The sequence below is a fragment of the Rattus rattus genome, chromosome 2 (assembly GCF_011064425.1).
Source record: "Rattus rattus isolate New Zealand chromosome 2, Rrattus_CSIRO_v1, whole genome shotgun sequence".
NCBI lineage: Eukaryota > Metazoa > Chordata > Mammalia > Rodentia > Muridae > Rattus > Rattus rattus.
The window spans coordinates 170,070,091-170,208,458 of NC_046155.1; the positions used below are offsets into that span (position 1 = coordinate 170,070,091).

At 51.6% G+C, this 138,368-nt stretch overlaps 8 protein-coding genes and 1 long non-coding RNA gene across 15 annotated transcripts; 3 read left to right on the plus strand and 6 right to left on the minus strand.

The window, feature by feature from the left end:
* Positions 1-5,252: 5,252 nt before the first annotated feature.
* Lypd3 (LY6/PLAUR domain containing 3) lies at positions 5,253-9,851 on the minus strand. Its single transcript, XM_032896198.1, has 5 exons — positions 9,730-9,851; positions 9,141-9,272; positions 7,825-7,995; positions 7,358-7,519; positions 5,253-6,266 (listed from the first exon to the last, which is right to left on the minus strand). Exons 1-5 carry the CDS (start codon positions 9,812-9,814, stop codon positions 5,758-5,760), a joined length of 1,059 nt encoding a protein of 352 aa, XP_032752089.1. The 5' UTR covers positions 9,815-9,851; the 3' UTR covers positions 5,253-5,757.
* A 7,189-nt stretch (positions 9,852-17,040) lies between these two features.
* Positions 17,041-35,485, minus strand: Phldb3 (pleckstrin homology like domain family B member 3). Its single transcript, XM_032894209.1, has 16 exons — positions 34,876-35,485; positions 34,212-34,658; positions 33,075-33,254; positions 32,743-32,880; positions 28,860-28,988; positions 27,871-28,029; positions 26,308-26,418; positions 26,103-26,186; positions 25,279-25,392; positions 21,664-21,763; positions 21,429-21,519; positions 21,259-21,346; positions 20,838-20,894; positions 19,406-19,613; positions 18,729-18,814; positions 17,041-17,481 (listed from the first exon to the last, which is right to left on the minus strand). The coding sequence occupies exons 2-16, from the start codon at positions 34,440-34,442 to the stop codon at positions 17,347-17,349; spliced, it is 1,911 nt and encodes a 636-aa protein (XP_032750100.1). The 5' UTR covers positions 34,443-34,658; positions 34,876-35,485; the 3' UTR covers positions 17,041-17,346.
* Positions 35,486-36,826: 1,341 nt separating this feature from the next.
* Positions 36,827-51,708, minus strand: Ethe1 (ETHE1 persulfide dioxygenase). The gene is made up of 7 exons (XM_032894210.1): positions 51,581-51,708; positions 51,025-51,169; positions 50,530-50,678; positions 39,671-39,800; positions 38,204-38,293; positions 37,688-37,804; positions 36,827-37,028 (listed from the first exon to the last, which is right to left on the minus strand). The coding sequence occupies exons 1-7, from the start codon at positions 51,659-51,661 to the stop codon at positions 36,976-36,978; spliced, it is 765 nt and encodes a 254-aa protein (XP_032750101.1). The 5' UTR covers positions 51,662-51,708; the 3' UTR covers positions 36,827-36,975.
* A 7,077-nt stretch (positions 51,709-58,785) lies between these two features.
* LOC116892484 lies at positions 58,786-59,764 on the plus strand. Its single transcript, XR_004386952.1, has 3 exons — positions 58,786-58,824; positions 59,193-59,432; positions 59,640-59,764. It is a non-coding gene; the product is annotated as an uncharacterized LOC116892484 (long non-coding RNA).
* Positions 59,765-60,014: 250 nt separating this feature from the next.
* Znf575 (zinc finger protein 575) lies at positions 60,015-61,378 on the plus strand. 2 transcript variants are annotated; one of them, XM_032894211.1, is made up of 2 exons: positions 60,015-60,173; positions 60,653-61,378. In XM_032894211.1, the coding sequence occupies exons 1-2, from the start codon at positions 60,098-60,100 to the stop codon at positions 61,321-61,323; spliced, it is 747 nt and encodes a 248-aa protein (XP_032750102.1). In that variant the 5' UTR covers positions 60,015-60,097; the 3' UTR covers positions 61,324-61,378. The 2 variants fall into 2 exon arrangements, with proteins under 2 accessions (XP_032750102.1, XP_032750103.1); XM_032894212.1 differs by having other exon boundaries at positions 60,680-61,378.
* Positions 61,379-68,577: 7,199 nt separating this feature from the next.
* Xrcc1 (X-ray repair cross complementing 1) lies at positions 68,578-95,298 on the minus strand. Its single transcript, XM_032894214.1, has 17 exons — positions 95,109-95,298; positions 94,473-94,565; positions 83,333-83,449; positions 76,388-76,546; positions 75,868-75,942; positions 75,648-75,759; positions 75,137-75,246; positions 74,954-75,065; positions 74,530-74,788; positions 74,163-74,279; positions 71,879-71,972; positions 71,618-71,747; positions 71,248-71,302; positions 71,021-71,157; positions 69,817-69,907; positions 68,889-68,964; positions 68,578-68,793 (listed from the first exon to the last, which is right to left on the minus strand). The coding sequence occupies exons 1-17, from the start codon at positions 95,157-95,159 to the stop codon at positions 68,680-68,682; spliced, it is 1,902 nt and encodes a 633-aa protein (XP_032750105.1). The 5' UTR covers positions 95,160-95,298; the 3' UTR covers positions 68,578-68,679.
* Positions 95,299-96,241: 943 nt separating this feature from the next.
* Pinlyp (phospholipase A2 inhibitor and LY6/PLAUR domain containing) lies at positions 96,242-101,685 on the plus strand. The gene is made up of 5 exons (XM_032896199.1): positions 96,242-96,580; positions 97,430-97,546; positions 100,695-100,847; positions 101,026-101,169; positions 101,448-101,685. Exons 1-5 carry the CDS (start codon positions 96,511-96,513, stop codon positions 101,600-101,602), a joined length of 639 nt encoding a protein of 212 aa, XP_032752090.1. The 5' UTR covers positions 96,242-96,510; the 3' UTR covers positions 101,603-101,685.
* A 6,327-nt stretch (positions 101,686-108,012) lies between these two features.
* On the minus strand, positions 108,013-112,400 carry Irgq (immunity related GTPase Q). Its single transcript, XM_032894215.1, is given in 4 exon segments — positions 108,013-109,667; positions 109,670-109,692; positions 111,143-111,674; positions 112,150-112,400. Coding segments are annotated over 3 exon segments (1,743 nt in total). The 5' UTR covers positions 111,673-111,674; positions 112,150-112,400; the 3' UTR covers positions 108,013-108,477.
* Positions 112,401-127,066: 14,666 nt separating this feature from the next.
* Positions 127,067-136,416, minus strand: Znf428 (zinc finger protein 428). 6 transcript variants are annotated; one of them, XM_032894216.1, is made up of 3 exons: positions 135,982-136,416; positions 132,646-132,853; positions 127,067-127,724 (listed from the first exon to the last, which is right to left on the minus strand). In XM_032894216.1, the coding sequence occupies exons 2-3, from the start codon at positions 132,719-132,721 to the stop codon at positions 127,225-127,227; spliced, it is 576 nt and encodes a 191-aa protein (XP_032750107.1). In that variant the 5' UTR covers positions 132,722-132,853; positions 135,982-136,416; the 3' UTR covers positions 127,067-127,224. The 6 variants fall into 6 exon arrangements, with proteins under 6 accessions (XP_032750107.1, XP_032750109.1, XP_032750111.1 ...); XM_032894218.1 differs by having other exon boundaries at positions 132,646-132,877; XM_032894220.1 differs by having other exon boundaries at positions 127,067-127,685; positions 135,982-136,408.
* Positions 136,417-138,368: the final 1,952 nt, after the last annotated feature.

Below are 138,368 nucleotides of genomic sequence, written 5' to 3' on the forward strand. Positions count from 1 at the left end.
AAAGTGCAAAGAGGCAGGATGTGGTGGCACACGCCTTCCATCCCAGCACCCACGAGGCAGAGGCAAGTACATGTCTGTGAGTTTGAGACCAGCCTGGTCTACAAAGTGAGTCCAGGACAGCCAGGGCTACACAGAGAAAGCCTGTCTCAAACAAACAAACAAATAAACAAAAACAGTGCAAAGAATTCTTATATCTCTCAGAACTTAAAAGTCTCAGCCAGAAGGGTCTTCATAGGAAGACTATTTAAAAACGTTGTTATAGAGCTGGAGAGATGGCTCAGCGGTTAAGAGCACTGACTGCTCTTCCCGAGGTCCTGAGTTCAATTCCCAGCAACCACATGGTGGCTCACAACCATCTGTAATGGGATCTGATGCCCACTCCTGGTGTGTCTGAAGAGAGAGACAGTGTATTCACATACATAAAACAAAGAAAAAATTTTTAAAAGTTGTTATATACCCTTATTCAGTCCCCAGTAATATATTTTGTACTCCGAACAGTCTGAGAGTGACTGACACTTTGCCCCTTTCACCCTAAATGTACTTCAGTGCGTCTCTTAAATGCACACAATGCACACATGGAAACTAATACGGGAACATAAATGAACTCTTGTCGATTCTTGAAGGTTTCTCAAGATTTATTTCTTTATTTTACCTGTTTGAATGTTTCGAGTGCCTAGTGCAGGCAGAGATCAAGAGAGGACATCGGATCCCTGACTCTGAAGGATTGGCTGGTTGTGAACCACCATGTGGGTGCGGGGATCGAACCTGGGTTCTCCCCGCAAGAGCAGCCAGTGCTCGTAACCCCTGAGCCATCTTTCCAGCTCCTCTGCTGAGATTTTTTAATCTGACTTTTATTTATGGTACTATTGTCCACGAGAAGCATAGAGTTCAGGCGCCAGCCCCTCCCCCACACCTTGTTTCTGTCAACTCTGCTGTGGGTCATCGATCCTCCCTGAACGGCTGGGGCTTGTCTGCTGCGTCCGCTGCTGCGTCCGCTGTGATTACAGTCAGGTTCGTCTTTTCTGCCCAGTTCAACCCACATGGTGTCTGTCTGTCCCGTGGCTCCGCACGCTCCTGATTACTTGGTTCAGGCGGCTTTGGTTGTGTTTTGACTCTGAAATCACTAGTTCCATCTACCGTGTGTGCAAGCATCTAGTGTCGAACTAAATGGCGCCTGTGGGCGCATCCTGTGCCTACCGGGTGGGCATCTGTTAGTGGTTTTCAAGCAAACCAGTGATTGTTCTGATGACGCTTGTTTCCGTCATAGTTTTTCTTCTTTGTTTGGTTTGGTTTGCTTTTTGAGACAATGTTTCTATGTGTAACAGCCCTGGCTGTCCTGGAACTCTCTCTGTAGACCAGGCTGGCTGTGAACTCCAGAGGCCCCCCATCTGTCTCTGCCTCCCTGAGTGCTGGGGTTAAAGGTGTGGGCCACCAGTGCCTGGCCAGATTTTATTTTATTTTTTTTAATGATGCATGTTTGTGTGTACTCTAGTTTGCTTTCCATCGCTGGGGTAAACACTAACCAAAAACAATGGGAAAGAAATGTTCTGTTTCAGTTTGCATCCTTCCAAACCAGGATCTCAAGTCAGGAAGTGAGGCAGAGACCTGGAGCAGACGAACGCCACTTCCTGGCTTGCTTCTGTGTCTTACTCAGCTTCCTTATTACACAACCAGGACTCCCTGCCCAAGGGTGGCACTGCGCACAGTGGCTTATGTCCCCCCACGCATCCCACAGGTCCACAGGTCAATCTGATGAAGGTGATTCCTAAGGTGGTTCCCTTTTCTCTAGTGACTCTGGTTTGTGTCAGGATGAGAGAAATTCACCAGCACAGTGTGTGTGTGTGTGTGTGTGTGTGTGTGTGTGTGTGTGTGTGTGTGTGTGCTCAGGAGTGTGTCCGTGTTCTTGTGTTCAGTGTAAATGCGTGCACGTGTTTGTGTTCACGGAGTGGGTGCATGTGTGTGGGCATGTGAACGTGTACATGAGGTTATGGTAGCCAGTGCTCCACTTGAACCGCCTTCCTTCTTCAATCTCTCCCATTTTGTTTAGTGTTTTTGTTGCTGTTATTGTTTTGAGACAGGGTTTCTCTGTACAGCCCTGGCTGTCCTGGAACTCGCTCTGTACACCAGGCTGGCCTCGAACTCAGGGATCCTCCTGTCTCTGCCTCCCACTTTGTTTTTGAGACAGGGTCTCTCACTGAACATGACTAGACCAGCCAGCAAGGTCAGGAAATCTACCAGTCTCTACCGCCCCGCTTACAGGGCGCACCACTAAGTTAGCTTTTACCTGGGCCCTGGGTCAACCAAATCATCTCCGGGCTCCTGATTTTCTGGTTATTGAGACATGCCCCCTTGTCACAGGTCCAGCCTTGGGTTGTAAGTCTTGTTGACTCAGCTTCCCAAGAGCTGAGACTTTTAGGTATTGTGTCCATGCCTGACAGGACATTTCTTCTGTTTTCGTTAGTTGACTTCTGATCACAAGAAATAACTTTCTGCCGGGCGGTGGTGGTACACACCTTTAATCCCAGCACCCAAGAGGCAGAGGCAGTTGGATCTCTGAGTTCGAGGCCAACCTGGTCTACAGAGGGAGTTCCAGGACAGCCAGGGCTACACACATAAAAACCCAAAATAAATAAGGAAGGAATTTTCTTTCAGGTTTGTTTTAGGGTCTCACTGTAGCCCAGGCTGTCCTCCAATTCACTATGTAGCCAAGGATGACCTGAAATGCCCTGGCATTTCTGTCCTTCACCGTCCAAGTGCATTTTTTTTTACAGGTGTGAAACAACTTACCCGTTAAGTGACATACTAGGGTTCAAAGCCAAGACTTCTTGCATCCTAAGGCAAATGTTCTATCAAGTCCTCTCCCCAGCCCATCTCTTTTCACTCTATCTATCTATCTATCTATCTATCTATCTATCTATCTATAGACAGGGTCTGACTTAGCCCAGTGTCCTATCCCCGGTAGGATATAAACTGAGGGAAGCTTGAGGGAGGAAAGGGTTAATTTGGCTCATATTCCACATTTCAGTCTAAGGGAAGCCAAGGCAGGAACCTGGAGGCAGGAGCAGAAGCAGAGAGCACGGAGGAGTGCTGCTTGCTGCCCTTGCTCTCCATGGCTGGATCAGTCTGCTTTCTTATACTTCCCAGCCCCACCTTCCAGGGCTGCTGCTGCCCGCAGTGGACTGGACCCTCCCGTGTGGACCAGCAATCAATATCCCGCAGATGTGCTCACGGGCCAGTCCGATGGAGGCCGTGCCTCAACTGAGAGTCCTCCTCCATCTATCTAGATTGACACAAACTGTGACACCCACCTTCTTTACTTCTTTATACCAGTGTTGACTCATATTTCTCCGTACAGAGTCGTATTTCTTTCAATACAAACCCGCGGCTTTCCATAGGATTCCTGTTTGTTTGGTGGGTTACAGTTCTTTACTAAGGTTATTTAATTTGATCTTCCATTTGTCCTAGATTTGGTCACAGGGATCCTCCCCAAGGCGCCTCCCTTTATCCTTTGGGACACACCCCTCCCCCTCCTTGAATATTCCCTAATGTTCTGTGTGTAGGTCTGTGTGTGTGTGTGTGTGTGTGTGTGTGTGTGTGTGTGTGAGCGCGTGCGCACATGTTCTCCCTCACCTGCCTTCCTCAGGCACTGTTCACCTTTATTTTTTTAAGATTTATTTATTTTTATGTGTATTTAGTGTTTTCGTCTCTGTGCTCCGAGTACATGCAGTGCCTGTGCAGGCCAGAAGAGGGCGCTATGAGAGCTGGCGTTACTGAAGGTTGTAAGTGGCTCAGCTGGGTCTTCAGGAGCAGCGAGTGCCCTTAACCCTTGAGTCATCCCTCCAGACCCGCGCCTTGCGTTTTTTTTTTTTTTTTTTTTTTGTTTTTTTTTTTTTTTCGGAGCTGGGGACCGAACCCAGGGCCTTGCGCTTCCTAGGTAAGCGCTCTACCGCTGAGCTAAATCCCCAGCCCCGCGCCTTGCGTTTTGAGATAGAGTCTGTCATTAGCCAGGACCACTCGCTGCCTGTCTGTCGGTCTGTAACCCAGGAATTCTATCTCCACCCCTTGTAGCTGGGATTCTAACCATGAGTCACTACATCCAGCTTTTTCTCTGGGCCATCTCACCGAACCCCTATTTCTTTACTTTCTAGTTCACCTCTTTTAAAAATGAAGCTAAAGTGGGGTGGAGACCTGCAATCCCAGCACTTCGGAGACAGAGTTCAAGGCTAGTGAAACAGATACATGGTAAGATTCTGTCTCAGAGCCACCCTGGCCTATGAAGCAATTTCAGGTCAGCCGGGTCTTCACAATGAGACCCTCTTTCAAGTCCAAACAAAAACAAAAACAAAAACAAAAAAAAAACAGAAAAAGTCAAATATAAATAAACAAATGATATTTAGGCAAAGAGGGATGGAACGACTTTTCTACATTTCCCTGATGGCACCTGGCAGGACAGGATTTGAATGCAGATGGTATGATTTGAACTCAGGTGATATGATATAAAATCAAAGGCGGTTCTCAACCTGGGGGTCGTGGCCCCTTCAGGGTCAAATGACCGTCTTACAGTTGTCACATGTCCTGCATATCCTACATGCCAGATATTCACATTACAACTCATCACCATGGCAAAATTACAGTTATGGAGGAGCGATGGAATAATCTACAGCCGAGGGGTCACCACAATACCGGAGCTGTATTACAGAGCCGCAGCAAGAGGAAGGTTGAAACCCACCACTTTAGATACCATCTCATGTAATTCACAATGGTCTGGAACTCGCTATGAAGATCCTGCCTCAGCTTCCCGAAGGCTGGGATCCCAGGCTGGTAGACCGTGTGCAGCTCAGATCTACATTCTTAACCACCTGACCCTCTGGCCTTCCTAACGGTACAAGGACTGAGGCCATGCGGGTGGTCAGTGGTCCTACCTTCCCTCCTGTCCACCTGTAATTCCCTTGTAACATGTATTTACTTGTTTTGTCAGTGGGAAGGACAGTACACATGTCATGGCGCACAAGTGGGGGTCAGAGGACAAGCGATTATTTTCTCCACCATGAGGGCTTCACAGACAAACTGAAGATCACAGCCTTTTTTTTTTTTTTTTTTTTTTTTTTGAGACAACGTCTTGCTGTGTAACTTTGGCTGTCCTAGAACTCACTCACTATGTAAGAATAGGTTGTCCTTAGCTCCGTTTTGGAAACACAAACAAACAAAACCTTGATACGAAAGATTAAAGATGTAGACGAAAGACAGTTAACTCACTATACAAAGTAACTAAATCTTTATTGACACCTTCTTGTGCCAGACAGAACACATAGAGAGGCCAGAGGCAAGACCCTGTCGTGGAGTTGTTCACAGTCTCCTAAGGAAGACAGGCGACCAGATTCCTGCACAGATGCCGGGCAAGCGCAGCGCTCAGAGGATGAATCTATTGTCCACCTGCCGGGTAATCTTCTAGCCTGGTCAGGAAAACGGGAAGAGGAGGTTTGCCGTGGACTCTCCCGGCCTCTCTCAGCCTGTAGATTTCTCTTCCTTCTGTCCTGGTCACCGTCAGGGGGAATGCTGTGGCCGCATCCAAAAAGTAGGGCCACCCCAGCGGAGTATTTACAACAGTAGACTGTTTCCCGAAGCTGCAAACCAGTGCAGTTGGAACTGCGGATGCTGGAGGATGGGGGCGGAGCCAGTCCAGTCAAGTGGGAAATGGAAGGAGTTGGTACCACGGGGCCAGGGAAACAAGGTGAGATGGACGGCGAGAGGAGACGTTCACAGCATCGCGCCAGCAACCACAGTCAACAGAATTGCTGACAACCAGGACCCCAGAGCGTCAGAGCCTCCTTTAGATGGGATTTGGGCTCCACCTTTTTCTGGAAACTTCCCCATATTGCTGCGGTCTTGGTGGCCCGTAGCACCTCCACTCAAATGCGACCCCTCTTCCTGTATGACCTCGTGCTCTGTTTCATGGGTTGAAGAAGTATGGCTGGCTTGGACTGTGGTGGGCTTGATGGTAGTGGTGGCCGTGGTTGGGGCTGTTGTAGAGGTTGTGCTGGAGGAGTTCTGGGCCCGAGTGGATGGGGCTGGGGTGGTTGGAGGGGGCAGCAGGACTAGGGGTGGGATTCGAGGGGAGAAATAGGTCTTGTTGCGAAGGTCAGAGTTACAGCGGGGCCCTTGACAGCAGGAACCGCTGAGTGTGAATCCTGGACCCGTCACCCCATCCCGGGTGCAGGCTTCGTCCTGGACGCAGCCTCGGACAGGTAAGGACACGGTCACATTGGCTGCAAGAGAGAGACACAGAAAGGTCTGTCATTGGACATATAGGGGTTAGCATAGCCCAAATAAAGTTTGGGGACTTCTGGAATAAGACAGGAGCAGTGAACGCTGAAATGAGACAGAAGGCTGTGCACTCGTGTGTCTGAACATCTTAACTCTGGTCCCACTTTGAGCAAAGTATTGTGCTACTGGCATCCGCTCAGGAGGGACTCTATTTCTGCAAAATGCTTTGAGAAGGGTGGAGTCCAAACTCTAGATTTGTCTTGGAACAAAGGCTTTAACAGAAATATATCTGTGAGTAAAACTCAAATATAACCTTGTCTTTGCCTCTCTCAGCTCCCTGCTAAATTTAGTCTTAGAATCTGAAGTAAAGTCCCGAGAAACACCTGGCACCAGAAGGAACTGAAAAACTTCACCCGCCATCGAGTGAGGACCAGCCCCTCACTGGGGGATTCCAGGCAGGGGCTCTACCACTGAGCCACACCCCCAGCCCCTCACTGGGGGATTCTAGGCAGGGGCTCTACCACTGAGCCACGCCCCCAGCCCCTCACTGGGGGATTCTAGGCAGGGGCTCTACCACTGAGCCACACACCCAGCCCCTCACTGGGTGATTCTAGGCAGGGGCTCTACCACTGAACCTATGACTCCAACTATGGACTACATCCTGTAATATTGTGGAACAAGTGGGACACCTAAGTTTTCAGGGCTCAAACCGGATTCCCCATGTCACACAGACAAAAAGCTTTTAAGTTTAAACCCAAGTCTTCATTCATGGTCTTCCATTCTGTATCCTGCAGTCTTCTATAGGCGTGGTCTCTCTCTCTCTCTCTCTCTCTCTCTCTCTCTCTCTCTCTCTCTCTCTCCCTCTCTTTCTCTCTCTCTCCATCGCGGGAGTTTATAAGTAGGCTATATAGTCTATACAGGTAGTCTATAGCCTACATTTCCCATGATGCTGTAGGACAAAGCAAGTTAAAAGCAGTCCCCAGTGTTTGGGGTAGGGAGAGGGCAGAGGGGTGATCCTTTCGGTGAGGCGCTCTCCTTAGGACAACTATCACAATTCCTACAAGTCTCAAGTTCTTTCAGGGGGTTGACTCACCTGCCGTCAAGGTGACGTTACCATCGAAGCAGCCCTTGTAGACACGGCCGCTGGCATTGTAGCAGTTCACGACAGGCGGCATAGCGCCCTGGCACTTCTCGCGGCTCAGCCCCATACAGCTGTAGCACTCTGCGCCGTTGTGCTCATACGCACTCTCATTGCCTGGGGAAGCAGAAACAGAAAAGGAAGGATCAAGAGTGTGCGATGGTCTACTCAGGAAGCTAGGGCAGGAAGATAACAAGTTCAAGGCCAGCCCGTCCCGCAGAGAGATCTAGACAACCACAGCTCAATGGGCCAGCTGTCCCTGTGACTCCACCCCTTATCTCCTAGCCCCACCCCCAGTATGGACCTCTGGTGCACAAATCGTTTGACGTCTGCAGTCTTCAACCCCGCCACCTCCGCAGCCCGGCCTCAGCTTGCAGTAAGCCTCAGCTCCCAGCCCTAGTGTGGCTCCGCCCACGACCGACCTGCAGGGTTGAGGCCTCGCAAAGTGAGGTTGAGTTTGGCGTTGCATCGGTCCTCGGTGCACTGCTGTAGCTGAATGAAGGCCAGGAGCCCGTGAAGGTCCAGTCCGCGGTCGTTCTTGCCGGGGATTCCGGAACCGCAGCCCCGCACCGCCACAGAGAATTGCCCGTGGACTGCGGTGGAAAAGGGGGTGGGGTCAGAGCAGACAAGGCTCGGTGGGGGCGGAGCTTTGAATGAACAATAGTCTTGGATGGTCACCTGGGTCAGCAGGCGGGGACCTCAAAGAGAGCAGATCCCTGGGCAAAGAGCTACAGGTGGAGGGAGGGTGGTGTGGTCAAAGGGAAGAGCTTCAAAGAATACAGTCCACAGAGAACAGGCTGATTGTCAAACGCAACAGCCTCAAGAGCCGGGCTCAAACTGAAGCCTCGAGGATTACGTCAAAGGGGGGAGGAGCCTCAGAAAGTAGCTTCAGAAGGATCCAATAAGGAGACTGGAAGAAAAACTTTTTTTTTTTCTTTCCGGAAAAAAAAGAAAAAAAGAAAAGGTCTGGAGACAAACATGACAGTACAAGTCTGCAATCCCAGCTACTGGGAAGGCTGAGGCAGTGGGGTCTCGAGTTCCAGTCTAGTTTGTACCGCATAAGGAGACCCTGCCACCAGGTGACTCAGAAGGCTGAGGGAGGAGACTCCCCACCACAAGGGCCTGCCTGAACTTCATAGTGAGTTCAAGGGCCAAATGAGCGATTCAGCAAGACCCTGTCTCAAAGTACAAGCTTAAACGGGCTGAGGAAACAGCTTGGTGTGGAGTGCCTATCCCGCATGTGTGTGCTGGCCCTGACTTCAGACCACAACTTCAGGAGGATGCATAGAGAGGAGGTCCTGTATCTGACTTGGGGGAAGGTGGGATTCCTGAGTAAGGGGTCTGGAAACTTAGAGGCGTTAAGGGTGGAGTCTGACTAGGAACCTCAGTGATCCCTTTCAAAGGACTCTCGGTGACCTCGGCCCCACTAAATAATAATCCCTGTTGGTGGGAAAGCATTCCTGCAGGGAGTGAGAAGTGGTAAAGGTGTGGGTCCTCTACAGGCTGCAGCTATCAGAGCGCGCCGACCCTCCTCCCCTCCCCCACCCAGCCTCCGACTCCCCGCCTTCAGCCTGTCTACCCGCCTAAGCCCAAAGAAAGAAGGGCGAGTCTGTGCTGCAGGGTCTAGGTGAGGGCTGAAAGGGAAAGGCGTGGCCAGAATCAGAAAGGTCTCTAAGGAGGCAGAGCCACACAGGAGGAGTCGGGAAAGGGTAGTCAGGGACCACCAGGTTGCACTCACTGCTCTCCACCGCCCCCACGGCCTCGGTACAGACGTCCACTCCGGGACCACATTTGACTGTCTTCATCTTGTGCGGAGAGCATCCATCATCCGCCTTTTGCACGCAGCTGTAGCACTCCAGGGCTTGCGCTCCTGCGGGCGAGGGCCGGGGAGAACCGAGTGTTCTTTGTTAAAGCCTTCTCCCCACCAGGACAACGTCTTTCCCAGTGGCCTCTGTCCCGGGGTGAGATGATTCTACTGTGCGTCCAACACAGCAGTAGAAGCCCTCCCACAAGTTTCGGGGTGCAGGACACACTGGCCCCTTTCTTCTCCACCCTGAGCCTGCATTGAGAGTTTCCCCCTCTCCTAGCTGCCTATGCCCGAGGGAGGGGATCCCCGCCGGGGAAGCCCCCCTCTTAGGGAGGGGGAGGGGTGACTCTCTCAGGTGCCTGCTCCGTGTAGGAGAATTTCCTACAGCCCCTCTGTCCAGGGCAGGGGCAGCTGAACTGCCTTTGGTTGTGTTCAACTTTCCTTAAAGGACTTTCTGGGAAGAGCTGGGGAATCATTTTCCTTAGGGGCCCCGACTCTACCTTCCCTACAACACACCCACCTTCACACAGCAGTAGCGGTAGCAGCAGCAGCCATCTGGTGGTCCACATCACTGGCTGTGTATCTCCTCTCCTGGCAGCATCCATAGCTGTGTCCTGCTCTCTCCGCGTCCCCCCTGGGTGTGCCACCTTCCAACCCGGGCCCTCTTACCTGAGCCTTAGATGAGTAACCTACCCCGGGGCAACCCTGGCCTTGCCCAACCAGGCCAACTCAGCGTCCGCTGTGGGGCGGGCCCGCCTCTAGGTGCGTCACCCACAGGGAGAGCGGCCCCTGCCCTGTGCCTTTGCCAAGAAGGGAAAGGGCGGGAGTAGAGGTTCCCTCCAGTCCCCTGGATAAAAGTATGTGTGGGTTTCAGAGGCAGAGGAAGTACCAGGGCTCAAAGAGAGACAGGGACATTCAGGGTCTGCTAGGGGCCTGAGCTTTTGTGGTGTGCCCGCCTGCCTGCCTTCGCTCCGGGACTGGCGACCCTGGGGCAGAACTACTGTCTGTCTTAGCAGAGCTCCCAGTCTGATGGCAGATACAGATATTAATTAAATAATTGGGAAACTGTTATTTACAAGTCAGGCGTGGTGACTCATGCCTGTAATCACAGCACTCACGGAGCTGAGGCAGGAGGATTGCCATGAGTTTGAGGCATGGTGATTCCAGGCCTCACTGAACTACAGAAAGAGATCTTATCTCAAAAAGCCAAAACAAACAAGTGGGTTATGACTTACAAGAGATTAAGGCCGTGGAGGAATACGGATAAAGGGCTACAAGTCGAGCTGAAATTGAGAAGTAGACTTTTCAATATGGTTAAGCTGGGAAATAATATCGGGTATCTATCGAGAGGTGATAAGAAAGGTATATAGAATCAAAATACATTGCAAACATGGCTGAAAGTCTCAAAAAATGAATAAAAATGAAAACAAGTCTTGCACAACTATCATGTGTGCTGGGCACTCTAATAAGTCCTTTAAATTAAAAAAAAATAGTGGTTGGAGAGTTCGGATAATGCATTAGGGGTCATCAGTGGAGTCCTGCCTAGAATCCCCCAGGGAGGGGCTGGGGGCGTGGCTCAGTGGTAGAGCCCCTGCCTAGAATCCCCCAGTGAGGGGCTGGGGGCGTGGCTCAGTGGTAGAGCCTCTGCCTAGATTACTGCAGTGAGAGATGATAGTACTTAAGGCTTAGTGGTAAAGCACTCACTCAGCATGAACGAAGCCCTGGGGTCCATCCCCAATATCGTCTGATTCAATTAATTAATTAATTAATTAATTAATAAAACCACGAGTGGTCCCTTCACCCCATGCACTGTGGCTTAGCAATGGAACGTTTCAGTGGATGGTGTATGCAGCTACATAGATGGATCTTTAAAACAATGACTCGATGGAACCAGAAGCAAGGCAGCGAGCGCACAGTGTGACTTTGTTCATGTGGAGTTCTGAAACAGTCCAATCTAACCCACAGAAATGGGTCGGTTTAGAAAATGAATAGAGGTTCCCTCTCAGAGAGTCTTGTCCCGGAAGATACCTCTTTCGTCTCCTTCTAGGGAGGGTGGCCTTGTGCGTGTGCCTGTGATGTACGATCTACAGCATCGCTGGGCCGCACACTTAGATCTTCACTGGTTGTACATTGGGAGCTGAGCCAGGGCTTCCCTGTAGGAGGCCAAGACAGAACCTAAGTTTGACCGGAGTCTGGGCTAAAAAGAGAGAGACTGTATGTGGGAGGCGGGAGGGTGACATGGTTCGCATGTAAAAACGCCTGTCTCCAACCTGAGGGCCCGAGTTGGACCCCTGGGACCCACATGGTAGAAAGAGAGACACAAGAATTGATTCCTAAGAAGTATCTTCTGCCTTCCACATATCTGTACCACAACACATCCTCCAAGTAATGAATAAATAAATGAATGTAATGAGACAGAATCACAGACCCTAGACAATGAACCTGCAGAGAAATCAAGAGTGATAAAAACAAGAATGGAGGGCAGGGAGGGAGAGGGAGGAAGGGAGGGCTGGGTATAATGGCTCCTGCTTAAAATTCTAGACTTAAGAAGCTCAGACAGGATTGTATTGAGTTTGAAGCCAGCCTGGTCTACATAGTGAGACCCTATCTCAAACTCCTCCCCAGGCTTGATAAAGGACGCAGGAAGACTGGGGTCACTGGGCAGTCTTCCAAATGAAAAAGGGAAGTTTGATGGTTTGCCTGGTGTGGATGAAGCCCTGCTCCTATCCCCAGAGCTTGAAGAAAAAAATAAATACGACAGAGGTGAAGGCAGAAGGATGTAAAGTTTATCCTCAGTCCTATAGGAAATTTGAGGCCAGCCTGGGCTATACGGGATACTCTCTGGGATGCGAGGGCACGGAAAGGAAGAGAAAGGAACCAACCGGTAACCGGCAGGACTTGTCCCTGTTACTATAAGAGCCAGGCGGTTTGTAGTGGACTCAAATAATCTTACAGCACCCTGACCTAGGCCAGGGTCGCCTGTGACCATGAATGATCTATGCAAAAACACGACCACCCACACGACTCTGCCAGTACACAGGAACAAACAACATCGTTACGCCCATCACCACGTGACTCCACAAGCCCACATGCTGGGGCTCAGGTTATCGTGTTACTGTAAATCACTGTCTAAGCCTAGCTTCGCTCTTCCTGCCGCATAAATCACATTTATAAAGACTCTAACTCTGTCTTTGTTCTGTGACAGATCCAGTGCAGAGCAAAACCCCGTTTCCTGGAACTGCCACCCAAACCACCACACAGAGATCCACATCTTTACAAATGTGTCTTCTTAGCCAGGAGTGGCGATCCAGCCTAGAATCCCAGCACATGGTAAATGGAGAGTTCGAGGCCTTCATCAGGTGTATAGCAAGTTTTTGGTCAGCCTGAGCTACATGAGACACTGGAGAAAGGGGGGGGGAAGAACCCAAAACATTTGCAAGAGGAAGAACTAGCAGGGATTACTGATGAATCAAATGGGAGGGAAGCCTAAAGGTGTGGTTCAGCTTCGTGTAGCTCAGCAGTACAGAGCTTGCCTAGAATCCAGTGAGAGACTGGGGCGTGGCTCAGAAGTAGAGCCCCCACCTAGAATGCCCCAGTGAGGGGCTGGGGGTGTGGCTCAGTGGTAGAGCCCCTGCCTAGAATCCCCAGTGAGGGGCTGGGGGGGTGGCTCAGTGGTAGAGCCCCTGCCTAGAATCCCCCAGTGAGGGGCTGGGGGCGTGGCTCAGTGGTAGAGCCCCTGCCTAGAATCCCCCAGTGAGGGGCTGGGGCGTGGCTCAGTGGTAGAGCCCCTGCCTAGAATCCTCCAGTGAGGGGCTGGGGGAGTGGCTCAGTGGTAGAGCCCCTGCCTAGAATCCCCCATTGAGGGGCTGAGGGGCATGGCTCAGTGGCAGAGCCCTGCCCAGAATCCCCCAGTGAGTGGCTGGGGGAGTGGCTCAGTGGTAGAGCCCCTGCCTAGAATCCCCCAGTGAGGGGCTGGGGGAGTGGCTCAGTGGTAGAGCCCCTGCCTAGAATCCCCCAGTGAGGGGCTGGGGGCGTGCCTTAGCAGTAAATCTCTTGCTTATCATTCATGATTTCCTGGATTCAATCTCCAGCATATTAAAGAAAAAGGGGAGAGTAAGCTGGAGGTTTCTAATTCCATTTTCTGATCTTTTTTGTTATAAACTCTAACATGAATAATAACTGTGACACGAACGATAAGGATACCCAAAAATCAAGCCTTTGCTTTGCCAGAAACTATTCAGAACAGCAGCCTGCGTGGTTCCCATCAGTCTTGAGGGAAGCTTCTGTTGTCTGCAGTGTTTCTTAGGCCAGAACAGCTCTGCAAAGGGAGGATGGAGCCCATTTCACAGAAGAGGAAATCGAGGCTGGGAGAGGCTTGAGAGTAGCAGAAGTGGGATGTGAGCTCAGCTGTCACATCCCACTTTAATGTCACTTGTCACTGTCAGAGTCTCTTCTGGGGTTTGCTGTTTTGTTTATTTGGTTGCTTGGTTTTATTTTATTTTATTTCACTTATTTTGTGATGCAAAGTTGTTTTTGTTTTGTTTTTGACTCTGGGTATAAAACCCCAGGTAGTTGGCAAATGCTTGGCAAATGCTCTACCCTGAAGTTACATCACCAGATCTCTTTTTATCTGTTTGTGTGTATGTATGGGTGTGTATGTGTATGCATGTGTGTACGTGTATGTTTGTGCATGTGTGTATCTGTGTATGTGTATATGTCTGTGTATGTGTGTGCGTATATGTTCATGTATGTGTATATATGTTTGTGTATATGTGTGAATGCCTGTGTTATGTGTGTGTGCATATGTGTGTATGTATGTGTGTATGAGTGTGTATGTATGTATAGGTATATATGTATGTGTATGTGTGTGTGCACACACACGAAGGATGCATGCACACACCTGTCTGCAGGTGAACACACCCATGCTCGTACTGTGGAAGTCAAAGGGCATGTCCCATGTCCTGCTCCACATCATTCTCCATATTCTGCCATATTCCTTCTAGGCAGAGTCTTTTGCTGAATCCAGAATGAGGCTAGCAGCCAGCAGGCCCTAATAATCCTCCTTCTTCTACCTCCCCAAACTGAGGTTCCAGATGTGTGTGGGAATCACCTGACTCTGGGTCTCCACGTCTCCCATCTGCTTACTGGAGACCTTAGTGGTAAGCTTACCTCAGAGGCTGCTCGGGGACCAATGTCAGATGTGTGTGAAAAGCTTCAAGCAATTCTCGGTGCTGTGAAAGTCTTAGATTGTGATATTATTGTCTAATGTTTATGTTGATTATTTATAGCTCCTAGGTCTTTGGTGCTGGCTGCCTCCCGGGCGGGATATTGTGGCATGACGCAGGCCCAGAATCCCCACACTCAGGAGACTGAAGCAAGAGAATTGCACATTCAAGGCCAGTCTGGGCTACAAAATGGTGGACCTTCCAGATAGATTAGAGGGTAAAAGAGATCGCCACCAACCCTGACAACCTGAGTTTGGTCCCCAGGACCCATATTGTGGGAGAGATTGTAAAAGAGAGAGAGTATGTACCAGTCCTGTTATAAGCAGCCTGTTCAGAGGAGTGGAACACAGTAGCCATTCCTCAGAGGGGGAAACTGAGTCCCAGAGAGAAAGCTACTGTTCTCCACAGGCCAGTAGAGGGGCAGTCAGCCCCAGCTGGCCAGGTTGATGACAGCGGAAGGTTAGAACAGCTGTGCTCAGAGTGATATCTGCCGCCTGGCCCCTACCCAGCACCTCTGTTCCCAACAATGACAAGCACCCCAGTCACCTAGGTGGGGTCACCTGTCATCCGGGGAAGACTCAGAGAGAGAAAGTGAGAGAGCGATGCTTGTGATGTCATTCAAAACTGGCTCGGCTGCACTACCCCCACCTCAGGATGCCAGGCCCACATCTTTGCTGTGTGACCCAGAACTAATGCTCTTCTCTCTCTCTCTGAGACTCCAAGGTATCTTTTAAACGGATTTTTTTTTTTAAAAACAGGGTCCTGCTTTACGGCCCTGCTGAGCCTGGCAGTCACTGTGTAGACCAGGCTGGCCTTGAACTCACAGAGATCTGCCTGGCTCTGCCTCCCGGGTGCTGGGATTAAAGATGGGCACCACCAAGTCTGGCTCAAGGTGCCCTTTTTATCCTAAAGGAAAAGGGTGACAGAGTGAGCAGGGGATGGAGTCTGGAACCGGACAGTCTGAAATTTTAATCTTGCTGTGCAACTCCAGGTAATTCCCCCACCCCCTCTCTCTCTGGAGGACTCCTTTTGTCAAATAGGTCTGCAAACTTGAGAGACAGAAGCCCTAGTGAGTAGCTGACGGGTGATACTTCTGTTTTAGGCTCAGGAGGCCCCACAGGCCCCGGAGCAGAGTGGAGTGTGGGAGAGTTTCAGGGGAGGAACCCCAACTGGTCAGACCAGAAGAGCGAGCATCTTGGGAGGGAGTGGGACCCAGGGTGGGGAGTCAACTCCTGCTCGGGCCTGCCTGGATTTGGGCTGCTGACCTGAGCCAGGACTCAGGGAGCAGGAGGCCGTGTGGTTGATTTGCATATTTATTTATTTGTTTTCTTGCTTGTTGTTTATGTTTGTTTTCTTGCGATCTTTACTTTTGCTGTATTGAAGAAGGAACTAGGAGCCTGGTGCCTGCTAGGCCAGGTCCCCTTGTTGAACTATTTCCCTCACTCACTGGGATTGCCCGGTTCTCCTCACTTACCTAGGATACAGAGAGGGGTTCCCACATAAACAGAGGTCTCTGTCAGAGGCAGCCATGATGCAAGCCTCAATGTGCCTGGGGCCTTATCTGGGAAGGGTTTCTGGTCCTCAGAGGCCAGGCAAGCTTGCTCCATTCCATTGTTCCCCACGTTTGACTTACAAAACACAAACTGAAATCTAAATTAAGAATTGAGCCTAAAGGTAGCCAGACGCTCTCCCGAGACTCATGGGCTACTCTGACCACCAGACTTCTTAAAGCTGACTGCTTCACAGGCATCTGATTCTGCCCGAGGACCAGCTGAGGGGGCACCCCAGATGAGACCTAAGGGATGACGAGAGACAACAGCCCAAGAGTTTTCTGATGTCCTTGTTCAGCAGCTGCCATCATCCTCAGAATCATTTTCTTACAAACTGATTCAAGTGTTAAAGGCAGTTGGTACCCAGACCTTTCCATCCTGCCAAAGGCACACTAGTCATGAGACAGCCTAGGAGATCTGTTGCCAGGAATGACCAGGGCAGTTAAGACCAGGACAGAACAGTCAGACTGGAATAAGGACAGGCAAGCAGAACCGTGTGACTCAGCCAAGGCAACCAGGGAGGGCTTCCTGGAAGAGGGAACATGCCTCATATAAGTTAGGAACCAGAGATGGGCTAACTACCTAAACAAATTGAGTAAGTAATGACCCAGAGGTGGCAAAGGCCCCTCTCCCTTCTGTCTAACTCTCATGGGATGACAGGTGTCACTGGGAACAACAGGGCATAATGGGAGGACTCAAAGGAAAGCGCTTGGTCATCTGGGAATCGAAGTAGGGGGCTTTCAGGTGGGGCCACTGAACTTAAAATCTTACACAGGGAAGAGGGCAGAGGGGGAAACCCTAAAGAAAATTCAGGAAGGAGGGCGCACAGACGTTTCTAGAGCCTGCTCGAAGCTGACGGGTCAAAAATGCACGAAGGCAGATAAATCTACATATTAGAAACTCCAAATCGCAGATGTCTGCCCATCTCTTCTCCCGTCCATGCATGACCTTAGGGGTGAGAAGTCTCTATCGTTAGGGAAACCCTTGGCTCAGGAGTTCTGCCTAAGGGCAGAGGGGCCTCAGGACTTCAGCATTGGAATCCACACCAGCAACCCTGTTTTTTCACCACGTTTAATTCGGTATCAGAGGAGCACCAATAAATAGTTCCTTCCGCCCCTGTAATCTTCCTCCTGCCCCCAAGCGGGGCCTCCAGGGCCTGGCGATGCCGCCTGGAAGCCACCTGCAGCCCAGACCTCCGTGGCTCAGGCCCGCTGAGCTAGAGCGGCTGCAGCGCTCAGGAGAAGGCCAAAGGGGCGGGGCCGAGAGTTTCCTGAAGTGGGCGGGGCCTCAAAGGCCGGAAGGTGCGTCTAGGGGCGCAGCTCGCGGGAACCTCCTTTCTCAGAGGGCGGGACCGCTAGGGGGTCAGGGGGCGTGGTTTTCGTCCGCAGCTGTCCCGATGACGACCATCCAAATTCGCATGGCTTCCGGGTTGGGGGCCACCATATAGAAAAGGCGTTCGTAGGTCTTGACACAGAAGGTCAGGAGGGGGTTGGGGCTCTGGAATAAGCAAGGGGGAGGGTGGTTGGATCAATGTCTACGATTGTCTTCCTAAACCCGGCTAGAATGCCTGCTCCCTTTTCTTCACTGACTGCCATAGAACTCGTCCAAGCTGGCCTCAGATATCAAACTGTGTCGGCCACCTCAGTGTGGGGATAATGGTGTGTGCCACCATACCTGACTTTTTAATTTTTATTTTCGTCTTTCTCCAGCCTCTCTTTTTTGAGAGTGGGTTTGACTTCGTAGCTCAGGCTAGCCTCAGGCTTGCTGCTCAGCCTCCTGAGGGCTGAGATTACACCACTCCCAGCTGGAGCCTATATACTGACCACCAAATGGGTAAACCCCTTCTTCTATCCATTTTGTTTTAAGTCCCGAGGGAAGGGGTTGGAATGTGCCGTTTTGAGCTTTTGTTGTTATTGTTGTTGTGTTATTATGTTTGGTTTTTTGGGGGGTTTTTTTGGAAGAAAAGACTAAGACTTAAGTTTTTGTTTTTTTAAATCAACTGTGACTCCAATTCAGCCATAGCTGGGGGCTGGAGAGATGGATGGGCAGTTGGGAGCACTGGCGGCTCTTGGAGAACTAAGGTTCAGTTCCCAGTACCCACATGGTGCTCACGGCCATCTGTAATGCCAGTTCCAGGACAGCCAGGGTCACACAGAGGAACCCTGATTCAAAAATAAATAAATAAATGAATGAATAAATAAATAATTAAATAAATAAGGAAAAAAAACCCAACCAACCATGGTTGGCTCCTTTCCAAAGAGGATTCTAATATCAGCTGCCAACATTTCTTTCTGCCCTTACACTTTGTCTCCCTTATAATCCGGGCCTCCAGCTTCAGACCCACAAGCATGTGCTAAACCAGAATCTGACACCACCCTTCTCCCCTCACTCCAGGATCTCCACGGAGCCCTGACCGTTCTGGAACTCAGTATGTTTTCTAGGCTGGCTTCACACTCACTCACCCGCCCCTGCCCTCCTGGAGCTGAAGTTCCAGCTGTATACCACTGTGCCCAGTGTCTACGATGCTGGGGGCTTGAACTCAGGGCTCTGTGCATGCTAGGCAAGCTCTCTACAGACTGAGTGTACAGTGCAGCCCCAGGCTCTGAGCTCTAGTTACGCTCCAGTGCTGGACTGTGAGTAGAGCAAGAGTGGGCTCTCCCAGGGTGACCTAGAGATGGGCTGAGGCTGAGGCTTAGCCATAGGTGCTCAGTGGGAGGGCACCGTGGCACTGAGCAGGGAGTCACCTTGGAGGCACAGCGTAAGTGGTCACAGTACACTTCTTCGATGGCCTGGAAATAGATGACACCTTTGAGCTTGCTCTCTTCCTTGTCTGGTGGGAAGAGAGGGAGGAAACAGATCTAGTTAGAGACAGGTGTGTGTGTGTGTGTGTGTGTGTGTGTGTGTGTGTACTGGGGTCATTGGGCTGTAATATAGATTATGACACTGTGATAACCCTAAGGCAGGAGGGAGGTGGATTTCTATGTTAGATGGGAGACACACAGGTCTAGAGACTACAGAAACCTGGAAATGGGTTCAGGGACAGAAGTTCTGGAGCACCTGGGTCCCTCTGGAAAGAAAGGATGGTCAGGGCTCTGGGTGATCCAGTGGGTGGGTCACTGACTGGTCTAGGCTCCCATCTGGAGCCAGAACTGTTTCAAATTCCTGTTAACACAGAGGAGTTTGGAACCTTCTACTACTATGGTGAGTAGAGGCTGGGGGGATTCTCGGTGGCTTAGGGAGGAAGGGGTTGGGAGTTGTGTTATGAGACAGAAGGACTTTAACCTAGACTTGAGTGTATGGAAGGGGTTGGGAGCCTAACCCCTGGGTCCCCTGGCAGCAGGGAAGTGGGGGCGGAAGGGGGCTGTCTTGATTTTCCAACCCCAGGCTTGAAGCCTCCTGGCTGCCTGGTCTCCCAGCTTACCAGCGTAGTAAGCCAGACGGCGCGCCTGCCGGTCAAAGCAAAACCAGCGTTTCCTCCACGTTTTGATACGGCCGCCCATCTTCACCAGGGGCCCACGACAGTAGCCCCCGGACACCCGCAAGTGGGGGCAGCTTTCCGGATTGTGGCCCCAGCGTTCCAGGTGCTGGGCGAGGTCCAGGTCCTGGGGACCAGGAGGGTGTGGTGGGGCCTGTAGAACACAGAGAAGGGGTCATTGACCCAGGAGCCAGGAGCAAAGAGAGGGACTGCAGCCTAGCCGGCCAGCTCCATGCAGCCTTTGCAAAGGCTCCAGAGTGAGTTTACCCCTGGCTCCAGAGTGAGTTCGAAGCCAGCCTGGGCTACGAAGGGCATCTCAAAGGCCAAATCAAAACCAAAGAAAGTCTCCGTTTGACAGAAGAGTCACATCGAAGTCACAAAGTTTGTGAGGCAGGACCGGGACAGTGACCCTTACCCTCCTTCCTAAGTGAGCCACTTTCATGGACTCCGCCCACCTGAGAGCCCCAGTTCCCTCAGCATCCTCCCCATCAGCCAGCCGTTGATCATGGAGGCACCAGTCTCAGAGCCATGCTGGTCTGTGCACACAAGCACAGCTGGGTCACACAATGTACTCAGCAGGGGCTGTTTAATAAATGATGTGACTGGCGCTGCATTTTTAATGAGGATGGGTTTGTGCAGAGCAACCCTGAAAGATACAACGCCCTTCCTGCGGGGGTCTCTCTCAGCCCATGCTGGCTCTGTCATGGAAGACAATCTTTGAGTTTCTGGTCTCCCTGCTTCTGCCTCCCAAGTGCTGGGATCACAGGCATAAAGCCGACACTACTGGCTTATGTAGTGCTGGGGACGGAACTCGGTCCCTGGTGCCACGAAGTCTTTCTATAATTAAAATGTTTAAACTGCCACAAATGTTTGCTCTTCATAATAATAACGGCTGAAATAGTTACTGGCGTATGGACAGGAGAAGACCTGGGATGGTAGCTCAGGGTGCAGCTTGGAATGAACACACAGGGCTCCAAAACACCCAACCATACAGAAAGACAAGAACAAGGGGATGGGGAGATCGTGCGGCTGGGAAACAGCGCTTGCCGCCAACCCTGATGGTCTGAGTTCGATCCCTGGGACCCACGTAGCGGAAATAGAGAAATGACTTTCACAAGTCCTCTGACCTCCACATGTGCACCGTGGCATGTGCTCGCCTGCCTAGCTACGCACGACTTACGGAAATAGTAAATAAATAGTTAAAAAGAACAAAGAGACGCAGTCAGTAACCTAAGCAAAGACCATGGGCGTGGGGGAGTGAAACAGGAGTAGGAACGGGACCTCTGGACTTAACTTCAGGACCCTTTTGGTCGGAGAGCAGGAGACAGTGGCATTTAATAAAAGGCAAAAGCACCCAGGGAGGACAGAGGGGACTAACCATGATGGCGGGAACTGCAGGGTCTGTGGAACTTTCTTGGCTTCTTCTCATCCCTTCCTGTGGATTGATGAGGGAGAATCAATGGGAATCCAACGTGTAAGACAGAGAAATATCTGAATAAGGGGGTGGGGGTGGGGCTGGACCCTGTATCTGAAGGAGGAGAGCGGAGGCCTTGGAGCCCTGGGTCTGAGGGAGGAGGAGGGTTGGGTTCTGGACTCCTGGGTCTAATGGAAGAGGGTTGGGGCTAGACCCCTGTATCTGAGGGAAGAGGGCTAGGGCCTGGAGTCCTGGGTCTGAGGGAGGAGGACTAGGACATGGGACCCTGAGTCTGAGGCAGGAGGGCTGGGTTTGTAGTCGTGCATGTAAAAAAGTGGGTTAGGGTCAAATGCCTCTTTTTAAGGAACAGGGCCTGCGGTCTCACCCTGGCCTTGAGCAGCCGTTCCCTCTCGGCCACAGCCTGCTTCAGGAGTCGCTCCATATGTGCGATGTCTGGGTGAAGCACAGAGTTTCTAGGCGGACAAAGCAGAGATTATATGATGGTTACGTTGGCTGGCCTCCTTCTCCCTCTCCCCACTCCCTCTCACGTCTCACCTATTCCCAGGGCCACAGTTGAGCAGCTGATAGAGAGGGTGTCTCCCAGGGGTCCCCACAGCTTGTGTAAGAGCAGAGGCCTCCAGGGGTCCTGAGGAAGAGGGCACGGGATGTGGAGGCCAGACGTTTCCTCCTTCATCCCTCTACTTCTCCAGCCCACACCCAAGCTGTTTTTCCATCCTCCGCTGCAGGATGGCTGAGGACAAGGGCAGGGGGAAAACAGAAGTGTCCTCACCTGTACAGTGGACGGACAAAGGTCGGGAGGATCCCCTCTGGCTGGCCCTGTCTCCCCTCCTCCGGGGCAGGCTTCCTGTCCTCTGGAGACCAATAGACCCCTGAAAACACACAAAGGTTGTGTTTGTAAGGTAAGCGTCCCCCAGAGGTGCTTAGAATAATGGCTTCGCTCACTGACAGCTGTGCCTCTGGGGGCTGAGTGGATGGAAAAGTCTCCAACTCTATCAGTCAATTAACCCGTGAGTGCACTCTTGATTGGACGGCATCACTTGGAGGCGGTGCCAACTACAAGACTGGCCCCGTGTAGCGAACGCTGTTGACATAGCTCAGAAAGAGTTTTCCATGTAAACCTAAACACCAGACATCCATCCATGTAGGAAGTCATTGTCCAGCAAGACGGCGCAAGCCCAGGACGCCAAGTCTAAGAATAAGATTGATGATTCCTACCGGCTGTTCGGTGATGTTCAGGGTATGCCTAATCATGCATTGCACTCCCCACCCCCACCCCTGTCAATAAATAGACAAATGTGAGAAATAAAATCCAGTGTGGCAGTAACGCCTCTAGGGAGGTAGAACAGATGGATCCCTGGCTATTACTGACCTGGCCCGATCTATAAGCCTCAGAACCCAGTGAGAGAGCCCGCCTCAAAAAACAGAGATGGGGCCTGGAGAGATGAGTCAGAAGAACAATTACTGTTCCCACAAACGACCCAAGTTCGGTTCCCAGCATCTACATATGGCAGCTCACCACCACCAGTAACTCCACTTTCAGGGGCTCAAACGCCCTCTTCTGGTCGCTGTGGGTACTGCACTCATGTGTACAAACCCACCGGCCGCACAGACACACATACATTAAAAAAAAATATTTTGGGTTGGGGATTTAGCTCAGTGGTAGAGGCCCTGGGTTCGGCCCCCAGCTCCGAAAAAAAGAAAAGAAAAAATATTTTAAAAGGGTCAGGGACACTGAGTGATGGCTAAGAATACACACAGCACTTCCAGAGGCCGGGAGCTCTCGAAGTAGCCCAGGATGGCCTCAGACTCACAGAGATCCTCCTGCCTGTCTCTGGAGTGCTGGGATTAAAGGCGTGCACCGCCACACCTGGCTAGAAATAAATCTTTAAAAGCAAACAAGAGATACAGCTCCTTAGGAACAATAGCAGAGGTTGACTCTGGCATCCACACACACATAAACAGGAACACACATACCAGCAAGAGAGAGGGTCTCTCTGGAGAGTAGGTTTCTTAGGGTATCTCCTGGGCAGGTTCCTCTTGCCCCCAACCACTCTTATGCTCTCTGCGTCTCGGTTGACATGAGGTGAACAGCCCCTGCTCTGTCACACCCTCCTACCATAATGCTGTGCCTCAGCTCACCGCAGACTCAGCGTATGTGGAGATCCGTGCACATGTGGACACCAAAGGGTCTGGAGTACTGCCTAGGAAAGCCACCAGCTAACTGTCCCAGCTGAGGCCCTAATTTTAACTCCAGCATCAGAAAATAATTAAAGGACTGGGGATGTTTCTCAGTAGAGTGCTGGCCCAACAAAGCCATGGGCTTGACCCCCCAGCATCACATGTAATTGAGCATGGTGGTACATGCCTCTAATCCTAGCACTCAGGAGCAATTCAGTACATTTGAAGCTAGCCTGGGCTACATGAGAGCCTGTCTCAAAAAAAAATTTTTCTTAGTGGCCAATATTTGTTATAAAGTTTATTATCCACCCTATTTCATATAGCTGGTCACGGCTCCCCAGACCCAATACACCAGTGACAGAAATTGACAAAACAAAACAACATGGTGGCTACTGGCAGAGCGTGGCCTCCCATTGGAGATTAAAAGTCATCTAAAGAGCTGGAGAGATGGCTCAGTGGTGAAAAGCACAGGCTGCTCTTCCAAAGATCCTCAGTTCAATTCCCAGCAACAGCATGGTGGCTCACATCCATCTGTAATGGGATCCAATGCCTTTTCTGACCATGCAGATAGAGCTTCATATACATGAAATAAATCAATCTTTAAAAAATAAGTAAATATGATCTGCTGAGTTCATTTATTTTAAAGAGCTATCTAGAGATTATTTGCTTTTTTAATTTTAGTTTTTATTTGCTTTTTTAATTTTAGTTTTTATTTATTTACTTATCCATTCAGAGATAGGATCTTGTTGTGTAGCCTAGGCTGGCCCTAAATTTTGCTATAGCTCAGGCTAGCCTCAAATTCACAATCCTCCTCCCTCCAATTCCTAAGTGCTGGAATTACAGGCGCCTGTCACCTCCTCTGGCTTTAGTTTTATTATTTTAAGACAGCATCTCTCTGTGTAGCCAAGGCTGGCCAGGGTCTACCCTCCTTCTTTTGCCTCCTGAGTGCTGGGATTACAAGCATGCACCACCAAACACACATGAAAGATGTTTTCCAGTATGTGGAAGGACATGCAAGCAGGACACCAGCCTGGGCTACAGAGTGAGACCCTCACAAATAAAGGGCTAGAGAGATGGTTCGGCAGTTAAGAGAACCAGCTGCTCTTCCAGAGGACCTAGGTTCAATTCTCAGCAACCACATAGTGGCTCACAACCATCTACGATTCTAGTTCCAGGAGATACGACACCCTCTTCTGGCCACTCCCAGTACTGCATGCACAGCACACACAGAAACACAGGCAGAACACTCATACACATAAATAAGACAAACCAATCTAAAATAAAACCTTAGCCACTAGGACTGCTAGAGGAAAATACTCAAGACAGAGGCATAGACAAGAACTTTCTGAAAAGGATTCAGACGGCACAGGGAATAATTCTGAGGACCGAGAAACCGGGTTTTGTAGAGTTAAAAAGCCTTTGTACAGCAGGCAAGGACAGCAGAGTGAAGAGGCGGCCACAGAACCCAGGCTATCGCTCCAGCAGGACTTCAGATGGATTCTACACACACACACACACACACACACACGCACACACAGACACACACACACACACACACACACCACCGAGGAAACCCAAATCTGCCGAACAAGAATAGGCCAGTGAATTGAGTACACCTCTCAAAAGGGAAAACAAGTCGCCGACAAATATTTTTTACACTTGATCTTACCCAAAAGGCTGAGAAGCGATACGGATAGTTTTTAAAGTGATCAACAGGGCTGTAGAGATGGCTTAGTGGTTAAGAGCACTGGCTGCTCTTCCGTAGGACCCGGGTTTGATATTTGATGCCCAGCTGGTGCCTCACAACCCTCTGTAACTCCAGTTCTAGGAGACCTGACGCCCTCTCCCGGCCTCTGAGGACATCAGAACGCATGTGGTACAGATATCTATATATGACACTGAGGCAGAGTGCTGGGCCGGGAGGGGTAGAGAGAGAAGACCTCATTAAAGTAGCCAGTTGGTCACTCGTAAATTTCACTCTTAGGTTACAGGCTCCCATCTTGCATGGGAGACGTGGTGTTAGACAAAAAGAAGATTAATAATAAGAATAAATTCGTGTCATCTAATATCCTGTGAGCTGTGTCCCCACCTATCCTCCCATCCCCTCATCCCTAGGCAGAGCGCACCAGCGGAGGTTCCTGATGCACCTCTGCTGCCAGCCCCTCCCTCCCCAGTGTGCACATGCGCAAACAGAGCGGGGCAGCACCTGCAGGGAGCTGTGCACTGAGAAGAGACACGAAGAGGTGGAGCTGGCGGCCGCATGCGCAAGGGGGTCCTGCAGCACCAGCAGCTGGCGGTCTGTCTTCTGTGTGAACAGCAGCTGGGAAGAGAGAGCAATGGTTACAGAAAGTCGGGGGTTGGGGTGGAGAGCTGGGGAGGTGGCTGAGTGGTTAAGAGCATTGGCTGCTCTTCTAGAGGACCCAGGTTTGATTCTGAGCAACCATATGGAGGCTCAAAACCATCTGTAACTCCAGGCCCAGGGGATCCAGTGCCCTCTTCTGGCCTCTTTGGGCACTGGGCATGCATGTAGTACACAGACAGATGGATCACACATGCATGCACTGCTTGGTTTCAGGACACACACACCCCCACACACCCACACCCACACCCACACAGCACTGACAGTTCACAAATGCTCTAGCCCCAGACTGCCAGTACCAGTCCATTTCTCAGATGGAAAAGCAAAGGTCTGATCACAAGAGAACCAGAATATAGTCCTCACCGTTCAATCTCCCAGCATGAGCCATGGCTATGGGCATTGAAAGCCAGTTCTTTGGCTGGCACTTCAAACTTTCCTCCCGACACCTCCCCACCCCCAATACCCCGGTCTTGAGGGAGCTAGGGCCTTGACTCCTTGTTCTGAAGTCTGAGGGAAGAGGTCTAAGGCATAGACTTGAGGGAGAAGAGCTAGGCCTGGACTCCAGTCTGAGGGAGGAGAGGCCAAAAGCTCACACTCCCGGCTCCTGGAAGAGTTTGGGACCCAGGCCCTCAGGGAAGGGGGAGGACCAGCAGGTCCAGGAAGTCCCCTACCTTGGTGAGCGCTTGGTCAGGCTCAGAGAAGTCCCCACCACATGTTCCCTGAAGGCAATTGAGCTCAAACAGCCGGCTCCTTTCCTAGGAGAGGGAGAGAGAGAGGTGGCGATGTCTCAGCAGAAGGGCCACACCCATTGAGCATCTGACTTTGGGGGCTACCTGGGAGGCGAGGGGGTGGGGCAGGTCTCGGGGAGGAACCCACCTGAGTAAGAGCCTGAACAGCCTCCTCCTTCTTCCTGCTCAGCCCCCAGCTCTCTGCAGCCATCTGCTCCCCCAGAGACCTGAGCTGTTCCTCCAAGACCAGGATGCGGCGCTGCAGGGGACCCCCATTGTGGTCACTCACGATTCCAGGACACCCTCCCACGGGTGCCCTGTATCCCCATCCCCACCCCAGATACCTCAGGAACTGGGGAGGGAGAGCGCTCTTTTTTGGTTTTTGGAGGCCAGGGCCCAGAAGACATCTAGGGTTAGTGACAGAAGCCAAGGGAGACCCAGGTCAAAAACTCATCAAGATCAGAGAGACTTTTAGCTCAGTGGTAGGCGCTTGCCTAGGAAGTTAAGGCCCTGGGTTAGGTCTCAAAAAAAAGAAAAAAAAAAAAAAAGAGGTCTCGTAGAGGACTCCAGTCCGGTTCCCAGCACCCACAACAGGAAACTTCTCCAGCTCCAAGGGATGGATCTGACACTCCTTTATGGCCCCCATGGACTCCTGCGTGTGCCTGCGCACACAGATGCATATGCGCACACACACACACACACACACTTGCATACAGCCTCATACGCACATAGTTAAAGTAAATAAATAAAAATAAACCTTAAGCTGGGAGTGGTGGTGCATGACTTTGATTCCAGCATGTGAGAGGCAGAGGCAGGCAAATCTGAGGCCAGCCTGGTCTACAAAGTGAGTCCGGGATAGCCAAGGCTACACAGAGAACTACTATCTCAAAAAATTGAAAAACAAAACAAAACAAAAAACCCTAATAATAGTATAACAATAATAATAATAATAATAGTATAATAATAGTAGTAGTAATAATAATAATAAACAGAGAAAGGGGAGCCATATCTGGAATTACAACACCCAAGAGCCTGAGGCAGAATTGCCTCAGATATGAGGCCAGCCTGGGCTACATAGTGAGTCTTCGGGCTAGCCTGTGGCACAGTTGGCAGAGTGCTTGCCTGGGAAGTTCAAAGCCTTGGGTCCCACCCTCAACATAAACGGGATGTGATGGAGCACATCTGCAGTCCCATCACTCCCAAGGCCGAGGCAGGAGGATTACAAGTTTAAAGTCATCCTCGGCTACACAGCTGGATCCAGGCAGCCTGGGTGCCATGCACACAGAAACCAAGGGAAGGAAAAGAACAACAATCTACCGGAAGAAGTGTGAGAGGGAGACCCCAGTCAGGACTGTTTAACCACAAACGGCTGGGAGGGAAGCTGAGCTGTATAGCTAAACTTGTCCCCACAGGGCAGGGCCAAACTCTGGACATAAAACTGACAGCGAGAGGGCTCAGAAGGTAAAGGTGCTTGCTGTCAAACCTCACAATATGAGTTCGATCCCAGGGAATATAGTGGAAGGAAAGAATGGACTCCTGCTCTCTGACTTCCATGAATACAGTGGCACTCATGCTCTAACACATAGGAGTTGGTCGGTGGCTCGTGGATGGTCATCACTGTGTCTGACACACAGTGAATTTCCAGAACTACCATGGAAATGGGGGAGAGGGAGGGATGGAGAAGGAGGCAGGGCTGGTCTGGGGAACTCACCTTGTGCTGAGCCACACTGGCCTGAAGTTCCCGGACCTTGGAGTCCGGAGCTGGGACATCAGGACTTTCCCGTTCCTCCTCCACGCGGCTCTCACGCTCCAGCTGCTGGAACTCCAGATCCTCATAGGTACGCTGGGCTGCATCCAGCTGCTCTCTGATCTGAGTGGGGGGACACAAGGGACTGGAGACTGGATCCCTAGACTGAGGAAGGAGTGAGCTGGTGGGCTTAACCCAGGCCCCTAGACCTGAGGGAGAAGACAGGTCAGCACTGCTGGGTCAGAAGGACTGGGGCCTGGACCCATGGACTCAAGGGAGGAGGGCTGGGGCCTAGAACCCCACATCTGAGGGAGGAAGGTTAGGGCATAGAACCCTGCATCTGAGGGAGGAGGACTGGGACACAGAACCTCACATCTGAGGGAGGAGGACTGGGGAACAGAACCCCACATCTGAGGGAGGAGGACTGGGGAACAGACCCCCACAACGTGAGGGAGGAGGACTGGGGCCTAGAACCCCACATCTGAGGGAGGAAGGTTAGGGCATAGAACCCTGCATCTGAGGGAGGAGGACTGGGGCACAGAACCCCACCTCAGGGGGAGGAGGGCTGGGGCATAGAACCCCACATCTGAGGGAGGAAGGTTAGGGCATAGAACCCTGCATCTGAGGGAGGAGGACTGGGACACAGAACCTCACATCTGAGGGAGGAGGACTGGGGAACAGAACCCCACATCTGAGGGAGGAGGGCTGGGGCACAGAACCCCACATCTGAGGGAGGAGGGTTGGGACCTAGAACCCCCACATCTGAGGGAGGAGGGCTGGGGCCTAGAACCCCACATCTGAGGGAGGACTGGGGAACAGAACCCCACAACTGAGGGAGGAGGGCTGGGGAACAGAACCCCACATCTGAGGGAGGCGGGCTGGGCCAAGATTTTGGGGTCCTAGTGAAAGACAGACATGGAATCCATTTCTAAGCAGGTCTGAAGAGCCCTCACCTCTTGTACCCCTTGTGAGAGCCTCTCTCTCTGGTCCTCTGGCTGTGAATCAAGATGTCCTTGGGCCTCCCTAAGTCTCTGGCGAAGACTTTCCACATGATCCCGCTCCTGGCTCAGCTGCCTCTGCTCCTGAGAGAACAAGCAGGCTGTGGACCTGAACTGAGGCAAGGAAACGACCCAACCAGGACCCAGGCCCTGCTGGGATGCCTGCTCCTCACAGCAGGACCCCCAGGTCTGCTTTACGGCCCTGCCCTAGAGGAGTTACCAAGGAAACAGTATAAGAAACAGGAGACAGCCAGAGAAGGCGGCATGCGCCTATAAACCCAGCACTTGATAGATGGAGGCAGGAGAGTGGCAGGTTCAAGACTAGCCTGGGTCACAGAGCCAGACCTTTTAAAGGAAGGGAGGGAAGGAGGAAGGGGCGAACAGGAAGAAGGAAGGAGAAGCCAGAGGGGTGGAAAGGAAAGAGGGGTGTCAGAGGGAGGGACAAACGAAGGCATCAATGTAAAAGCACAGTCGTGCTGTGTGAAAATGGAGAGCTAAGGTAGGTCAGCCTCAGGCCCTGCCCTCCAGCACAGCACAAAGCTGTTTCAGCTGGGGACTGTGAGGGCAGAAACATGCAACATGGGACCTGCAGCATGGACTCCACTTCTTCCCTCCTCTTCATGATTACTGTTGATTAATTAAGGCTTTTTGCAGCCGAGTGGATTGAATCTTCTGAATGATATACCAGTGCTGGACTGTGGAGCCCCTCACTGGAGGGGCCACTGAGCCATGCCCCAGCCCCTCACTGGGGGATTCTAGGCAGGGGGCTGAGCCTGCCCCAGCCCCTCACTGGGGATTCAGGCAGGGCTCCCCTGAGCCATGCCCAGGCAGGTATCTGAGCCATGCCCCTGTCACTGGGGATTCTGGGGGATGACATGGAGCCCCCAGCCCTCACTGGGGGATTTGCAAGGGCTCACCACTGAGCCCCAGCCCCTCACTGGGGGTTTGGCAGGGGTCACCACTGAGCCATGCCCCCATTGGGGATTCTAGGCATACCACTGAGTGCCCCAGCCCAGGAGTATCTGATGCTGTAGTAGGGGATGACATGGAGAATGTCGTATGTATAGTTCATGTTTGGTTTGGTCAAGTGTTATCATTGGGGTTAATGTGGAGTCATGGTAAAACGAGCGGATCTCCATATTCAGAATAACTTCCATTCGGCAAAGAAGGTGCAAGCCTGAGCCAGGCCTGGGAAGTGTGACTGGAAAAGAAATAAGGAAAGAAGACAGCTGGGAAGGAGGGAGCATGGCGAGTGTTGGTCTCAAAGGGGGCAGACGGGAGCATGCAGGGGAAGGGGTAGGATTATGGTGTGGTGATAGAAGGGACACCAAGATCACACTGTGGAGAAGAGGGATTCTCAGGATAGTTCTAGATATGGTAGGCAAGGGGCAGACATAGTCTGAGGGAGAACAGCTGTAACCTGGACCCTAGGTCTGAGGGAGGAGGGCCTTGGACCCCTGAGTCTGAGGGAGGAGAGCTGGGACCTGGAGTCCTAGGTCTCAGGGAGGAAAGGTTAGTGCTGGGCCAGTGGGTCTGAGGGAGGAGGGCTGGGCTTAGACTCTGGGTCTGAGTTGGGGTGGGTTGAGGGGAGGGAGGGAGCTGTTGCCATAAGTCTGAGGGAAGAAAGGCTCAGGGCTCAGATTTCTGGGTCTGAGGGGAAAATAAAATGACTAGAACCTAGAATCCTAAACAAACAGAACCAGACCTCAAGAGAAATCAGGGCTCAGGGTGATGGGACGCAGCTCCTGGACAGACAGACAGAGGCACAGCTGACAACAGAGCTGTAGCACTGACTGTCTCAGGCTGATCCAAGCCGTGACCTGGAGGGATGTCAACATTTTAGATAAAAGAGTCTTAAGATCAGGGTGACTCACTGAGGTCTGAACACTCAGAGCTGAGGTCCCTTAGACTCAGTGGGAAGGCATAAAGCACGCTGTAAGCTCGCCACGCCTCTACGGCCACGCGACCATGTCTTCCCAGAGAACAGAGGGGGCACTGACTGGCCCCGCAGGCACATGGTCAGCCACATCCTGGCTACGAACTGAAGACTCAGATCCTGGCTGGGAGTTAACACGCAGGCCTGAAATTCCAGGACTTGGGTGGTGAAGGCCAAGGGACGAGGAGTTCAAAGTCATCCTCAAATACAACAGGTTCAACACCAGTCTGGGCTACAGACCCTGGGTAGGGTGGAGGAGGAGAGGAGGAGGAGGAAGAGGGGAGAGGGGGAGGGGGGAGAGGGGGAGGAGGGGGAGGGGGAAGAAGAGGAGGCAGCACCAGCTGCTTTTGCTATAAGAATAACACAGAATTCAGCTGGACCTGTGCTGCCCGAAATCCCAGGACTTGGGAGAGAGAAGCAGAAAAATCGGGAGCTCAAGGTCATCCTCAGCTACATACTGAGTTTAAGGCCAGCCTGGGCTATCTGAGATACTATCAGGCTATCTGAGATACTATCTCAAAAACAAAACAATGGTGCTGGACAGGTTAGAGCATGCACTTCCGCTCTTGCAAAGGAGCTGAGCTTGCCTCTGGCAGACATGTCAGGCAGCAGACGATCAGTAACTCCAGCCCCCGGGGTTCTGAATTCTTCTTCTTCTGGGGTCAGAGACCATGCACATGCATGTCATGAATACACACACACACACACACACCAAATAAATAAATAAGTAATATTTTTTAAAGGCCTTAAGACCCTGGACAGTGGTGGCACAAAGCCTTTAATCCCAGCACTTGGGAGGCAGAAGTAGACTAATCGGGTCTTAAGAGCAACAAAAAAGGTCTTAAGAGACAGAACCAGGTATTTCCAACGGTTTGAGTCTAGCCTGGTCTACATAGCAAGTTCCAGGCCAGCTAGGGCTACATAAGACACCAGCTCGAAAAACACAGCACAAAACAGAAGAACCATAAAGTATCACCCAGAAGACCTAGTTCTTCAACAAGCAATAAGCAATCAGACAAGTAGGGGAGGCCCACTGGGCCGTTAGAGACAAAACAAGACTCGAGATAACCAATTACGACATGCCAGCCTGATGCACACCTTTAACCCCAGCACTCAGGAAGCTGAGACAAGAGAAACATGGGTTCGAAGCCAATCAGGGCTACTTAGGGAAAACAAGTCTCAAATAACACACACACACACACACACACACACACACACACACACACACACACAGAGAGAGAGAGAGAGAGAGAGAGAGAGAGAGAGAGAGAGAGTTCTCATTTTTCTGTGGACCTGCTAAAAGATATACAGATAATAAGACTTCTACAATGAGCATTTAAAACTTGCAACAAGGTGAGGATGTGGCTCAGTGGTAGACCCCCCTGCCTTTGAGTAGAATCCCCCAATGAAGGGTTGGGGGTGTGGCTCAGTGGTAGAGCCCCTGCCTAGAATCCCCCAGTGAGGGGTTGGGGGCGTGGCCTAGTGGTAGAGCCCCTGCCTAGAATCCCCCAGTGAGGGGCTGGGGGCGTGGCTCAGCCTTGCATGCTTGATTTAGATTCCTAGTACCCAGGGATATTAAGACAGGGGCGAACTGGGTGAGATGATGAATCGTTACTAAAGCTGAGGAGCACAAGAGCCCAGCCCAACTGAGTATTTAATTTTTAAGGGTTTGAAATGTTTCCTAGTACACCATTAAACTGTGAAATTAAATGGGACAGCCAAGAAAGAGACCTCAGTAGTCAGGCATCCAAATCAAGCCTGGGAAAGAGGAAAATGAGGAACAGGAACCCAATCTCTCTGAAGAACAAGAGCAACCATTAGGTCTGACCAGGGGATGTTCCAGCCGGGAAGCCCAAGCCAGGAAGAAAGGAACGTGATGATGAAGTCGCTGGTCACACCAACCTGTTCCCGCTGTTCTTGGCTGCTCTGCTGGGACTCTACCCGCTGACCCAGCAGCTCCCGCAGCTGCTCTTCCTCCCGCCGAGCGGCCACTCGTTCTCCCGCCAGCTCACCCCGGAGCAGGGCCACTTCCACCTCCATCTGCAGAAAAAGCAAAGCAAGAGTTTGGGTGCAGCAGTCAGTGAAGCCAGGGCTGGGAGACGGGAAGTTTGGAAGACACCCCAGGCCTTGAGCACTTGCTTATCAAAGGGGATCCTACGGCTTAGACTGGACTGGGTGTCCCTCTGGAGCAGGTTCCCTCACGGGCTGATTTCCCAAGAACTCCCCATCCTCACCTCGATCCTCAATTCCTTCTTCTGACGCTGTAACTCCTTCACACGCTGCTCCATCAGAGCCACGCGTGTCAGTGCCTCCAGCTGCTGTCCTCGCAGCCGCCGCGCCGCCCCCCGCAGCTCTTCCCCAGGAAGGCATGGGGAAGGTGTGGCTGGAATCTGTGCGGCCAGGGTAGCCTCGGGCTGAAATTAGAGAGGGTGTGAGAAGTACGAAGTCTCGCCCCCCCTATAGTCACCAAACAGGTCTGGTCCCAACCCAGCAGTGCCTCTGGGGGTCACGAGATGCCTTAAACTACTCCAAGAGCGTGAAGAGGGGAAGGCGGCAAGTTCGGAACCCTACAAAGCCACCATGCTCCGAAGCTGAACTGTAGAGCTTCCTTTCCTTTCCTTCCTTCTTTTCCTTTTTTCTCTTTTTTCCTCCATTTCTTCCCCCCTTTCCTTTCCTCTCCCCCTCCCCCGGAGCTGAGGACCGAACTCAGGGCCTTGAGCTTGCTAGGTAAGCGCTCTACCACTGAGCTAAATCCCCAACCCCTTCTTTTCTTTTTCCTTTCCTTTCCCTTCCTTTCCTTTTCTTTTTCCTTCCTCCATTTCTTCCTTCCTTTCTTTTTTCTTCCTTCCTTCCTTCCTTTCTTTCCTTCCTTCTTTTTTTTATACCTGAAATGCCAGTGGGAGTCCGAGAATTCTTGCCTTACATCAATATGGGTCCTGGGGATCAAACCCGGTCATCAGACTTGGCAGCAAGTGCCTTTCTACTCGATGAGCTCACCTGTTCCTGAGTCTCAACCTCTTGGCATCTCTTTTTCAGAGTTCCTGGATCTCTCTCCTTGCCCCCCCCCCCCACTCTTCTATCTCCTCATTTCTTCCCCCCAGTCCCCAGGTCTGTGTGTCTTCCCTGTGTCTCTCTTTGGGGTCTATGTCTCACTCCCTGTGTCTCTGCAGTACCCAGTTTCTCTGTTTCAACCCGAGTCTCTCTGACTTCAAATCCAACTTTGTCTAACTGGGTGTTTCTGCTTGTCTATTGATAATCTCTCCTTGACTCTGGGTCTCTGTCTAGTCTCTCTCCATATGTTCTTCTATGTCTTCTTGGGTGTCTGTCTGTCCGTTTAGACAGCCCCCCGGGGGAGGGGGCTCATCCCTCACCTCTTCGCGGCAGCTCTCGGTGCTGCTACCTTCTTCCACTTCTTCCTCTTCCTCCTGCCGCCCAGCCCCTTGGCAGCTTGGAAGCTCCGCTGGGACCTCGGGCTCCTTGTGCTCTTGGGGATCCTCGGGATGGCCCTGAGGCTGCACGACCCCTTGAGGCTGGACCTCGACCGCGCATTCCGGAACCTGAGGCGGCAAGGAGCCCTCCTCTAGGGTGCTGGGTGTCCCCATGGCCGCTTCGGATTCCTGTGGGGTGGGCGTGGCCAGGGCTTCGGGGCGTGGTCCGATGTTTGTAGGCGTGCCCTAGAGCGCCGCGAGCGTGCCCAGGGGGCGGAACCCAAAGGTTCAGAGACTGGCTCCGAACATTCCGAGGGCGTGGATTTCCTGGGGACCCGCTCGTGATTGGGGCGAGGCTGTCGGCTCCGAAGGTGACACACAGACACACACCTAGAGGTGGGAAGGGAATTTGAATCCGGGGTCCCAGCGCTCCCCGTGCTGGGGCGTCGCACACTGAGCCTTCCCTTTGCTGTAGGTGTCATCCCTGAACCCCTTCTTCAGCCCTCCCCAGTTTCCCGGATTGCCTCCAAGAGACCCCATCTCCTCCAACCCCTCGGTACTAGCCGGGCCCTCCTCCCTGGAGCTCCACAGTTGGGTCCCGATCTACCTGTAAGGCAGCAGCGTCCAAGGCTCCTCACCCCAGGATCCAGAACTCGGGACTCGCAATGTCTACCTCTCCGGATGCGCTTGGGGCCCCAACGCCTCCGTTCCTTCCCGGGAGATCCTCATAGATCGCCAGCCTCCTTCCTGGCTCTGCGCGGGGCACTGCTGCTTCTGTGGCTAAACAGGTGGCTGGAGGGAGGGAGGAGAAAGAAGCCGCCCCGTCCCCCTCCCCAGCAGCCCGGAAGTGGAGGGGGGGACAACAGGTCCGACAGCTCTCCTGGGAGGAGGGAACCAGCAGCCTGCCCCGCCCGCAGCCCAGGCACCCAGCCATCCCGGCCCCTCCAGCCCCACCCAGCGAGAGCCCAGCGCCCAGACCTCCCACTCAGCCTCTCGTGCCCCCATTCCCGTGCCCCCGGAGGGTTGGGCTTCTTAGCCACCTGCATACAACAGCCTCCCTAAGGCCGAGACCCAGGAAATCCTCAAAGGAAGATAGGAATGAAGATGGGGGCCTCTCCCCTCTAATAAGCCCTTTGGAAGGGCCCTGACCGGTTTAGGGAGCCGGACAAGGGGAGGGGGTATCCCGGACTGAGTCAGCGATCTGCCCAGAGACAGAATGTGCCCCACGTGCACACAGTTTACTATGGGGTGGAGTGCAGAGGTTAAAGGTCACAATCAGACCCTTTCCTCTCCGGGCAGAAACAGGAAAATATCTAGTATGCCAAACCCGACTGTTAGTCGTCAGGAGCTGGGTAAAAACATTTGACACACCTCTGTGTCATACCACACCACAGCCCATAGAAAAAAGAGATCGACCGTCCCGGTTTTACAGTTGTGGGAACTGAGGCTGAAGGAAACAAATAGACCCAGGATCTACAGCCATTCTAAATGGCTTTTGTTTATTTTTATTTGTGTATGTGAAAGATAGTTCAGGCACATTAAGTACCACCCCCACCCCACCCCCATGTACGGTCATAGGACAACTTTGGGAAACTGTTGCCTTCCACCATGGGATTTAGGCATGGAACTCAAGTCATCTTGTCGGCAAGAGCCCTACACTCTCAGCCTTCTCAATAACCCACACCACCTGCTTTGTCTCTTGAAATCTGTATTCATACCTATTTTGCAAGCCAGGAGGGACAATAGAAATGATAGGGGCAGGGAAGTTGGTCATGTGAGCTGGGTGCCAGGGGTCAGACATCTGGATCTATCCGTTCATTGAAACACCCTGTTATTGTTTCCATTATACAGATCTGGAAGCTGAGGGGTGGAGAGGGGCTCATTTGGCCAGGGACTCCCAGCGGGAGGGGCTCACACAGGATTACGTGCTGCGATGCAAAGCTGTGAGAATACCTCCCCTACATCGAAGCGTGCACCTGCTATCTACTTCCATCTACCCCCCCCCATCCCTTAGACATTCATTCCTGCCCCCATAGCCCTGATCACGGCTAGCTGTGTCTTCTCCTCCCTTTTATGTTTATGGCTGCCTAGCCTGAATGTATGTCCGTGCATACCTGGTAACTACAGAGGCCAGATCCCCTGGAACTGGAGATGCAGATGCTTGTGAGCCACTATGTGGGGGCTGGGAACTGAACCCAGGTCCTCTGCCTCTTAACCTCTTAACCTCTTAACCACTGAACCGTCTCTCCAGACACTCCCCCCTGCCCCCACTTCTTTTTTTTTTTTAAGATAGGGTCTTGCTTAGCCCAGGGTAGCCTCCGACTCCCTATGCAGAATAACCTTGAACTTCTGAACCTCCTGCCTCCAGCTGGCAAGTGCAGGGGTTACAGGTTTGCCCCTCCATGCCTGCTTTATGCAGAACAGAGGATGGAACACAGGACTTTATACATGCCAGGTGAGCGGGCTACCAATGGCTACCCCTGGCTTTTTGAGGGACCAGGGCTGAGTTCATCTGGAAACATAATTCCTTCCCCCAAGACAGCAAGCAGAGCCCAGACTCATGGCAAAATCAAAGTAAACTTTATTTAAGAAGCTGAAGTAGCTGGTGAGAGTAGGGGTAGGAGAGGAGAGAGGCCCTGGGGTGACACCCCTCCCCTCACCCCACCTAGTGCCTTCTTAACGGATGTGAGCAGCTGGCTGGGATGAATCAGGAAGGTGGAGTCTGGACCCCACAGCGCATATTTGCAGGAACGGCAATGTCTGAAAAGAAGAAACCTCAAATGACACCTCGTGTCCCACGGACACCTAGAAATGCCCAGGGCTCTTATGAGGGATGATAGTTTTGGCTCGAAGTTCTCCTCCCTCAGACCCAGGGCTCCAGGCCCCAGCCCTCCTCCCTCAGACCTAAGGTCCAGGCCCCAGACCCCTCCTCCCCCTCAGACCCAGGGCTCCAGGCCCCAGCCCTCCTCCCTCAGACCCAGGGCTCCAGGCCCCAGCCCCCCTCCCTCAGACCCAGGGCTCCAGGCCCCAGCCCCCCTCCCTCAGACCCAGGGCTCCAGGCCCCAGCCCTCCTCCCTCAGACCCAGGGCTCCAGGCCCCAGCCCTCCTCCCTCAGACCCAGGGCTCCAGGCCCCAGCCCTCCTCCCTCAGACCCAGGGCTCCAGGCCCCAGCCCTCCTCCCTCAGACCCAGGGCTCCAGGCCCCAGCCCTCCTCCCTCAGACCCAGGGCTCCAGGCCCCAGCCCTCCTCCCTCAGACCCAGGGCTCCAGGCCCCAGCCCTCCTCCCTCAGACCCAGGGCTCCAGGACCCAGCTCTCCTCTCAAATCAAGAAGTTAAGACCCCCTCCTCTCTAAGGTTCACAGATTCATACCCCAACCAGTTTTCCTCAGACCCCAGGGTCCCGACCCTGGGTAACTCACCTATCTGATGTGGCTTGGGCAAGTTCAGGTTGTCCATGACCTTGATAAACTCCTCACAGCTGAGAGTGAGCCGTGGGTTCAGAGTCCGTTCCTCCTCCACAGTAGAAACTGTGAGCCCTGTCCGCAAAGGGGAGGGGAAGGAAAGTAACTTAGGGGCCCATTGACTTGGGCAGTTAAAACTACATTTCCCAGGAAGCCTTGGGGTTGTCTCCCTCGACTGGGACTTCCCTGAGCGGTCCCTAAAAACCGGTCCCTTCTCTCTTTCTCTCTGGGCACTATGGGAAATGTAGTTCCCACAGTTGCCTGCGCATCTCTGGGGACGTCCCAGAAAAACCTATGCCCTGCAGATGTGTCTTATTGTTTCTACATCCACACAGCACGCCCAAGCACATAATCTTTTCAGCCACAGGAATTTCTGGGTTCTGTAGCCTCGGTGCCTTGTGAGAACGACAGGCAGAGGGAATGTTCCCTGTGATAAGTGATAGCAGCCTGTCATGGCCTCGGGCAAGCCCTCACCGTGGTAATCATGAGCTGGGTAGATTAGACAGTTGTCTGGAAGTGTGAAGATCTTCTCGTGCACTGAGTGGTACAAAGTCTTCGCGCAACCTGAGGAAAGAAAGCGTACAGGTCAGCGGATCAAAGAGACAAGAGGAGCTCCCTGACTCCCTTTCCCAGAGAAGGAGGGAAGGACGGAGGTATATGGCTAAACCCTCTCTCTCATCTCCTGTGGAGACACAGAAGGGGAAGGGCATTGTAGGAGGTGGGACAACATGTACAAAGCCCTGGGAATGGTAAGAAGTTCATTTGGGTAATTTGTGATTCAATAAGGTCTGACTGAGAGCCTGAAGTATCAAGGGTTGTGACATCCCCGCTGGGGAGGTGAAGGAAGGGCTCTAGGCCAGGAAGATGGGCTAGGGGTAAGACTCAAGACATGAGGAGCAGGAGAAGGAGAAGCCAGGATTTGGATAAGAAGTTCTGAGTCCTGGGGCTAAAGGAATACTTAGGGAGTAAAAGTGTTTGCCGTGCAAGTCTGGGGACTGAGTTCAGATCCCTAGCACCAGTGGCTGGGGGTGGCCTGTGTTCCTGTAAGCCCTGCACCATGAGCAGCAGAGGCAGGACAACGGAGGCTGGCTGGCTGGCAGCCCCGGACCAGGGTTTTTTGAGACCATGTCCCAAGGAAACCAGATGAAGCGCACAGAGAACCGTACCTGACGTGCACTGCTGGCCTCCCATCACACCCCCAGCCACACGCATGTGAACATACACAACTTGAGCACACATAAAGAATTTCTGAGTCCTTGGTTCATATGGATAGGTGAAAGCGGGAGATTAGGAGGAACACTTCAATCAATCTAGTGCTGTCTAAACCCAAGCCCCGAGTTACCCTGCCCCCTAACGATCAAGCAATGTACAGTAACAACCTTCATGTACACTCGTGCGTGTGTGCGTGTGTGTGTGTGTGTGTGTGTGTGTGTGTGTACACAAGTGCGCGCGCACACGCGTGCGCTCTTGATCCTCCTGCCTTTACCTCCTGAGCTGGATTAAAGGCATGCTTCAGTTATGCCCAGCTGATGAAGTATGAGGACTGAGGCCTGGACTTCTTGAATGCTAGATGAACCCTCTACCCACTGAGCTACACAGTCCCAGCTACACATTCATTCATTCTTATGGCTCTTCCTTTCTTTCTTTCTTCCTTTCTTTCTTTCTTTCTTTCTTTCTTTCTTTCTTTCTTCCTTTCTTTTCTTCTCTTTCTTTGCTTTCTTTCTTTCTTTTCTTTCTTTCTTTCTTCCTTTCTTTCTTCCTTTCTCTCTCTCTCCCTCCCCCCCCTTTCTTTTCCTTTTGAACCCTGACTACCCTGGAATTCACTATGTAGACTGGGCTAGCCTTGAACACACAGCTATCATCCCATCACGTGGCTGCCTATTAACACTCTCACATATACCATTACATGGAGATCTTGGGCTGGATAAAGAAACGGGTCACCTTGTTGGAAGTCTGTCCGTCCACACCCTCGGATCAGTAGGGCATCTCCAGTGAAAGCCATGCTCTGGTCATTCAGGACAAAGGTGACACAGCCCGGGGTGTGGCCAGGGCTGGCCCGAGTCTCCAAAGCCTGTCAGGATGCAGTGCATAGAGACAGTCACCAGCAAGCCTCACGGGTCCCCAAAAGCCCATCCACCTGAGGGACACAACTGGAAAAAGAAATACAGAGAGCGTCTTGCTTAAAGATAATCTGAGGGCTGGACATAGTGCAAATACATCAAATACAGGCTCAGGCGGGAGAACTCAGACTGAAGGGCTAGCCTGTGCCATAAGACAAGACCTGTCTTGGGGGGTGGGAGTATCAAATTGAAATCTTCTTTCCGTCTTTCCTTCTTTTCTTCCTTCTTTCCTTCCCTCTCTTTGAGACAGAATCTCTTGTATCCAGCGTAAACTCACGCTTACTATTAAATCAATGACCTTAAACTTCCAATCCTCCTGCCTTCACCCCCAAGCTCTGTGGTTATGGGCCTGCTCCACCAGGCTTGGTTTATCCCATGCTAGGGATGGAATCTAGGGCTTTGTGTATGCTGTCCAAGTGTTTTAGCAGCTAACGGAGCCATACCCCCAACCCAGCCTAACATTCTGAAGAGCAAAACAAACAAACAAAAAACCACAAATGGCTTCCAAAGAAAAGGGAGCCAGATAGTCAGAGACACACATTGGTAACCAGAATCATGCACAAAGAGCGTTTGCATCTCAACAAGAAAATAGAAAAATAAACACCAAGCTGGGGGAATATTTCTGCAGGCTGTGCACACACAGACTCTGGATTGGCCCCTCAGCACCACAGGCGAATGACTCGGTAGGTAAAGGGCTTGCTGCCAAGGCTGAGGGCCTGAGTTCTATCCCCAGGAGGGCTCCTCCAATTATCCCCTGACCTTCACATGTGCGTCATGGTATGTCACATACAAATAAATAAACGTAATAAAAATTAAGCTATACTGTTGGAAAGAAGCTTAATACTATTTCAAAAATACTTATTGATACCTCCCCCCAAAAAAGGTTTAAGATCCAGTGGGGGGCAAAATACAAGTTACAAAGCCACTGCTACAGCGTGATCTTTGTGCTAGGCATGGTAACTCGTGCCTGCAATCCCAGTGCTAAAAAAGCTGAGGCAGAAGGTTTGCAATCTTGAAACTGGTCTAAACTGCAAAGTTCCAGGCTCCCTGAGCTACAGAGTGAGACCCTGACTCAAATAAAAAAGTGAAGATCTTGATAAAATAAAAAGTTACTGGTGTTGGGGATTTAGCTCAGTGGTAGAGCGCTTGCCTAACAAGCGCAAGGCCCTGGGTTCGGTCCCCAGCTCTGAAAAAAAAAAAGAAAAGAAAAAAAGTTACTAACAAATGTATAGTAAATAATAATCTCTAGTAATATATAGTAACTCATAGCATTACGTGATATAGTATTATTATTATGTAATAGTAAAATGTATGGTAAATAATAATAAATGTATAATTGGTGTATAGTTTTGATTTTGGTGGTGGTGTTCTGAGACAAGATCTTCCCATGTAGTCCAGGCTGTCCTTGAATACACAGATCTTCCCGCCTCAGCCTCTCAAGTGCTGGAATTACAGGCATCTGCCACCCTCATCTCTGCAATGGGAGGTGTGATGGTCTGTGCAGGTTTGGCCCTGGGAGTGGCACTATTAAGAGGTGTGGCCTTGTCGGAGTAGGTGTGTCACCGTGACCCTCACCCTAGCTGCCTGGAAGCCAGTCTTCCACTAGCAGCCTCAGATGAAGATGTAGAACTCTCAGCCCCTCCTGCACCATGCCTGCCTGGACACTGCCATGCTCCTGCCTTGATGGTAATGGACTGAACCTCTGAACCTGTAAGCCAGTGCCAATTAAATGTTGTCCTTTATAAGAATTGCCTTGGGGTTGGGGATTTAGCTCAGTGGTAGAGCGCTTGCCTAGGAAGCCCAAGGCCCTGGGTTCGGTCCCCAGCTCCAAAAAAAAAAAAACAAAAAAAAAAAAAAAAAGAATCACACCCTCACACACACTCACACATGCTCACATATAGACTCATACACACAAACACACACTCTTGCATACACACGAATGCACACTCAAACACACATGAAGAAACACTCTCACATACACTAAACACAGACTCACACACAGACACACACACAAAAAACACACACTCATGTACGCACAAATACACACTCCAACAATGCTCACACACTCAAACACACATATACACACAAAGAAATACACTCACACACACCAATACACACACATAATAAACAGATACACTAAACACACCTACAAATGCTCTCACATACACACAAATACACATTCACACTTACATGCTGAAACTCACATGCACACACACACACAAACACTTTCTCACATATACTAAAGACAAACAGTCACATGTATACACGCACAATTAAAATAAAATAAATACTTTGAAATGGTGTTTATCATAGTGTTTTTGTCTCAGTGACAGAAAACTAACAGCCAAAGACCTCAACATGGAGGGACATGGGAATAAGGGTTGGGAAAAGCAGCCCATCTTGGTGGCACAGGTCCATGAAGTGAGGAACAGGAGGAATCACATCACCCTTACTGTGTGGTGACTTTTGAGCCAGCCTGGGCTATACGAGCTTGTTTCTGAATAAAACAGGATAAAATAACTTCTGAAAATTAAAAATAAGCATAAAAATCTACAAGGGAGGGCCAGCAGGATGGCTGAGTAAGTAAAGGGGCTTGCTGCTAAGCCTGACGACCTGAGTTTGATCTCAGGACCACACATGGTAGAGGGAAACCAACTCCTATGAGTTGTCCTGTGATCTCCACACAGGAGTTGTAGCATGTGCTCGCCATCCCTCTACAAGCACACACACACACACACACACACACACACGAAATAAATGTACAAAACCTTTTTGAAATCTGGAAACCCTGTGGGCTGCAGGGCTGCTGGGATCCAGTTAATAATACTTCATGAGCAGCTCTGTCAGAATTATGACAGTCTCATAAAAAGCACTCAGAGGCTTCCCGTCTTTCACCACGCACTGAAACACTTTGAAAAGTTCTGGCAGGGTTATTGTCAGTAAGTACTGAGGGACTCTCTCATGCGGATAGTTATTCATTCTCTCCAACTACTGTGTGCAGAGAGATAGGTGCTGGTAATTAAATGCCAAACATTGAGAATTCTAGGCAGGGGCTCTACCACTGAGCCACGCCCCCAGCCCCTCACTGGGGAATTCTAGGCAGGGGCTCTACCACTGAGCCACGCCCCAGCCCCTCACTGGGGGATTCTAGGCAGGGGCTCTACCACTGAGCCACACCCCAACCCCTCACTGGGGGATTCTAGGCAGGGGCTCTACCACTGAGCCACGCCCCCAGCCCCTCACTGGGGGATTCTAGGCAGAGGCCCTACCACTGAGCCACGCCCCCAGCCCTTCACTGGAGAACTCTAGGTGTCTCTGTCACTTAGACACACCTCAGCCCCTCACCGGAGAACTTGAGGTAGGAGTTCTGGCACCAAGCTGGGTTCTCAGCCCTCTTTAGCTTGTATTGTTTCCTTTTTACAGGGTCTCATGCAGCCAGATAGCCCCCAAATTGCTCAGTAACTGTCCAGACAGGTCTTGAGTTTGCCTCAGTGCCCAGAGCTGGGATTTCAGGCCCTTTGCGTCTTTTAAGATGCTCCCACGACCATCAAGACCATCAGATGACAAACGTTCCTATCACTTCCCAGAGTTTCTTCGTACCCCTTTCAAGTATCCTTCCTCCACCCTGTCCCCAGACAAGTTCTGGCTTGCTTCCTATTACTACAGATTGCTTTGTAACTGACCTGCTCTAGAATTTTATGTAAATAGATCGAAATAGTTATAAACAAAAGGAAATTGCTGGAAGCAGATAACCTCGGTCCTAATCTCAGATCTGTCTGCCCTTTGGCCTATCTGCTTATTTGCAAAATATAGATAAGTATTGTCCCCAGCCCCACCATATGCTATGAGGATAAAACTGCTTCAGGTATACAAAGTACTTAGAAAAAGACCTCAGCACACCTTTGGTGCTTCACAGTAAACGTAGGGAAGGGACTGGAGAGATGATCCGCTGTTAAGCGCAAATACTGTTCTCACAGAGGACCCCACTCCATTTCCAATCCCCACAGGATGGCTCACAACTATCTGTAACACGGGGTACACACATGTTGCAAATACATACAGGCAAAGCAAGCATACATAAATATATATGTTGCTTTTTCGTTTTTATTTTAAGACAGTTTCTCTGAGTATCCCTGGCTGTCTTGGAACTCATTCTGTAAACCAGGCTGCCCCCCCTGCCCCCGGAATGTGAGATCATGTTTCTTTTCTTTTTTTTTTTAAGCAATATGGTGCATTTATTATGTAATAATAAGGCTGAGGACCTAGATCCGTGGTAGAGCACTCAGAGACTCAGAGACCCTAGTTCATTCCCCATGGGGGGGGAAAAAAAAAAAGACAGCCTCCCCTGTTTGTGAAGCTTGCTGACTGATGAATCGTCTCAGCTGCAGAATATTCCGGAAGCCTCCTGCCGGCCTAGCAACAGCTGGCCAGGGGCGGCCTGACCCATCTTTCCATCAACAATGCCTCTTTCTTTCCGGGAGGCATAAAACACAGGACACTATCTCCACCCACAGCCTCCTTTCCCAGACTCTTAGGAGGCCTCGCAGCTCCCGTGGCCTGCACCGCCACCTAGTGGTCAGCAAGCTCCTGGCTCCAGGTCCTCTGGCTCCTTCCTCCAATCTCAAGCCCTAGGTGGTGTTGGCGCCCTCTGCTGGTCTTACGTCTTGGGAGCTTAAACCACAAATCTCATTTTTCCCCACTGTCATCCATCAGCTAAAACCTTTCCTTTATTTTGTGAAGGAAAAGTTATTTCAGATAGATCAGCGGTTAAGTGTCCCTGCATGAGACCCAAGTCCGGTTCTCAGCACCCACATGAAGGCTTACACCTGTCCATAATTCCAGTTCCAGAGGATCCCATACTCTCTTCCGGCCCCCACAGGCACCAGGCTCATGTACTGCATATATGCAGGCAAAACACGCAAACGCATTAAAAAAATAAATAAAAACTCTGAGAGAGAGAGGTGGGGGGGGCTGGCAGGATGGCTCAGCAGGTAAAGGTGCTTGCTGTCAAGACCTATAATCTGAGTTCAGTCCTGTGAAAGAAAGGAAAAACAGTCCATCCCAAAACCTGTCTGTCCTCAATACATGCACCCTGCACATAGACATAACAAATACCGTAATTTTTAACTGAAAAAGGCTAATGAAAGGTGCGTGCCTTTAATCCTAGCACTTGAGAGTCAGATACAAGCGGATCTCTGAGTTCAAAGCCAGCCTGGCCTATGTATAGAGCTCCAGGGGAGCCAAGGCTACACAGAAAAACCCTGTCTTGAAAAAGCAAAAAACAAAACAAAACAGAATAAAAGGCCTAATGAACACAACAACAAAAAAGGAGGAACAGGGATGTAGATCAGATGTACCATGCTTGCTTAGAATCCCCCAGTGAGGGGCTGGGGGTGTGGCTCAGTGGTAGAGCCCCTGCCTAGAATCCCCCAGTGAGGGGCTGGGGGCGTGGCTCAGTGGTAGAGCCCCTGCCTAGAATCCCCCAGTGAGGGGCTGGGGGCGTGGCTCAGTGGTAGGGAGCATACCTAGCATGTTCAGGGTCCTGGGTTCCATCCCCAGCAATGCAAGAGCAAGTTTGCTAAGGTTAAAGGAATGTCCTTGCTGTGACTCAGCAATGCAATTCCTAGGAACTGAGATCAACTTCTGCCAAGGGACTTGTACTAACAAGAATATCAACACCAACATCCTTTACAGTTGTGAAAACCCTGGACAGCCATCCAAAAGAGCATGAATAAGTCAACTGTGGGCTCACATCATGGGTCGGCAAAACTGGCGAGGAGTCCAAGTCTGACCTACCACCTCGTTTTAAGCCCTATACTTCGAGCGTGTTTACATTTTCTCTTGGCTGCCATGGACCGTGGGTGTGTACACCTGTGACCTCGCCCTGCGGAGGTGAAAGCAGGTGGATTAGATCAGGAATTCAAGGTCCTCCTCAGCAATATGGCACACCCAAAGCCAGCCTGCTCTGAGTGACATCATGTCAGAAGAGGAAGTGGGGCGGGGATTTTAGCCAGGTGTGTTAGCACAGCCCTAGGAGGCTGAGACAGGAGGATCTCTGTGAGTTGCAGGAGCACCAAGTCCACGCCAGGGGGTGGAACACTGTGAAACTCACATCTCAGGAGCTTGGGAGCTCACAGCCAGGCTTCTACTGCTCCATTCGTGCCAAGTATTTTCACCCCGCAAGAGGAGAGCTGAGAGCTGGAGAGATGGCTCAGCGGTTAAGAGCACTTCTCCCAGAGGTCCTGAGTTCAAATCCCAGCAACCACATGGTGGCTCACAAGCAGGATCTGATGCCCTCTGCTGGTGTGTCTGAAGAGAGCTATAGTGTATTCACATACATAAATAAATCAACTCCAGTTCATGAATTGGTCACCTAAACTAAAGGGTGAAACACTATTTAAAAAAAAAAAAAGTGTGGGGGCTGGAGATGGCTCAGTGATTAAAGCACTGACTGCTCTTCTGGAGGTCCTGAGTTCAAATCAGCACCCACATGGTGGTTCACAACCATCCGTAATGAGATCTGATGCACTCTTCTGGTGTGTCTGAAGATAGCTACAGTGTACTTATAATAAATAAACAAAAAAAGAAACAAACAAAAAAAAAAAAAAGTATGGGAAGTTAATAAAAATAAATAACAAGCCATTGGAAAGGAGGACACAAGGCTATAAAACAGAACTGGGTGCCCAAGAAAACCCCCGGCACCAAAAACCAAAGGGATTCCAAAGGGAAAGGGAAAAAGAACAATTATCAGAAAAAAAAAAAAAAAAAAGTGTGGGTTGGGGATTTAGCTCAGTGGTAGAGCGCTTGCCTAGCAAGCTTCAAGGCCCCGGGTTCGGTCCCTAGCTCTGGAAAAAAAAGTGTGCGTGTGGAGGGGGTAAAGTTGTCCCCTGTCCTATTTCTAATGTTTTTGGTGCATTTTATTTATTAATAATGTGAAGGGATGTGCATACCTTACTCCAACTGTGGCGGTCAAAGGACAATTTGTGGGAGTTCAGCCCAGGTTGGCTTTGAGTTCATTATTAGCCAAGAATGACCCAGAAATCCCGATCCTCCTGCCTCCACCTCCCAAGTGCTGGGACTATAAGCTATGGCATCACTCCCTGCTAAAATTCAACTTTCCCCTCTGGTTTTGTTTTTGTTTTTTGAGACAAGGTTTCTCTGTGTAGTCCTGGCTGCCCTGGAACCCACTCTCTTAGCCTAGGCTGGCCTCAAACTCATAGAGATCTGCCTGTCTCTGCCCCCTAAATGCTCAAATTAAAGCTGTGTACCACCGCCTGACTCTAATTTGACTTATAAAGGGGGCAGGAAACCCAAGAGTGAGGAAAAGCAGACCCTTAAGATGTGTAAATAATTCACACAAAGACAGAGCCACACGAACACACACTACACTAAGAGGCGCTGAAACCGCTGTGGAGAACTGGGACCTCCAGAGGGATAGTAGGACTGTAACTGTTCACAAAGACCTGTGCAAGAACGTCCACAGCAGCACCGCCCACAGCAGTCCCAAGGTGGAAGCCACTCAAATGCCTATCAACTCATGAATGAAAGGGTGAAACACGCTAGGCCCGCCCATCACACTCCAGGATGTTGTTAAGCAATGGAGGGAAATGAAATAGCAATGGGGGCTGGGATCCGGGTGGACCTGACGGCTCACGGAGGAAGTCAGGCAAAGATTGCAGCCCGTATGCTCCCATTTCTGTGAAAAGTGCAGACAGGCAAATCCAGACAGACAGAAAGGACAATAAAAGTAAATAAAAGTGACTTAAAGCTGGAGAGATGGCTCAGCGGTTAAGAACACTCACTGCTCTTCCAGAGGTCCTGAGTTCAAATCCCAGCAACCACATGGTGGCTCACAGCCATCTGTAGTGAGATCTGATGCCCTCTTCTGGTGTGTCTGAAGACAGCTACAGTATATATACATACAATAAAAAAAAAAAGTGACTTAAAGACCAACCATAGTGGCATATAGATCTGCACTGTCAGCTACTAGGGAGGCTGGAGCTAAAGGATCAGAAGTTCAAGGCCCTGCCTAGAATCCCCCAGTGAGGGGCTGGGGGCGTGGCTCAGTGGTAGAGCCCCTGCCTAGAATCCCCCAGTGAGGGGCTGGGGGCGTGGCTCAGTGGTAGAGCCCCTGCCTAGAATCCTCCAGTGAGGAGCTGGGGGCGTGGCTCAGTGGTAGAGCCTCTGCCTAGAATCCCCCAGTAAGGGGCTGGTGGTGTGGCTCAGTGTTAGAGCCCCTGCCTAGAATCCCCCAGTGAGGGGCTGGGGGCGTGGCTCAGTGGTAGAGCCCCTGCCTAGAATCCCCCAGTAGAGGCCTTGCCTAGCATCAATCTGATTATAGGTTTTATCCCCAGTCCTGGGGAAGAATGTGACCTCACGACTGGTGCTTCAGTACAGGCACACTACCAATGGAAGGTTGAGGCAGGGGAATGATGAGCCAGCCTGGGCTACACAGCACTATATAAAAAGGAAAAAGAAAGAGATTTACCTAAGGCTGGGAGGGAGGAAGAAGGAAGGAGGCCAAGGGTGATGACTAGTCAGGTAATGAAACGATGGAGACCGCATTCTAGGAACACGCCACGGCTCATACGGTATTCGAGTTATTACTGCAGTAAGACGCAGTAAAGAAAAGATACACATGGAGGCCAAGTACAGCTACGCCCTTCCACACATCCACTGAAGGAACCATCACTGTGCATGGAGAAGGGCCTCCTGTTCACTTACGGTCTTGTTTTCTTCTGTTTTGAGAGGGGTCTCGCATAGACCAGGCTGGCCCTGAACCCTCCTGACTCTGTCTGGATGAAAAAGCGTGAGCAATCGTGCCAGCTTTCCTTTTTTTAACTGTTTGGTACAGGGTCACACGTAACCTTGATAAAGCCTTGATTGACCTCACACTTGATGTGTAGCTGGGGGTGACCTTGAACACCTGATCTTCCTCTCTACCTCCCAGGCACTACGATGACATCATGCCCGTTTTAAGGCTCCTTGTTGTTGCTGTTTTAAGATTTTATTTTATGGGGTTGGGGATTTAGCTCAGTGGTAGAGCGCTTGCCTAGGAAGCGCAAGGCCCTGGGTTCGGTCCCCAGCTCCGAAAAAAAAACCAAAAAAAAAAAAAAAAAAAAGATTTTATTTTATTCTCACTGTGTAGCCCTGGCTATCCCGGAACTCTCTATGTAGACCAGGCTAGCCTCGAACTCACAGAGATCCACCTGTCTTAGCATCTGCCTCACCGGAGCGGGTGCCTATGTGACCAGCTTGTTTTTAAGATTTTTAAGCAGTCATTTATTTATGTGTATCTGAGTGTGTATCTGTGCAAATGCATGCGTGTGCTAGCAGAGGCCAGTCAGGACGTCTGGCCATCCTGGAGTTGACGGTACAGTCCATTGTGAGCAGCCTGGGAACCCAGCTTGGGTCTTCTGGAAGAACAGCGACTAGCCGTAACTGCTAAGCTAACCAGCTAGTCCCTACTACAGTGGTCCTCAACCTGTGGGTCACAATTCCTTTGAGGGTTGAACAAGCCTTTTATAGGGGTCCCCTAAGGCCATCAGAAAACACAGATATTTCCATTAGGATTCATAGCTGTAACAAAATTAGTTATGAAGTAGCAATGAAAACAGTTTTATGGTTTGGGGGCGGGTGTCACCACAACATGAGGAACTGTATTAAAGGTCACAGCACTAGGAAGGTTGAGAAGCACTGGGCTGAGGGCCCCTGTTCACACGAGCCCACGTCCTTCCAACCTCTCACACTCCCCCTCCAATCCAGAAACTCTTGTTACTCTCTAACCAGTAGGGCTGACACAGACGAGCTGTGTCCCTCATCCACTTCTAAATATTTACAGGATTGAAATCAAAGTCTCCTAACAGCAGCTACACCCACTCAACCCGGCACACAGCCCTCCTGTCTGCTAACCACCCCCAAATAAACTGTCCCGTTCCAAAAGACCAACAAGAGAGGCAGGGGACCTCACTCTGTCACCAGTCTTTCTGTCCCCTACATCAGCCAGACGACAGCTTGGACAATTCTGATGACCTGTTTTCCTCCCTCTGGGTAGAACTCCCCCAACCTCTGTCCAGAGCACCCTGGGTTGCAAAGCTGGCTAGAAACCTGCTGATTAAGCCTGTAGCAGAGAGAGAGGAGGAGGAAGAACCTTCACCCCTCTCCTGGGTGAGGCAATGGGTTGTGGCTAGGGTGAGGAGGCTCCAAGGCCAACATTTAAGGAAGAACCCACAAATACATGGTTAACCCTGAATGTATACCACCATGCCAGGAAATGTCACCTTAACTGGTAACCCCCGGGACCTCAGTAGACTCACCCTGACCTGTTGCTAAACAATAGGGTGTTCCTTTCTCACCAAAGGGCTAGGTGCCTCCCTCAGCTCTAGACTCAGGATGCCCAACCCAGGGCAAATTTTATGGAAATGGCCAGGCAAGAACCCGCCATCACTGTTGACTTAGGGGGATCGGCCAGAGCCACGCCTGCCTACAGCCTCCTGCCCTGGCGCTCCACCTGGGTTTATGGTGCTGTCCACAGAGAACAGAGCTGAGGAATCTGAGGCTAAACGACCAACCCTTCTTCCACAGGGCCCAGCAGCCCATTCCCCCAGTACCCTCTTCTCTTCCAACTCTAAGGAACCCGGGTCAACACCATTTTTCTCTAAGACCCAACACCCAACTCACAAAGCGTCCAAAGGGGATGGAATCACCTTCCCCGATATGCAAATCAGCCTGAGCTCCGCTGAGGCGAGAGATGACGGACTGACAGCCCGGGAGGAGGGATCGGAGAACCCCTGAGCCCGTGATGTGGTCAGCATGGCAGTGGGTGTTCACTAGGAGAGAAGAGGGCATAGAAAAGAGAATGATTTCAGCCCACAGTATTCAGCCTTCAGACTCAAGGAGGCAGACCCTACCTAGACTTCCTCCCTCAGACTCTGAGGTCTGGACTCCAGCCCTCTTCCCCTAGGCCCAGGAGTCTAGGCCCAATCTTCCTCCCCCAGACTCAGGGATCCAGACCCCAATCTTCCTCGTTCAGGCCCAGAGACCACAGGGTCTAGTCCTCCCTCATCCAGAGTCCAGCCCTCCTCCCCCAGACTCAGGCGTCCAGGTTCCTGTTTTCCTAGAGCGCTTTCTCAGTGGCCCCGCCTCTCTCACGCCCAAGTTTGGTCCTGGACTAACCCGCATAGAGCAGCTTCAGCCCCAGCTCCTTAATCAGCTGAGCATCCCGGTGCGCTGTCTCCAGAACAGGGTCGATCAGGACCGCCTCTCGGGAGTCCCGGTCACCCAGCAGGTAGGTGTAGGTGCAGCTCTTGGGCTCAAACATCTGCGAGGGGTGAGACACCAGAGAGAGTTCCCGGACCTGACTCCAACGTTTGGGGGTAGGGGGACACAGGAATCCAGGCCTCTCCCCCAGCATCTTCCTAGAATACTGAAGCTACAGTCCCAACCCTCTTTGCCCAAGGAATCAGAGTGTCCCCCAGATCCCTCCAGCAGAATCGAGAAACTCCATCTTCAAACAAGCCCCAAGTCAAGAAGCCCGCGCTTCTCTGGTAATGGGCTCCAGACCCCGACCCCACGCCCAGGGTCCCCTGACTACTCCCTGTTAAAGGATCGGGACTCTATTTCCAACAGCCAGGCATGAAGGACACTCCTTTAAAGATCTCCTTTAAAGGACAGAGGATTCCTGCCCCTCCCTCCGCCCCGGGCTCAGTCAGGTCGGTTCGCCTCTCCACACCTGACGCAGGAGGACCGGCGCTCCGGATGCGCTTTGCTGGCTCAGCCGCCGCCCGGCGACTCTGACGGCCGTGCTCGCCATGGTGCCAGAGCCCACTCCACACTGAGCCCAGCAGCCGGCCCCGCCAGAGTCCTACGCACCGGGGCTGACCCGGGAGGGCGGGCCGGGGCGGGGCCTGCCTTAAAGGAACCGCAATTCACACGACCCAGGAAGACTGCGAGCAAGGGTTGCGGGGAGACCTTGAAGCCGGCAGGAAAGGGACCAGAGACTCAAGGCATTCGGAAATACTGCTGTAGAAACCAAAGAGAGAAGTAGAACGCCCCCAGACATTTAGAGCCAGAGGACGTCTTCCAGGAAAACACGTGTTCGGCTAGTCATCCTGTGAAAGGGAAAAAATGAAATTCAAGATCACTAGTATTTTTAGGAACTGTTGGATAAATATCTGACACAGATTCTCACCACAAAGCTATGGCTGTCCTGGAAATCGTCCTGTAGACCAGGGTGGTCTCTAACTCAGACGCTGCCTCTTTAGTGCTGAGATTAAAGGCTGTGCAAACACTATGCCCCGCTGAGACAGGATCTTATCATATAGCCCAGGCTGACCATAGAATCGTGGCTATCCTGCCTAAGTCTTCCAAGGAGGACACAACAACAATAAATATTTGAGATGTTCTCTGTACAATTTTTAATTGTGTCTGAATCGGGTGTGCAGACGAGAGCACGTGACAGTGCAGGTCGAAGGCATTGGTTCCTCTGGAGCTGAATTACAGGAGGGTGTGTACTGCCGTGTCGGTGCTGGGAACAGAACCTGGGTCCCCTACAAAAAAGCAGTACATGCTCTCCAGTTCGTGTGTGTGTGTGTGTGTGTGTGTGTGTGTGTGTTCTTTTTTGAAGGGATATATGTGCAGTTTAACTTTGTAGAGTCCGTTTCCACCTTCTACTTTTACATGAATTCCAGGAACCGACAAAACTTGCCAGCAATGGTTGCTTAGCAACAGAGCCTTCTGTTAGCCCCTCACAAGGGTTATTTAAGCACCTTTATCAGAAATAGTTATTTTTCTTTTGTTTTTTCTTCTTTCTCCTCCTTTTGTTGTTTGTGAGCTCTCTCCCTCTTCCTCTCCCTCTTCCCCTCCCTCTCTCATTATTGTTTTTTTTAGACTTTGTAGCCTAGGCTGGATTCCAATTCCTCTGTACTTTATAATGACCTGGAACTGCTTGTGTGCATAGGTGCACACACACACACACACACACACACACCTCACACATATAGACACACAATGCCCGCACATACACACACACCACATACACACACAACCTCCACACATACATACACACACATGTACACATGCACCACATATATACACACCACATACACACACACATACACACGCATACACACCCCACATATACACACACACATACACATGCACCATATATATACACCATACACACACACACCACATACACACATAACCTCCACACATACACACACACACCACATACACAACCTTCATACATACACACACATCATACATACACATACACCACACTCACATACACACACCCCACATACACAAACACGTACACATGCACCACATATATACACACCACACACACACACACACACACACACACACACACACACATCTTCACTTCCCAAATGTTGACATTACAGGTGTGTAGTACCACACCTGACTTAATGATTTTGTCTTTGGATTTTGTTTGTTTGTTTGTTTGTTTGTGTTTTTTGTTTTGTTTCTTTCCCTAGGATGAACACACACACATGCTTCATGTTATGTGTTGGGAGTTCAGTGTGAGAGTCATTTGTCATCTTTGGGGGATTAAAGACTCTAAAAACTTTACAGATCACTTCTGTCAAGGATGCAGAAGCTAGGTATGTCGGGATGCATGTGTGTCGGGATGCATGGGTGTCAGGATGCATGTGTGTCAGGATGCATGGGTGTCATGATGCTGGGTGTTGAGATGCATGAGTGTCGGGATACATGGATTTTGGGATGCATGAGTGTTGGGATGCATGTGTGTTGGGATGTGTGAGTGTTGGAATGCATGGGTGTCATGATGCATGGGTTTCAGGATACATGGGAGTTGGAATACATGGGTGTTGGGATGTGTGTGTGAGTGTTGGAATGCAAGGATGTCAGGATGCATGGTTGTTGAGATGCTGGGTGTTGGGATGCATGGGTGTTGGGATGCTGGGTGTTGAGATGCATGGGGGTTGGGATGCGTCCTTATGATCCCAGCACTCAGGAGACTCAGACAAGAGGTTGGCTACAAGTTAGAGCAAGCCCGGAGTACATTAGTTAGGCCTACTGTCCTATCAAGGTTACTCTCGCTGCAATGAAACTCCATGACCAAAGCAACTTGGGAAGGAAAGGGTTTATTTGGTCTACACTTCCACATCACTGTTCCTCTTTGAAGGCAGTCAGGGCAGGAACTCACAAAGAGCAGGAACCTGGAGGCAGGAGCTGATGCAGAGGCCATGGAGGGTGCTGGTTACTGGCTTGTGCCCCATGGCTTACTCAGCCTGCTTTCTTACAGAACCATGGACCACCTGCCCAGAGGTAGCCTCACTCACAGTGGTCTGGGCCTTTCCACATCAATCATTAATTAAGAAAATGCCCTGAGGACTGGAGATATGGCTTGGTGGTTTTAAGAGCACTGTCTGCCCTTGAAGAGGAACCCGGTTTAATTTCGCAGCACCCTCATGGCTGCTCGCAATGGTCTGTAACTCCAGTTCCATAGGCTCCAACGCTTTCACACAGACATGCATGCAGGCAAACAGCAAAGAAGATGAATTTAAAAAAAAAATGTCCTTCAGTCTTGCCTACAGCTTGACCTTCTGCAGGCTTTTCCCTTCTGTGATAACTCTAAATTGTGTCAAGTTGGCGTAAAACTAGCCAGCACTCCTACCCACCAAACTGTCTCAAAAACAAAGACAGTCAGAGCCGGTAAACTACGTTATCTTAGCACACAGACTATCAACATTTCACTCCCGGAATCCTATCGATAGTGGAGGCACTCCTAGGCTGAGGGTGAAGGGTGTGGCTTAGCCTTACAGCCCGTGTAACTTGCATAAAGCCCTGGTTCACATCCCCAGCACAAGGGCGGAAAACCCCAACCCTCCATTCCAGTGGACCAAGTTGCCTTGCACACGGTCATAGGGACGCAGCCATGGGGCTCAGTCTGGGCGCTGAGGTTCTGAGTCCCGCAACCACAGTCCACCTCCCTCTGAAGCCTGGAGCTCTCACCAGGCAAACCCTGCCTCCAGGGTGACTCACAACAAGACCTGTTCGTATAAACTAAGTACATGACCGCTCTGAGGGATGGCTGAGAGGAAGGTTTTTTATCGTCGAGATGAGGGAGAGAACAGCAGAGGCATCTAACAGGGAGTTCCTAACAGGGAGAGAAAGAGGCTGACTGAACACAGACGGCAGAGTGGATCCAGGGTAGGAGTCTGCGATGTTAGCTAAGAGAGGAAGATGAAGAGTGTGGGCAAAGGGGGAAGACTGAGAGCCAGAGACGTTTAGCGTAGGGGAGAGGTGAGAAGAGCTGAGAGGAGCCCCAGTACTTGTGATACCGAAGAGCCTGGTGGCCAGCATTCCTACGATATGCCGCTATATGCCGCTAGGTAGCACAGACAGTTACTTGTTTCTTTTGGGCCCACACTGTTAAACCCTTCACACAGCCTCCTTTGCTTTGACCCTGGACCGTTTCACAAAAGTTACATAGAAGCTACACTTTCCAAGACCTCATTCTTCCCTCTGGGGAACCAGCCAGGGGTTCCGTCTGCCCCGGTCCTTCTCTTCCAAGCTTCAAGTCAATAAAGCGCAAGGTTGAAACCTTGGAGTGGCTCGATACACAGCAGAAGGTGAGAACCGTTTCACAGCTGGCTCCTGACATCCGCAGGTTTCCATGTTGCGTGCACACTCGCACACACACACCCCAGCAACCCTGGAGGTCTTTATCATGAAAGAGGCCCAGAGATATGGCTATACTCGAAACTTGAGTGGGACAGGAGGTAGGAAGCCAGATGGCCACAAAGAGACACATGAAAGAACAGAGGAACGGCCAGGCATGTCTAATGATGAAATAGAGACGCAGGTTCACGACTGCAAAGACTGAGAATTCAGGTATGGCTGACTGACGCCTATGAAGCGACTGGGAGGCTAAGGCTGGATGAGCATAAAAGTTATTCTAGTTGCTTGTCTTTTTTTTTTTTTTTTTTGAGACAGTTCTCTGTAGCTCTCGCTGTCCTGTGACTTGCTGTGTAGACAAGGTTGGCTTCAACTCACAGAGAGTTACTTTCTCTGCTTCCCGAGTTCTAGGATTAAAGACACGGGCTGTCGTGCCCAGCTCTGCCATGGTTTTGCGGTCAGCCTGGGTTGCAGAGTGAGACTCTCTCAGAAAGGTAACACACTCGATGCAGGAAACAGGAAGAGATGAATGAACACAGGAGAACAGAGAGGGAAGTAGTACGGAGAAAGAGAGGGGGAAGAAGACATGGCCAAGAGAAAGAGGAGACGGCATTGTTCATCCTTCTGCCTACTCATGGAGTCCCTTGCCTCCCTGGCCCATGCTTGAAGAAACTAGGACCCAGAGGAAAGCCACCGGGCCCACTGCAGAGAGGAACAGTGGGTACAATCAGGAGATACTAGGTTTATGGAAGCCAGGAGGGTTGGGGAGAGAGAAAGGGGAGGGAAACAAGGACCCATACTTGTGGGGCCTCCCTTCCCTAGTGTTTTAGCAAGACTTTCCCTCATAGGGAATTCCTGGCCTGCTACACTCCAGATAAATGCCCGGCTAAGCTCTACCTGACCCACAGCCCTCCCTCAGCACAGCCCTGGGGGATTCTAGGCAGGGGTTCTACCACTGAGCCACGCCCCCAGCTCCTCACTGGGGGATTCTAGGCAGGGGCTCTACCACTGAGCCACGCCCCCAGCCCCTCACTGGGGGATTCTAGGCAGGTGCTCTACCACTGAGCCACGCCCCCAGCCCCTCACTGGAGGATTCTAGGCAGGGGCTCTACCACTGAGCCACGCCCCCAGCCCCTCACTGGGGGATTCTAGGCAGGCTCTACCACTGAGCCACGCCCCCAGCCTCCTCACTGGGGGATTCTAGGCTGGGGCTCTACCACTGAGCCACGCCCCCAGCCCCTCACTGGGGGATTCTAGGCAGGGGCTCTACCACTGAGCCACGCCCCCAGCCCCTCACTGGGGGATTCTAGGCAGGGGCTCTACCACTGAGCCACGCCCCCAGCCCCTCACTGGGGGATTCTAGGCAGGGGCTCTACCACTGAGCCACGCCCCCAGCCCCTCACTGGAGGATTCTAGGCAGGGGCTCTACCACTGAGCCACACCCCCAGCCCCTTACTGGGGGATTCTAGGCAGGGGCTCTACCACTGAGTCACACCCCCAGCCCCTTCACTGGGTGATTCTAGGCAGGTGTTCTTCCCCAGGAGACAATTAGTAAGCTGTCCATTTGAACAAAGTATATTCTAGAAGACAGTGGGAGGAGCAGAGAGGAGAAAAGCATAAAGGGGAGAGTTACCAGGAACCCTCCTGCCATGGTGATCTCTGAGCTGAGACTTTTGGAAAGGGAATCAGGTAAGCAAAGAAATGAAAGAAGGCTCCTGGGGAAAGGGAGAATACAGAGTGCAAAGGCCCTGAGGTAGGACTGGCCACAGCATGCACAAGAAGCAGAAGGCCAGCCAGACTCTGGGGAAGGGAACACTTGGTGGGGACATCCTCTGTATACAGCATGGTCCTTCCCTTCTTTAAAAGGGAAACAACTCACCTGCTCTTCCCAAGACAATTTAACCCCACTGGGCTTAATTTAATGCCTGGTAAAAAAGAAAATATTGAGCTGCAAGGTGCCTCAGTGAGTAAGGCTTGCCTCCAAGTCTGAGTACTTGGTCAATCCCTAGGACTCACCAATGGGAAGAGGTAACTCCCATAAGTTGCCCTCTCACCTCTAAATATGGATACCACAGATGCACATATAAATATAAATATCAATGTATATGTATATATACTATATATATACATATATACATACACACACACACACACACACACATATATATATATATATATTCTAAGTCAGGGTTTCTCTGTGTAGCCCTGGCTATCCTGGAACTCCCTCTGTAGACCAGGCTGGCCTCAAACTCAGAGATCTGAGTTCGAACTCTACCTCCTGAGTGCTGGATTAAAGGCGTGGGCCACCACATTCAGTGTAATTTTTTAAATCGTGGTCAAGGGTCTGGAGAGAGAGCTCAGTGCTTAACGGCAGTAACTGGGGCAGGGCTTGGTGGTGCACACCTCTGATTCAAGCACTGGAGGGGCAGAGGCAGGCAGATCTCTGTGTATTTGAAGCCAGCCTACAGAGCGAGTTCCAGGACAACCAGAGCTATGTAGGAAGACCCTGCCTCAAAACAAAACAAAACAAAACAAAACAAAAACAAAAACAAAAAAACGACAACACTGTGGGAACACTAGCAATTTGTAAGCAGTTTCCATTGATTGTTTAATATACGTGAAGACACCGAGCTGACCCGGAACTGTGAAGTGACTTATTCATGCTCAGAAGACTAGAAAGTGGCAGAGTCCGGTGCAAACCAGTTACTCGGCCCCACCAAATAACTCCTGCGGCTCCCAGGGCTGGCCAGACTTTGTGGATTATCCGCCTGAGTGAGGAGGACTTTTATGAGCATTTCACAGTCATACCAGTGCTGGGCAGGAAATTGCACAGTCACTGCCTGGAAGTAGGCCAAGCACTCAGTGTCACCCTTGGCCTGGCACTCCTAGGGAGGAGTGGCAGGTAGCACAGGTGCTAGGTGTGGTCTCAGGCTCTGGCCACCAAGTGGTGGATGTCGGTGAAGGGTGGTTAAAGAACTATGCAAATGCCTTTGGGTATCACCGAGTATTGCCCCTTGCCCTTTCTTGAAGAAATAGCCAGACTTTCTGTAAATGCTTGGAGGAACAGAATCAAATCGACTGGAGCTGTTTGAACTGCTCCCAAAGGCTGAACTCAGACCATACATGGAATTCTCAACACAGGGCCAAAGAGACACCTCAGTAGTTAAAAGGCAGCTGCAACCAAGCCTGAAGGTTTGAGTTCGATCCCTGGAACCCACATGGTGGACCGTGAGAACTGAGTCCACAAGAGTCCACAAGTTGTCCTCTGACCCACACTCAAATACATCCACAAATGACAAATAAATAAAGGTAATTAACGTTTGAAAGAAAATAGCAACAGACATTTTAAAAAGGCGGGAATGGGAATGCGGGGGAGGGGCAAGGGATGGGGCTGTGCAGTCTGTCTCAGCACAGCACTTGGGAGGTGAAGGCGTGAGGATCACCAGTTCAAGGCCATTCTCTGCTATGTAGGGAGTTTGATGCTAGTCTGGGCTTCTTGAGACCCTATCACAGGAAGAAGAAGAAAAAAGGAGGGATGTGCACACACTCCTGTTGACCACATCCTTCCAGATGTGCACTTTCCTAGGGTCCTTAGGCCGGAAGCTTCGCGCTTGCTCATTAACGTGCCAGCTGGGTGCTTCTGCCACCCCCTCCTTCCACATCTTCCCCCTTTGCAGCCTCTTGCTGGCCGAGAGTGCGCATGCGTGCCGACGCCCCCTCCAGCCCCGGATGGGAGGAGGGGATGGAAGTGAAGCTGGGCCCCAAGGCTCGGCAAGCTCCTTCCCGCTCTTCTCTCCTCCAGCGGCGTCCCAGCGCCCGCTGGGAGGTGCAGGTCCGAGGGCTACAAGGTAGCTCCTGAGGCTTAATTGAGACGGGAGGGTTCCGGAGCCCCACCCCCGGGAGGGACCGCCCTGCAGGTGAGAAGGGCTGGGTCCTGGTCTCCTGGAGATGGCTTGGGGGCTGGACGCCAGGATCCCACCGTGAAGGGTAGATATGGGTCCCGGTGCCCTGGTTTTTGAGGAGTGCATGCGATGCCAGACATTTCGGACTCCCTTCAGTGAAAGTCCATTCTGGATCTCTAGATCGTTCTATACACCACACCTTCCTTTCGTCTTTTTCTCCAGGTTTCCCTAATCCTCCGAGCTCCCCAATTCTATGCCAGAGATGCGATTTAGCGACCAGAAGGACAGGATGGGCACAGCATCAGTAGGCTGAGACTAAAGAGAGGGTAAGCCTCCGTTTCTACTAGAATCCCTCCCACTCACTGTACCCAAAGCATTTCTGGGACGGTGAGGCCAAGGGCACGCCCACTGCGCTCAAAGACCGGCTCCTGGGCTTGGGTGGCCAGGCCACTGTGATCTTTTTGTATAGCCCCGCCCACCCCAGATTTAGCGGCCCCGCCCACTCTGAGATAGCCCCACCCAATGAAAAGGTTAATTCTTGGGTTTATTTTCATATTCCCCTCCTAGTGTGTGATTGATCTTTTGATTTTAGGCCTCCACCCCTGTCTCCATGAACGTGTTAACCTCTGGCGCCATCCTCGCCCCTTGCCCTGCTGCCCCTTGGTTCCTTTGCCAGCAAGATGCTGGGTGGAAGCGTGAAGTCCGAGGCCAGGGTCTCAGAACCTAGTCCCACTTCTCAGGACCCGGAGACCAAAGGTGAGAGCAGCCCAGGTTCTCAGGGATCATTCCCCAGGACGACCACGGAGGAAAACCAACCTTATGATCATTTGGGGCCACCACAACCACCACTCTCAGCAGATTGTGGGGGGTTATGGGTAGTGCTGGAAATGGACACTTTAGAAGCTTTCGGGACTGGCTTGGCAACTCTGTGAGGCGCTCATAGAACGTGGGGTCAGAGGGTAAGCAGAAATGTCCCTTAATGGGACACCAGTGTGACATGTGCCTTCTCAGACACTTTGAGATACCCCTCTAGTATTAAGAGATGGCAGGGCCCGGCGTGGTGGCGCACGCCTTTAGTCCTAGCACTCAGGAGGTAGAGGCAGGGGCAATCCCTGTGAGTTTGGGGCCTACAGAGAATGTTCCAGGCCAGCCAAGGTTACATAGTGAGGCCCTGCTTTAGACAGTGTTGAAGGGAGGGGGAGCCTGACCTGTACACAAAGTGTGTCTGTTTCTAGAAGCCCACCAGTTCTCCTGTCCCCCAGTGTCCCACCAGGACCTGCCGAGGCCCAGCCAGCCCGCTGTATCTGGGAGTGTGCCCTCCGGGCCCCGCCGGAGGCCCCCTCCCCAGCGCCCACACCGCTGCCCAGACTGCCCGAAGGCCTTCTCGTACCCATCCAAGCTGGCCACACACCGGCTAGCGCACGGCGGCACCCGCCCACACCCGTGCCCCGATTGTCCCAAGGCCTTCTCCTACCCCTCCAAGCTGGCTGCGCACCGCCTCACGCATAGCGGAGCTCGCCCACACTCCTGCCCACACTGCCCCAAGGCCTTCGGCCACCGCTCCAAGCTAGCGGCGCATCTCTGGACCCACGCGCCCGCCCGTCCCTACCCGTGTCCCGATTGCCCCAAGTCCTTCTGCTACCCGTCCAAGTTGGCGGCCCACCGCCACACGCACCACGCCACCGACGCCCGCCCCTACCCTTGCCCGCACTGCCCCAAAGCGTTCTCGTTTCCCTCCAAACTGGCGGCCCACCGCCTGTGCCACGATCCCCCAACTGCGCCCAGCAGCCAGACCACTGGCCGCCACCGATGCTCCAGCTGCAACCAGGCCTTTGGCCAGAGACGCCTCCTGCTGGTTCATCAACGCAGCCACCACCAGCCGGAGGGCCAGGGAGAGAGGGAGTGAGCTCACCTGCCCTCTCTGCCTCCATCTCCTGTCAATAAAGACCTGGAATTTCTAAGCCCTGCTGTATGTGTGGACTTCCCTCTAACCGGGAGAATGGCAGGGTCTTGATACATGTAGCCCAAGCTGGCCTGGACCTTGTCTTCTCCTGGCAGCCTTCCAAATCCTATGTTCTAGTTATGTACCCGGGGTGGCTTGGGATTATTGGCTCTACTGGAATCTGATTTAGAAGGTTGAGGACTTCTGTTCATGGCCAGAGGTAGGTGGCATCTGATTGGTGCTGGGGTCAAACCTTGGGCCTGGAGTTGTGGGGGTTGTGGTGACACTGGCTGGGCCTGTTCTCTCCCCCCCACTGCCCCCCTCTCTGACAGACAGACACACACACACACACACACACACACACACACACACACACACACGGCAAAGGTAAAGAGTCGGCTGCCGTCTTTGGTGGTGAGGCACATGAAAGTTTAACTCGGTGCCTCTGCCTTGGCCATCTGGCGTTTGCAGCACAGCCTTACTTGATGCAGTTTTACCCTGCACACTGAAGCCAGTGACAAAGGCATGAGGGATGTCCACCACAGCACTGTGGGGTGGCCACACTGGGAGCAGCCCATCACATGCCTACCGCCAGGGGCCGGTGAACAGAGAGGAATGGGTGGCCATAGGAAAGAGGCCAGTGTTGTGTGTACATGGAGCTGTGAGCACAGAAGGTGGCCACAGGAGGTGACAGGGGCAGAACAGAGGGCACACATACTGGCGAGCTCAAGACTCGAGTGTCTCTGAATCTCTTGGGAACCTTGGATGAGGTTTGTGGTTCCTGGGGACTCGGGTGCCTTCTCTGAAGGCACTTTTGAGTTTGTGGGATGTTTGCTTTGTGACAGGGTCTCCTGTCTCCGGGCTATCCTTGAACGTTCATGGTTCTGAGGGATTTGTGCATGCTAGCCAAGCATTACATATCCAGGTACATACACTTTGGATTTATTTCTTTCCTTCTTTGATTTATGTGTATCTGAGTGTTTTCTCTGCATTTAGGATATGCACCATATTTGTGCCTGGTGCCTGTCAGATCCCCTGGAAATGTAGGGATAGTTGTGAGCCTCTATGTGTGTCCTAGGATCAGAGCCCAGCCCCTCTGCCCAAGCAACAAGTGCTCTTAATCACAGCCATCTGTTAAGCCCCAGTGAACACACCCCTTCCCCTTTGGCTATCTGTTCATCTTTTTTTTTTTTTTTTTTTTTAAATTTATTTATGTATACATACACTGTAGCTTTCTGCCTGCATGCAGACACAGTCCAGAAGAGGGCATCAGATCTCAATACAGATGGGTGTGAGCCACCATGTGGTTGCTGGGAATTGAACTCAGGTCCTCTGGAAGAGCAGTCAGTGCTCTTAACCACTGAGCCATCTCTCCAGCCCCATCTTTTCTTTTTTTAAGACAGGGTTTCACTACGTAGCTTTGGAATTCACTGTGTAGACCAGGCTGCCTCAGTTTCACAGACACCTGCTTGCTTCTGCCTCCCGAGAGCAGGGAGTACGTATAACAGGTATACCCCCTACACACACTAAATAAATGTGATAAATGACAAAACCAGGCAGGGAGTGGTAGCACGCACCTGTAGTTCCAGCACTCAGGAGGCAGAGGATGGAGGACTGCAAAAGTTCAAGGCCAGTCTGGTCTGCACAGAAAGTTCCAGGCCAGGCAGGGCTATCGTGTGAAGCTTTGTCTACAAATAAATTATACTATCAACACACATGCCAGGTCTGTTTGCAAGAACAAGTCTAAGAGGCTTGGCAAGCGCCTGTCTAGACATGGTGACATCTATGATCTCAGAAGATCACAGTCCTGGGCTTGTCACACATGTGCCGATTCCTGCCTGTCACCTGGAATGGCAACATTTTCCTGTAAGAAAGGAACCAGACAACTTACAAGAATCAGTTGTCTTTCTCCACCAGGAGGGGCCCAGGGATCGAACAGACTCAGGTTGTCAGGCTTGGCAGCAAGTGCCTTGACCCACCGAGCCATCTCGCTGACACCGGTGTGGGGGAGGCGGGGGGTTGTTATCTTAAGAGATGAAATGAGAGGTTTTCTTAGCTAGGGTTCCTGGAATCCATTGTGATGTAGGAAGTATGATGGCTGAGGCGGGCAGGGGTTAGGTCCATGGCAGTGGGAACATTAAAGACATTAAAGCATGGGTGCTGGAGAGATGGCTCAGTGGTTAACAGCACTGACTGCTCTTCCAGAGGTCCTGGGTTCAATTCCCCGAAACCACATGGTGGCTCACAACCATCTACCTGTAATGGAATTCGATGCCCTCTTCTGGCTTGTCTGAAAACAGCTACACTGTATTCATGTACATAAAAATAAACTCTTAAAAATTAAAGATGATAGCATGGCCTGCTCAGACACTTCCTGGATCAGGAAGCAAAAACTGTTTTGTTTGTTTTTTGAGACAGTTATCCCGAGGCTGGTCTAAAATGAGTTATGTAGACAACCTAGGCTCTCTCTCTCTCTCTCTCTCTCTCTCTCTCTCTCTCTCTCTCTCTCTCTCTCTCTCTTTTATTTTTGAGACAGGGTCTCACTATGTAGCTCTGGCTTGCCTATGTATGTAGACCAAGCTGGCCTACAATTCAGAGATCTGCCTGCTGGGATTAAAGATGCCCGCCACCGTGCCCGGCTAAGTTTAGTTTATTATCGTGTGTGTATGCATGATGGAGGGTGTGCCACATTATGTATGTGGAGGGCGGAAGACAACTTCGTATAGTCAGTTCTCCACTTGTACCCCTATGCGGCTTCTGGGAATCGAAGTCAGGTCATCGGGCTTACACAGCAAGTGCTGTACCCACTGAGCTTCTCACTGGTGCCTACGTCTCAAGATTTCTTTCGTTTTGGTTTTTCAAAACAGGGTTTCTCTGTGTCGTCCTGGCTGTCCTTGGACTCATAGAGATCCATTAGATCATCTGCCTCTGCCTTCTGAGTACCGGGATTAAACACCACATTTGGCTAGAAGTCCCACCTTTTTTCAGTTTAGAGTTTACTATGTTATGTACATGGGTGTTTTGCCTGCATATGTCTATGCACCATGCATGTGCACATCTTCCGCCATCAGAAGAGGGAATCGGATCCTGCAGGGCTGGTTGTGAGCCACCATGTGAACCTGGGTCTCTGCAAGAGCCACCGGTGCTCTTTATTCTCTGAGTCAACTCTCTAGCCCCTAAGTTCTATTTTTATTTTTCCAAAGATAATATCTCACTGTGTAGCCCAGGCCTGGTCCACCACTGTTCACTACTGTCCACCATTGTCCATCACTGTCCACGACTGTCCATTACTGCTGCCCACCACTGTCCACTACTGTTGTCCACCACTGTCCACTACTGTTGTCCACCACTGTCCACTACTGTTGTCCACCACTGTCCATTAACATTGTCCACTACTGTCCACTACTGTCCACCACTGTCTACTACTGTCGTCCGCCATTGTCCACCACTGTCCACCACTGTCCATCACTGTCCACCACTGTCCACTACTGTTGTCCACCACTGTCTACCACTGTCCACTATTGTCCACTCCATTAACATTGTCCACCACTGTCCATTAACATTGTCCACTACTGTCCACTACTGTCCACCTCTGTCCACCAGTGTCCACTCTGTCCACCACTGTCCACTATTGTCTACCACTGTCCACCACTGTCCATTACTGTTGTCCACTACTGTCTACTACTGTTGTCCACCACTGTCCATTAATGTTGTCCACCACTGTCCATTAACATTGTCCACCACTGTCCATTAACATTGTCCACCACTGTCCACTACTGTCCACCAGTGTCCATTACTGTCGTCCACCATTGTCCACTATGCCCACAAATCTCCCCTACTGTTTTCCACTGCCCACTACCGTTTTTCGCCCCTGTCCACTACTGTTGTCCACTGTGTCCGTTGATCGCCACTGTCCACTACTGTTGTCCTGTCCACACTACCTGTTGTCAGTGTCACCACTGTCCACCATCTGTCCATGCCCACCAGCACTGTCCACTACTGTCCACTACTGTCCACTACTGTCTACCACTGTCCATTACTGCTGTCCACCACTGTCCACTACTGTCCACCATTGTTCACTACTGTCCATCACTGTCCACTCTGTAGGCCCTGAAGCCTACAGTCTGCCGGCTAAATGCATCTAGACCTGGGTGAAGACACAAATCTAAAGAGTAAAATTCCAAAATGTAATTTCTTAGAGACCAGAGAGTGTATTATTTGAAACTAAAAAGGAACAAGTCATGAACAAAGAGAGTGGGTATAAAGTTACACCAGTGAGACCCACCAGAGGAGCATGTTAGCTTGTGCACCTTGATAGTTGAAGAGGTGGGGAAAGGTCTTGAGATGATGGTGGAGCTGAGATCTGAATGTTCTGGAAGTGGCAGAGGAAGAGAGCAGGCTGCTGTGCTGAAAGCTGATGGGGAAGGCCTTGGAGGAAAGGGGTCAGGCCCCTCCCTGTGGTCTCTTGTCTATGCTTACCTGCCCTGCTAAAGCCTCCTTCCAAAACTCCCGCAGCAAAGATGGTTGCCCAAAAGCAAACTCAAGTGAGGCACAGTAGCAAATATTTCATGCCAGTATTCATGAGGTGCAGAAAGGAGAATCAGGAGTTCAAAGTCACCCTCTGCTACAGAGGAGTTTGAGACCCCCCTGGGCTGAGACGGCCTGTTGTGAATTTGGTCTAATGTTTGTATTATGTTAAATTGGGTTCTCAAAGTTGCATGAAAATCCGACTGTAAGACACTGAGGGTTCCTGTCCCCAGTTGGTTCTGATTGGTAAATAAAATTGCTAGTGGCTGGGCAGAGAGACAGAAGCAGGCCTTAGGATTCACAGGAAAGGGGACTGAGAGAAGAAGGAGGACTTAGAACCGCCATACCAGTAAAGGATAAAGACCGGGTCTGAGAAGTGTAGGACAGAGAGATTGCCAACACATAAGAGTATGGGACCATGGCCCAGTAGGAGGGAATGTAGGCTTTAGAAGTAATAATTCAGCAATATTGGAGGGGAGTGTGTCAGCCACGTGGAGGTTTGGAGTGGCCCAGCCCTCGAGCTGATTAAGGCACATTAAATATAAGGTTGTGCGTGTGAGTGTGTGCGTGTGTCTGTCTGTCATTCAGAGAACCTAGAACACGGGAGTGGGTATGGAGGACCACAAGCTGCCACGTCAGGGTTAATCTGCATAGCACTGATTGCCCACGTCAACAGATCCCAAAACAAAGAAACCAAAGGTGTTGGTCTGGTCCACCTTACCTCGTACAGATGGGGAAATGAGACTGAGAGGATTTACCCACAACCAACAGGACAGTGACTGAGTGAATGAAGTGGGTCACTAGACAGCCCAATGCTCTACTTCCTACCCACCCTCTGCCTACAATGGCTCTCCCAGGTGCTCCTGTGCCTGGTCCCAGGTCCCTGCAGGGGCTACAACTCCTTTGAGAGGCCTTTCCCTATAACCCTATGTAAACGAGCCCATCCTGCCCCACTGTCATTCTGCTCTGTTCAAGGTGCCACACCGAGCTGCCACTGCCCCATAACTGCACTGCATAGCTACTCCCCGTGCCAAGCACAACTCCATGAAACCAGGGATGTCTTCCCTCAGCAACCAGCGTCTCACAGATGGGGAGCGTGGTGCACAGAACAGTGGCTAAGGACAGTCATTTCATGGTCCAGGGCATGTGGTGAGGGAGGAGGTGGGAGGAATCAAAGATTTGGGATCAGTGGTCATTACATAGACCAGTGCAGGGCTGGGGACTCAGCTCAGAGGTGGCATGGTTGCATGTGCTAAAGGCTTGGGTTAAATTCCCAGTACTGTCACAAAAAAATATTAGCCCCAGTGGGGATCACATCACAGGGGTCTTTTTAAGTTCACTGAGAGTCTCATTGTCATCCAAGCTGCCCTTGAACTTGCTATATAGCCAAGGATGTTATCACAACCCTACAGGGCAGCCCCATCCAAACTTAAACTCCGGGTTCTCTTGTTTTTATCCCCCAAGTATGACATCATCTCCTTGATGACAGGCGTGCACTGCCCCACGTGGCACAGCAGTGTAATGTGCACGGATGCAGCCAGCCACAGCTGCCTTTAAATGGAGGGACTGTGGGCAGCCCCTAGAGGCTGGAAAAGCAGCAGACTGATCCCTGGAACCTCAGGAAGACCAGCTCCTGTCACACCAGTCCTAGTACCCATCCAGATCTCAAGCCGACCAGACCTGCTGGAGAACATCGGACAGAACATTCTGTCTGGACCAAGTTTGTGGTATCTGGCTGCAGTATGGGGAGAGAGACAGGGGAAAGGTCAGGGCAGTGGAAAGGAAGAGTCACTGACCCAATGACTGAGTGCACAAAGCCCAGAACAGTGAACAGTCGGTCATGAGACAGTCCCGGGCGGGGGTTGGGGTGGAGTTCCGTAACCCTTGGCTGGTTAAAGTTAGGAAACATCCAAGAGGTTACCTGAGGGCCACGTCCGACCCTGACCTCTGCCCTGTCTAAAGCCCCTTCTGGTCCCACCCCAGAACAAAGTCAAAACCTCAGCCTGGAGTTCAAAGAGCTCCAAAGAACTTCCCCAGAGATGGAGTGTTCTGAAATGTGTGACTGGGACTGGGGACCTGGACATGGCCTGCATCCCTCTCTCCTCCCTATTCCAGCTTTTCATGAGGAAGGGGGTGGATACGGTCTCTCACTGCAGCTCATGCGGGCCTGTCTGCCTTCACTCCTTTCTATTAAATGGGCCGCACCTGAGGACTGAGCTCACGTCCCAGTCACCCCTGCCCCAGAGCCCCTGCTGTGAGCAGCTTCCGGATTCCCACCACATGGCTTCTGCCCCACCCTCCACCCCATCTGCTTTGATCCCGAACAGCTCTGTTCCATCCCCAGCTCAGACTTGGGGCTCCAGGATTTGGGCAACTTCCTAAGAACATCCTCCCTTGCCCCCATCAGTTGGATGTAAACTGTGCTGGCGATGCTAGTGACACCTGGGAAGGAACCTGGTTAGTCTGGTGCATATGATAAGCATTGATGCCTCCGCTCACTGACCAGACATGTGACATGATCGATCAGATCTATTTGGGGGACAGTGTTGAGTGGCACAGTTCCAACTCCCTGGCTCCAGTCAGTACAGAGCTACAGAGCCTGGGGGTGGGGGGTGGGGGGGATAATGGGGCAGCACAGAGGGCAAGCAGAACCCAGCAGAACCCAGAGTCTCCTAAGAGAGAAACAACTGCTTCAAACAAAGTCTCCTTTATTAAACTCATCTGTGTGCACACATGTGCACCCAGGCCTGTGCATACATGTGCACATGTGTATGCATGCACACAGGTGTACATTCAGGCCTGGGGCACCACCCCATAGAGCTGGTGGGGGAGTAACTTCTGCTTCTCATTACAACTGTAGATCCAGCGGGGCCGGACGAAGGCCAGGGAAGGATTTTCCATCAGGGCCTAGGGGACAGGGGTCCACTTGGGAATGTAATCAGAGGACAGAGGGAATGCCGAAGTTTGTTGGGGTTCTCCACCTCTGCCCCTCCAGGGCTCACCTCCTCAAAGTTGGGATCCCACTCCTGGGCCGTGATGACAAACTGGACCCGTTCGCTCATGTAGTCCTCGAGCTCACTGATGGGAGGGAGGGAGGAGGTGGGGGACTGTGAGCGGCCTGCCCACATGCTGGGTGGGGGGCACTGTCTGCTGGAGCACCTCCTTTTTAGCTCTCAGGCTGAGATTGCATTAAGACCATCCTTCAGTAGCCCTGCCTGTGCTTGAGGAGGCAAACTGTGACGAAGTGCCTGTCCAACGGACACTGTCCAATAGAGCCCGCTCCACTGCTCCATGCCCCGCCTCCCCCACCTCTTAAGATTTATTATATACAGTGTTCTGCCTGCACGTACGCCTGCAGGCCAGAAGAGGGCATCGGATCTCATTACAGATGGTTGTGAGCCACCATGTGGTTGCTGGGAATTGAACTCAGGACCTCTGGAAGAGCAGTCATCAGTGCTCTTAACCACTGAGTCGTCTCTCCAGCCCGTCTCTTCTTTTTAAAAAAATTTGATTCCACATTTTTTTAAAACTTCTGTCTAAATGTATACCTACATGCCAGTATAGGGCATCAGACTTCTTCATAGATGGTCCTGAGCCACCGTGTGGTTGCTGGGAACTGAACTTAGGACCTCTGGAAGAGCAGCCATGTCTCCCACTCTTCCTCTTTCTGGCTTGTTTGTTTGACTGGTTTGTTGTGTTTGTTTGTTTGTTTGTGAGCCTGGCTTTCAGTGTGACCTCTGCCCCTGCAGCTGCCTGTGAGACCTGCCCTTCTGTGCGGGGAGCCTCCAGGGCTACAAGCACAGTGGGCAGAGCTGGGCTGGGCTGCAGCTGTGTTCATGCTGCTGGGCGCACTGAGGTCATCCTCCCACAGCCCACACCCTCTGTCGCGTTGCCAGCCTGCAACTGTACCCACCCCATCCCACAACTGACCCATTGAAAGCTGTCACATATCGGATGAGCTTCCTCCTCTCATCCCCTGGGAACTCGCCGTACAGGAAGAAGTGCTTGCCCTGGAAGAAGTCTGCAGGAGAGAGGGAAGAGGCAGACCATGAGGCACTGGCCAAGCTCCTGAGCACTGAGAAGAAGAGGGAGAGAGCGGCACCTTAGCCAGGATGAGATGCTCAGAGGTGAGGGCCATGACTAATAAATTCTCATCTAGCACCCATCGAGGCCACCAGGAAGCTCCTGCCTGCCTCTGCCTGGTGCTGAGCAGTAGCTGGAACACACAGCCAGGCTCTTATGGTCTTGGCCCAGACAGGCCTAGGGCGGCCACCACTTCACCTCAGCTGGTTCTCACACTGGCCTCTGCGCTGTTTTCTTCCCATTTGCATACGATGTCCCAGGTCACCATTCACACCCTCATTTGGGGTTCACAATACTTTCCTGACATTGCCTACAAGCCTGAGAAACGGCTCCTGCAGTGATCCTGACCCCCACTGCCCGGTTGTGACTGCTCTTTTCTCTCCTGCATTCCTCACTCTCCATTCTTTTTTGAAAAAGGGTTTACTCAGTAGCCAGACTGCCCTTGAACTTGTGATCTTTCTGCCTTGACCTCCCAAGTACTGGGATTATAGGCAAGAACCACCATAGCAGAGTCTCCTCCACCCCAGGAGGCTCAGACACCCTTCCACAGCCCCCGTCTTGCTGCTTTAATATCTGAGGAGCTCTCTGGGAGGCAGGGTGTGCCGGCACACGTGTAATCTAAGAACCTGGGAGGCTGAGGCAGAAGGAAAGCCACAGACTTAAGACTAGCCTGGGCTACCTGAGACCCTGTCTCAACAAGACAGAACAGGAAAGAACCATGCTGGATAGCACATGCAAACACAGAGTTAGCTTAACGTTGTGAGTCATGGGTGCAAACATACGATGTGCCCAGCACTCAGGTGTCCAGGGCCAGCCAGGCTGAGGACAGAGCTGAGCTTAGGGGTGAGATGGGGACTCCTGAATCACTGGTCAGCAAATGAGGTTGTTCACACTGGGAAGGTCACCAGAGCAAGGTCACACACAGGAGCTTGCCAGAGCAGGAAGCTGCCAGCAGGCGTGAAGTGGGAGTCACAAGAAAGGAAGCAGGTAGTGTATGACACAGCAGAGACCCAGGGGATCGAGGGGACATGTCAGAGTCAGGATGCCCAACCTGGGAGCTCTGGAATTGGCAGGTCAGCCTCTGAGGGAGCCTCGCTGTCTGTGTTCTCATCTGTGGAGCCTGCATACGGGTCCTCGCCATTCTCCTCTGGGGCTGGGGGCTGCCTTTGCTCCCTCTGCTTGGCCACCCTGGATGATCAAGAGTTGTGGAGGGTGAACACTCAGGGAGCAGACCCCCACAGCAAGGTCAGGCCAACCTACCCCTTCAATCCTACCTACCTCCTCAGTTCATCTTCGGTGTCCCCGGAATCTTCCGCCCCATTGTCCCGTCCTTCTGCCAGTAGCAACCCAGTCAACAGGCTTGTTTCTGGGGACATCTGGTAACTCCCCTCCCAGGATGGCACCCAAGAGTATAGCCGGGGCCTGTGAACTCAACCTTAGTTGCTCTCTCAATCCAGTTTTCAGGACACACAGTGGCCCTCTCCTCCACTCCTTCACCTTCACATAGCTCTCCCTCCTCAGATCCACACCAGCCCTGCCCCCAAACCCAGGGCTCAAGGCCCCAGTTCTCCTCCCTCAGACCCAGGGGTCCAGGCCCCAGCCTTCCTCCCTCAGACATAGAGTATAGACCTCTCCCTCAGATTCTAACCTGACTGTTCCCCATCAGTGTCACTATTGTCCTGGGGTCGTGGTGATGCTGCTTTGGTCTCTTCTGGGGTTGGTGGCCTTGAGGGTGAGCTGGGTCCTGCTGCCTGGGTCTTGGCTTTGGGCTGAGGCCGCTGAGGAAGGAGGGCTGGGTGAGGTCGGGGCAGTGGTCAGCCAGCAGGGGGCAAAAGGGAGAGGCTGAGGTAGCTCAGCAGAGCCTGGTTGGCACCCAGCACTCCCTCCTGGCACCGCAGGGGCATCAGACCTTCCGGGGAAGCTTGGGAGCTTCATCTTCACCGCTCTCACTGTGAGAGTCCCCCTCGTCCTCACTGCTGGATCCAAGGCCTGCCATGAGGTACCTAGGGAAGGAACTGGGCCTTAGACAGAGAACCAAGAAGTCCAAGGGAGGTGGGCATAGAGAAGGAATCCCACTCCTGCTGCCCTCTGACACCTCCCAGCTCCAGGCCAGGCAGTGCAGCCAGCCCAGGCTCTCCCCTCACAGGGAAGGTCTGCACCACTTACAAGACATAGAGCAATGGGAGGTGGTCTACTCTGAGAATCAAAGGAGAATGTCAAGCAACAGGGAAAGTTCTCAAATGCAAATCTGGGGTCTCTGCATCTGTACACTCAACCAATCACAGATCTGTGTGGTATTCAACATTCACAGACTTCTTCTGCCCATTATCCCCTAAACACCATGGTGTGAGGATTTACATGGTATTTGCAGTGCTGGTTTTAAACCACAGAATGATTCAAAACATCTGAGAGGACCCTGGCCTAGTGGGCAGGTCTATAATCTCAACTATTCAAGAGGCTGAGAGGCAGGATTGCCTGGGAACAGAGTGAACTGAAGTCCAGCCTGAGCAATTTAGTAAGACCCTCCCTCCTCAAAACCAAAACCAAAAAGGCTAGGGATAGTAGTACAGTGGTAGAGCCCCTGCCTAGAATCCTCCAGTGAGGGGCTGGGGGCGTGGCTCAGTGGTAGAGCCCCTGCCTAGAATCCTCCAGTGAGGGGCTGGGGGCGTGGCTCAGTGGTAGAGCCCCTGCCTAGAATCCCCTAGGGAGGGGCTGGGGGCGTGGCTTAGCATGTGGGAAGCCTTGGGTTCAGTTCTCAGACACACAAATATGTGAGGCTAGAGAGATGGTCAATGTCTAAGAGCTTGTGCTGTTGAGAAAACCCACATGTGGTTCCCAGGACCCACATCAGGGAATAGCTCACAACTGCCTCTAACTCTAGGGGATTTGACACAATTGTCCTCCTCATGTACTTGAACACACATGCGAATCACCACATAGACAGACAGACAGACAGACACACACACATACACACACACACACACACATAATTTAAAGAACAATAAATCTTTTTTAAATTTGTGGAAAGAATGCAGTTTTTGTAAATACCATTTTGTATGAGCACCTTGTGCATATGCATATTTAAAGATTTTTTATTTTACATGTATGAATCTTTTTCCTGCATCATGTGTGTCTATGCATCATGTATGTGCTTGGTACCTACAATGGCCAGAAGTCATCAGACACTGAGACTGAAGTTACAGATGGTTCAGAGTAGCCATGTGGGTGCTGGATATTGAGCCCAGGTCTTCTAAAAGAACAACCAATGCTCTTAACCACTGAGCCATCTCTCCATCCTCAACCATCTTCAGATTTCTGACTCTTGGTACTGTGTGTGTGTGTGTGTGTGCGCGCGCACATGCGCGTGCGCACATGTGCGTGTGAGCCCCTACCGTGGCACACTAGCTAACTATCCTTACACACCTCAGGGAGTAAACGAGCCCCCTGACGCCCTCCTCACATCTGTTCAGGATGATCCCAGTACTGAGGCTGGACAAGTAGCTTCCAGGGAGCCGAGGAATGCAAACACGCTGTGGAGTCCCTGCCTCTTCCAGGTCAGCTGACCAATCCATGCCAGGGTTAGCCCTACTTATGGAAGGCAGATCTCTCGCTTGGATGGAGCTGGCTTTCTCCAGCTGAGTCCTCCACAGCGCCCTCTGTCGGCAGCCAATGGTTCCTCCACCTTCCACTGCATCAAGGAGATGCACAGCTGCCCGTCCCTGCTGGTTCTGTAGCCCAGCATGCCCTCTGCTGGTCTGCTACACATGCTTCTCATCCTGCAAGACTCTCCCTCACTGCAGCCCTCCTGAGCTCCTGGAAGCTGGGTTCTAACACTTCTGACCCTCACTGAAGTGAGCACAAGGTTCAACACCAGGGTCCTCATCTCAGTCACAGCTCTGCCTGGCACCCAAAGGATGCTTCAAGATCAGTTCTGAGACTCCTGTCCACCTCTGCACAGACACAACCCAGTGTCCTTTCAATTCTGCACAAAGCAGATGTCGTTACAAAATCTGGTGACTCACGCAGGCAAGTTACACCCCACCTGCAGGCCCTGACCCTGTCTCTGCAAACAGCGACGGTAGCTGGAAACCACCTGAGCTTGCGGAGCAGGCCCCAGGCCCCAGGCCCCAGGCCCCAGGCTCCTCATTGCGAGCCCCGGGCTGAGAGGCAGGTGTGTGTGCGTGCGGCCTCACCTCCGGGAGGGCAGCCGGCGCCGCATGCGGTAACAGTCCAGCACCCACTCTTTACGAACAATACGGCCTCCGAGGCCCAGCACCTGGCTGTACTTGGGAGTGTTGGCAAAGGCACAGCTGGGGGAGCAAAACAGGAATGTCAGACACGATCTGATGGACAAATGAGACAGGGTGAGGGGGAGACAGAAAAGAGATGGAGCTAAGGAGGGAGGCAGAAAGCAGAGAACTAAGGGGGCAAAGAGGTGGGGGTCAGGGGGGCACAAGGAAGCAGGGAGGAAGGAAGGGTAGCAGGACAGGGACAGATGAAGCAAGAGAGGGCATGGGGTCAGAGCAGCGCAGGGAACCGTGTGGTAGGTCAGAGGCCTACATGAGGTGTGTGCTGTCGGGGGTCCAGTCTGGCCGATACTTGGCCCCCAGCTCCAGGGCCTTGTCCCGGAGCTCTGAACGGAAGGGGTTCTGGAAGCCACTGAGCACCACCACCACCCCCTGCAGGATCTTGCCAAGCTCCTGGGGTCCAGCGCGAGCTCCCCTAGGCTCTGTGCCTTCTCCCCGGGGCTTCCCTGGGACAGCTTTCTGTGCTGGGGTAGAGGCTGGAGCTGCAGCTGGGGTACAGCTAGGAACAGGCACTGGGGAGCCAAAGAACAGAAATTCAGTTGGTACTGATCGCCCCAGCTCTCGCAGGGAACCAGGCTTTCCGCCCCCTTCTTAGATGGCAGGTTCAAGACCAGAGCCCTTCCCTTATGACACACAAGCCCGGGTCACTACAGAATCAAGGAACCCAGCTTGCTTACACTTGGGTTTCTTGGGGGCGGGTGGCCCTGCTGAGGGTTTGCTCGGAGGAGAAGGCTTCTTATCTTCTAGACCCAAGTCCAGTTTCCTCTTCCCTTTGGGAGGCTCCTGAAGCTGAGGAGGTAGGGATGGGTTGGCTTCTGGCTTTCCTCATTCTCCACTGCCCCAAGGTCTGACGCTCTCACCTTGGAAGAGCTGCCCCCAACCTTGGGGACTGGAGAGGCTGAGGAGGCCGCACTAGAGGCCTGCAGTGTAGCCGCTGCATAGCTGGGTCCTGCCGGGTCACTTGCAGAGGCTATGGAAGGACACATTGGACTGGGTCAGAGGGCAGGGCCACAGTCACCTCAGCTCCCATCTACCAGGTACCAAGTCACTCTGCATGCAGAAGTGACCCAGGAGTCTAGACTGTGCCCTGACTCAGCCACCCAGGCCTAGCCCTCCTTCCTGCACAGCCTCCTCCCCAGATCAGAGACCTGGCCGTGCCTCGGCTCTCAGGTTTGCTTTTGAGACGAGGAAGGCATCCCACAGCCTAGGCTAAACTCAGATTTTCTCCCTACCCATGGAGAACCTTACATGTCTGATCCTCCTGCCTCATCTCCCCGGTGCTGAGATTTCAGGATTGGGCCTGGGAGCTGAACCCAAGGCTCTACGCTAAGTGAGTAACGCCATCCCCAGTGCCTCGCGTCCCTCGTGCACCTGAAGACGCCTTGTTGATCCGATTGAAGAAGAGCGCCCCTGGCCTCAGGGAGTTGGCACTGTCATCCTCCTCTTTCACACGGAACTGGCCGAGCTTGGTCACTGTCACCTTCTAAGGTCCCGCAAGGTCAGTGTTTGGCAAGGCTGCTGGCAGGCAGGGGTGGAGAGGCAGGGGTGGAGAGGCAGGGAGAGGCTCTGGCGGGTAACAGGCACAACTTACCTGAGATGGAGCCTCCGCCTCATCTTTGTCTGGGGGGCTGTGAAACTTCACAAAACTCAGGCCGTAGGGTGAGTCCTGGAACACAGGGGAGGGCGTGAGGGTGTCTGCGTAGGACAGAGCTAGGCTCTCATGCCCCTTCACTTAGGGAAGCCCTTTCTGGTTGAAGCTGGTGCCCAGTGAGCATGGCGGTGATGCTGTCATTAAACCTCACTGAGCCCTGACTGTGGACCAAAGTCAGGGCTCACCCCTCAACCCGCACTGCTCTTTGACCCTCACTGCCAATGGCAGGCAGCAAGTCCACTCTTGCATGCCCAGTCTCTGTCTGGAACACTTCTGGAATATACACTACCCAGGGCTCTTTGCTCCTCTACCATCTGGATGCCTGAGTTCCTGGCCCCAGTACCATAATAACAGTGATATTATGTATGACATTAACAGAGCCCGACGGCCTCGACTCACCCTGACACTCCCCTCAGACCCCCACTTGCCCTGGGCATGCCTCAGCTTCCACACCAGGTACCTTGCTGTATGGCTGGCTGCACACGATTTTAACTCGGTCCCAGCGCTTCTCCGCTGCTGCCCGGACTAACTTGTCAGGTCCAAAAATTCGAACACGGTTGGGATTCGAGCCACTTCGGCTCTCAGATGGGGACATGAAAGAGGAGGTGACCAGAAGGACCTAGGTAGAAGACAGTGTAAGGAATGAAGGCCATAGCTAGATGACACCACCTAGGAGTGGGCAAGAGGGGGAAGTCAACAGACCTGCCCTTTGTTATGTCTGCTGTGTATGGCGGCTGCGCATGGGTGTGTGGACATGTGTGCCATGTGTGGGTGTCCTGTGGAGGCTGGGAAGGCCTGGGTATCCTCACTGCTCTCCGCCTTACTCTGACTTTAGACAATGGCTGCCATGACAGATTGTTTTCAATTGTTCTCAGACAATATCCACACGTGTATGCAATCTATTTTCATCATATTCGCCCACCCTTCCTTGACCCTCTCTGACTCCCTGGGGACCCCTTTTTCTTCCCAACAAGCTCTCCTGATTCTGTGTCTTGTTATGGTCTGCTGAGTTTAACGGGGCTGTTTGCATGATGTGGGGTTGTCCCCAGACATCCGATTTCACTTCTGAGTAGTGGGATCACCAGGCCGCACGCAGTCCAGACGAATTTCCACTTAAAATCAGGCAGTGCAGAGGACCACGTGCCCTAAGGGACTGTCCCAGCAGAGGTGTCTCAGTGAGAGGCACAGCACTCAAGTGCCCTATGGACATGCACGGTTGAGGCAGCTCAAAGGCCAGGAGAGTTACAGGACCAGAAACGAGATCAAATCCAAAGATGGAGCACAGCAGCGTCAAGTATTCAGGTCCCTAGTGCCTCCCTGCCTACACCCACAGGCTGGGGCGGCTCTGTGGAGACAGCTTGGGTGCCTTACCAGGCTCTGTCGGCAGGAGGAGCTACAGAGGCTGCACGCTGTAAGCCTGGCCCGTCTGCAGACACTGGGAGCATCACCCCAGCTTCTCCTGATGCAGAGGAACCCAGTTTTCAGATCCCATACTAGCCCCTCTCTTGGGGACACCAGCAGTAGAAAGGGAAGGGCACACCTGCTCAGCCCAGTGACCCTTCCACACTGTGACAGAGGTTTCCCTCATTCCTACCTGCCTTCTGTTCCTCACCCCAGTGGGGACAGCAGCCCCCAGTCTTACAGTAACAGTTGGTAACTGCATTCCTATATAAAATTCAGGCCACAAGATAATGTGCACGTTCTCTCGCTCCAGGGGATGGCAGGGCCACCACAGAACTGGGAGAAAGCAGGAGGCAAGACATGGGCTCCACCATGGAAGATTCTGAGACCCTTGGCACCTGGTAGGGAGCTGGGGAAGGCGGCAGCCACACAAGCTAAGGCAGGGGAGTGTCTCTCTGGGCAGCTGTGGACCGGCTGCTTGTCTCAGCCTCCCAGAGACAATTCTCTCTGGAGAAGTGCAAAGGGCTGTGTTCCTCTGCAGGACTCTGTGTGAGACCTCACGGGAGCAGCACAGCTAGGACGGCTCAGCAGGTAAAGGAGCCTGAGGACCTGACGTCCTTCCCTGGAACCCGCACAGTAGAAGGAGAGATCGACTCCTGAAAGTTGTTCTCCAGCCTCCACATATACGTGACAACACACACACATGCACGCACGCACGCACACGCACACGCACGCACACTAAACAAACAAGTAAATGTAATTTATGAGAGAATTCACTAGCTATCTAAAACCCACAGTGACTGTCTGACCTGGGACAACCGTCCCCTGGAAAGGCACTTTTCCAAGCAGCCCTACAGTGTGCTCCACTAGGGACCCGAGGCAGGGAGATTAAACACTTGAGTTCCATCTAGGCTACTTAGTGCAGCCATGTCTTAATGAACTAAATAACCCAGGTGGGGTGGTTCCTAACTGCAATCTTAGCACTGGCTGGAGGGTAAGAGTCTGTCCCAATAACGGCAATAATAATAGTAAGAGGAAGAAGAAAGAAACGATAAATATACCTACAAGCATACAGCTGCCATGGGGCCCAGAACCCACAGACCACAAACCGCGTCAGGAAGGCTGCATATACTCGCGCCCTCAAACATACAGCGGGCATGCTTAAGAGTAGCTCAAGAAAATAAGTGGAGATGCAAAAAAAAGAAAATAAGTGGAGATGCTGCAGATGAAGGAACAAACGGCCACCAGAGCTGACCACGGAGTTCTGAGCCACGAAAAAGCAAGCCCCACCCCTCTGCCAGCAGTTGGACCATGATACGGCTTTGGCCAATCAGATAGAACACAAAGGCTGCTGGGGGTGGAGCGGGGTGTGAAAGCCAGGTTTGGGGGACAGGGGGAATGGGTCTATAGTTCTAATACTCGGGAGGCTGAGGCAAGATCACAAGTTCAAGGCCAGTCTGAGCTACAGAGCGAGAGGGAGGGGAGAGGGTGTAGCTTAGTTAGTGTTTGCTCAAGCCCTGTACAGCAAGCAAAACTGGACATGGTGCCAAACCCTCGAAATCCAAGTACTTAGGGGGCGGAGGCAGGAGGATCAGAGCGCACGGCCACCCTTAACAGCAGACCTAGGCTCTAGGTCAGTGAAGGGGAGACTGGGGAGCCAGTGTGGAGGCTTGTCCCTGCAAGCCTGTCCCTGCAAGCCTGTCCCTAGCACGTGTGGGATGCTGGCAGGAGGGTCGGCACGCAGGGCCAGACTTAATAACAGGTAACTTTGGTCTACATAAGACCTTTCCTCAAAAAAACCCCTGGGAGGGGCAGAGCATGCAGGGAAGGGGAGGAGAAAACAGGAAGGGAGGGAGGGAGGGGGAGGCAAATCAAGGCCACGGTATTTCTCTCAAGCCACTTGCTGCTTCTGAAGCTACTGATGGTAAATGGAGCAGCAGCACCCACTTCTGACAGAACAGTGTTTCCTGATGCTGTAAGCAACGTTCAGTTAGGCTGGCCTCATTTATTTCATCCCTTTCCTAACTGACATACTGCAAAATTTACAAGATTAGAAAATAAAAGCCTTTTACTATGGTTAAAAAAAAAAACCAACAATACACCTCTTGGTGCTCAGCTGTGATTATTAAAAAGAAACAACAACAACAAAATCATACAGAACAGAAATCACTCACTGGTCTCTGTTTCACTTCTTACAAAGGGACAGAACCACAGGGCTGGATTTTGCATGGTGCATGTGTGTGTACACAACTAAGAGCTGGGAGCTGTTACCAACACTAAGTGGCAGGAAGCCCCAAATGTCTTGTCTTATTCACTGTAAAGGAAAAAAACCACTCTGGTTGTGACACTGCCTTTATGCTTCAAGTTAACCTTTACTCTCTAGTCTAGGCTACGTGAAACTCTTTTATACAATTTCTTGTACTGGAGATGAAAGCTAAACTTTCAAACACGCTAGGCAGGGGCTCTACCACTGAGCCACGCCCCCAGCCCCTCACTGGGGGATTCTAGGCAGGGGCTCTACCACTGAGCCACGCCCCCAGCCCCTCACTGGGGGATTCTAGGCAGGGGTGTAGAGGCTGGTTCTGATGCTTTGATCAAGAATCTGTGTTTTCACACTGAAGGTCCTTGCTCCCAACTGGAATTTATTCTATCAACAAAGATGTCAGTAGTCAATGGCTGAGGACAGGGGAGGACACTGAGAGTTGCTCACACAGAGACACAGAGAGAATCAGGGGATTAGGAGAGAGGAAGAAGGGAACACAGTAGTGGCAGGAGAAAAGCCAAGCAGCTTTTCCAGGGAAGTGGCCTCTGAGACCACATTCCCAGTCCACAAGTTATTTCCAACCGAGTGTCTGTGACTTTGTCTATAATGAGAAGCAGGAATGCCACGGAGTTGGAGGCACTCACACAGAATGGACAAGTGCTGCTCAGGAACAGCCTTGGCTCACACTGAAGACTTCAAAGCAAGCATCACGCCCACGTGGAGCTATAGCCTCAACCCACACCCCGTTTTTCTTTTGTTTCTAATTTTGAAACTTTTGGCCAGGTTGCTAGCCTCAAGCGTTCTATGTAGTACCCTAAACTGGTCTTGACTTGTAAACTCCTTCTCCGTCTGCAGAGCAGCTCGCATTACCGCCAAGCCTGTCTTCCTTTGCATGATGGAATAGTGGAGAAAAAGCATTGTTGGTTTGCAGGAAGCAGTGCTGCTGCTGCACACTCTGGACTTGACCTGGAGGAGGTGGGCACCCTGACCACCATCCACCCTGACCACCACCCCTGACCACCATCCACCCTGACCACCACCCCCCTGACCACCCCCCACCAACTGCCCACCCTGACTGCCCACCCTGACCACCACCCCCCCTGACCACCCACACCAACTGCCCACCCTGACTGCCCACCCCTGACTGCCCACCCTGACTGCCCACCCCTGACCGCCCACCCTGACCACCACCCACCCTGACCACCCCACCAACTGCCAGCCCTGACCGCCCCACCTGACTGCCCACCCTGACCACCCCCACCCTGACCACCCACCAACTGCCCACCCTGACTGCCCACCCCTGACCACCCTCACCCCTGACCGCCCACCCTGCTTGCCCACCCCGACCTGCTTGTTTTTCCCTGTCTTTGCTCTTCCAGCTGTCTCTAGTTCCTGAGTGGAAAGTGAGCATTTTAGGCCCCTGAGCTTAGCCGAAGTGTAATTTGTCACAGCAGCCAAAGGCCTGAGTACAGCTGTTTCCAGACTCTGGGAAAAAACGCCCGAGCTGCCACGTCACCTTCCAGATAGGCAAATACCGAGTAAACGCTCACATGCAAGAAGGAACAGTTTAGCTAAATATCCTGTCTTTGGTATTATGAAGTATTTCCAATCTATGTTTTGTAAAGAGAAGCAAGTAGATTTTTGTTTTATGGACATAAGTACACTGTCACTGTCCTCAGACACACCAGAAGAGGGCCTTAGATCCCATTACAGGTGGCTGTGAGCCACCATGTGGTTGCTGGGAATTGAACTCAGGACCTCTGGAAGAGCAGTCAGTGTTCTTAACTGCTGAGCCATCTCTCCAGACTGAGAAGCAAGTAATTTTTAAAGATTTTCTCATTGTAATTATGTGTATGTGTGTCTATGTGCAGGTATGTGCGTTTGAGTGTAGGTGCCTGTGTGCCTATGGAACTAGAAGTGTGGTATCCCTCAGAGCTGGGGCTGCAGATGGTTGTGAGCTGCCTGACCCCTGTGCTAGGAAGTGACTCGGGTCACTTAAGAATGAGCAAAACTCACTCTTAAGGGCTGAGCTAGCTCTCTAGCTCTGTAAAGAGCTGTTTTGGACTAATACCAAAATCTTTTGACTTAGCATATCATTTTGAGAATAAAAGTGGTTTGGATACAGGCAACCTCATTCTGCAAAATAGATCTTATAGAGCAGAAAACAGCACCTGATAAAATTCTAGGCAAGTGGCACAGGTAGGGACGTGACTCAGTGGCAGCGTCCTCTCTAACATGTAACCATTTCCAGGGTGAGAAAAAGAAACGAAATTCAACACAGACAGGTGGGTATGTAGCCCAGGCCTTCAATCCCAAGGCGTCCGGAGTCGAGGAAGGACTGAGCTTATGGGCAACCCAGCCTACAGACCAAGGTCAACACTCATGAAAAGAGCTCCCAACCCCAGCACTCAGGAAGATCTCTGTGAGTTCGAGGCCAGCCTGTTCTACACAGGGAATTCCAAGACAGCCAGAGCTACATAGTGAGACCCTCTCTTTAAAAAACAAGCAAAAAACTCCATAAACTGGGAACAAATAAGAACTTCCTCAGTTTAAAAACAAAACAAAACACCCTACAGCAGTGGCTCTCAGCCTTCCTAAGGTTCCTCATGTTGTGGTGACCTCAACCATAAAATTATTTTCATTGCTACTCTATAACTGTAATTTCACTACTGTTATGATGTCAATATCTGTTTTCTGATGGTTTTCTGGAGTCTTGGTCGTTCAAACCCCAAAGAGTTGGCAGTCCAGAGATTAAGAACCCACCCTACAGGCATCGTCCTATTTAACAGTGAAAGACACAACGCTCCCTCTAAGGCCGGGAAGACGACAAGGGGTCTGCATCTGCCCCTTGAACCTGACAGTGCCCGGCAGGACGGAGGGAGGGAAAGGCAGCGCACAGCTGTAATGGCAGCACTTAGTCAGACAGGGTGGGAGGATCAGGGAGTTAAGACCAGTCTGAGCTGCATGGTGAGTTCAAACCTATGTGGGCCAAGTGAGACCCTATCTTTAAAAAAAATAAAATAAAATAAAAAGGGAGCGGGGGACAAAACATACAGAACACCCTCTTTATTCTCAACAGGCACAGCTGTGCAGTGAAGACCAAGGCTGGTGCAGCCTCACATCTAGAAGGCTTGGCCCCGGCGCCCCTCACACACACGCACTTTAATCCTCACTGGCTTAGGCTTAGACCTGTTAGGCGCATCACGGTGAGCTTAGTTTTCACCGCCACCACTTCACTGGAGAACCCGCTAACACTCTGAGCTACGGTGTCCTCCGCCAGTCCATGAGCCAGGCTGGACAGAGCACACCTAGAGCCCCAGCTTCCTCAAAGGCTGAGGCAGGAGAACTGCTTGCGTCTAGGAGTGAACACCAGCCTGGGCAAAGATCAAAGACCCATCTCAAGGAAAAAATTAAAGTATCAGTCAGAAGGGGCTGTATTTTGTCTCAAGTAGATCACCAGAGTCATGACAACGTGGAACCCCAGGTCCTGGGCCATGCCCTAAGCTGCAATTGAACTTTACAACAAGTGAGGGCCTCTTGTTCCTTGCTTGACCACAATGCAGGCAGCCCGTCTCCCCTGATGATGAGGCTAACACCCCACGCCCGCTCTGTCCCCTCAGCACGCCCAGGACTCTCCGGAAGGCAGCTGGGTGGCTCACATCCACGCTCAGGTAACCACAGCTGGCGGCTGCTGAGGTGGGGGTTGATGATGGAGATGCGGGGTGTCCCAACCCTGCTTACCTCGTAGTCCTGTTCACCCGCCGTGGCCCCTCCAGCCGAGCTGCCCACCAGCACCTCCACGAAGGCCGACCCATCGTTCCCAATGTCCACGCTGTGGATCCGTTCCTCCTTCTCCAACTGTGGGGCAGAGAGAAGCTGCTGAGTGCTTGGTTCTCCCCTGGGCCTGCTGGACTGCCACAGCCCCTGGAATGTCACCTGTGTGTCAGTGGGGACTGGAACGGAGTAGTGAGCAGTCATTCTGTCTCTGACAGGCTGCCCAGGACATGACAGTGACAAATCACTGAAGGAACGCACTATGCACCGGCCTCGCCAACAGACATCCCCACCGTGGGACACTCCCACACTGGTCAGTCCGCTCCCTGTCATGGAGCTCTCCTTGGCGGCAAGAGGCAAAGACAGTTAGGGGCAAGCTGTCACACAAAGGACACACAACTACAGAAGTTCCTGGACAAACTAAGGCACGCCCGGGTTTTCTGGTTCTCATACCACCGAGTCCTGCATTTGAACCCAGCTCTGCCTCACACTGGCTGTGCGCCCGCCCTCACAACCTCCTGGAGAACCCCCTGGAGCCTCTACCTCTTCGTCTATAAAACAGGGCTCATCGAATCAAGAATCACCGCAGAACTAACAAGGCTGAAGGCCAGGGCACACAGAAGGAGCTGTCAACAGGCAGCGAATGTTGGTGACTCCTGTGACATTGCTCTCCCTGAAAAAGATGAAGGAAGGCAAAGCTGGGGCTTGGTGTCGCACACGTGTAACCCAGCATTTGGGAAGTGAGGTCAGGAGAATCAGAAGTTTCAAGCCACCCGTAGCTACACAGCAAACCGGAGGCTAATCAGGATCACATGAGCCTCTGTCTCAAACATAAGAGAAAAGGAAAAAGAAATCAAAAAAGATGATAGCTGTAAGGAATAGACTAACAGTACAGAGGTGGTGTGTGTGTGTGTGTGTGTGTGTGTGTGTGTGTGTGTGTGTGTGTGTGTGTGTGTGTGTATTCGCATGTAGTGTGCATGCTTGTGTATTCACGTCTGGGTGCATGTGGAGGCCAGAGGTTGATGTCAGGTGTCTGCCCCAGTGGCCCTCCACTTTATTTCTTGAGGCAGTCTCTCCAGGGATTCCCTCTCTGCCTCGGGGGCACTGGGATCTCAGGCAGGCTACCCATGCCCACCCAGCTTTCATGTGGGTGCTGGGGACCCCAGCTCTGGTCCTCCCTCATTACACACTGAGCCATCCCCAGGTTCAGAAATGCTGTATTTCTAACTGGGGCAAGGGTTGATGTCTAGGCTTGAGATTCCTTTTTTTTTTTTTTTTTTAAAGATTTATTCATTTATAATATGTAAGTACACTGTAGCTGTCTTCAGATGCACCAGAAGAGGGCATCGGATCTCTTTACAGATGGTAACTCTATGTTCCAGTGTGGACGCAGTTTTGTTAAGTTTATTATAATAACAAAAAAGGCTTAAATTGAGGCAATTTTTTTCAAGATTTATTTATGAATATGACTGCTCTATTTGCATGTAAGCCTGTATGTCAGAAGAGGGCATCAGACAGAAGAGATCCCATATGGTTGTGAGCCACCATGTGTTTGCTGGGAATTGAACTCAGAACTTCTGAAAGAGAAGCCAGTGCTCTTAGCCGCTGAGCCATCTCTCCAGCCCCCAAATTAAGGCAATGTAAAAACACACTGATGGGTATATCAGAGAGGTGGGTCGAAAAGGGGGGAACCGTTTTATAGGCCCAAGCTGCTATCTGATAATATTCTTAGCACTCTTGGTGGAGGTGTTAGTTCAGATAGAGTGTGGCAAGGAATGGCTGTTCCTGAAGCTCAAACCAGTCCAAGAGGAGGCGATCGGCCTCTGAAGCTACGGACCCCACTCTTGCCACAACAACGGAGTTCTAACCAGCCTACCAGTCTCTGCAGACGCAACATCTTTGCAGGGATTTTTGTTCAAAAGACACACTCAAGTAAAAATACATAAAAATGTACTAAAAGGACCTGAGACATGGACCCTCGAAGTTCTGAGCACACGCTGCTCTTACACGGGAACTGAACTCAGTTCCCAGCACCCACGTCAGGCTGCCCACACCCACCTGTGACTCTGGTCCTAGGGAATCTGGCCTGCTCTTTTAGCCTCCCTGCGCATAAGCATGCAGACACATATATACGCATGAATAAAAATTACTCTTTCAAAAATGTAATAAAAATGTTTTAAGCGTATCTTTTGCTCAGCTAAGGATTTTAGAACTAAAAATAAATGAGCAAAAAGAGTGAAGCCAATTTTAGCATTCATTTAGATAAGAAACAAAACACTATATAGAACCCAGAAGCCGCTACAATTGGAGGCGACTGCAATGAATCCGTTGTACATTCCAGAAAGGTCGGGCAGGACTGGAGTCATTTCTCTGAGACAGCTTGACGACTGCCATCCGGCCAAAATGTGAAGTTGTACTTTCTTTTTCTTTCTTAAGTTTATTTATTACTTGTGTATGTCCATTTTGCCTGGACATATGCCTATGTCCCATCTGCTTTCCTGGCCCTGTAGAGGCTGAGAGGAGATTATCAGAACCTCTGGAACTAGAGGACCTTCTGTGTGGGTGCTGGGAGTCAAACCCTGGTCCTCTATAAGAACAACACGTGCTTATAACTGCTGAGCCAGGGCTGGAGAGATGGCTCAGTGGTTAAGAGCACTGACTGCTCTTCCAGAGGTCCTGAGTTCAATTCCCAGCAACCACATGGTGGCTCACAACCATCTGTAATGGGATCTGATGCCCTCTTCTGGTGTGTCTGAAGACAGCTACGGTGTATGCACATATATAAAATAAATAAAATCTTTAAAAATATAACTGCTGAACCAACTCTCCAGCCTCCCCCGCCCCATTTCACTCTTTGAGACTTGGCCACTGTAGTCCAGGCTACACACAATCCAAAGGCTGGGATCACGAGCACAGGCTGCCACACTTGGCCCCATTCTCACATGCTTAGTTGTAGTTTTTTTTTTTTTTTTTTTATTTATTTTATGAGTACACTGTAGCTGTCTTCAGACACACCAGAAGAGGGCATCAGATCTCATTACAGATAGTTGTGAGCCACCATGTGGTTGCTGGGAATTGAACTCAGGACCTCTGGAAGAGCAGTCAGTGCTCTTAACCACTGAGCCATCTCTCCAGCCCCTAGATGTAGTTTTTTTTGGCGTGTGTGCGCGAGTGTGTATGCGTGTGTTGTCACTTAATAACCAGGCACACCGTAAATTATGGGGATCCCCCTGGCTTCACCTTCCAGGAGCTAGAATTGCAGCAGGAGACTCTTTGCCCGGTCCCTGTTTCCCTTTGACAGGAGTTGTTTTGTCAGTGCTGGCCTAGAAAAGCCTCAGGCTTCCTACTGAAACTATTATCCAGGAACAGAAGCATTAGCTGATACAGGCTCATTATTCATTGAAAGAAAGAGCTATTTATGAAGACGCCACTCACCAAAGGACCTGGGGCTCCAGCCTGAGGCTGAGGACACAGAAAGGTGTGTGGGTGTGAGGCAATCAGGACAGGCAATGCCAAGTGTCCAGTCTGTGGCTCTTTAACAGAGCCCTAGGTTGAGGGGCTATTACAGCCCTCAAAGATGTCTGGGCTTCAGTTGTGGCTCGGTTGGAGTGCTCACCTAGGAGGCAGGAAGCCCTGAGTTCGATCCCCAGCCATGGGTAATTGCATACTGAATGAAGCACACCTGTCATTTCGGCACTCCCAAGTGGAGGCAGTGAAATGTGAAAAACACATGCGCTCAAGCCTGACCTGGTTCAATCTGGCTCAAACGGAGATCAGCCTGACACGCAGGTATGCACAACACTTTACAGGAACCTTCGCTCACCCGCCATTGTTCTGCTTCAGTGATGCTAGGGTGGGACAGCTGTGCCTTATTCTTATTAAAAGTTCATATCCTGTCATGCTCACCAACAGCCACCATAGCTGCATCATTGGGCCCTGCCAGACTTGTGGCTGTTTCATTTCTAAGCGCCCTGCTCACTCAGCTGGTGACCCGCCTCCTTACCCATGTAGTCACAAGTCGTGGGGCTCAATAGAAACCTCATAGTTTTCCCTGGTGGCCTTAAGTGAGAGCAGCCTGGCTATAACAGCAAGAGGTCAGAGTTCAAGGTCAGAGCTGCAGAGATGGCTCAGTAGCTAGAGCTCTTTAGACCCACAAGAGGTTCACAACATCCTGTAACTCCAGGTCCTGAGGGACCCAATGCCTCTGGCTTCTGCGCTAAAACACACTGATCCCTTGTACACATATTTAAAATAAATCTTTTTTTTTTTTTAACAAAAACAAATTTTTAACTGCCTATGTACTTCCCCTCAACATGGCCCCCCTCTGCTCTGGGACCATCTGCTCTGCTCTCCCTTCTGCTCTATCAGACCAGTCAGGGCACCACAGCTCCATGGCAGGAAGGAGCCTTGATTTGAGCAAAGTGGTCTGTGTTCAAATCCATCCCTGCCATTTCTAAACTACAGCCAACATTTCCAAGGGGCAGTTTACTCAGGTGAGAAAGGGGAGTCCGGGGTGTCCCTCCACAGGAAGCGAAGATGTTCCAAAGTCACAAGGGCGGCCAGCTGGGCCTGTAACCCCAGCGATGGCAGGTAAGGTAAAGGCAGGAGAGTGCAGAGGTCACAGCCTGCATGAGCCACAGATCGAGTTCAAGGGCAGGAGTAACTTGGCAAGACTCTGCCTCGGAGAGAGGGGTCTGGGATGTGGGTCAATGGCAGAGTGCCTGTCTGGCCTGCACAGGACCCTGGTTCAATACTCGGCACCAGAAAAAAAAGCAAAACGGAGTGCTCAGTCTGTAACGGGAGACAATGCCGAGCAGCTCCTCCACCCGGGATCTAAGTGCAGGTGCTGCAATCAGATGAGCAGGAAGTGGGTACGGCACAACTGTGTAGCAAAGCCCAGGGGAGACAGCCACTGCTTACAGGACTTGTTCCCGGGCCCGCAGCACTACTGCCTGGAGGGAATGCAGGCTGGCGTGGATGCTGCTGGATGCTGAGCCCAGACAACACCCTGTGTGCTCAATCCTTCTTCTCCAGTTACATCTCCTACCTTATATCCAACAAGGCTGAGGCCTCCTGTCCAGGGCCTTTGCACCTGCCACCCCAGAATCCGGAACACACTTCACACCTTACACCTCCCTCCCTGCTCAAGCCTTCTTTCTGACCTAGATCCAGATGTCAATGCCTCGGACCAAACAAAGGAGCATTTCCCACAAGGGGCCCCTCTATTCCTTAGCCTGGTTTATCTCTCCACGACTATGGAGCCATACCTGTGGCTCCAACTTGTATGTAAAAATGTAAAAAAGATTTCCTCCCCCAACACTGGGTCTCGTGGATCCCAGGATAGCCTCAAACTTTCTATATAAGCAACAAGGTTCCAACTTTGGATCCCATCCCCTTCTCTTCCCAGGTTAATGCAATGTCAGGGATTGAACTCAGAATACCATGTATGCGAGGCACGCCACATAGCACGTGGGCAGCACAGACAGCCCGGGTGTTCTACACGTGCACGCTTGTTCGTATTTTTTTAATTTTCCTATGCTCACATGGTACATGATACTGAGCAGCCACAGAGGCCAGGCAAGGCTCTGAGAGTTGGCTAGTCAGAGAGCTGTCCTGTGTGCAGTAGTTAAAAGAAAGGAGGGGCTGCAGAAAAGGCTCAGTAAGGAGAGTGATGGCCTAGAATGTAGGACGCAGGAGCAGGAGGTCACAAGGAGCTCCAGGCCAGTCTGAGGTACGGAGTAAGACCCTGTCTCAGAATGACACCAGCAACACCAGTAACAGACATCAGGACAGCGGTGCACACCAGCAAGCTCAGCACTCTGCAGGGGAAGCAGGAGGATCACCAGGCAAGGCCAGCCTGAGCTACACACACAGTGAATGTCTTTTCCAAAACACTGAAGAGCTGGTTGGGGGTGTGGCTCAGTATGAGCCCCAGCCTAGAATCCCCCCAGCTGGGGGCGTGGAGTGGGCCCCAGCTGGGAGCGTGGCTCAGTGTAGAGCCCCTGCCTAGAATCCCCTAGTGAGGGGCTGGGGGCGTGGCTCAGCAGGTAAAAGCACTAGGTCTTCCTGAGGACCCAGGCTTGATGCCCAGCACCCACACAACACCTCACAATCACCTGTAACTCCAGTTGCAGGGGATTTGATGCCCTCCTCTAGCCTCTAGCATATGCACTAACACGCATGCAGACAAATACCCATACACATTAAACAAAAAGTCTGTCAGGTTGGGTGGTCTGTGCCTTTAATCCAAGCATTCAGAAAACAGAGGCAGGAAAATCTGTGAGTCCAAGGCCAGCTTGGTCTACATAGTGAGTTCTAAACTGGCCAGAGTTACATAGGACCCTGTCTCAAAACAAAACAAGGGGGGCTGCAGAGATGGCTCAGTGGTTAAGAGCACTGGCTTCCAGTGCAGAGCTCTTCCAGAGGTCCCAAGTTCAATTCCCAGCACCCACATGGTAGCTCACAACTGTCTGCTCCACAGCATCCAATGCCCTCTTCTGCTGTGCAGATGTGCATAAATAAATAAATCTTTAAAATTAAGAAAAAAAGGGGTTGGGGATTTAGCGCAGTGGTAGGGGGCTTGCCTAGGAAGGGCAAGGCCCTGGGTTCGGGCCCCAGCCCCGGAAAAAAAAAAAAAAAAAAAAAAAAAGGGAAATCACAGCAACTATAGTGGCTCATACCTGAACCCCTTGATGCAGGGGTCACAGAGTTGCAGCCAGCCTGAGCTGTATTATTCAATGAGACCCTGTCTCAAACAACAATGACAAAAGGAAGCACTATGATGTGTCCCATCACACTGCTGACACTCGGGTGACACACCAGTGTTCCGACTGGACCTATCCCAGCGTCCCCTCCAGGCCGGGTGGGGCTGGAAGCAGGTGACCACTGGGTACAGAGTAGCCATGGCTGACAAAGAGGCGTGTGGAGCTGACACAAGCAGAGGGCTGAGCCCTGTGTGGCAATCCAGTGTTGTGTAACAGTGTTTAAAGAACACACAGGGAAATGGGTGAGCACACAAGAGTCCACTGTCTTGGTGTCCAGAAATCTCTCCCTTGTTGTCACTGAAAGGGAACCAAAGTTAACACTGGACGAACTCAGTTGCCCACAAACTGGCCAGTGCCAAATGCAACTGGATTTTCCTAGGGGGTCTCTGATGTGATGGGCTCTGCTTCTGAGTCTGGCCCTACTGTGTGTTCTCAACAAGAGTAGGAGCATATCTTTCCTCTGCAGAGGCCCTGGCGAAGCCCTGGTCCTACCCTGCTCTCCGACCTCCTTGACCTACCTTCCATGTGCCCGATGGACAAAGCCCGCCGACCTCTCTGTCCCTTCCATGTGGCTGAACATTCTCCTTTGTTCAGAGTCACCCGACTCCAGGCTGCAGTCTGGCGGAGTGAGCAGGGACCCTGGCTTGAAACCCTCTCGTAGAGGATTGGGGTTTGGTTCCAGCACCCACACAGCTCACACCCCCATTCCTAACTCCAGTTCCAGGGGATCCAATGCCCTCGTCTGACCTCGAAAGCACCATACACGCACATCATGATGTACACGCATACACATTGAATAAATCTTTTTTTTTTTAAATGGGGGTGGGGTGTGGTTTGAGACAGAGTCTCACTAAGTAGCCCTGGCTATTAGAGACCTCACTCTGTGGACTAGGCTGGCCTAGAATTCACAGATATCCATCTGCTTCTGCCTCCCGGGTGCTTGAATTAAAGGTGTGCACCACCATACTCAACTAAAAGTAATTTTCAAAAAAGTCATCAGACCCCATATTTAAATAAAAACCTGACCACACCATCTCCGGCTAGACACACTACTCTCCCTGCCCCACTTCCTCCACAGCATTCATGGCCACCACCTGATACAGGGTCCATTCACTGCGCCTCTGTCAGCCTTTCTATGCTGGAGAGTCGCGTGCAGCCCAGGCTGACCTCGAACTTGCTGTGTAGCAGATGACCTTTAACTTCTGACCCTCCTGCTCCTGAGGACCAGGATGACAGACTGAAAGTACTATTCCCAGTTTAGGGGTGTTGGAGTTCAAACCCCAGACTTGGGGTATGCCAGGCAAGCCTTCTCTAGTCCAGCAACACCCCCAGCGTCAGGTATGAAAACGCTCATCACAGCTGCCCACGGCTGTCCAGACCCAGGACCACAGAGTGTCCACGAAAAGCAAGCGCTTAGACGCACACTTGTGGAATAAGTGAATGAGGGAACAGATGATGCTACTCTAGACCCTTGACCTTAGCCACAAAGCTAGGAAGTGATGCACGAACTCCTCCAAGTACCGCCTTCTACATCACTGTCTCCAGGTTCGCATTTGACCTCTATTTTCTTTTGTGTTTAAAACCTTCGTTTTTACATATATGGGTATTTTGCCTCTCAGAGGCTAGAAAGGACACCTGATCCCTTGGATTTGTAGTTACAAAGGTTACAAACCACCGTGTGGACGCTGGGAATCAAACCCAGGTCCTCTGAAGGAGCAGCCTGTGTTCTTACCCACTGAGCATCTCTCCAGCGGACATGGATTTAATTGATGTGCATAGATGGAAGTCAGAGGACAAGCTTTGTGGGTCAGTTCTCTCTTTCTACCAAGTGGAGTCCAATGACAGAACTTAGGCTGTCGGGCTTGGTCACGAGGACCCTCCCCCACTGAGCCGCCTCAGGATCCGTGGATGTGGCTTTTGGTTCCCACCACTCTTACAGAACTGAACGTCACTTCCCACAGTGGGGGTGGGGAGGGGTGGTCGGTGGGGGTCACCTGATGCTGCTCAAGGCAGGAAGAACCAGCATCCCATAATGAAATCACCAATCCTCCCATTATTCCAACTCCCACATGTACACAGAGCACTTCTGCAGACATTGTGTCACCAGGTTTTAACAACCGCCCCAGCCTTGGGTGTCTTTACTTTCAATGGGTATGTTTAGAGAAATTAAAAACATTTGCCTGAGGTCAGAGTGAGTAAGAGCTAGGATTTGAATCCAGACCCTCAAACTAAATGCTTAGCAACCTGGTTCCCACACAGTTTAAAAGACAGGTGCTAGGTTTCATAATTTCTCTGGGCCTCGGTTTCCTTATCTGTAAAATGGGGATAATGACAGTCTGTAGGTCACAAGGCTTTACAAGGACAGAATGAATCAAGCCATGTGAGGTGTGAAGGCTGCTGACTGGCAGGTTATAATGGTAAATAATGTTAGTTTTCATTCCCAGTCTCTGATTAGGGATTTAAAAAAATGCACGAACACCTAAAATTGGCCAGAAAATGTTATGGATTCATGTTTCTTTGTTTAAAAAAAAAACAAAAAAACAAAAAAAAACCACTCTATAGTCCTTAAAACATTCTGTCACCCAGAAGCAAGAAAGAAGTCAAGAATAAGTTGAGTAGATAAGGTCAACCTTGTTTGTCCCCACCAAAGTCCTCCACTCAGAACTCAATAATGTGGCTAACACCAAGGAAAGTCAGTGTGTGTGAGCTGGGCACAGTGACCCACACTGGGACTGCAGCATTCAGGGAGGAGGGGAAGAAGAGGTCAGTGGGTATAACTGTGGCGGCTGGGGGTTGTAGCTCAGTGGTGCATATAAATACAAAGCAGGCTGAGTTGTCAAAAGCAACCACCCTTCAGTGTGTACTGAGTCTCAGCACTGCCATTTGTGAGAGGCAACCAAGGCCTTTATGGTAGGGACACTCAGAAAATCATGGGACCAACACCCAACTGGCAATGGGCAGGTGCTTAAAAGCATCTAATTTTCTTCTCCCACTGATTTTCCTTAAAGATACACTTTTTATTGTTTTTAATACGTGTATGGAGGGAGGGTGTAGCCCCAGAGGCCAGAGGTATCAGATCCTCTAAAGCTAGGCTTATAGGCTGTTGTAAGCCATCAGACACGCATGCTAAGAACTGAATTCAGTCTTCTGGGAGACTGGCTTGCACTCTCAACCACTGGGCCATCTCTCTAGATCCTTCCTCAAATTTCTGTATCTGTCAGAAACTACCCCCACCCCCCTAAGCTTCTCTATGTAGCCCTGGCTGATCTAGAACTCACTCTGTAGACCAGGATGGCCTCAAACTCAGAGATCCACCAACTTACACCTCAGGAGTGCTGGGATTAAAGGTGTGCAGCACCACCTTAAAATAAATGAAAAAGCAGTCAGAAAGATGTCAGTCAGAACCAGGGACATGGCTCAATTAGTAACCTCTTGCCTAGCCCGCACAGTAGTGAGTGAGTGTGTGTGTGTGCTGTGAGATAAGTGGGGGTAAAGCAAACAGACAGATGCTAGGCACAATGGTATCCACTTGGAATTCCTCTGCTCCAGAAGGACAGAGGAGGATCAGAAGTTCAAGATTAGCTTCAATTTAAGAAAAATTTAAAAAGGCAGTAGGATAGGGTGACACACACCTTTAATCCCAGCACTGTGGAGGCAGAGGCAGGAGGATCTCTGTAAGTTGGAGACCAGCCTGGTTTATAGAGTGAGTTCTAGGATGGCCAGGACTCTGTAGAGAGACCCTATCTCACAAACAAAACAATAAAACCAATCAAACAAAACTTCCCCTCCCTGCATGTTTCATCCATTTATTATCTGAGATACTAGGAATGGAGCCAAGGGTCTGACATGTTCCAGGCAAGCCTGTACCACTGAGCTGTCTGCCTACTCCTATGTTAATAGTCCTCTGGGGATAGTGACTTTTAAATTTTGAGACTGTTCTAAGTTGTCCAGGCTAGCCTTAAACTTGTGATCCCTATCTCAACTTCTGAAGCAACTAGGATTACAGGCCGGGGCCATCAGCCCCTCCATGTTTGCCTTCTTGACAAGGAAACTGATTTATGGAGATACTCTTCATATCCACCAAGGACACAGGAAACAGTAATAGTTGACACTGTCCCAGCTGATAAAACTGAGGCCCAGAGGAAGAATCAACCTACTCAGGGGCACCCACCGATTCCTGGGGGCACAGGGATTTTAAAGCCCATTTTCCACCCAAATTAGCTAAGCATGCTCTCTTTACCACAGAAAAGAAAAGGACTCAACCGACAGTCAGCTGGCAATGGAATGTGAGTTGGGGTCTCACAGCCCCGGGGGGATGAGGAAGTGGGAGAGGGCAGCATCACCTGTAGGACCACAGAGATGGTCTTCTCTCCTGCCTTGGCTGACCGCCACTTCCGGTAAGTGTCAGCCTTGAGAAGGTTTTCGGCACGATGGGTCTGCAGACAAGGGTGGAAAGGAAAGGTGTTCTTTAAATAAAGCTTATTTTAAACATATATACATAAAATTTTTGAATTTTTTTTTTTTTTTTTTTTTTTTTTTGGAGCTGGGGACCGACCCCAGGGCCTTGCGTTTGTTAAGCAAGTGTTCTACCACTGAGCTAAATCCCCACCCCCCAAATTTTTGAATTTTTAAACTCCGACTCCACACTTCACGCCAGTCCCAACACACACACCTACACACACACACCTACACACACTCCCACCACACACACCAACACACACTCACAACACACACACACACCTGCCTCGAGCTTTTCTTCACAGTTAGGACTTCCCAGGGCTCCCCTTTTTCCTTACTCTCCACAGTGGCCCAAACTTCCCTAATTGCCGGTCTCTCTCGGAATGCACGTCCAGCCTCTGGAAACCCCACCCGCGGCGCCCCTCAGAATCCCACGGAAGTTCTCTCTTTGCGCTTCCAAAGTCCTCAAACCTCCCTAAGGAAGCCCCTGTCTCCCCGGCGCTCCCACGGCAGCCCCTCACCGAGTCCTGGCTGCTGCAGGACACGACGTGGCGGAGGCTGATCTCCGGCATGTCCACGCCCGTGGACGCCCGACCGACCAAATAATGAAGAAGAAGAAGGGTTCTAGCTCCGGGGGACCCCCGGAGAAGGTGGGGGGGGTGCGCGCCCTGCACGGGACTCAGTGCGCAAGCGCGAGAGGCTCGGTCCTTTCAAACCGCGGCGCGCCGGTGCGCACGTCGACAGTGCGCATGCTCGGTTAGGCCTCTGCTCGAGCCAGGCGCCAGGTCCCCTTAGCAACAAGCGTTCCCCCCCACTCCGGCCCCGCCTCTCTCTGATTCCACCACTCTCAGGCCTCGCTGCCGGAGAACGTGAAAATATGGAGACTCGGCTTCCTGGGAGCCTAGCAACAGAAGCGGCCTCAGTGATTGGGTCCCACGGGAAATTTGCCCTGTTCATTGGACCGCGGGGTCACCAATCAAACAGAAGCCTTACTTAGAAACGCTGAAGCTAAGCTGAGAGTTCCCCAAAGCTTGCATCCTGCTTGAAATAAGATCTCCTCCACCTGTTGTTGCGGACACGCTCTGTTCCCAGTCTCCCTCCAAACATAGACAGGCGGACGGTCAGACAGACAGACATTAGCAGATAGATGGTAGACAGATGGCCGACAGAGATCTCAGACCTCTCTTAGCTCTTGACCTGACACCAAAAGAGAGAAAGATCTTAAATATAATTTATGCACCATATACTCGCGTGAGCGCACGAGCAGCATAGCATGCTTCCACTAATACCTTGGTTTCCCAAGTGCCCTATAAGCATTTGTCTCTATCTTCGCCCGTCTCTGTCTGCTGACAGGACCTCTTTTGTTCGATCCTCTCCAGACCCAGGGGCACAAGCCTGGGCGGGGCTAGAGCTGGACACAGCTCAGATACAGAAGCATGAGAGTGAGACAGGCACACGAAAGAGAAAGGAAAGGCGACAAAGCGCCCGGCCCCCGCAGGACAGGCCTAGACATGTTGGGCGCTCCCAGGTTAGGACCCAACCCACGCTGGGCGCCTCCTTGGGAAAGGAGAAGAGGGGATGCCAGTCTCCAAAGTTGCTCTGCACCCTCAGGGAATCAAATGACCCAACGCCTACCTTAAGATTTGTGAACAACAACAACAACAACAACAAAGTGCTTGCATACATAAGTGAACTCTGGGTCCAGGTGGAAGAAAGTTGAGCCCTGGTGCAGGAAAGGGCTGGGTCCAAGTTGTTCGGTTTTCTGGTGGATGCTGGCTCCGTGGCTCTGACCCGGAGGCTGTGGAAGACTGCCATGGGTTCTGAGCTCAGCTATTTCTCACCCCAGGGTGAAGGTGGGACCAGACCCGCCCTTCCCCAGCTTCCTATAAGGGCCGAGGACCTGGGACTCCGGGTTCACACACCATGATTCTGTTTAGAAGACACAGGACCTTCCTGCTGGCCTTAACACTGCTCTGTACCCTCCTGGGTCTCGGTAAGTGACAAGGGACCTGGCCCTCTTCCTGGTGCCTCAGAGGGCATTGAGCAATGTCCTCAAGAGAGGGATATCCTGAGAAATCAGATTTAGGAGAGTAAAAAGAAGGAAACCTGGGGTCTGAGAAGGCTTGAGGGGCTCCTGCATGGTCTGTCCCCTAGGAAGGGTCTCAAACCATGACATCTGAATTCTAGGAAAGCAGATGAGAGAGCCTATCAATGGCAAACTTTAAAATTAGTAAAGAGCTGACCTTTCTCTCTGACCTACAGGGATGCAGGCTCTCCTAATTCTCTACTTAGACACAGTACTGCAAGCCAGTTTCACTGTCCCTGTGACCCAAATGGCTAGGTTCCTCCTCTGTCAGGTCCAAGGATGAGAACTCTGGGCCTCATTCTCCCTTTCAAACTTAGGGCCCAGACCTCAGAGTCAGGTACCCCTGCCTGAGCCACCAGACTTCTGTGGTACCTTCTTAAGGGAGGTAAGTTCCACACCCCAAGAACCAGCTGGACCTGAACTTTTACTAAAGCTCCGCAGACCCCTCCCTGCCTCTGAGCTTGTTCAGGGGACCCTGGCGTCCAAAGTCCCCAAGCCTTGTAATTATTAAGTAAAACAGGCTCTATGGTAGAGTCATTTCCCGCCCTGGACGCCATTTCACTAGCATTGCCATCTCTTCCTTGACTCCGGACAGTTCCCTGGACAGTTCTCAGTGCCCCACCTATGAAAACCTAGAAAGAGCCCTCCCCAAAAGTCACCTCTCCCAGTTCCCTGTGAGCTCCAAAGCCCAAGTCACGGTCTGAAGACCATACCAGCCATGACCACATACCCGGCTCTCTGCTTTCCTCGCTGCAGGCTGCCCTCTAAGTTGTGAAGTGTGCAAAGGCTCGGGGCACACATGCAGCGGTAAGATGAAGACCTGTGAAGCCGGCAAAGACGCATGCGTGGTCCTCGTGGGCGAGTCCAGCACAAGTAGGAGGGTGTGGCTTCAGCCAAGGGGGTTGGGAGGGACCCGTATCTTCAGGGTAGAAGATACCACCCCCGTAGGTGGGGGATAGTCACAGTGAAATGTAGGAAGAAAATCAAGGGAGGGTTGAGATGGGGGAAGAAAGAGATGAAGCATTAGTCAAGTTCACTGGACCGGTGTTCAATTCCCAATACCTACATGGTGGCTCACAATGGTCTGTGATCCGACGCCCTCTTCTGGTCACAGCTGGCATTGCACACTTGTGGCGCACATACATCGCAGGCTAAATAACTATGCATGTAAAATAAAATGGGGCTGGGGAGCTCGGTAAAGTAACTCTGAGAGGACACAGAAACTAGCAGGAGGGAAAGAGTTAAGAGTTTGGTTTTTTTTTTTGGTAATTATTTGTATCGAGGGAGGTGCTATGCAAGAGAACACAGTGTTTACGGAGGCTGGAAGAAAAAATTCCCTTGGAGCGAAAGTTTCAGGCAATTTCGAGATACCGGTGGTACGAGCTGGATCAGTTCATGCTCTTAAGCAAATCTGTTGAGCACAAGAGAAAGCAGAGTGGGAGGTGGAACAGAAGCTCAGAGAGACAGGAGGGGAGATGGTGTTAGGGTCCGGGGAAATGGAAAAGGAGCTGTCTGATGGGAGAGAGGCCATAACCCTGAGGGATAGAGCAGGTAGATCTAGAGAAAGTAGAGATGCCGAGATGGGGTGATGAGCAAGAGGATAGTCACGGGTCTAAAACCTGCCTGGGCTGCAGAGCAAGACCCTGGCTTAAAAACAAGCAAAAGCGAGAGTAGGGAGGTAGAGAGGGTGGAGAAAGAGAAAGAGGAGGATGGGGAGGAGGAGGAGGGAGAAGGAGAGGGAGGAGGAAAGGGAAAGATATGGAGAGGGAGAGGTGAAGGGAGGAGGAAGGAAGGCTCCTTTTTTGGGAGAGGAGGAGGGGAGGAGGGGAGGGGAGGAGGAGAAGGGGAAGAGGAGAAGGGGATGAGAGAGAGCAAAAAGGCAAGAAGAGTGTGAAGGGTTGGGGTCAGAGGAGGGAAGAAGGGAGAGGAGGGGAGTGGCCAAGGAGCACATCGAGAGAGCCTGGCCTACATCAAAGAGAGCACCCCAGACCTCAGAGACGATAAGAAAATAAGGAAGAGCAGGGGGATGTTCATCCTCAATGGGAAGAGAGAACATTAGCTACAGGACGGGTGATTCCCAGCTGAGAGGGGGACTGAGTGTGTGTGTGTGTGTGTACAGTCCCGAAGGACATTTCTTTTTTTTTTTTTTTTTTTTGGACTGGGGGCCGAACCCAGGCCCTCTCGCTTGCTAGGCAAGGGCCCTACCGATGAGCTAAATCCCCAACCCCTACATTTCTCTTTTTTAATAACTAATTTTGTCTTATGTGTGTTGGCATGAGGGTTTCGGATCCCCTGGAACTGGAGTTACAGACAGATGTGAGCTGCCATGTGGGTGCTGGGAATTGGATCTGGTGGTCTAGGAAGAGCAGCCGGTGCTCTTAACCACTGAGCCATCTCTCCAGCCCCAGGTCATCTTTGAGGGTGGGATTGGGATACCTAAGCAGAGTGCAGGTGTGAATGGAAGGTGGGATTGGAGGCTGACTCCGTCCCACACACCCAGCAGCCGTGGCAGTGAGGGTGGCCAGGGAAGGATGTGGGGGAGGGATTCGAGTACTGTAAACCTTCAGGAGGCAAGCATCTTGGATTTTATGAGGAAAGACCATGGCAGGGGGCCACAGTATCATGAATGTAAGACAAGACCGTCTAACATAGACACAGGCGTGGCCTCAGGTGGTTTGGAAAGGACTTGTATCCACAGCCACAGGAATTGGGCGGAATGGGCGGAGCCAGGTCAGACAAGGAGGGCACGGCTACCTACAAGCTAACCATGCGTGAAGACAGATTGTGGGTGTGGCCTTTCTGAGCTGCTAGGGGGCCAGCAAGATGGCTCAGCGGGTGGAAGCCCTGGTGTGGAGGATCTGAGTTTCACAAGGTGACACAAAAGAACTGATCCTGAGAACTGTCTTCTTACCACACCTGCTGGGGTTCCCGTGCTTGTACTTTATCTTTTGATTTGGCTCACTGTCATATATAATTCGTAGTCACAGGGCACTGGAGGTTCCTCAGCCTGTCCTTCTGTCTCCTTCCTTATATCTCTGGGGGGTCCATGTCTTCCTTGAATCTATTCAGCAAGCGGAGCTCTCGTTGAAGAGCTTCATCCTCAACTTCATCGAGTACCACATAAGCTACTCTTCCAACCTCTTTAACGACATCCCAGCAAATCACCTGATGCTCTTCTCTCTGTCCAGTGGCACAGCTGCCTTAATGAAACACCCAATGGGTCAGTCGCACAGAGCTGTGCACTATCACGCAATCCGTAAGACCCTAGCAAGAGACTGTAGCCCAAAGTTCCAACTGCACCATAGCCTGGGCAAGCGTGTACATGACCACTCTGACGGCAAGGTGTTTTAGAGGACTGTTATGACTGCAAGTTGGACAATCCTTCTCTTGCAACGTCTGCTAACAAACAAGCATCCACCTGCAGACCTGCTCCCGCCACAACAACACGTCGATCAATGCGGAAAGGGCATTTATTAGAGCTTCTTTATAAGCTTTAGGAAAAACTAGCTTTCCTACTCCAATCACAATGCCGTCTCCATATCTCATCTCAATGGCTTTAACTGCTGTTCCCACAGCCTTCACGGCATACTCAGCTTGTGGAACCTTTCCATTCAGAGAGCACAGGCAGACCGGTTATACCAGGGCTGCTGAAGCTCGTGGTGCTGCTGATCAAGAGGCCAGGGAGTGCATCCAGGCCTAAAGTCACACACACACACTTTAAAACCTTTACTTATCTCAGCCAGGTGTGGTAGCACCCGGAGGCAGAGGCAGGCGGATCTCTGTGAGTTCAAGGCCAGCCTGGTTTACAGTGAGTTGCAGGACAGCCAGGGCTACATAGCGAGACCCTGTCTCAAAAGCTTATTTTAATTTACGTGTATGTGTGTATATGCCTATGTGTCTGTATGTGCATATGAGTGCAGGTACCTGAGAAGGACACGGTGATCTGGGCAGGGGTTGAAGGGGTGGGGAGGGAGTGATTGACAGCACCGCCTTCCCTCTGCTCCTGCCCCCTACTCTGCAGAGGGCCGAAAGTCAGTGAACACCTTCAAGGCCTGCATGAAGTTCAAAGACTGCTACTCAGGCTTCGTGTCGACCACCATGAGTCCCAATGACTACATGGTGTCCAACGCCCACTGCTGTCAAAGTGACGGTTGCAACAGTGGCTCCGTGCCCCGTAAGTACCACTTCAACAACAGTGGGCCTGTCCTGTGACATCTGGCACAGCCTTGACTGCTTTCGGGCCTGTGTTTCCTTACCTACAAACTCCACCAACTAACTCCAGTTCCCCAGGGTTCAGGGGTGTTGGGGTAACAAGCCTCCTAACCTGTTTTACATTCCGCCCTCCTTCATAGCTCCCCTGAACAACCGGACCGAGAACGGCCTGATGTGTCCCTCCTGCATTGCGCCCTTCCAGGAGACCTGTCCAGGAACCCAGGCGGCCCGCTGCGTGGGCCGGGAAACACACTGCATCTATTTTGCTGGCAATGTGCAGGCTGGTGAGCAGTGTTTAGACTTTGACCGAGGGAGGGGATGTCTCAGAAATAGAGATCCACACTTTCCCATTATAGGCGATGAGGAAGTTCCTGAGTACTGGATGTACTGGATGATGGTGATGATGGTGGTGATGATGATGGTGGTGGTGATGATGATGATGGTGTGTGTGTGTGTGTGTGTGTGTGTGTGTGTGTGTGTGTGTGTGTGAATATTAATGGGATGTGTGTGTTAGATTCCTGGATCAAGCAGAAGTTGACTCCACTCTGAAATGCCATCACAGGTATTATCAACACGAAATTTGCCACGAGGGGCTGTGCTACAGAGAGCGCCTGCTACACCAAGGCAGGAGCTGAGGTCCCTTCTGCTTCCTATCTCTACTTCCTGCGCCGGGCAGACTGCCTTCCGGCACCTTACCCGCCTGGCAGGGGAGAGTGAAGAACCAAGAAGTATGTGATTTGAGGAGCCCTGCAGCTCTCCAGATGCCTGTAAATTAAAACACATCGACAGTACAAACCTCATTCCTTGTGACCAGATGCATCTTGGGAAGGTGGGTTGTAAACAGTACAGGTCCCAGTGTTCTTTTCTGACCCCTACCCCTGATTCAAAGAGGAGAGGGTCCCTATGTGGGAGCACAGGCTGAGGTTGAGGTAGGAAGGTCATGAGTTCAGGACCGGCCTGAACTGAGGCTGCCTAGCCTAGCGTCTCAAAAACAAACAGGAGAAAAGAACTCGGTATAATAGCTCTTGCCTTCATCCTAGTACATCAGTTGTGATGGGGTATGCTTTTAACTCCAGCACTCGGGAGGCAGGGGCAGGTGGATCTCTCAGTTCGAGGCCAGCCAGAGCCACACAGTGAGACTCAGTAAAGAAGAGAGAGAGAGAGAGGAATGGAGGGACACAGGAAAAAGGTGTCAGAGAGGAATGGAAGGACGGGGTAGGGAGGCTGTCAGCCCGGGCTCCTGCCCTTTTACAAAGCAAAGGGGAAGAGAAAATGAAGTAGCCCCTGCCTTACATTACAAGGCACCCTGCTAAGTGTTTTATATTTTCTAGTCTCTTCACGTCACAGCTCCACAAAATTAATTTGCTGGTTTGCTGTTGCCTTTTGAGACGGCCCCATTGTACAGTCCAGTCTAACTTCAAACTCCAGGCAAGCTCTGTGCCTCACCGCCTGGAAGGCTGGGTGGGATTACAGCTGTGAACAGCCCTGCCCAGTTGAAATTGATACCATTCCACTTTACAGTTGGAAAAACTGAGGCCTTAAGTCTAACAGCTAGGATGGGCGAGAATCTTGATTTGAGCTCTGGTCACCTCTCCTGCCTCATCTCCGTGTCCATGTCAGTGACAAGTGGCTGCTAACAGGGAGAACTTCAGAGTTGTTGTATGATGAAAAAAACGCTCCTTTGAAAGCAGGTAGAGCAGCGGGTACCACCTTTAAAAGAATGATGGTTCTTCAGACAGCAATAAATATTAATCATTGTGACAGCTGCCACTTAACAGAGCGGCCATTAGTCGGCAGGTGCTCATGTTGACACCAGGATGCTTCAGTAATAACTTCCTAATCTCAGTGGCTGTAAACAACAGAGGTGTATGAGTCAGCTAGTGCAGCAATAATGCCGTGTAACAAACAATCCCTACACTGAGATTTAAGACAACAGTCTTGTTTCTAAGGGCCTGTAGCAGTACTGGCTCCCCTATGGACTTCCAACAATCCTCTGTGCCAGCAGCTACCCGGCGCAGCACGAAAGTCAACTGCATATAGGGTTTTTGTTATTGTTGTTGAGGTTAGAGCTGGTAACACTCCACTGACTAAGGTGAGTCACAAGGCCAAAGCCAACATCAACATTGGGAGTTTCGGTGGGAGAGCGGGGTGTGTGTTTGCTGAATGAGCAGCCGCTCACAAAAGGCCGGTGCTTGCCTCTGCTCTACAAGTTCAGCATAATCCAGAGCGGGTTTGTGCTCGTCCGGGTATGGATCGACCAATGCCTTTGCCAAAGGGAAGTGCTCACCTGTGTGATTAACTACTGTGTGACCCAGAAGTGACTCAACTCTCAGACCCAGGGTCAGGGCTAGTCACATGGCCATACCTAACCAGAAATAGGTTCCTTCCCCAGTGGGAAGGCAGAGAGTTGAGCAATTTCAGAAACAGCAAGGGTGATCGCCTTGGCCTCTGGGAGGCTGCCTCTCATTTTGTCTGCCTGATGCAGACACTCGCTAGCATTCGTATCCTTGAGAGGAGTCTGGAGGAATGGGGTGGCGTGGGGAGGGGTGTGTGTCAATTTTAAGATTGCACAGCTCAAATGTAACAGAGCTGGGGGGGGTGTTTTGGTTTGTTGCTGTTGTTCTTTTGTTTCTGTTTTTTTGAGACAGGGTTTTTCTGTGTAGCTATGGCTGTCCAGGAACTCACTCTGTAGACCAGGCTGGCCCTGAATGCAGAGATCTACCTGCCTGTGCTTCCTGAGTTCACTACCACCGATTGGCTCAGAGTTTAAGATTTTAGCAGAATGTGGTAGAGTACACCTGTAAACCCAGTGCTTGGGAGGCGAGGCCGGAAGAGAAGGATGAATTTAAACATAGTCCACACTACGTACCAAAAGCCCCAATCAATTTTGTGTCAGTAGTGGGATAGACCTAGGGCCTTGAATATGCTAGGCAGGAGCTCTACCACTTAGCCACGCCCCCAGCCCCTCCCTGGAGGATTCTAGGCAGGGGCTCTACCACTGAGCCACACCCCAGCCACTCACTGGGGGATTCTAAGGGAACACATCACCAACCCTTAGCCTGGTAGGTTTTTCAATGTGGCAGTGATGGCAGGGAGCCCAAGGATAGCCAAGAGGAAGTCCGATTCAAGAGCACTTTCAAAGCCTCTGATTATATCCCGTTTGCTGTTGTTCCCATGGCTAAAATCCCGAGTCAGCCTGAGAGAGCACATCCAAGTGCTTGTCTATGGAAAGGCTGGACTGGGGGGACAGTGGGCCACACTGGCTCAAGAGTTCAGCTGCTGGATTTAAAAAATCACCAACTTGATGCACCTTCCACAGCATACACCCACACGGAGACACCTAAAATTAATAAATAAAAGACACACACGATAGCATTTCTACCCTTTTATTCTTTTTTCCAAAACACACCACAGGTTGACCAGACAGATTCCCCCCCACACACACACACACATTCCAATAGACAGCTCCTTCATGAGCCAGAAGTGTGAGACTCTGTCCATGTTGAGGAGGGCACCTCATTCATTCACCAACTTCTGAAACCTGCTTGTCTTTCAACGGCAATGCCAAGATTGTATAGTTGCAATTCCAGCATGGAGGACTGACATTTCCCAGAATTCCTGTGTCCAGGCTCTTCCAGATCTGAAGTGCCTCATGGGAGCTCGGCTGACAGCCAGTGGCCTGTGACAAGGGAGACTGAACCTTTTCTATTTGGAGGCTTCCGGAGGCCTCACTCTCGGCTTTACTTACATTCTGGAAAAGCCGAGAAACCCTAACAAAAGATCACATAGGCAACATGTAGTCATTTGCACCAGTAACCCCAGCTCTTCAGACGCCGAGCCATGAGTTAGAGCTATAGAGTAAGTAAGGCCCTATCTCGGGGGAGGGGGGAATCATAGTTTAAAAGGCAGCCACCTCTACCTATAATCCAGGACAAGGAGAGGCTGGGACAGGAGGAGCACCTGGCCTCAGGTGTTTGAGATGGCCTAGATTCTCTCTCCAAGCAACAAAAATGGGCAAGGAATCCCAACACACAAAAGTGCCTGTATACAAGTGTATGGAGCTGACCAGAACGTGCACAATGGCCACATTGTGCTTTTTCCCGATGCCTCTAGCATGGGCCTCCGGCCTCAAGGAGAAGGAACGGCAGCAAAGCACAGGACAGGGACGCCATGTGGCACCGAAGCAGGACACGGTCAGAGCCAAGCATAGGGCCGCATGCCTGTGATCCCAGCACTTGAGAGGTGGAGGTAGGAGGATTGGGATTTCAAGGCCATCACTGGCTACATACAGAGTTGAAGGCAAGCCTAGGCTATGTCAAAATACCAAAAAAGGAGTCAAAGGAACAGAGGGTTTAGAGAATGCAGGACACTTAACAGGAAGTCACAGGAGAGCAAGGTGGCTGTTACTGTAGCCAGACCAAGGAAATAGGGCCAAGGCAGTAGAGGAGTAACATTGAGTTCCAAGCTTCTGAGGAGGGGCTGCAGTACCTGTGAGCTGGGTATGTGTTTGAGCACACTCACGTGCCAGTGTGCATATGCTTAGCCACATGCATGTGTAACAGCAAATCCTTAGCTACCTGCTGTCTGTGATGGTCAGTGTTAACTGACAGAATTCACATTAACTCTGGACAGGGCTGTGGAGGAGTGTCTAGACTGGGATAAATGAGGCGGGGTCACCTACTGTTAGAGGCACTAGTCCACAGAGCTGTGGTCCTGGGATGAAAACAAAGGAGAGAGTGATTTCTCTACTTCCCAAATGCAGCTGCAATGTGGATACCTGTCTCCTCTCTTGCCGCTATAGTTCTCCCACAATGGGCTGTGCTATTGAACTGTGATCCAAATGTGTGGCTAATGCCACTGAGGAAAAGAATCAATCTCAAATCCTATTTGTATTCGATCCACCAGAACATCGCAGGTTTGAGAAAACTAAGCCAGGAGGTGAAACAGGCCTGTGATCCCACTTACCTGGGAGGCTGAGAGTAGAATCCCAAATTCAAGGCCTGTCTGGAAATCAGTGAGTTCAAGGGCAGCCCAGGCAACTTAGTGAGACCTTGTCTAGAAATATGGACATAGCTCAGAGGTACAGCCCCTGCCTAGACTCCCCCAATGAGGGCCTGGGGGCGTGGCTTAGTGGTGGAGGCCCTGCCCAGAACTCTACCTCCAGCCCCCAGAGCTGGGGACACGGTTCCATCAGAGTGTTTGCCTTTAATATGTGAAGCATTGATTGAACTATTGGGGGGGGGGACCTGTCAAATATAATTAAAACATGGGTATGTGAATTGGGTCCTCAATCTAGCAAGTATTTCCAATTAGATCTATCACGTGACCTGAGGTGTGCTCAGGTGTAAGGAACGCATCTGTTCTGATGACTCGGTGATAAGTGTCAGGCTGACCTAAGAGCTTTAACATCGAAGCCAGGTGCTGTGGTTTAGAGCCGTAACCCTGGCACTGGGGAGGCCGAGGCAGGGCCAAAGCTGGTCAAGCATGGAGAAGGACTTAGTATCAGGCTGGCTGGAGATGGGCTGAACGGGGAATGAGAAGATTCAGGGCCAGACCATGTCGAGTTCAAGGTCCATCTAGACTCTGATGGGATCAGGCATGAAGCTTACGGGCCTGCAATTCTCTATGTCACCGAAGACAGCCTTACATTTCAAATTCTCCTGTGTCAACCTGAGGTGCGGGGATCACAGGCATGAACAGTCAAATCCGGTGCCTCCTTTCATAGGGCGAATGGTGTCAAGAGGTGAGAATTCAGGGTTAGATGGGGTAAAGCCCAGCTATGCAACCTCCAATCACTAGCCCTCAGAAACTCTTATGGTTCTAGTCCAGTCCTTTCATCTACCAGGTGAAAATATACGGCACTTGCTCATGAGGTGACAGGGGCCAAGCTCTCCTGCTTCGGTTTGCTCTCCCACCAGGGGCTCGTTTCTCCCTAGCTTGTCCCTTTTTTGTAACAAGGTTACTGACAACCTGAATTCCAGGCCATGTGCCAATGATCAATAAACCAGGATAATAAATACTAGGCACCTACCGTGTGTCAGGCACTGCTCTGGGTGCTAGGGTACACCCAAGAGAAAGACAGGCAAGGAGCAAGAGCCAACGAACAGGCAAATAAATGAATGAGTGAATAAATAAAGCCATTGATAGCAATGTTCGCTACAGGGACGATCAAGTGGCCAGGATCAATGCAAGCTACTTTGGGTGATCATAGAGCCATTTCGGGGAGACCTGACAGATGAGGACCCTACCTCAAAAAAGACGGAGAGGCAGAGCGTTCCATAGAAAACCATGCCTAAGTCCCGAGGCGGGATCTGAGCATCAGAACAACAAATCAGGCTTGCTGGAGATGGGCTGGGAACTGAGAATAGGCAGGGTCAGGCCACACACTGCCTCTCTGAACCGGGTGGACCCATCTGCCACGCCCTCCTGTTTTCAACACTGGGGAATCATACATGGCTTCTCGCATCTGTGCAAAGCTGATGCGCATGCGCACTGTGGTTTCTGCCTCTGCCTCCCTCCTGGCACTTTCCTCCAGCGTCAATGGCCTACCCAGCTATCCTGTGGGGGACCCCCACTCTCAGCAGCATTCTGTGTGGACCAGCAGCACGTATCTTGGAGAAATCAATCAGAGGTCGTCATGCAGAAAACCATAGGCTGCCACAGTAGGACTCTTGCCTTTCCGGATGAGCAGGAGGTCCGACGGTTAAGGTCCATACGGCAGAAAAAAACAGTAATAAACAGGAGCACACATGCCGGAGACCCTGAATCACCCAGCACCTATAAAATGGGGGTAGTCACACCCTTTTCCAGTAAAGCACAGAGAGTCAGTTGCCACGATCCCAGTTCATCAGAGGCTCAAGGGAGGTATTTCCAAGTGTGGGTTACTATTCTTCCATACCCTATAGACCCCATTCTTAGGCTCTGACCATTGGAAGACTACCTTACCCAGTATTCTTTAGTGAAGAGAATACTGTCCCTTCTCTTCAATTTTGTGGGACAGTATTCTCTACACTAAAGCCTTGAAGAGCTTCCACACTCCAGGAGATCAAAGGGTCTCCAGCAGGCCCCTGGTCTCCCACAGGGCCTCCCACCACCCAAGAAATGACGACCAATCTCTAGAGCCTTCTTAGGAACCAGACTTTTTCTAAGACTCTCACAGCTCCGGCAAATCTGTTCTTTCATCGGACAACTTACGTCTCGTTTCCCTTTGGGACCCAGCGCTCCAAGGATTCTAACTCCCTGAAGCACCCGGTCTATAGTCAGGTTCACTCATAGGAAGGCAGGAATCAAGGCTTCTAGAGATTGAGGACCAGGTGTCAGATGGACGCCAAAAGGCTCCCATTTCTATGAGTCCCAGGCCCTCAACTCCCTTTACTGCATTGGTATCTGGCTGACACACTTCTGGCGCATAGACCCTACTCCCATTCAGAGCCACGGAAATCGGGTGACTGTAGGTCTCGGATTTCACCGAGATGCCAGTCTCCTTCAAGTCTCCGGATTTGAGTAACACAACTTCACTCCTTAATCTCAGAGGCTATGGGGCTACGAACCAAGTCACCAGTTGCCCCAAGCCCCACCGCGCGCCTTACTAATCAGTGCTCTGGGGGTCCCAGCACCGCCTCAGCATCAGCCAGCATCTCATCCAAGGCTTGCAGCAGTACACCATGCGCAGCACGGTAACCCAGCCCACCTGTTGCCGCTGCACCACCGGCCGGCCATAGGAAGGAGAGCGCGCCCAATGCCGCACCTCCGGCCGTGCCCTCACCTGCCCAGGACCCCAGCCTGGCCTCTACCTCGGCTCGCGTCACCGGCCCCGGGAAGCGCGTGCGCGTGGCCAGTATTCCGGGAGCCAGGCCCAAGGCGCGCTCACGTCGTGCCACGGCCGCGGGTTCGATGCCCAGCGCGCGCCTCCACTCGGCCAGCTGTCCCCGGAGAAGCGCCACATCGCAAGCCCAGCCCAGTCCTGGTACTGGAGCGGCGGCTGCCGCCAGGCTAGCCAGGAGGGCTGGCCTCCACGCCCCTGCCCGCAATGCTGCCGCCTTCCTCCGCGCCGCCCGAGGACTTGCGGGTGGCAGCGCCAGCAGCAGCGCTCCCGCCTGAGCTGTGGGCAGTGCGCGCTGCAGCCAGGTTCCCAGGCCCGGGAGGCCGCCGGGCCTCAGAGGGAACACGGGCGGAGGCGCCTCCTCCAGCACCTCCCACTGCTCATCCTCTGGGCTCCGAACCACAGAGCATCCTGAGTCCCCGATGCCAGGTTTCTTTCCTTCGCTGCGTGCATCGCCTGAGTTCCCATCCCTTGCATTCTCAGCCTTTTCTTCTTCCAGAACCTCGGGTGGATCTTCGCCCTGGCCGTCCGTGCGCACACCGACGAGTGGAGCATCTGGGGACACCAACGAGCGGACCTGGGCCCAGTTCTCCTCCGTGGGAGTCCCAGGGGTGACGAGGATCAGGGCATCGTAGTGGGTCGGGTGAGGGGTGACGGCAGGGGATGTAGCTGTGGGGCCCAGGGGAACGGTCCAGAGCACTACATTGGGGCGCTCTGGAGCAGGATAAGGGGTGGGCTCAGTGGGTTCAGAGGCAGGCGCAGCACCCGCGTCGCCAGGCTCCAACCCCAGTAGCATGTCCAGCACAAGGCCTACGTTGGTGGTGCCGGCCACCGCCAAGTCCACTCGAGCGCTGCCCAGGCGCTCCAGACCAGCGCGCACCCACGACAGCGCCGCCTCCAGGCCACCAGTCTCGAAGGCCTCACGAACAGCTTCCAGCTCTGCTGCGCCCAGCACCTCAAGCCATCCTGGGCAGGAGGCAGGAGCCTAAGGAGGTAGGAGAGGGGGTGGGGGATGGTCAAAGGCAGCAAGAGCAAAACTCTGCTGAGCGAGCAATTCAGGGAAAAAAATCTGAATCTCAGGAACTGAAGTAGGGAAGTAAAGCATATAGAAAGAAGGCGTGGCCGGGCATGGTGACACACACCTTTAATCTCAACACTAGGGTGGCAGAGACAGGCAGATCTCTGAGTTCAAGGCCAGCCTGATCTACAGAGTCAGTTCCAGGACAGCTGAAGTACAGAGAAAGCCTGCCTCAAAAAAAAAAAAAAAAAAAAAAAAAAAAAAAATGGAAACCAGGGTGGGGGAGGACCAGAAAGTTAAGAGAGTTAAAGGAAGAGCTTAGCTACCCAGAGGCCAGAGGTCTGGATCCCACAGGCAAACTAACTTAAGATCAGGTTTCCAACAGAAACTAAGATGAGGACCCCGTTCAGACTTTCCATTGATACAGCCCTCGGGGTCAGAGCTTTTTCGATGATGTGCCGGGCAGGACACGTTTTCTATGAGGTGGGGCTTAGAGGAAGACAAGGACATAATGGCAATTTCAGTGTGGCCTATGGTGTCCCCAAAGGTGTTTTCCTGAGGGTGGATGTTAGGAAGGGCATGCAGGGGGAAGAGATCTCATTTAGTGCTGGCGGGCCGCTGAGGCTAACTAAAGAAGCCGCTCTCCAGCTGATGCAGACCCTTCCTGGGCCCCATCTTGAAAACCATAAAATGAGTTGGCAGCTGGGGAGAGGGTACGTGGATTGAGGTCCAGTGGGCAGCATAGACCTGAGAGGGAACTGGGAATGGAAGATTAGGACGAGCAACTGGAAATAAAGCTCATTTTTTTTCTTTTTTTCTTTTTTTCGGGAGCTAGGGACCGAACCCAGGGCCTTGCGCTTGCTAGGCAAGTGCTCTACCACTGAGCTAAATCCCCAACCCCGGAAATAAAGCTCCTTAATGGGTCGGTGCTAGGGCAGGGAAGGAGGGGAAGGGAGGGGAGTTACGTGAGGACCAAGCCAATGAGGAAGATGGGGGTGCTGGAGAGGGATCCCAAATGTCACAGAGAGATGGAGTCCAGCATCGTGTCTGACACAAGTATTTGCATATGTATCTGGGCTTCTCCAGTTCTCACCGGAGAGGGGGCTTGTGATGTTGGAGAGCTTGCACGAAATAGGACCTTTGTTGCAGGCCCTCCAGTTGACCCTGGACGGTACAGGCTTTAAATGACAGAAAAGTGATCCTTGCTTATGGCAAGTCTCCCTGATCTCAAAATCTGTGCTCATGGGTGTGGTGGTGGTAGCGCTGGGGGTGTTGTCCTAAGCAAATAAGTAGGGTATGGACGAGTGGACAGCCAATAAAGGCTTGCCTCTAACTCTCTAGGAACAGGGCTCAAGAACCTTAAAGACCTCGTTAGCTGAATTGGATCTAGGCCAACCCTTCCAGCCTGTCTCCTTACCCCTGCAGTGCCTCCGCCTGAGTCCGCAGCACCACCTGCAGGCGCTCTAGCTCCTCGCAGCCGTCACTGCTGCTGCAATCCGCGGGCAGCACAAAGAGAGGGGCAGCTCCTAACCCAGCACTGTCCAGCAAGGCCGCAGTCTCATCCCGGGCCTGAGCTGCATTCTGGGAATCTCCAGGACGCAGATTCCGTACAGCCAGCAGCGGGGTTCCTCTGGCCAGGGCGGCCCGTGCTGCCTCTCCCAGAGCTGGGGTCAAGGGTTCCTCGCTTCCCTCAGATCCTTGTAGCACCAATACCAGCAAGTTGGCCTCCGCCGCCCAGGGCCCGGGGGCTGCGGGTGGGCAACTCAGCTCACCCAGGAAGAGGCCCGGAGCTGCAGCTCTTAGGCTGGGGACCCCAGAGTCCGGCCGTCCATCGGGAATTTCTACCGCGTCCACATTCTTACCGCATAACGCGGCGATCAGCGCGGACTTTCCCGAGCCGGGAGGCCCCAAGAATAAGGCAGTCACATCACCCTGAGGCAGAGGCATTGCTGGAAAGCAAGAGGCGGGGAAAGACATCCCTCAGAAAGCATGTAAGACTGTCTTGTTTGCTTCTTTTCTAAGACAGCGTCTCGCTGTGTAGCCCTGGCTGGCCTGAACTCATTATGTAGACCAGGTTGCCCTGAAACTCAGATCTTCTTGCCTTTGCCTCCCAGAGTGCTGAGATTAAAGGCGTGCGCCGCCACACCCGTCAACACCCTTTCCTAACTGCTTCACTGTAGATCCAGGTTTCAGTCCTCCAGCCTACTTCTATTCTCTAGCGTCAGACTGTAGGACCTAGAAACCCAACCCCCAGGGCCTATTCCCTGGAGAGTCAGGTGTATACCCATTCTCCACACGAATGCATTTCTCTATTTAAAAAAACAAAACAAAACAAAACAAAACCCAAAAACCCTCAGAAACCTGACTGCCAATCACTCGGGAACTCGAGGATGGTCTTTCCCCTCCCCGTTCCAAATCACCAACCGAGCAGAGAGGTGACACGCCTGGAGAACACGGAGGCCCGGCCCCTTAAGACGAAATGACAGCGGCTGAAGGGGAAGGGGTGTCCGGATTTAGAGACATCCGGACTCCTTCAGGTGGCTCTATCCTGACGTCATTCCTTCCACGACCGGGTGTGTCTTGGAGTGCTACCGCGAAGACGCAGAATTCTTGGCAGCTCTTTCTTTCTAGCGAAGGCTGTTTGGGCATTGGCACAATAAAGCCCACGCGCGTGCGCAGAAAGTTTGGGGGCGGTGCCCTACCACGACCAGCAACCAATACGCCTGCGTAGTAAGTTAAGGCTTGTACGGCAAAGGAGGACAGGAAGCGATGCGCCCGCGCAGTAAATTTAGTGTACGGAATACACAACTAACGTCATCATCATGCACCCCTGGGCAGGGAAGGACCTCTCCAGTTGCCCTTCCGATGACTTGGCTGCAGTGACTGTACTGGTGCCGGGCTGCAACCTTGAACCTAACTCGGAGATAATAGTGGGGCAATAGGGCCCAGAGATCACTGGAGTCTGGAGACCGGGAAAACCTATCCCGCTCTCTTCCGGTGGCAAAGCTGTGGCGACCTATTTTCAGGCGCAGCTAAGGGACAGCCTTTTAGGAGAAGGAAAGCAAGAGACCAGTGACCATCAAGAACTAGGAGCAGAAGGCAGTGCATGGGAGCAGTGGGATCCAGAAATGAACTAGTGAACGTGTGCGGCGGTGACTACGGGTGAAACAGGAATCACATGTTAAATAAGATGTCTCTTGGGAGAAGGCGGGCTCAGGTGTGAGCACCACTGCTTGTGTGGAGTTAGGGTTAGGGTTGACACGTGAGAAACTAGGATGAGACCGGTATGAAAGACCAAGGGTTCCACCTTCAAGGGAATTGGGCTTCGCGAAGATGAGGTCAAAGGGACTTGAAGACCGAGGTGTCACAAACCCGAGGGGTCTCCCATATGAGATGGCTGACGCTTTTCTAGTGAGTGTCATTAGAGTTCAATGGGTGTCAATAGAGCGGGGCCCACTATGGCTGGTGACACATAGGTAGCCTCGCCCACTTTTTTTTCCTTATCAGAATATCGCTCTGAAGATACTGTAGAGGGCAAGTTTCTCCCAAGGAGTAGAGTCGACAGCTCAGGAGGCGGCCTCTTTGGGTACTGCCTGACAGAGGGGATGGGTGCAGGAGTGACACGCCCCGACCTGCTGAAGGTGGCTGCAGTGACCCTAGCTGCCTGCCAGGAATGGCCTCCTCTCATGATCAAAATGATTTTCCTTGGTCTGGGTACACAGGCAGAAGCAGGGCAACATTTAGAGGAATAAAGGGTTGCTAGCTGAGGCTTGTGTGGGGTGTGACATTGTAACTGGGGATATCATTACCTGGAATGACTCCTCAAGGTTCTTGCCCCACCTTTTCCCTAGACTTTCAATACGGCTGCGCTTCAGTTTTCTGTAGCAAACGGGTGCGACCTGGGCCAGTTTTGTAGCACACTTTAACTCCAGCCCTAGGGAGGTAAAGGCAGGCTTTCCACTGAGGTTGAGGCCAGCCCGCTCTATAGAGCAAGTTCTACAACAGCCAGGGCTACACAGAGAAATCTTGTCTTTATAAACAAACCAAAAAGGGCACCACACCTCACTTCCATAGGGCAGGTATGGAATTAGCTGTAGAAAACTTGACTTTACTGAAATTCAATTTAAATTATAACATAACAACAGGGCCCCTAACTGAAAGTTTTCTGTACTGGGTGCATTCGTTGCCAATTGTGAATGACAATTATGGTGACTATAACGTTCACCATCTCATTCAGGACTAATGGTGGGCTGTGTGTCACTGGTACCGCAGCTGTAGTGTCAGTGTCTCACAGGTATAGACCACAAGGAACACACCTGGCTTGGACAAGTTGGGATTACCATTCAGTTCCCAAAACCCTGTATTTAAGACAGGCAGTGGTGGCACATGAATCCCAGAATTCTGGAGGCAGAGGCCCTCAGATCTCTGAGTTCAAGGCCAGTCTGGTCTACAGTGTGATTCCAGGACAGCCAGGGCTATGTCACATCTTTAATCCCAGCACTTGAGAGTGAAAGGCAGGTGAATCCATGAATTTGAGACTGAGTCTACAGACTGAGTTCAGGAGCAACCAGGGCTGTTACACAGAAAAACCCTGTCTTGAGAAACAAAACAAACACCCCCACCCCTCAATTTGTGGTGCTCAGAACAAAATTCAGGGGGCTGGAGAGATAACTCAGGAATTAAGAGCATTTGGCGCTCTTACAGAGATCTTGGGTTCAGTTCTCAGCACCTACAATATTGGCTCACACCATACATAACTCCAGGTACAGGAGATCCAATGCCTTCTTTCTAACCTCTGCAGGCACCAAACATGCATATGGTGCACACACATATAAGTAAAAAAATAGGATAAAAAAAATCAGGGACTTGTACATGGTAGGCAGGTAGGGGCTCTACCACTGAGCCACGCCCCCAGCCCCTCATTGGGGGATTCTAGGCAGGGGCTCTACCACCTAGCCACATACCAAGTTTATTGGGCACTGCAAAATATACCATGTGGAAAGACCCAGGCAGTGTTCAAAAGAGTTTATAGGGTTGGGCTTGTGTGTGTGGTTTTAGGAAGGGTTCAAAGAAGAGGGTTATTAGTCAGGATGGGATGCTGCAGAAAGCAGAAGCATCCATGACTGGATTTTTTAGTTCTGTTTTTCTGAGAGAAGGCCTCTAGCTAGGAACAGTGCTACAGTGTCTACAATTAATTGAGACAAGGAGCTCTGACATCTGGGAGTCAGATGTGTAGCCCAGGCTGGCCTACAGACCAGGCTGGCTCTGAACTCACAGAGGTCCACCTGCCTCTGCTTCGCAAGTGCTGGGACTAAAGCCTTGCACCACCATACCTGGCCATGATGTAAGAAATCCACAGTGGTCAGTCAGGATGGAGCAGGCAGGGCCGAAGCTGGGATCACTACAGCAGCGTTTTTGTGTGTTAGCCAGTCCCACTTGTGGCTTGGGCAGGATTCCTTCTTGTCTGTCTCCCATCATAGCCTTGCCTCTTGCTGCTGACCTGTGAAATTGTGTCTGCTCCCTAGACAGAGCCCTAGCAGGGTCAACTCCCAGATGCCAGGGCTGCTTGCCACTGTCTCGGGAGCAGTGATGGCCACCACTGCAGCGTTCCAAGGGTGTGGAGTTGCTAAGGTCAGGACCCCATTTTTCCGGCTGAAGAGATTCTACCCCAGGCAGTGTCTTAATCACCATGTCCTCTGTCAGGCAGGCAGAGTGGGTTCTAACACTGGCTGTACCTCTTCATGTCACCACCCCCACACAGCAGGCCTGTATATAGTGTTGTCCAACAGAAAGCAGTCCTTTTGATCACGGCTGTGGTTCCGAGGTCAAAGACAGATCTTGGGGGGGATTCTCAAGGCTGCCTAGAGGTTCTGCAGTGCAGCCGCTGCCTGGGTTTCAGTTATGTTGTGTGAGCAAGAACACTGGAAGACTCTGTGGCCCAGAAGCTGCGGGGGGTGGGGGTGGGGACTCTTCATTCAGTTTCATCTCTGCCTGCTTATTCCCCTCCTCCAAAGCCTTGTTCACCAGTCCAGGCACCAAGCCCTGTTCACCCGACAAGACCCATGCACTTCTCTGAGGCAGCACCACCAGGTACAGGATGCCCACACCACCCCTGGCCCCTTGGCCTGCACTGAGTGCTCTGGACATTGCCCAGGAAGCTAGGCCCCATTGGGCAAGCTCGGGGGTGCTCTGAGTAGGTGTGAACCATCTCTGCAATGATGGGGTGCTACAGCTGGGGGATCCACCCCACGCTAGGGGCACAGGTCTCCTGGAAGAACTGAATTACCCTACCAGGAAGGCGAGAGGTGAGAGTCACATCTGCAGTTTTTGGTGAACACTGGGCCTTCCCAGGAGCAGAGATATCAAATAAATAGGCGTGTTGAGAAAGCGAGAAGGAAAGATTATTCCTAGCTCCCTCATTCCCAGTTAAATAGCTTCGGATTTTGTAATCACACTTAATTTTTCCCAGATGGATGCCAGGGCTGCAGGAGGAAATTGCCCTGGCTCTGTGCCCAGGTGGAGGCAGGGACGTGAAGCGCTGCTGGCCGGCATCGGACCTTGGGAGAATGAGAAACAGGAGTGAGCTGGACCCTGGTCTACCAGGGGTGGGGTTCACAGTTCTCCTCCCCATCTCTTCCAAACCTATGCCAGCTTTCCCTGACTCACAGGGTCAATGGTATTCCAAGATACTGCCCGCTGCCGGTGATTAACACCCTATTTGACTAATTTTGAGTACCATTCTAGTGATAAGATATTTTTATATGCACAAATGAGGAGGCGTGAGCAAACCTACAAGGAAGGGTGTCTAAAAACCATACATCCATATTAAAATATCGAAAGCAGGAGAGCTGGCTCCTGAGTGGGCACTGCCAGAGAACATATGGAAGTGGGAAGGAGAGAGCACGGGGCAGGGCTGGTGCAGCCCTGCGGAAGAACTCGTTTGGAATCAAACAGAGATGCCTTCTGCTTTGTGTCTCTCTTGGCCGACACCGAGCATTCCTGGGGAGACCTTGTCTTTGGCTCTCCTGAAGGGCCCAATGAAGAGCTTCTAACACTGTCAATAGGGGCAGAGCCATGTGTCTCCCTTGCCTTGGGAATGAGTCCCACTAAGCCTATATTACTGCCTGAGCAATGTTTTCAAAGCCTCCAAGTGAAGTGGATGTGGTAGAAATGATTCCTGTCTCTCAAATAGTAATGAGACAAACACTTTCCCAGACTCCCTTGCAGCTAGTTGTGGCCTTGTGATGAAGTTCTGACTAAATTCCCTGGGTAGAGTCCCCAAGTCTGGGAAAGAGACTACCTTTCCTCTTCCTAAGTGGAACGTGCACATAAGGTACCCAGCAAACTTTACCATGAAGACAAAAGCAACAGAGAATGGCAGAGCAGCCAAGCAGTGGTGGTACGTGCCTTGAATCCCAGCACTCTCGAGGCAAAGGCAGGTGGATTTCTGTGAGTTTGAGGCTAGCCCGGCCTACTAGCGAGTTCTGGGACAGCTAGGGCTACAAGAGAAACCCTGTCTGGAAAGAACAAAGGAGAAGTTTGGAGAGGTAGGTCAGTGGTTAAGAGCACTGACTGCAGGGGTTGGGGATTTAGCTCAGTGGTAGAGCACTTGCCTGGGGAAGCACAAGGCCCTGGGTTCGGTCCCCAGCTCAAAAAAAAGAACCAAAAAAAAAAAAAAAAAAAGCACTGACTGCCCCCTCCGAAGGTCCTCAGTTCCATTTTCTAGCAACCATATGGTAGCTCACAAGCATCTGTAGTTGGATTCCATGCCCTCTTCTGGCTTGTCTGGAGACAGCTACAGGGTACTCGTATGCATAAAATAAATAGATCTTTAAACAAAGCAGAATGGCAAAACAAGAAGTTAGCAGGAACCTAGGCCACTGTTACCTTCATAGAGCCTTGTTACTATGTAACAGGGAAAGAGAAGCGCTTTCTTTTTTTTTTTTTTTTTTTTTTAAAGAAAATGTATTATATATAAGTACACTGTAGCTGTCTTCAGACACACCAGAAAAGGGCATCAGATCTCATTACAGATGGTTGTGAGCCACCATGTGGTTGCTGGGATTTGAACTCAGGACCTCTGGAAGAGCAGTCACTGTTCTTAATTACTGAGCCATCTCTCCAGCCTCCACAAATGCTGTCTTAAGTAAGTCATCACTATTTTAGGTCCCTGTCCCATACAGGAGAATTCACAGCAAAAGGCAAACAGGCATATACAAACTAGGACCAGTTCCAGCTTGTTGCTTGGTTTTGCAAATCATGTTTTGGGAGCATACTTGGACTCAATTATTTACTGTCTGGTTACCTTCACTATGACAGAAAACTGAGAAGCTGTCTCCCAGACTGTAGGACCTTCAACATTTGACATTTGACCCTTTATGGTTAAGGACTGGCCAAGCCCTTGTCTGACTACTGGCTTCACCTTCTCAGACCTACTTGAGTCTGGACAGCATTTCTCACATGGAAACTGCCACCTCAGGCTGGTGTGGGTAGATGCGTGGCAGGGTTACCCTGGGGCTCCTTTGCCAGACTTCAGAACACAGTAGAGTGCAGAGCTCACCCATATGGTGGCAGTACAGCTGGCCAGAGACCACAGATGTCACAGCGACCTGTTTTACACCTTTTTGGCATCTGGTGGCTATAGCTCACGCCTGGGACCCCCATCAGTGCCGTTCATAGTCTTGGGATGCCATCTGAGGGGTGCCTGGGTGACAACTGGGGATGGAGAGAGGTCATTTGGCCATCACTTTCCCCGACACGCCATTTTACAGATGTGAAGTCTTCCCTTTGACACCTAGTGAAAGCCTGTTTCTGCCCTAGGTATTCTCCAGAACCCAAAGAGCTGATTCCTTAACTCAAACTGATAGATTAAATCTCCCAAGGCAGGTACACGCCTCACACCCCTCAGATGGCATCCCAAGACTTTGAAAGGCACTGATGGTGGTCCCCAAGTTTCTGTCTACACCCCAGGTGTGAGCTACAGCCACTGGATCCAAAAGGCTTAAAATGGGTTGATGTGATTTCTGCGCTCTCTGCTCAGCTGCACTGCCACACTATCAGTGAGCTCTGTACTCTACTGTGTTCTGAAGACTAGCAAATTCTCAGGCAGCCATCCCCCTGTCTCCTGGCTGCTCCCTTTCCTACTACACCCGCCTTCCAGTCTCTGCTACAGACTACACTATATTAGCCCACATTCCCCTGCAGCCGCACTGGCATCCTCCAATGGCATCTGAAAACTTGATTCATAAGGCTCAGCAGTCACCTCCCTTCCCAGCCACAAATGCCAGGCTGGGATCTAGGATCTGCCCCAGGACCTTTGCACTTCTTCCCAGTGCAGTGCAAAGACCTGGTCTCTGCAAAATGTCTCACCGTTGGGCTGGAGAGATGGCTCAGTGGTTAGGAGCGCTGACTGCTCTTCCACAGGTCCTGAGTTCAATTCCCAGCAACCACATGGTGGCTCACAACCATCTGTAATGGGATCTGATGCCCTCTTCTGGTGTGTCTGAAGACAGCTACAGTGTACAGTGTAAAATAAATCTTTTTTTTTTTCGGAGCTGGGGACCGAACCCAGGGCCTTGCTCGTGCTAGGCAAGCGCTCTACCGCTGAGCTAAATCCCCAACCCCAATAAATCTTTTAAAAAAAGAGTCTCACTGTTACTTTGGTCTCAACTCTTGCCACCTCCTAAGAGAAGTCCCAGACTGCTCAGCTTGCCCTGGTCTGCCTTTCTCTGCAGGACTCATCCGGGCTGGGAGGCAGTGTTGGAGGGAAATTTCCTTATACTTGAATTCAAGCTCCTGGGGATAAGAAATATTGTGCCTCCAACTGCCACACACACACACACACACACACACACACACACACACACACACACACACACACCAGTAAGACAGTGTGTAGGATGCAGGTTCAGCATGCGCTCCTGACTGTGTCAAGAGTCGTTAGCTGTGCTGACTTAGGGCTTTAGCTGGAGACCCTTCCCGAGGCTCACTGATGCTGGAGCTTTCTGCAAACTCTGGGCTTCCTCCGGTTCTGAGCTTGAGGTGAGTACAGACTAGGAGAGGGGCAAGTCTCACCTCTGTGAGAACTGAGGTGGTCTCAGTGACCATTGGCACTGGGATACCCCACCTCTCCAACATTACAACTCCAGCACTTCTCTGTAGAGTACAGAAGCCACTTGCGGCCCTCCTTGAGGTAGAAGCATGAGCCAACTGGCAGTGTCTTCAGCAGCTGCAAAAGACTTGTTCCCGCCCCAAATTCCTGCTATCCCAGTCACCCCTATAGTGGAACAGATTCGTTTTTGTTTTTTAAGATAGGGATTCTCCATTTAGTCCTGGCTGCCCTAGGACTTGCTCTGTAGACCAGGCTGGCCTTAAACTCAGGATATCCACCTGCCTCTGTGTCCCGAGGGCTGGGATTAAAGGTGTGTGATATCAGTCATCATCATCACCCCACTGGAACCTTGACAAACAGATTTCTGAGTGATCTTTTGTTTTGGCCATTCTAAGAAACAGACCAGAACCTTGGATGTGTTAAGGAAAGCACTCTACCACTGAGCCACGCCCCCAGTCCCTCACTGGGGGATTCTAGGCAGGGGCTCTACCACTGAGCCACGCCCCCAACCCCTCACTGGGGGATTCTAGGCAGGGGCTCTACCACTGAGCCACGCCCCCAGTCCCTCACTGGGGGATTCTAGACAGGGGCTCTACCACTGAGCCACGCCCCCAGCCCCTCACTGGGGGATTCTAGGCAGGGGCTCTACCACTGAGCCACGCCCCCAGTTCCTCACTGGGGGATTCTAGGCAGGGGCTCTACCATGGAGGATGCCAGGGAAGCACTCAAACACCCTGTTTTTTACTTTCTAAAAGTTTTTTTTTTTCAATTTTATGTGTGCGGTATTTTGCTTGCTTTATTATTATTTAATGCATATGGGTTCTCCATTTGCACGCTATGTCTGAACACTAGAAGAGGGCATCAGATACCATTATAGATAGTGGGAGTCACCATGTGGGTGCTGGGACTTGAACTCTCAGGATCTCTGGAGATGCGGCTTAATGTTGAGCCATTTCTACGGTCGGTGTATTTTGTTTTCAAACGTACCACAGGAATGCCTGGTCCCTGTGGAAAGCATCAGATTCTCTCTGAGTAGCGTTAAAAGCAGTTGTGAGCTATGATGCCAGTTCTGGGAACCAAACCCAGGACTTCTGCAAAAGCACTCTTAGCCACTGAGCCCTAAGTTGCCCTGACTGCCCTTAAACGTTGGGTCCTCCTGCTTCACCAGACCCCACTCCTTTCCCAAGTTCAAACTCCTGAGCACTGCTACCCACATCCCGTGGGTCTAGCCCTTCAGTATGCGCACCAGTCCGGTTCCCGAGCCGCTACTGACGCCATGGCAGCTACAGTGCTTTCCACTGCTCAGAATGCAGTCTCGTGCTGGGCGGGTTAGGCATGGAGGTGTGGCTCACAACCGGCACACGCTGCCCCTGTATCGGTTATCTATGTGCTGTGGTCACAGGTGCTGTGTCCCCGGTGTTCATTTGCTAGGACTCTGAGACCAGTGTAACAATACTGAGTGGAGGAGACTTCAGAGCAATGATTCTCAACCTGTGGGTCCGGACTCCCTGCAGGAAGGGGTCACCAAAGACCGTTGGAAAACAGGTATTTACATTATGATTAATAGTAGTAGCAGAACCACAGTTATGCAGCAGCAGGGATAATTTTATGGCTGGGATCAGCATAAAACAAGCAACTGTATCACATACAGATCACAGGCTGAGAATGCTGGCCCTGAGGAAGGATGACTGACATGGAGATATATGGTTTCTTTGGAGAGTTATGTCATGGGATGTTTTGCTGAAGCAGACATGAGAGGTCGCGTGATGCTTCGAAAGAATATAAATAGGGGTTGGGGATTTAGCTCAGTGGTAGAGCGCTTGCCTAGCAAGCGCAAGGCCCTGAGTTCGGTCCCCAGCTCCGGAAAAAAAAAAAAAAAAAGAATATAAATAAAAGCCCACAGACAGAGTGACAAGGCTCTTGCATTGGTTCACCAAGTGGCTTGTCCTGACTTCGTAGACAATAACTCGCCAAAGAACTTTGCGTGATATTCCGGCTGCTTCTACAGACTCCTGCGATGCTTTGGAGCCTCGAGGTTTCTTCTGGATTGAGCCGCTGCTTCTGATTCGTGTTTAGAATTTGCCGATCGGACTGGCCACGTTTTGGACTGGACTGCAGCTATCCTGACAACGAAGATTGGGATCTCCCCAAAGAACTGCTTCTAAACAGGCCCATATCCCCTGTTTCCTATCAACCTTTCTCTCTCCCTACCTCTGGTGGGTGGGCTAGACAGGAGGTTGAAGAGTTAATTAAAGTAGGTTTTGAAAAATCTAAGCCTACTAGTGATCATCACGACCTGACAACATTGAGAAGCCTAGAACTGCACAGGACAGCACTGGCCTGGGAAGGAGTTTCCAGAAAGCATTAAGGGGAAAAGACCCGCTCTGAATGTGAGTAGCCCCACCCTCCTAGTGCTGAGCCTGGGTACAGTACCAGAACCCCAACATCGGAAGTAAGCGTTCTGCTCCTGGCCACGTGACATGACTGACTCTGCTCCTCCACAGGCCCACAGGCTGAAAGTGAGCCAGTTGGCTTCCCTCCCTTGAGAGGCCTCCTCTAACTCTGCAAGGGAGTCTACAGGCCATCAGGACTCTGCATCTTCGAATGACATTGAGTGACCTTAAAAAGTGCTCCAGGGGGGTTGGGGATTTAGCTCAGTGGTAGAGCGCTTGCCTAGGAAGTGCAAGGCCCTGGGTTCGGTCCCCAGCTCCGAAAAATAGAAAAAGAAAAAAAAAAAAAGTAAAAAAAGTGCTCCAGGGCCACACGGAGTCTTGCCTGTCAGTCAGGACACATCAAGACATTTGGGGAGAGGACGTGGTCCTCAGGTACTGAAGCATATCACCCTTCACCCTGACCGACCCAGTCTCCAGAACTGTAGTAAAGTTACATTCCTCATAAAGTACCCAGCCCCGCACATTTTGTTGTGGCAGCATAAATGGACCAAGAGGCCATCCTCTGTTTGTGAGCGTGAAGTTGTTGCCGGTCCTGGGATGCTCAGCAGCGGTGATCAGTTATGGAAGAGTGAGTTTTAAAGAGATATGTTGGGGGATGGAGAAGGCTCAGTGGTTAAGAGCACTAGCACTACTCCTCTTGAGGACCCAGGTTTAATTCCCAGCACCCACAAGGCAGTTTATGACTATCCGTAACTCCAGTTCCAGGGAATTGGACACCCGCACACAGACACGCACGCAGGTCAAACACACCAATGCACAAGAATTTAAATAAAATAAATTGTAAAAGACTTTGGTGTGTGGTTTCAACAGGTTACCAAAAATACAATGTTGCTTGTAAGACGGCTCAGCAGATTAAGTGCTTGCCAAGCCTGATGATCCATGGGATACACAGTGGAGAGAACTGTCTCCTGCAAGTTGTCCAGACAGACAGAAACAGGATGCAAAGATTCTTAATGGCAAGGGAGGCCAGGCGAGGGCTCAGATCCCTGGACCTGGATCTTAACAGGCAAGGGTGAGCTACTGATGTGGCCCTGAACCCCATTCCTGAGGCAGATTCTCAGTGAGGGAGCCACTTTGCCGTCACACTTCATCTGTGCAGCCTAACTGAAAGCATGGAGCTCCTCTGCTGAGCCTGGGGCATCCAGAGGTGATGGAGGGAGGGAGCAAAGGCCTCCTTTATGGGAGACAACCTCTTCTTGGCTCTGTCATGGGTTTGGCAGCACAGATCTCCATTTTCTTCTTTTTCTTTTCCTTTCTTTCATTTTAAATTTTTTTTTTCTCTGTGTAGCCCTGGCTATCCCAGAACTCACCAGCCAGTCCCTGAACTCACAAGAGATCCACCTGTTTCTGCCTCCTGAGTGCTGGGATTAAAGGTGTGCGCCACCGCCACCACTCAGTGAGATTTCCATTTGCAGAGGTCTTTTGTGGTATTACTCACCGTTCTATGATGGTGTGGAGATCGTTGGTAGCTCCTGCAGGCCAGACCCACCCTGTGAAGCACCATTCTTTTTTTTTTCTTTTCTTTTCTTTTTTTTGGAGCTAGGGACCGAACCCAGGGCCTTGCGTTTGCTAGGCAAGTGCTCTACCACTGAGCTAAATCCCCAACCCCGTGAAGCACCACTCTTAGTGGTCAGAATATGTGCTCTGCCTCTTACTGGCTACGGAACATCCATCAGATCAACCTCTATACCCCTGCTGTGGCAGTTATAAAATTCCCAAAGGGGCTAGAGATGCAGCTCAGTCAGTGAAGGCCTGGCATGAGCGAAGCCCTGGGTTCAGTTCCCAACGCTGCATGAAGCTAGACATGTGCGTGTGTGGTCACACCTGGGACCTCAGCAGTGAGGTGGCAGAGGCAGGAGACCAGCAACGCATAGTGGCAATGTAGTATGTTCGAGGCCAGCATGGGCTGTGAGACTGTCTTAAAATAACAAAAGTAAAACAAATGTCTGTCTAGAAAACTCAGCCCTTTGGGTACTGAAACCAGTCTGGCGCTGTGTTCCTTTCAGCTCCCTGCTGTCACCGGGCACCCACTTGCCCACCGCCACCCCACCCCCATCCCCACCCCTGCACATGCGTCCCAAGCAGGCCCCTCCCCCAGCCCTCAGCCCTCAGCCTGCTCTTCCTGCTGCTCATCCTCACTTGCTGTGTGCATTCATCCATCCCTAGAGCACTCACCGTCTCCAGCTCATTCTGTAGCCCAGGTTAGCCTTGAACTCATGCCTCAGCCTCCAGAATGCTGGGGTTTCAAGACCGTATCACCACGCCCCGGCTCCATATTTTGCGTGGTTTATCTAAATTCGAACCGTGCTTTCAGTCTCCCCATCATGACACAACCCCCAGGGCCTGGGGCATGGCTGCTGGTAGTGCTTGTGAGGTGTGAGTGGGGCTGGGTCCATCCGCAGAACCTCACAAAGGAGACGAAGGCAGGAAAATGCACTACAGAGCTGTCTGAGGAGAGCCCGAACACACAAGACCTTGTCTCAAAGAGACGAAAAGCCAGTCTCCTTTCTGTTCTCCCACTCATCGCTGTATCCCCACTTCCTGGGCAGGCCGCATCCTCTCAGAGGTTCTCAGTGAATCAGCCGAGTGCGCCCAGCGCCCACACTCTTCACAAGATGCACCGAGCCAGGCCTCGTCGACTGTGCGCGAGGGCCTCGGGATGCTGCTGTGGTAATTAGGGTCCTATTCCTAGAGGCTCCTAGCTGCCAAGCTTCCGTGAGCGCCACGTGTACAGCGCCTCGGAACTTGGCAATGGAAAACGCTTGGTAAATGGTAGCTATCATTATAATCAACCTTCTATTTTCAAAGCAGCGCTGGTGCCTGGCTTCTATGAATTAGTATTTCCTATCTCAAAGCAGAAGCCTCGTTTCCTTTCTTTCCTTTCACGCTCGTGCGTGCATGCGTGTGTGTGTATGTGTGTGTGTGTGTGTGCGTGCATGCACGTGTATCTCCTGAGAAAGGGATACCACTCTCTCTAAGTCCAGGCTGGCCTTGAACTCTCTCAGTAACCTGTCGCCCTTCGGCGTGCTGGGATTCTAAACATCAGTCATGAACAGAATCACCACATGCAGCCTCAGGATACCCGAGGCTCCAAATCTGCAATGGGTGGGGCCGACTGCTATCCTCTACCCGGGGGCACCTTGTCGTAACCCCTGGCAGCCATCCCAGCCTTCCTTGTTACCCCAGATGGGCCCTCGCCTGGTCCATCCTTGCGACTAGGTCCCATGCACAATGGCCTCCTTCTAGGTAGGATTGTGAGACTGAAAGCCACGCGCCTCTGCGGTGCTTCCAGTAAGAACAGTCTCCACAGGCTCGTTCAATATTTGAACGCTTAAGTCACTAGGAAGTGGCACTGTTTGAAAAAATTAGAATGATCTAGAAGTGTGGCCTCGTAGGAGAAAATGTGTTCCTGGGGCTGAGGGATCTTGTCTCACGACAAGCCCAGTGTCTGCTTTCTGTCTTTCTCTGCCTGCTTTCTGGCTGAGGACCAGGATGTAGCTTCACCTCCTTCTGCAGCACCATGGCCGCCATGCCAGCCGCCGTGCTCCCCACGATCATGCCAGTGGAGCTGTGAGCCAGCCGACAATGAGACGCTTTTAGAAGCGTTACCCTAGTCATGGCGTCTCTTCACAGCAACAGGACAGTGACTAAGACATCTCTCTACAACAGTCCACCCATCTCTTGGTTTTTTTTCTACACAGCATTTCTTTTACTGTATCTTCAGTGTCCACCCCACAGAGTCCACGCCAGGTCTACGAAGGCGAAGGTATCACCTGTGCAGGGAGCTGGAGAGATGGCTCACCTGTAAGAGTGCTTGCTGCTCTTGCTGAGAAAGGGTTCTGTTTCTAGTAGTCAAGTCCAATGGCTGGCTCCCAACAGCCCCTAACTCTAGTTCCAGGGAATCTGACGCCCTCTTGTGGTCTCATTGGTCACTACACACATAAACACACACATAAACACACACACACACACACACACACACACACACACACACACACACCCGCAGCTGGGGACCTTGCACTTGCTAGGCAAGCACTCTACCACTGAGCTAAATCCCCAACCTTCACATAAATCTTAACACAAGGGAGGTACTCAAACTACTTGTTAGCTATCCAGCTCTGGAAGAGGTCACACAAATCAAGGCACTGCCACATCGTTCCTGGACTCTGACTCCATAAACATACAGCCCTTGGTCAGGCACTAAACACCTAAGAAGCACAGGGGGGCTGGCTACCATGCTAATGGCAGTCCTCTTTGAAGCAGGGACCAGGTGATATGGTGGCTGAATATTCAAGGCCAACAGGACCTCAGCAAACCACAATCTGCTCTGAAGGGCTGGCCCTTCCCAGGCTTCTTTGCGGCTGACTACAACCAGGCAACTGACTTTCCAGCAGAGGCCCTGTGGCGGGAGTGGCCTGTGCAACTGGCAGGCACCGAGGTGCCCTGCCTGGCTCCTGTATTGACAGCATACACATCAATGGCGGTGGGCCTGAACCCCAGTACCCCTAGCTAAGTACGGTGGCTTTGTACCTGTGATTCTAGGGCAGAAGCAAGAGAAACAAGTTCAAAGCCAACAAAGCCTTGTCTCTAAGCCAAACAAAATGTGCTGGGCTGTGGCTCGGCTGACAGAGTGCTTGGTGTAACGTGCTCACAGAGCCCTGGGTTCGATCCCAGCAGCACATAAGCTGGGTAGGGCAGTGCATACCAGTAATCTTGCACATGGGCAGTGGAAGCAAGGGGTGCTACTGTAGACCGCGCTCAGTCACGCTCACGCGGCTCAAACACGCTGGGCCAGCACACGGAGTCTGGCTTTTATTCAGCCCTTCACACATCTACTGCTAAGACGACACAGACGGGTGGGACCCCAGTCCCCAACCCTGCTTCCTCAGCCCTTGCTCCCGCTTACCCCTCTTACCAGCTCTCTGGTGGCCCTGCCTAAACCTCGCCCCGGGCATGCAGCATGAAGTGGCCATGCAGCTCCCCGAGGTTGTCAAAGGAGTCCTCGCACTCCGTACAGTGGTAGGTGCCCCCCTCATCCTCATCTTCATCTCCATCCCGCCCCGATGGCCGATTTTCTCCAGTGCGAGAGGGTTCCTCCTCTTCCTCCCCAAGAGCCCTGCTCTCAGGGGCTGGGGCTTCCTGGGTCACCATTGCAGGGCAGCAGAGCCGGCAAGGCGGGGTACCCGGTGGGGCCTCTCCCAGCGCCGATCGGCCACAGAGCTGGCAGGGCTGTGCAGGTGGGCCAGCAGGCTGGGTCGCTCGGGGGGCTCGGCGGGACGGGCCGCCCCTGCCCCCACCTATGCGCTGTTTCACCTTATAGCCAGGGTCATATTCAGGGTCATCGGTGGTCTCCTCTTCCTCTTCCTCCTCCTCCTCCTCCTCCTCAGAGTCGGGCTCTGAAAGAGTGTATTCAGAGTCAGAAGAATGCTCCGGGCCTGTTGGGGCAGGTAGGAGAGACATGGCATCAGGGCTGTGTGCAGCTGCCCCGAGCCCCATTCAAGCTCGCTGTGCGGGTAGGACAGCTTGGCACGGCACGGATGCAATGTGTCTACGCGTGTAGCAAATGACGACAGCTGCATCTGTCTGCATCTGTGACAACCTGTAATGGCAGGACTTGAGGCCGAGGCAGGAGAATCCCTGCGCGCTCTGGCTTAGAGAACGAGATCCTGTCTCAAAATAGATCTGACAGATGGGCATCAGGATAGGGTGGACAGCCATTACAGGGCACGTGTGCTCACCCAGCTCTGACAGCAACACCCGAAGTTATCTGTATTTTGATGCTAATTCCACTGCCCCAAGGACAGCTGCCTAGTCATATACTCAGAACTCAGGTGACTTCACCAGAACCACCTCCCCATTGAATTTGTAAAGTACAGGTGAGGGGCAGGTACAGGATAGAAGGAGGCCTGTCATTGGAGGAGAAGGAAGGATGGGTGGGAGAGAAGATTGAAGGAAGAGGAGACTAGGAGAAAGGAGACAGTACGGAGAGAGGGGAGAAGCCATGGCAGGTGATGTTAAGATTCTGCTCTGTGTATTTACAAGTTGTTATCAATATTCTTAAGGGATGGATGGTACTGGGCTTTGTATGTTTAAGTGGGCAATTATATCTTATCAATTGGGTCAAAGATTATTGTGTTGTGTGTTCTTTTATGTGAGGGTTTGAGTGTAGGAAAGCGTGTGGCTGGGATGTGTTTCCGCCAAGATATCTAGCAGATATCTTGGGGCATCGAGGTGTAGACCCAGCGGGGTAAAAGACAACTATTCTTTTTTATTTTTATATTTTTACAACAACACCTGGACCCATGTGGACATGGTTCACCTACGGTCACACAGTCTATCACAGAAAGGAGACTGTGGCAATGGCCCCACCATAGAGCAGTCCACAAAGACAGGCGAAGGTGGCTAAGCGGTGTGCACACAGGTCTGTTCTGGTTGGTTTAGTGTCAGCCCTGGTGATTTCCTTCATTATTTGCCACCTCATTTTCAGACAGGGTTTCTCACTGAACCTAGAGCTCACCGACTGACTAATCTCACAGGCCTGTCTATGCCTTCCAGCGTGGCAGTCCAGGGGCAAGAGACCATGCCACACACTATGCCTTTATTTGGATGCTGGGGGGGATCCAAACTCCTGTACGCATGCCTCTATGGCCAGCATTCCCCCCAGCCGTTTGTTTTGTTTTGTTTTTTTGGAGGCAGGTTCTTATGTGGCCTAGGGTTGGTGTTGAACTCCTGATCTTCCTGACTTCACTTCTCAAAAGCTGGATTTCAGGCTGGCACCTCTATACTTGGCTTTTTCTTTGTTGTTTTCAGAAGACAGAACACGTGTATGTGTGTGTGTGTGTGTGTGTGTGTGTGTGTGTGTGTGTGTGCACGAGTGTGCGCTGACCTTCAACTCATCCCCACCCTGCCTCAGCCTCTCAGTGCTGGGATTACAGAAAATCCCCATTTCAATGTACAAGTCAGCTAAAACGCTCACTTGTAAGATACATGACTGTAATTTCAGGACATAGAAGTGCATATAGATGGGTTTAGATTTAAAACATGATCAAGGGCTGGCAAGATGGCTCAGTGGTAAAGGTGCTTGCTAAGCCAGATGACCTGATTTTGATTCCCAGGACCCACACAGTAGACGGACAGAACCAACTCCCAAAGTTGTCCTGTGACCTCCCCTCCTGATACCATGAGTGTACCTGCCCTCACTAAATCAATGGATAAACTAACAAGGACGTTTAAATGAGAAAATGTGAAGTGATGAGGACATGAGCAGCCACTGCGGGTCACACGCAGGGTGGGGGTCTCCATGGTCAAGGGAGCTTGCAGACCTCAGGGTGCTTGCTTGCTTCAGCCACACTGAAAATGGCCTGCTGGAAGCACCCACTGGGCTGCTCCCTCTCCTGAGTCCTCCTGCAGCTCAGTGAGGGTGTTTCTGCCCTGCCCATATTACCACAGAGGCAACAGGCGCTCAGGGGCCACTTATCACCCATCCTCACCAGACACCACAGACTCCCTGCTATCTCAGGACCACAGGGTGCACCTACCTACCCCAGGCCTTTGCTTCCCTTTCTGCTGACTGGGTCCAATCCTGTCTTTGGGCTCTGCTCAGTACAACATTGGTCACTGGTTCATAGCAGCCCTCCCAGTGCTGTGCTCACTCTGCCTTGGGTTTCTCTTGCAGTCCGATCAACTGCACAATTACTTGTACACGTGTTTTCTTATCTCCAAGAGAAGGATAAGAAATAGCTTGTGTGGTGGCCCTGGGGTCTAGGACCCTCTGCGCCCCACACATCTGTGGGGTGGATACATGCTGTCCATCTGCTATGGATGCTTGCTCAGTCCTGCCTTTCCCCTTGGGCCCCAGGGCAAAGCTCCCTCTTTGGTGAGCAGCCCCAGACCGCCTCATCCTAGATAGCCAGTCGTCTTTTCTACTGCCCTCCCACTGTCTCCTGTGAGCCCCAGGGCTGTGACATCTATGCTCAGATCCCTCCCCAGGCCCAGAACAGGTGAAACGTGTCCAATGCGCTTCTCCCCTCTCAAGGCTGCTGCATTGTCCCTGATCCATTCTGTGACCCGCTCACTGCCTACAGACATTGTCCAAAGCCTAGAGGACTCTCTGCAACTGTCCTACACTGTGTCCACTTGGCCCTTCTTATCCCGGCTTCAGGACCCAGCTCAGGCAACCCTCTATGATCCCCACTGCTTTGATGTCCCTGGCTATTACAGGCCTCTCCTGCTCCTCCCTGTGAAGGCCGTTCTCCATTCTACCTTGAATGGCTAAAGCTACTCTGTGGGGCCCAGTTCAGTGTCGTCCTCTCTGTCACGCTCCCTGACCCTGAAGGCTGTCAGCAACTCTTTGGGCTCCCCTACTCTGCCCACCCAGGCAATAACATCTATCACCTAAGTCTGAAGATCAAGGCAGGCCCTGGCTGAACCCAGCTCCACTTTTCAGCCCTGCCAAATCTGAGTGGATCTAATTAAATCCATTTGCTAATGGTCTACAGCCTTGTGCCAGGGCCCCCCACCTCCTCTCAAGTCTGACCTTACTAGTGCCTCAGGGGCCTCAGGCACCCACTATGACTTCACGAAGTTGCTTGTGATGAGCCTTCTAGTTGTTGTCCCTGGCTACCAAATCTTGCATGTTCACCATGACTTCCAGGCACTCAAGCCCCTTTGTGCCCGCCATGCACTCTCCATCAAAGAGATCCTCCAAGCGCAGCATGGCTCCGGCATCCACTGGGCCCTCAAAGCCCACTGCGGCTCCTACGGCTCCTGCTGCTCCCACAGCTCCGGCATCCACTGGGCCCTCAAAGCCCACCCCAGCTCCTGCGGCTTCCATGGTTTCCACATCTCCAGTCTCCTTGAAGAACACCAAAGCAGCAGTGCCCAACAGTTCCTCAGTGCATCCGAAGTCCCCTAACTTGCTTATGAGCCCTAGCAGTTCTAAGTCTACCAGACCAATAGGGAACAAGACAGTCCCTTCAACTCGGCCCAGCAGCAGGTCCCAAGGCCGCAGCAAGACAAGAACATCCAGTCAGGTGAGCACTGATACCAAGGCCAGGAAAGGCAGCAGGGGCAGGAAGGGGGGCAAGACTGGAGTGATGGGACCATATAAGCAGAGAGACACACACAGCAGGGGGCGAACCCCTGGTAAAAGGGTAAGCCAGAGCTCCAAGACATCCCCGAACAGGGCCAGCACTCCTAACAGGAAGAGAACCCATTCCGCCAAACCAGGTGTGGCCAAGAAAGCAAGGACCCCTACTTCCCACCGCAAACAAAGCAGAGGCAAGAGTTATAGCCGACCTAGAACCAGTGCCCACGAAAGGAGTGACAACTGGCTTAGAAACAGGCACAGGACGAAGAGCCCCAAGCTACATGGAGCCTTAGACACCAAGGACACTGCAATCTCCAGTAGGGCCAAGAGCTACAGCCCAAGTAGGACAGTCTTCAAGAGCTTTAGCAAGTCTCCGGTGGCAAGCAGGAGAGCCAGGAGCTACAGCCAGGTGATGTCCCCCAGCAGGGAACAGATTCACGCCATTACCGATATGACTCACGTGGCAGGCATGACCAAGAGCTACAAGCAGGCCAGAAGCCACAGCAGGACCCACAGCCTCAGCCGCTCGAGGACCCCTAGCAGGACCCGAAGTCACAGCCGCTCTAGAACCCCCAGAAGGTCAAGAAGTCATAGTCGCAAGAGGACTCGGAGCCAGGAAAGAAGCTACAGCTGGAAGAAGAATCGCGGTAGGGCAAGAAGTCGTACCCGGAGGGGCACACCCACCCAGGTGAGACAAAGCCAGGGGAGCAACCACAGCCAGGGGAGAAATCACAGCCCAGGGAAACCTCCAAGAAGGGAAAAAAGCCAAGTGTGGTCTAGGTCCTCTAGTGAGGAAAAAGGCAACAGCCGGTCCAAAAGTACCAAGGTGAGGAGGGATCACAGCCGCTCAAGAACCACCAGGAAGAAGGGTCACAGGCGGTCTAGAATGTCCAGTCCCGAGAGTGAGAGCAGCCAGTCTAGAAGCCCGGGCACAGACACAGTCCACAGCCGATCTCGAACCTCCATCAAGAAGAGAGCACGGAGCCGATCCAGAATCTCCAGCACGGAAAACCACCGTGACCGCTCTAGAACTCACAGCAGGGAAAGAGCCCTCAGCCAATCTAGAACCCCGAGCAAGGACAAAGAACCCACCCAAGATGCAACCCCTCCAAGCCTCCATGGGGACCCAACTCCCACCAGGACCGAGACTTCTAGTCAGAAAAGAGCTGACAGCGAGGCAAACGGCCACCCCTCAACAGAGCTTCCCAAGGAGATCCGAACCCAGGATGACAACATTGTCAATACTGCCACTTCTAAGGCCACCTCACCTGGGGAAAGGTCTTCATCATCTTCCTCCAAGCTGGCGTAGCCTCCAGTCTCAGTGGGCTCACGGGTCTCTGTCATGGCGGGGAGAGGGGACAAGAGACAGGAGCAGAGCAGCGACTGGGCAGGGTCCCTCCCCGGCCAGCTCTCCCACGGTCACACCTCCAGTCACAAGCTCCTCTAACACAGGATGTTGGCAGGTTGAGAGGGACACTGGACAGGGCGGGAAAGAAAGGCCTGCGGTAACTCAATAAAATTTTTACATAACATTTGTCCCCCTTCTAAGACCACTGTGTCCTCAGTGCTGAGGGTGAGGCAAAGATGGCCTCTGTTCTGTCTTGACTGTGTACAGAGCCTCAACTCTAAAGACCTTGTCCCCCAAGAGTCCTTGACTTCCAGTTATCTGGCAACAGACTGCCTTGTGGCTCTTATTCAGTGAGGCAGGGAGAGAAGACATCCCAAGTTATTTAAAGGTAGGTATTGGCATGGTCACCAATCGTCACTAAGTGTCACAGAGACCTGTGCCAGACATTAACCCTTTAGCTGTAGGAAGGACCACCAGGAAGGAGGGTCACAGATCGTTGACTATTAGGGACACTAAACACTTGGTACAGTTGAGATACCAGCTAGCCTGGAAATGTTTTAAATTGCTTTGTTTTTATGAGACAAGATTTCAAATACCCTGACCTTGGAATTCTGACGCTCCTGGATCTACCTCCCAAACGCAAGAGATCAAATGGTAGGGCTTCAGGCATGCTAGGCAAACACTCCACTCTGCCAACTGAGATGAATCAATATCCTTCCATTTTGCTTGTTTGAAACAAGGCATCATGGAATCCAGGCTGGCCTCAAGTTTACTAAGTAGCCTCAGATGACCTTGAATTCCAGATCTTCCGGCCTCTTTTCCTCCCAAGTGCTAGCTAGGATCACAGGATCATCACCACGCCCGGGTGGTGGGCGTCAACCTATGCTAATTGTATAAAAGTCACCCTTGCCTAGGTTTAAACTCAAACCTGGCATTTTTTGCCTATTGCTTCAAACGGGACCCCACTTCTCTTGTCTGTTTCCTTCTCTGGAAAGCCTGTGTGTAGACCTTGATTGGCACACTCAGAACCACACAGAAACAGCTCTCTGAGGCAGAAGAGGAAGTAAGGAGAAGACCTGCAGGCTGTCCAAAACTCAAGATCACGCTGGTCACCTCAGCAGACTAGTGGTTGAGCAAGGATTCAAAACCATGCTTTGAATAGAAGTAGGCAGTCTATACCTACAGTCTAGCCCTCAGGCTGGTAAATCTGTAGTTTAAGGCCATAGTTGACCTTAACAGAATTTGAGGTTTGAGGCTAGTCTGAGCTAAATGAGACCCTGTCTTAAAAAAAAAATTATAAATGTATTTTCTTGGGGTTGGGGATTTAGCTCAGTGGTAGAGCTTGCCTAGGAAGCGCAAGGCCCTGGGTTCGGTCCCCAGCTCTGAAAAAAAAGAACCAAAATAAATAAATAAATAAATAAATAAATGTATTTTCTTGCCATCTCTCCAGGCTTCTGTGGGGTTGGAAGCAGGCACATAAAGGCCTTTTATTGCCAGATGGGAAGGGTCCCAGTTCATCGTCCATTTGCCATCTGGAATTTTCTCCTCCTTCTTTGTGGATCTGGAGAGCTCATTCTCACCCTTGCAAAGCTCACCTTTTTTTTTTTTTTTTTTTTTTTTTTTTTTTTTTTTTTTTCCAGAGCTGAGGACCGAACCCAGGGCCTTGCGCTTGCTTGGCGAGCACTCTCCCACTGAGCTAAATCCCCAACCCTCAAAGCTCACCTTTAAACATCTATATTGCTCCTTGGCTCCAATAATCCACTACTCTCAATGCACACATTTCTTCCTCCTCCTCCATTGGGAGAGGACCTTGCAAGACCAGGCAGTGTAAGACTAACAACCACATATGGTTTCCACTCTCCATTAGACTTGCTATCCAGTCCAGGCTGGCCTTGAACTTGCAATCCTCTAACCTCAGCTTCCCAGGACTATAGACAGGGACACTAGTAATAAGACAAAGGCTCAATGTTAGGCACTGGGGACACAAACAATGGTAGAAAGCACGCTGTCTTTTCAAAGCCCAAATGTTTGCTGTTGGGGGAATGCAGCTGGAGCAGCAGGAGAAGGGTGGTATCATTGGGTAGGGAATTTCCTAAAGACACCTAGATCCTGGATCAGGCCTTTTAAGGACAGAGAAAAAGGAATTGACAAGGAAGGGCCCTCCTGACTATCCATCAGGTGTAGGCCCTCTAACTCTGGAGTACTATTTCTGGAAAAACTCGCACTATTTAGCAAGGAAAAACGGAGGACAACTGGTTAAGTTTCTATTTAAAATAAATATTTAATATATGTATTCCATGCGGTACCTAGGATTACCCATTCCATAAACCCAAACTCACTCTTTTTTGAGATCTGTTCCCCCCCCCAAAAAAAACCCCAAAAACAAAAAGCAAAATAGCAAATCCTCCTGCCCCAGCCCCTGAGTGTTGGAACTATAGGCACGTGACATCACACTGGGTTTTAACTATTATTCCACTTGACCATCACACCAGAAATTGTCAGGACTTTCCTTGGGGTTACTTGGGGACAACCATCCCTTTCCAAACCCACGTTATATAAAGCTCCTTCCAGAATGTTCCGGATATCAGGTGGAAGCATGACAGGTGAAAATCAGCTGGGCATGGCGCGCACCCCTGCGAACTCAGCACTTGGTAAATTTTAAATTCTAGGTCGTACTCCACGATACTGGGGTCCAAAACCAAGAACATGAAACCGTCTGCCCCAGTTCCCTCAAAAGCACAGAGTGGCTAAGACCCCACCCACCCCACACACAAATGAACCAACATTGTGTGAGTGAACACAATAGATACCTTTCCGCACAACGCTAGGTAGGACAAGGACTCGGAGAAACCCGCTATCAAACAATAAAGATCAGCTCCCACAATGCCCCGTGACAACTTCCCACGATGCCTCGGGCCTTTAACGACCACTCTATACAAACGCCGGGCACCGAAACGCTCCCTAGCCGTGAGGCTTCTGGAGGAAAGTGTGCGACCAAAAAAAAAAAAAAAAAAAAAAAAGTCCCCTCCAGGAGCCCAGGCCCTTCCCAGAATGCCCCAGGCCCATAACTCCTGGCCCACGGACTCCCACAATGCCTCGAGGCGAAGCTGTGGTAGGTCCCGAGCCGCGTGCTGGGAGAAGCAAAGGACTCTCCGGCTGGTCACTCTGCCAAGTCGCCGCGGGCTCCCGTCATGCAGCGGGGCTGTATCGCCCGCTTCCCAGCATGCCCCGCGCCACCCTAACCACGGACACTCACCGACGCCGGCGGGCCCGGCTCGGCTCAGCGGTAGCGGCTGCACGCTCGAGCACTGCGCTTGCGTTTAGGGAGGCTAGGCGAGCGAGCGAGCAAGTGAGCGAGGGGCGAAAGGCGCTCAGGGCGCGTGCGCGGTCAGACAGACCATTCCCGGCGATCAGTGGGAAGAGGGGCTCAGAGAATTGCACAGGCTGCAGAGCTCAAGCCGGCGGGGGTGTCGGGCTCTGCGGCTCACAGCCCCGCTAGACTTGGTACAGTCCGCGGTCCGAAGGGTGAAGAAGATTCAAGAATCGCGCGTGCGTGCGCGGTAGAGAGAACGCGCCTTATAAATAGGGGATGCCTTGGGGTGAGGGGAAAGTGGGGGCCTAAATACTCTGCTTAGATCCCGGGGCTGGAGGCTCGCTTATTTGCATAATCCTAGCGCCGGACAAAGGAAGGCCTCCCGCACAGGAGGATGTGATTTGCATATTCCCGGGAGAGGCTGTCCTCCCGAGCGCAGTGATTAGCATATGGATGGGGGGGGCACCTGAGAAAAGCGCATGCGTTTAGGGGACTGCAGACTTAAGCGTAGTGGGATGGCAACCTTGTCCTGAAAGTACTTAAGGTCTGGGACCGGGTTCACGTCCCTGTCACCTAGGATAAGTACCAGGACAGCACGTGGTACTTATGCGTTGCGAGAGATCTGGACCCCCAGTCTAAGGAAGATGAACCACATTTTTTTAGACTAATACTTAGAACTGTCAAGACCTGGAAGAGGAGCCGTGGATGCCAGAAACGCCTGCCCCAACCCGAGGTTCTGCAAGAGCTGATTTTTAAGCCAAGTCTGAACTGGAGCCAACTAGAATGGGAGTCTTTTGGCAGAGGGAATCGTTAAAGCAAATGACCAGAGGCAAAGTAGTGCCCGCATTCTTAGAGGAAGTCAAGGCAGCTTTTGCATGGAACACAATTAGAAAGTTTCCTATAGGTGTTTGCTTTTTTCTTTTCCTTTTCCTTCTTTTATTTTTATTTTTTTATTTGAGGCAGGGTTTCATGTAGCTCAGGTTAGCCGCCAACACCTGGATGGAAAAAATGACCTTGAACGCTACCTCTAGAGTGCTGAAATTACAGGCATATGGCAGCCAGCCCGGCCCGTGTAGGTAATTTTAAAGAGCTATCACTTCATACTATAGCCATCCCTACAACCCTCTCCCATGTCACTAGCAACCTAAAACTATTACATCACAGAAAATGAAAAGTTGTGTTTGCTTTGTTCCTGAGAGTCCCCCTGTGTGGAACTCACTCTAGCTCCAGGAGGTTTTCATGAACTGCCTGCAGTTCTCCTGCCTCAGCTTCCCGAGGTCTGGGATGACAGATATGCATCTCCCACACCTGGCCTTTTTGTCCCTAATGCCTTTGCTGGACCCACCCACCATTTTATCCGGTCCAGATCCCCAGCACTTCAAACGCAGCGATCTCTGCCTTCTCAGGCTTTGATCTCGCCAACGCTTTATCTGAAAACCCTTTGTCCCTGCTGCTCCGAGCTCACTCTCTCCTGGCACTGATGCCAATCGAGAGGCCTTCCTTGATGATACAGTTCCTGCAGATCGAGTAAATTAGGGAAACTGACACGGTACCCGGCTCAATAAATTCGGCACTTTTGATGGGGGGGTGGAAATGGGGTAAAGGGTGCCTGGGGCTATGCGGGCCCCCTCTGCCTTCCCTCCTTCACTTTGCATGAAATTTCCATAACAAAATAAAACAATACCTTACATCCTCCCCACCCCGCCCCCGGGGTGTGTGTGTGTTTTTATGCATAGTTGGCTGGCTGGAACCTTAACAACTCGTTGTAAGCAGTTATCTTTTGTACATCTCAGCTGGCCTCAAAACTCACAGAAGTCCTCCTGCCTCATCTTCCCAATTGCTGGGGTTACAGGCGTGTACCACCCGGCCTGGTTTCTGTTGCTGACCCCAAACTCTTAGGTTCAAGCGCTGATAGGGACAGGATGAGATGGAATCAAGGGTGTCTCTAGAGACCGATGAGGGTGGGTTGGGGGTGGAGGGCACAGAGGTGGGCTAGTGTGAGAATGACATCACCCAGAGGCTGTCTCAGTGACTGGACGGAGACAATGCTTGTAAAAACTCACTAATTGACGGCTGTGGTTGGCTCAGCCTGTGATCCCAGCTTTTTAGAAGTTGAGGCAGAAGGATTACCAGGAGTTCATGACCAGCCTGGGTTAAAGTGTAAGGTGCTGTCTCAAAAGGAAGAAACAACAACAACAAAAGCCTCAGTACTCCTCCCACTCCTCCAAAACCCCCCAAAGAATTGAGTCTTGAATTTTGAGGAAGAGTGGATGGCAGTGACGTAGGTGAGGTCTGGCTCCAGCATGGGTCTCCTCCCCAGTGCCTGCACC

Coding starts and splice junctions, on each gene's coding strand:
- Xrcc1 (XM_032894214.1), bottom strand. CDS start 95,159: ATGCCGGAGATCAGCCTCCGCCACGTCGTGTCCTGCAGCAGCCAGGAC. Junction 71,973..74,162: donor CGCCGGCTGCCCTCCCGGAG/GTGAGGCCGCAC, acceptor TTCCTTCCCTAG/GTACCTCATGGCAGGCCTTG. Junction 71,748..71,878: donor CTCCCAAGCTTCCCCGGAAG/GTCTGATGCCCC, acceptor CTCCTTCCTCAG/CGGCCTCAGCCCAAAGCCAA.
- Znf428 (XM_032894216.1), bottom strand. CDS start 132,721: ATGACAGAGACCCGTGAGCCCACTGAGACTGGAGGCTACGCCAGCTTG. Junction 127,725..132,645: donor TGATGAAGACCTTTCCCCAG/GTGAGGTGGCCT, acceptor CTGCCCCAACAG/GCCCGGAGCATTCTTCTGAC.
- Lypd3 (XM_032896198.1), bottom strand. CDS start 9,814: ATGGATGCTGCCAGGAGAGGAGATACACAGCCAGTGATGTGGACCACC. Junction 7,996..9,140: donor CGTGGGGGCGGTGGAGAGCA/GTGAGTGCAACC, acceptor TTTCCACCGCAG/TCCACGGGCAATTCTCTGTG. Junction 7,520..7,824: donor GCGAGGCCTCAACCCTGCAG/GTCGGTCGTGGG, acceptor CTGCTTCCCCAG/GCAATGAGAGTGCGTATGAG.
- Znf575 (XM_032894211.1), top strand. CDS start 60,098: ATGCTGGGTGGAAGCGTGAAGTCCGAGGCCAGGGTCTCAGAACCTAGT. Junction 60,174..60,652: donor TCAGGACCCGGAGACCAAAG/GTGAGAGCAGCC, acceptor GTCTGTTTCTAG/AAGCCCACCAGTTCTCCTGT.
- Pinlyp (XM_032896199.1), top strand. CDS start 96,511: ATGATTCTGTTTAGAAGACACAGGACCTTCCTGCTGGCCTTAACACTG. Junction 96,581..97,429: donor CTGTACCCTCCTGGGTCTCG/GTAAGTGACAAG, acceptor TCCTCGCTGCAG/GCTGCCCTCTAAGTTGTGAA. Junction 100,848..101,025: donor CAACAGTGGCTCCGTGCCCC/GTAAGTACCACT, acceptor CCTCCTTCATAG/CTCCCCTGAACAACCGGACC.
- Ethe1 (XM_032894210.1), bottom strand. CDS start 51,661: ATGGCGAGCACGGCCGTCAGAGTCGCCGGGCGGCGGCTGAGCCAGCAA. Junction 50,679..51,024: donor GCTGAAGCTGCTCTATGCGG/GTTAGTCCAGGA, acceptor CTTCTCTCCTAG/TGAACACCCACTGCCATGCT. Junction 39,801..50,529: donor CCATCCCCTTTGGACGCTTT/GTGAGTTGGGTG, acceptor GCATCCTGACAG/GCTTTGGAGACTCGGGCCAG.
- Phldb3 (XM_032894209.1), bottom strand. CDS start 34,442: ATGGGGACACCCAGCACCCTAGAGGAGGGCTCCTTGCCGCCTCAGGTT. Junction 28,030..28,859: donor TCTCACAAGGGGTACAAGAG/GTGAGGGCTCTT, acceptor CCCCCCACTCAG/ATCAGAGAGCAGCTGGATGC. Junction 20,895..21,258: donor AACGGCTGCTCAAGGCCAGG/GTGAGACCGCAG, acceptor ATCAATCCACAG/GAAGGGATGAGAAGAAGCCA.